Source organism: Mytilus californianus, unplaced genomic scaffold, assembly GCF_021869535.1.
Source record: "Mytilus californianus isolate M0D057914Y unplaced genomic scaffold, xbMytCali1.0.p SCAF_10, whole genome shotgun sequence".
NCBI classification, from domain to species: Eukaryota; Metazoa; Mollusca; class Bivalvia; order Mytilida; family Mytilidae; genus Mytilus; species Mytilus californianus.
In genome coordinates this window covers 70763290-70896176 of record NW_026262582.1, presented here as the reverse complement: position 1 = coordinate 70896176, position 132887 = coordinate 70763290, and the positions used below count along the sequence as shown (strand labels likewise).

Genomic DNA, 132887 nt, shown 5'->3' with positions numbered 1-132887 from the left:
GAAAATCTGAAGAATGAAATTTATTTCTGGATTATTTTGGCTTACAACATTGGTACAACCTTCAAAACTTGGAAAAACAAAAACATACGCTTGAAAACTGCAAGCCATGCAGATCAATCCATATAGATATGTCTTCTTTGCACAAATCTCTAGAGAAAGACTCCCGTCACATTTTGGAAACATGCCAGACAGATACAGACCATTTTATTACAAAAAAATGTAATACCATATCCCCGACATCAATGACACAAGAGAAAGGGGTAAACTCGCCAAGTCTTTCATCAACATCGTTCAAGCAATAATAGAAGAGAAAGTCAATATAAAATTCAACTGTAAATTAGCCGACTCATTATCTCCTTCAGCAAATACAGCAGCAGAACATCGACATGAAATTAAGAAAGCAGTCACGGTAAGCAAAAAGACATTCGAGGAAGTAATGAAGGATGATGGAAATGATGTCACCAACTTTCTTTCGTCTGGAAAATCTTTCAACCAATACCATCGGGACAGAATGGCTGGATTTTATGAATCAAAAGTAAGAGCAGAGGAGAGGACAGAGAAGTTAATCCGTCAAGAATCAGCAAGTAAGAAGAAATCGAAACAGCACCTTGGAAATTATAAAAACTGCTCCTTCGACAGAACTGGTTTTCTTAATGAAATGACATCCAAACCATCAGGATCTGATATTAACTGGAGTCTAATGGCAAAAAAATTCAAATTGCAAATCAACGGTAAGTTTCCTGCCACTGCTGGTCAAGTCGTTTTAGAATACGCATGGAAGCAGGGCATCAATAGACAGACTCACAATAAAGAAAAAAGGGTAAGCGCACGAGACAATCTCCGAAGGATAAGAAGGGCCAAGAACACAATTTATATGAGGAACAAACAGCACAGTCTACCAACACCAAGAACAGGTAAAGCCATCAAAGAGGATGTTAAAAGAAAGTTACAATCTGGAGAACTTTACATCGGCGTCAAGATAGCAGAGAAGACAAAAATTACAACAGTAATTTCTCAAGAAGGTGAGCTGATACAAAAAACCATACAACTATTTGCTAGAAAAATGTCATTATCCTACATCCGAGAACAATCCCTTAAAGACCAGTTACATCAAGGTCTATTTAAGTACACAACTGGCAAGAAATATGACAAAATGGATCTTCGATTAGTTAAGGACAAGCTGTTTAAACTGTGACTTACATCACCTGAATCTGCAGACTAGACAAGATCCCTTTTGAAATCAACCGAGAGAACTAGAAAGTTGAAAATTTGGCATGATCATAGCGATATTTTGAACCACAGCTACATTTGCTTTACCGTTTCTTTTCTATATGATGAGGCTAACTTCTATACCGACCAAGAGTTTAAGCTTAAACATCCCGACAAAGAGCCCGTTAATGTCCAAGCATTAGTAGAAAGACCTAAACTTTATATGTTTGGACAGTCCGGAAGCTCAGACCAAGAGCAGACATTGTATACTGGGACGCGACTTCAAGATCTACAGCAAATACATTTACCAACCCATGTGACTCATGATGACCATAACATTACAGTTGTTGATGATTTGAGAGTTTTCAGTGGGGATGGGCCAGCTCGCCAATTTGAATCAGGTCAACAAAGGGGGGGGGGGGGTAATTTTTCCTGTCTTTGTGGCATTCCAGCAGTAGAACACTGCAATTATGTGAGATGCTTTGATATGAAACCTCTTAGTCAAGATGAAAGATGCCAACTAGCTATTTCAAGCACAAGTCTTAGACAAGAAGCCGTCAGAGTGACAGCAAACCGGATTTTCTTGCAGAGGTCGAACCCTGAAAAGTTGAGCAAGTATGGATTCTACATTTATGCTTAAAACAGCTCTGAATTTGGATTGTGATTGAATATCTAACTCAGCATAGGTTTGTGACACAAAATGAATGTGGTCAAAGAACTGGAATATTTGAAATTGGACATTTAAATACCTATTATGGTCCAATATCCAAAATCTAAGTACATATTAGAATCAGCGTATCAAAGAACCCCAAGAATTAAATTTTTGATGAAATCAGACAAAAGTTTAATTTAGGACCCTTTGGACGTCAATGTGAACCAATTTGATAAAGGAGCCCACAATCCAAAATCTCTCAATACATGGTTAGATTCAGCACTTCAAAGAATCACAGAAATTTATTTTTTGTTGAATCAAACAAAGTTTAATTTTGGACCCTGATTTAGACCAACTTGAAAACTGGGCCCAGAAATCTAATATTTAAATACAGGTTTAGATTCAGCATTTGAAAGAAACCTATATATATTTAATTTATGTTGAAATGAAACACAGGTTAATTTTATCCATCATATTTTCTGTGCAAAGGGAAATAACTCAAACTGGATAAATAGTTCTCTAAATAAGATATGATGCAATTGTTCAAATTATAATCAATAATATAATAACAACAACATGTGATGACTAAGTTCTCTAAAATTAGAAATGATTTAACACTCAAACATTGTTAGAATCAGCATATCAAAGAACCAAAGAATTCAATTTTTGATGAAATTAAACAAAAGTTTAATTTAGGACCCTTTGGACCTCAATGTGGTATTATCTTATTAATAATGAAAAGAAATACAGGTTTAGATTAAGCATTTCAAAGAACCCTATATATATTCAATTTATGTTGAAATCAAACACAGTTTGATTTTGGACCCCAATTTGGACCAACTTGAAAACTGGGCCCAAAATCAGAAATCTAAATATATGTTTATTAATAGACAATATAAGCTTAGTTTTTAAAGGAGTTCACTTCATCAAAAAAAAAATATATATATATAGCATTCAGAAAATAAGTTTTCACAGAATAACAAACAAACTTGCAACAAAATTCTTCAAACAATTTACCAAAGAAAAGAAGAAAAAAATCCAAAATTTTATTAATCATTAATACAGTGTCTTTTCAAAATCTATAAAAATCAGTCAAAAGAAATAAATGTAACAGGATGCTGTCACGAAGTCTCCAAACAAAGCTCCAATAATTCGTCATTCCCAGGGTCGCCTGACATTGGGCAAAGTCCAGTACAAATTGGTTTGTTATATGCATAAGTGACGCCTATGGATTGCCCTTGTATGTCATTCAAATCTTCTTGAAATTACAAACAGGAATATATATGGCTAAGGGGTGGAGATCTCGACCGTTAACAAGTTCTCAAAAGATTGGGGGGGGGGGGGGGGTGATCCCCAGGGGACTCGTCCTTTATTTCATATGATTTGTTTTGTTGTCCCATACAAGAATATATATGGGTTAGGGGTGGGGATCTCGACCATTTACAAGTTCTTAAACAGGAGGGGGTGGGGTGACCCCTGGGGACTCGCCCTATATTTCATTTGATTTGTTTTATTGTCCCATACAAGAATATATATGGTTTGGGGTGGGGATCTCGACCGTTTACAAGTTTTCAAAAAGAAGGGGGATGGGGGTTATCCCAGGGGACTTCCCCTCAATTTCATTTGATTTGATTTATTGTCCCATTCAAGAATAATTATGGTTTAGGGGTGGGGATCTCGACCGTTTACAAGTTCTCAAACAGGAGAGGGTGGGGGTGACCCCAGGGGACTCGCCTTTTATTTTTTATTTGATTTGTTTTATTGTCCCATACAAATATATATATATAGTTTCAGGGTGTGCATCTTGACCGTTTACAAGTTTTCAAACAGAAAGGGGGTGGGGGTGACCCCAATGGACTTCCCCTATATTTCATTTGATTTGTTTTTTGTCCTGTATAAGAATATATATGGGTTAGGGGTAGGGATCTTGACCGTTTACAATTCTTAAACAGGAGGCGGTGGGGTTGACCCCATGGGACTTGCCTTATATTTCATTTGATTTGTTTTATGGTCCCATACAAGAATATACATGGTTTAGTGGTGGGGATCTCGACCGTTTACAAGTTCTCAAACAGGAGGGGGTGGGGTGACCCTAGGGGACTTGCCTTATGTTTCATTTGATTTGTTTTATTGTCCCATACAAGAATACATATGGTTTCGGGGTGGGGATCTTGACCGTTTACAAGTTTTCAAGATCAAAGTGCTGGATAGCACCTCTGGGAAGTTTGCAACTGTAGATGTTTATTATTTCAAATAGGTTATAGATGTGTATTATTTCAAATATGTATTTAATCACAGCTTTGATGTTTTTAACTAAACCATTTTCTTTTCAGCAATTATCAAAAATCACTTTTTTTCATATGCTTGTCATATAAAATTTTGATATTTTCTATTGCAACCTTCAACTGTAGATCTAAAATAATCAAAAATACAATAAGCTCTGTTAATTTCATTATGTGCCCCTGCCATATCTAGGGCCTAACCATAACAGTAAAATGACGGCACCAAAATTCAAACTTGGTCTTGGTTTTGTGGTTAAAAGTATTGTGTATAAGTTTCGTAACATTTGGTTGAGGCACACTAAAGTTAGAGCACGGAATTGAAAAAAAAATTGTAAGTGTTCCGCAGAACCTAGTGTCTCGCCTACTTTTGCTGTTAATCGCAGGCTCGACAAAAATGAGGAAAAAAAAACAATAAAAATATTCCTCTCTATACTATCTTTTGATTGTAAGAAGCTTCTGTCAAAGTTTGGTAAAAAATTAGGATAGTTTATGAATCTTATAAATGTTTTAAAAAATTTAACTGCAGACTGTATGTAATGTTAACTGGAAGAAAAGCTAAGGCCATTAATAATTAAAATACAGAAAAACAAGAACAAAATTTTAACTCAATTTCCTTCTAAATCCAGGATAGTTTAAGAAAATTATTAAAATTTCAAAAACTTTAGCCACAGAGTGAATGTAATGTTTCCTGGCAGAAAAACTAAGTCCATTTATAAGTAAAATACTGAAAAAAATTGATTTTTTTTTTACAAAATTTACTTCTGGATACTATCGTATGACCATTAAAAATGTGGATTGTGTCCACATGTGGACACAGATGATGCCCCCGCTTGCATATCATATAGTTATAAAGGGACATAACAGAAGAGCGGTAAAAGTGACGCTACCCAAATTTGAACTTGATCTGAGTTTTATGGTGATAAGTATTGTGTGTAAGTCTCATAACATTTGGTTGAGGCTAACTTAAGTAGAGAACAGAAACTGCAAATTCAGCAATTTTTCTATTTGTAAACACGCATAACTCTAGAACTGGTGTGTATAAGTTTTATAACATTTGGTTGAGACAAACTAAAGTAAGAGAACGGAAACGAAAAATTCAGCAATTTTTATGTTTACAAAGGGACATAACTCAAGAATGGTTAAAGTGACGCCACCAAATTTCGTACTTGATCTGTATTATGTAGTAATAAGCATTGTGTATAAGTTTCATAACATTTGGTTGAGGCAAACTAAAGTTGGATAACGGAAACAAAAAAAATGTACATGATCTTAGTTTTGAGGTAATGAATATTGTGTATAGGTTTCATAATGTTTGGTTCGGGCAAACTTAAGTAACAGAATGGAAACTAAAAATTTTGCAATCTTTCGATTTATAAAGGGGCATGACTCAATAATGTTGAAAGTGACACTACCCAAATTCAACTTGATCTGTGTTTTATCAGTGGAAGGCAAAATTAAACATTGCATTGTATAAAGCATTAATTGTAGTTGATTCAACTATAATCATGGACAAAGGAAGATAACTCTAGTTTTAAAAATTACTTGAATAATGACATTGATATTTTTAGAAATTGCATTTAGTTAAGACGAACTCAAGTTATAGAACGGAAACGAAAAATTCAGCATTTTTTTCATTTGTAAAGGGGCGTAACCCTAGAACGGTAATCAAAGTGCTTGTAAGCACTGAATGGTAAAGCTTGCTTTAATTTATCAGCAGGAAGTAAAATTGAATATTGCATTGTATAAAGCATTGGTTGAAGTTGATTCAACTACCATTCTGCACAAAGAAAGATAACTCAAATTTTCAAAGAAGACTTTAAAATATTTTTTAGAAATGAAGAGTAAAAATTGCTTTTATTTATCAGTGGAAGGCAAAACTAAACATTGCATTGTATAAAGCATTGATTGTAGATGATTCAACTATAATCATGGACAAAGGAAGACAACTCCAATTTTAACAATGACTTGATATTTAGAAGAAAAAAAAAAGAAAAATTTAACAATTTTTCCAATTGTAAAGGACATAACTCTAGAACAGTAAAAGTGACGGCACCAAAATTCAAACTTGATCTGCATATTGTGGTAATAAGCATTGTGTATAAGTTTCAAAACAATTTGTTGAGGCAAACTTAGGTTAGAGAACGGAAACGAAAAATTTAGCAATTTTTACATTTGTAAAGGAGCATAACTCTAGAACGGTAAAAGTGACGCCACCAAAATTCAAACTTGATCTGTATTTAGTGGTAATAAGCATTATGTATAAGTTTCATAATATTTGGTTGAGGCAAACTTAAGTTAGAGAACGGAAACCAACTTTAGGACGTACGTACGGACGGACGGACGTACAGACAAACAGGAGTAAAACTTAATGCCCCCTCCGCTACGGCGGGGGCATAAAAAGCTTCTGTCCAAGTTTGGTAGAAATCCAGGATAGTTTAAGAAATTTATTAAAATTTCAAAAACTTCAACCACAGAATGAATATTTGTGGACGCCGCCGCCACTAACAACGAATTGAAGAAAAGTCAACAGCTCGACAAAAATTAGCAATTTTTAAATTTGTAAATTGGCATAACTCTAGAAAAGTAAAACTGACGCCACCAAAACTCAAATTTAATCAGTGTTTTGTGATATTGAGCATTGTGTACAAGAATCATAACATTTGATTGAGACAAACTAAAGTTAGAGATCGTAAACAAAAAAATCAAGCAACTTTTCCATTTGTTAAGGAGCATAACTCTAGAATTGTAAAAATCGACGCCACCAACATTAAACTTGACCTGTGTTTTGTGGAAATAAGCATTGCGTATAAGTTTCATACAATTTGGTTTAGGAAAACTAAAGTTAGAGAACAGAAACCAATTTTGGGATGTACGGACGTATGTACAAGTAAGGGACGAATACTTACAGAAGAAAAAGGGTAAAACTTAATACGGTGGGGACATTGCCGTATGACGACAGGAATAAAAAGTTATATACACTAGATTCATAGAGGTGCTTGTAACCCTGTAACACATTTTATAGTTGATGCTGTGAAATTTAGCATTGAGGCAATAACATTTGAGATTTTCAGCGCATGGAAAATCCGCGAAGTAGTGTTTGTGATACTCATTTTCAAAATGAAGTTAAATTCACCTGAATTGTCGGTGAATATTCATTCCTTTTTTATTCAATCTGTAATCTTTTCAAAAACACTCAAAATTTCAAAAGCATCTTCCTAGAATCAGTAATCAAACACTACTACTACATTATCTTGGATCAGAACATTTGCGGAAGTTTGAGGCCGACGCCTTAGGAAAGTATTGCTATAGCAAACTTCCCAAAAAAGGGGGGTGGGGGTTACCTCCCTGGACTTCCCTTCAATTTCATTTGATTTGTTTTATTTTCCCATTCAAGAATATATATCGTTAAGGGGTGTGGATCTCGACCGTTTACAAGTTATCAAAAAGAAAGGGGGTGGGGGTTACCCCCAGGGACTTCCCCTATATTTCATTTGATTTGTTTTATTGTCCCATACAAGAATATATATGGTTTAGGGGTGGGGATCTCGACCGTTTACAAGTTCTCAAACAGGAAGGGTGGGAGGCGACCCCAGGGGACTCGCCTTTTATTTCATTTGATTTGTTTTATTGTCCCATACAAGAATATATATGGTTTCAGGTTGGGGATCTCGACCGTTTACAAGTTCTCAAACAGGAAGGGGTGGGGGCGACCCCAGGGGACTCGCCTTTTATTTCATTTGATTTGTGTTATTGTCCCATACAAGAATATATATGGTTTAGGGGTAGGGATCTTGACCGTTTACAAGTTCTTAAACAGGAGGCGGTGGTGTTGACCCCAGGGGACTCGCCTTATATTTCATTTGATTTGTTTTATGGTCCCATACAAGAATATATATGGTTTCCGCATGGGGATCTTGACCGTTTACAAGTTTTCAAAAAGAAGGGGGATGGGGGTTACCCCAGGGGATTTCCCCTTTATTTCATTTGATTTGTTTTATTGTCCCATTCAAGAATATATATGGTTTAGGGGTGGGATCTAGGCCGTTTACAAGTTATCAAAAAGAAGGGGGGTTGGGGTTGACCCCAATGGACTTCCCCTATATTTCATTTGATTTGTTTTATTGCATTCAAGAATATATATGGTTTAGGGGTGGGGATCTCGACCGTTTACAAGTTCTCAAACAGGAGAGGGTGGGGGTGACCCCAGGGGACTCGCCTTTTATTTTTTATTTGATTTGTTTTATTGTCCCATACAAATATATATATATAGTTTCAGGGTGTGTATCTTGACCGTTTACAAGTTTTCAAACAGAAAGGGGGTGGGGGTGACCCCAATGGACTTCCCCTATATTTCATTTGATTTGTTTTTTGTCCTGTATAAGAATATATATGGGTTAGGGGTAGGGATCTTGACCGTTTACAATTCTTAAACAGGAGGCGGTGGGGTTGACCCCATGGGACTTGCCTTATATTTCATTTGATTTGTTTTATGGTCCCATACAAGAATATATATGGTTTCCGCATGGGGATCTCGACCGTTTACAAGTTTTCAAAAAAAAGGAGGGTGGGGGTGACCTAAGGGGACTCCCCAAATATTTCATTTGATTTGTTTTATTGTCCCATACAAGAATATATATGCTTTAGGGGTGGGGATCTCAACCGTTTACAAGATAAAAGTACTTTCTCAAATTGAAAGGGGTGGGGTGAGAATATATATGGTTTAGGGAGACTTAATCATCTACAAAATGTCTAATAATGAACAGTAAATTTCAAATTTCATTTATACAGTCCTACTAGTAAATTTCAAACTTTAATATATATACAGTCCTACAGATCTTATCAGGAAACAGAAAATTTTCAAATAAATCCGTCACTCCAATGGTAGTTTATGCTAAGATATAACCCAGATCTAAATAATAATTAATAATGTAATTAACTTCAAAATGTCTAATAATATAGCTTATAATCATTACCTCTTAGGAAATAGATAATTTTCAAAAAAAATCTGTCACTCCAATTTTTATTGTGAGATAAGACATTATGCTTAGTCATAAAACAGATAACAAGAGTAAAATATTTTTAAATTCCACTTTTGGATACTAAAAATGGCGATAACTCACAAAGGAGATATACTAATATCTTAAAAATTGAACTACACCTTCATTAAGTCCCAGGAAACAACTTATTTAAATTTGAAAAAAATTTGTTAAAGCGTTTTCATGTTATTGGGCTGACACTGTTTGGCAGCCGCCCGTAGATCCGCCCAGCCACCCGCCGTACATAAGCATTTTAATAACCGATATTTCCTTCGAAAATCCGGTTAATTATTAATGTAATTAACTTCAAAATGTCTAATAATATAGCTTATAATCATCACCACTTAGAATATAGAAAATTTTCAAATAAATCTGTCACTCCAATTTTTATTGCGAGATAAGACATTATGCTGAGTCATAATGTGATAACAAGAGAAAAATATTTTAAAATACCACTTTTTGATATTAAAAATGGCGATAACTCAAAAAGGAGAAATACTTAAATCATGAGAATTGAACTAGATCTTCAGTTTGTCACAAGAAACAACATATCTAAATTTGAAAAAAAATCATTACGGTGTTTTCATGTTATTGAAGAGACACTGTTTTGCAGCCGCCCGTTCGCCCGCCAAACCGCCCGCCGTACATCCCCAAATCAATAACCGATATTTCCTTCGAAAATCCGGTTAAAAATAAGAGAGACAAAAAGACAGGACTAAGCCACTGGACTATATATAAAATGGTCCATTACTAATCATTAGGAGCTGCTGATCTATACATAGAAAAGAAAGATGTTGAGGACTTAGCCAGGGCGAGCAGAATTTGAGACTTAGGAACAACAGAGTAGATGTGTGGACACCACATATATCATGTATATAAGCCAATCTGCCCTATTGCTGCCACCTATTAAAATTAATGCTTAGGGTGGTAACAGCAATTAACACCATGTGCATTTAATCTGTGTACATATATGATATATACGTTAAATGCAAAAAATGCAGCTGTTATGTAAATATGGTAATTTTACATCATTTTAGCCTCATTTTTTATAAGGACCTAGCTAGACCTATTTCTTAGGCAAGGTGTATTATATAATTACTGAAAGCAAAACAATCCAGTGTTCCCCCCGGGATATTATTAGATTGCAATATTAGATTGATTAACCTTAAGTTTCGTGTTTGCTACTTGATGTTAATTTATTTATAACTACCATGTTGGTTATATTATAGTAAATAGACAAAGACCTGAATTTCTTATTCATGTGCCATGTGCATTAACAGACATAAATGCAAATAATTAAGTGACATTTTTATTATTAAACTTTAAAAATTAAAATGCATAGATAACTTAAATAATTTGATTTAATTTCCACCAATCCCCAAACGTAGCACAGTAGGTATATATTTTTTCTCACTTTCAGTTGTTTGACTTATAAACTAGTTATATATCCTTTACAGCTTTATAATTTACTGAAACATATTTAAAGAAGGTTTTCAATGACAAAATTGGAATTTTTTCATTAACTTTTATTCACATCTATCAAATTACGATTTTGCAATTAAAATTGGTATATCCTTTAATATCAAAGGAAGAAATGGAATAACTCTTTCCATAAGTACTGAAATGTTATTAAAGATATGTTTAAAAAGTCTAACATATTTGTTTATATTAAAAGATGAATATGACAGAATTTTTTTTTTTTTCATTATCAAAGTTGGATTATCAATAAAGAAATGTTTGCCAATTGAAACATTACAACCACCTTTAAAAGTTGTGTTTTGTAATTTTATGAATATTTGAATTATTGCCACTAGAAATATTTTACAAGATTTGACAATACTTGTTTAAGCACTTTTGTATGTTACACTAATGACTGGACCTAATGACAGGACTAAAAGACAGGACCAAATGAAAAATGCTAACAACTTTTTCATTTCTCAAAGGATTTATCTCAAATTTGAAATATAATAAGATTTCATCATTTAATATATAGATTAAAGAAAAAACATATAGAATTTTTTTTAGAAGTTTTTGAAAACGTGACCTGACCAACGCTGATAATGACAGGACCAAAAAAAAAATCCTAATAACTTTTTTATTTTTCAAAAGAATTATCTCAAATTTGAAATAGAAAATAAGATGTCATCTTTTAATACATAATTTTTATAAAAAATATAGATTTTTTTCAAAAACTTGCGAAAACGTGACATGACCATCGCTGACTGACAGGACCAACCTCAACAATGGACGGCACCAAATGAAACTGCTAATTATTTTTTTATTTCTCAGAATACTGCTCTCAAATTTGAAATATAATACGATTAGAACATATCATACATAAATATAAGAAAATACAGAAAAAAAGTATTAAAAGCTTGCGGTAATGTGACCTAACCAAAGCTACATTTTTTTCTTTAATCTTTATATTAAATGATGAAATCTTATTATATTTCAAATTTGAGATTAATCCTTTGAGAAATGAAAAAGTTATTAGCATTATTCATTTGGTCCTGTCATTCGGTCCAGTCATTAGTGTAACCCCACTTTTGTGCACCAAAATTGTCTCCCTTTATTACACAACTTCATGTTAACAAGAAGTACATCACTAATTCATGGCACCATTGCTTCCTATGTTAAATTCCTCAATTTCAAGCAGGCACAGCTCTTTTTTTTTTTTTTTTAAGTTCAAATAAAGTGACAATCATTTCATGTCAAAGCAACACTTTATGGTGTCTTGTACTGAAAAAATCAACATACCTTTAATGGCATATAAGAAAGAACTTGTTCCCGGAACTTCAGATGTACCAAAACAGGTACTTCAGATCTGACAAACAGGCAAAATGTACCCTCTTTTTAAAATTTGGTGCAGTTTTTTAAATATTCAAATTTATAAGTCAAAAAGTGTTTTACAATGATCACCAGTCATTCAGCTTTCTTTTGATACCAAAAATAGCTAAATATTCTACATATTTTGCAAGTTACACTCATGCCTAGGAACTATTTTGTGTTGAATATGTACTACTTTCTGGTATGTGCTTTCTGGCTGGGCCCGATTTAGTGGTGTTACACCTATAAGAGAACCAAACTTGCTTTATTGACTTCAGCTTTACTTTATATCATTCTATGATCTATTTCAACCAATAAAAAACCTATAAAGCTTTAGTCCAAATACTATTTTATTAATTTTAAGCTCAAATTGGACTGGTAGTAACATATGGGTTATTCAATGAAAACTGCATATGGATATTACCAATGGCCAATATACTTTTTTTTATTCTCAATATCATTGTTCTATTTATTTATTTCTATTAGGAAAGCAATGTGCTTACCAATAGTCATATTTTTACCAGAGGTTGTTCATTTAATATAAATATATAAGTCCAAACCTAAGACATAATTGAGAATATTGTCCCCCCTTTTTTCTTCAAATTGGAAAAGGGACATTTTTAGTATAAATCATACTTCTGTGGTACAACATAGATTATTAAGAGCAATTTATATATCCCTCAGCTCGATAACTTGCTAAACTAGTTCAAAATTGCATGTACAGTGAGATTTTGGAATTCTTACATGAGTATATACCAATTGCCTAGATTGTAAAAGGCTACCATAAAAAAACCAATAAAACTTGAAAAATCATTGGATTATTTGACCAAGAGCTATTTTTTTTACCATAAACAAGTCATAATATACATGTTTTATTGATTTCTATCCCAAATAATGCAAAAATAAGAACTTGGAGTCAAGTCTTAACTGCATGCATGTTGTATGACCATAAAAGGCTAAAATACCTGATTATGTCAATTTAAGAGCTGAAATTTCACTTAAACAGAATTGTTCATCCAAAATTGATGATTAAACATGATTACTGACATCAAATATGACTAATTTTTATTGGAATAGGTACAACTTCTAAAAATTTAATTCCTGATAATTCTCTGTAAAACAGAACCAAACTTGCTTATTGACTTCAGCTTTACTTTATATCATTCTATGATCTATTTCAACCAATAAAAAACCTATAGAGCTTTAGTCCAAATACTATTTTATTAATTTAAAGCTCAAATTGGACTGGTAGTAACATATGGGTTATTCAAAGAAAACTGCATATGGATATTACCAATGGCCAATATACTTTTTTTATTCTCAATATCAATGTTCTATTTATTTAAATCTATTACAGTCAGGGGTACTACTTGTACAAGTAATCTTTATTTACTTGAAGAAGTAAATAAAATATACTTATATAAGTTAATTATAATGTTGGAATAATCTCCTCTTAATTTTCTTAAAAATTTACTTGTATAAGCAAATTTTTGTTACAATCCCACAAAAATTCTCAAGTTTTGAGATGTAAAAAAATGCCTTTAACAACTTTTTTCAGGTTAGCTCATAATTTCTTATTAGAGTTCAATGTTTCATCTCATTAATTCAACAAAGAAACTGATTGCACAAAGATCTTAAGTATTTGCACAAGCCCTTCAAAAATTGCCCCTTTTGGGCTTGTAAATGAGCAGTGTTCTGAAGATAACAGACAAATGAGATTTTCATTGTCCATGAAATAACATTTAAATGAGTAGTAAAGATATCTGCAAAGGACAGACAATTAAAAATTTTATTAGAGCAAAGAAGTCCTAAGAAATCAAGAAAAGAAGATAGGATGACTTTTTTACTTGTATATAAGTAAAAAAATCTGAATGTCTAAGGGACATAACTAAGCCAAAAAATTATTTACCTATACAAGTAAATAAAATACACTTGTAGAAGTATCCTACAAATTTACTTATATAAGTATATTAATATTTACTTCTTCAAGTAAATAAAAATTACTTGTACAAGTAGTACCCCTGACTGTATTAGGAAAGCAATGTGCTTACCAATAGTCATATTTTTACCAGAGGTTGTTCATTTAATAAAAATATATTAGTCCAAACCTAAGACATAATTGAGAATATTGTCCCCCTTTTTTTCTTCAAATTGGAAAAGGGACATTTTTAGTATAAAACATACTTCTGTGGTACAACATAAATTATTAAGAGCAATTTATTTATCCCTCAGCTGGATAACTTGCTAAACTGGTTCAAAATTGCATGTACAGTGAGATTTTGGAATTCTTACATGAGTATATACCAATTGCCTAGATTGTTAAAGGCTACCATAAGAAAACCAATAAAACTTGAAAAATCATTGGATTATTTGACCAAGAGCTATTTTTTTTACCATAAACAAGTCATAATATACATGTTTTATTGATTTCTATCCCAAATAATGCAAAAATAAGAACTTGGAGTCAAGTCTTAACTGCAGGCATGTTGTATGACCATAAAAGGCTAAAATACCTGATTATGTCAATTTAAGAGCTGAAATTTCACTTAAACAGAATTGTTCATCCAAAAATGATGATTAACCATGATTACTGACATCAAATATGACTAATTTTCATTGGAATAGGTACAACTTCTAAAAATTGAATTCCTGATAATTCTCTGTAATACAGAACCAAACTTGCTTTATTGACTTCAGCTTTACTTAATATCATTCTATGATCTATTTCAACCAATAAAAAACCTATAAAGCTTTAGTCCAAATACTATTTTATTAATTTTAAGCTCAAATTGGACTGGTAGTAACATATGGGTTATTCAAAGAAAACTGCATATGGATATTACCAATGGCCAATATACTTTTTTTTTATTCTCAATATCATTGTTCTATTTATTTATTTCTATTAGGAAAGCAATGTGCTTACCAATAGTCATATTTTTACCAGAGGTTGTTCATTTAATAAAAAATATTAGTCCAAACCTAAGACATAATTGAGAATATTGTCCCCCCCTTTTTTCTTCAAATTGGAAAAGGGACATTTTTAGTATAAATCATACTTCTGTGGTACAACATAGATTATTAAGAGCAATTTATATATCCCTCAGCTGGATAACTTGCTAAACTGGTTCAAAATTGCATGTACAGTGAGATTTTGGAATTCTTACATGAGTATATACCAATTGCCTAGATTGTAAAAGGCTACCATAAGAAAACCAATAAAACTTGAAAAATCATTGGATTATTTGACCAAGAGCTATTTTTTTTACCATAAACAAGTCATAATATACATGTTTTATTGATTTCTATCCCAAATAATGCAAAAATAAGAACTTGGAGTCAAGTCTTAACTGCATGCATGTTGTATGACCATAAAAGGCTAAAATACCTGATTATGTCAATTTAAGAACTGAAATTTCACTTAAACAGAATTGTTCATCCAAAAATGATGATTAAACATGATTACTGACATCAAATATGACTAATTTTCATTGGAATAGGTACAACTTCTAAAAATTGAATTCCTGATAATTCTCTGTAATACAGAACCAAACTTGCTTTATTGACATCAGCTTTACTTTATATCATTCTATGATCTATTTCAACCAATAAAAAACCTATAAAGCTTTAGTCCAAATACTATTTTATTAATTTTAAGCTCAAATTGGACTGGTAGTAACATGGGTTATTCAAAGAAAACTGCATATGGATATTACCAATGGCCAATATACTTTTTTTTATTCTCAATATCATTGTTCTATTTATTTATTTCTATTAGGAAAGCAATGTGCTTACCAATAGTCATATTTTTACCAGAGGTTGTTCATTTAATAAAAAATATTAGTCCAAACCTAAGACAAAATTGAGAATATTGTCCCCCCTTTTTTCTTCAAATTGGAAAAGGGACATTTTTAGTATAAGTCATACTTCTGTGGTACAACATAGATTATTAAGAGCAATTTATATATCCCTCAGCTGGATAACTTGCTAAACTGGTTCAAAATTGCATGTACTGTGAGATTTTGGAATTCTTACATGAGTATATACCAATTGCCAAGATTGTAAAAGGCTACCATAAGAAAACCAATAAAACTTGAAAAATCATTGGATTATTTGACCAAGAGCTATTTTTTTTACCATAAACAAGTCATAATATACATGTTTTATTGATTTCTATCCCAAATAATGCAAAAATAAGAACTTGGAGTCAAGTCTTAACTGCATGCATGTTGTATGACCATAAAAGGCTAAAGTACCTGATTATGTCAATTTAAGAGCTGAAATTTCACTTAAACAGAATTTTTCATCCAAAAATGATGATTAACCATGATTACTGACATCAAATATGACTAATTTTCATTGGAATAGGTACAACTTCTAAAAATTGATTTCCTGATGATTCTCTGTAATATGAAGTACACCACTAGTTCATGGCCCCATTGCTTTCTATGTTAAATTCCTCAATTTCAAGCAGGCACAGCTCTTTTATTTTAAGTTCAAATAAAGTGACAATCATTTCATGTCAAAGCAACACTTTATGGTGTCTTGTACTGAAAAAATCATCATGCCTTTAATGGCATATAAGAAAGAACTTGTTCCCGGAACTTCAGATGTACCAAAACAGGTACTTCAGATCTGACAAACAGGCAAAATGTACCCTCTTTTTAAAATTTGGTGCAGTTTTTTAAATATTCAAATTTATAAGTCAAAAAGTGTTTTACAATGATCACCAGTCATTCAGCTTTCTTTTGATACCAAAAATAGCTAAATATTCTACATATTTTGAAAGTTACACTCATGCGTAGGAACTATTTTGTGTTGAATATGTACTACTTTCTGGTATGTGCTTTCTGGCCGGGCACGAATTAGTGGTGTTACACCAACACCAATAACATTGAGAATGGACTAATGGCTGTTTCTCTGTGAATCATTAAATGCCATTCCTAATCGAAGCCATCCACTGGTATCATTGATTTTAGAATAATATTTAATGAATAGATATTGAAAAGTGGATGGCAAATATTGATATTTCATATTTATTTACAAGAATTTTTCGTTTAGTTATCCTCTACTCGATTTTGAAAATAGCGACACAAGAACAAAGACTCGTAAAATACGGGCTTGTTGTGAACCCCTGGACAACGGGATTGTTGTGAACCCCTGGACAACGGGCTTGTTGTGAACCCCTGGACAACGGGATTGTTTTTTCAAAACAATACAGGTCATGCAGGTTCAACAGTTTAGTTGTAATCTCGAAAAAAGTAATGAAATAATCGTAGATGTTTCAAGAAATGGACGAGACCACGATTCTGTTTAAAGTGAAAAAATCCAGAAAGTAATAAGTCTTTTTGACAGAAAAACTTCTGCAAAAGTCGCCATTTTGTTCTTTCCCCCTCCGATATTTGACCTATATCTGCAGCTATAACTTTGTTAACAAAATACATACGCACCGCGTGGATATAACCGTATTACTAATTTTTGATTCTTAAAAACTTCTTAAATCTTAATAAAGAGCATTATCTTTCGTATGGTTATCAAGATGATTCCGATTATTATCTTTTTAATGATTTTAAAGTTCAGCAGACAAGTAAGGTTGACATTCTTTCCAGAAACTATTTTGTCTAGCGATTGGTTATCATTGGTATGTAAAAAGTCCAAAACCATACCAAAACGGATCTATGTATATTCTGATTTTTTACGTATTGTAAAGACATGCACATAAAAGCGAAAGCTCGTATAAATATGAAAAATATACTAAGGGGATAGCTCAAAATACCATTTAAAAACAATGAACATATGGGCAGATTAAGAATGAACATTCTGTATAGTACATGAGTATGTAAAATACGGAACCGAGTTCGGAAAGCGGCTTGGAAGCTGGCCAATGGTATTGTAAAATTGCTTGCATCATTTTCCAAAAACTTAATAACTTAGTTACTCACATAATTATTATTTACCATGTATACTACTTTCCTTTTATTTCACAATTTTCATTTATCATTTTGATTCCAATTTCAAATTCTTCCAAAAACACAAAAAAAGCTAATTATCCCTGAATATATATTTTTTTATTTTTTACAACAAAACAACACAGCGAGAAAATCCCGGACATGGAGGCTGGCTTTAGCTGTAGTTTACATATATGAATCGAAAAGCAATATAAAATTTATTTGCAACCATTTATATATGTACTTTAATGTAAATAGTTAACCCAATCAATGTGTACAACCCGGTTTTGTCCTAGATTTCACAAGGCAGAACCCGGTTTTGTCAAAGAAAGAAAAAAGGCATATTCGAATAACATAATTGAACTTCAGCAATTAAAAGGAGTTTGGTGGCTGGTTGGAAAACGATTTCTTACAGAGGACAACTTATTATATATTTGAATCTGTAAACACTTGAATTCCTACTTTATTTGAACAAAAATAATTATTATTTTGCTTTGCATTTAAAAAAAATACTTTAACTGCTAAATAGATAGAATTGAAGGTTAAACCGCAAATTGAGGTTTAAGCTCTCTATACGTTTTTTTTTATAAGAATTATGTAAATTTCAGTGTTTAAACTTAAAATTAGAGTTTATGGTCTTAAAAATTGAAGAACGCACATTTTATATGTGATTTTCTTGCACAACAGGATGGTTATCTTTATAAGTAATCCAATCAACCTAGGGGTGTAATATTTCCTATGATCGTTTAAAACAAATCTTCTTAAGGCTAAATGTTCATTATACGGCATGATAATCAGACAAATGTATTGTAACATTTTTATATGTTAGGTCAAGCGTGTTATCTGATTGTATCAAGTTTACATACATCTGTATTTTCACACATAGCCATTTAATACAGTTAGAGATCATCAGAGATTATATTAATTAGGAGTTATATTTAGATTTCTTTGTTTGACTAGTGAGCCCTAATCATTTGCATATGGTGCCCTAGTAAATTTATGTAAGGAGCACGGAACACTAGGAGCCCGGATCACCGGAGCACCCGGATTACCGGAGCACGGACTACACGGAGCCCGGTTGCCCTAGTAGTCTATATTTGTATACGGGCTTGTAGGAGTCATATAAAAAAGAGAAAGAGCGTGAGATAAGGAGAGAGAATTTATAGTGAGGAGCGGACAGTTGCATTTATTTAGTAGAGAGGAGAGCCGTATTGTTGAGCCTGAAGTTAGGTGTACATTGTGTTATACTTGTAACTTTGTTATAGTCTTATGATTTTAATAATACAGTATTGAACTTTTATTCGACTTCGTGTTTATGTTCACTTGCAAGACTTCGTTTAGACTACACCAGGATCCATTTATTTATTTATGTGACCAGGATTCCCTTAATCACGCTACCAGTAGATTTCAAAGGTAACCCTATTAAAGAGTATACTTGGCATTTGTCGTCCGTGTACGAGTGAAACTTAGACACCCAACAACACAACACAACCACAAGAATACACGCTTTAGTTCAAGTACCATACTACACTTTTTCGTCACATTGGTGGCAGCGGTGGGATCTACTGTGTGTGACTTCAACGAACTTGTAATAATATAATGGAAACACCAAGAAGAAGAATAAGGACATCAACTCAGGCTCCAACGCTCTCTCAGGTAAGGCAGAATTGCTTAAGAAACCAGATATTTTTCCCAGTAGATTCTGGGTTAGGTAGTTCGCCTGCCACTGGTACTCTCCATGATGTTCACACGGAGACTATGCCAGATATCCGGTATCGCCGGAGAATCGGGCATTATTCACCGAGGAACAATCAGGATAGAGCTGTCCAGGAGATGAGCAATACGCAAAGTGGTAAAGAAAATGGTTGGAAGAAATTTTGGCAAATATGGGTTAGTTTGCTTACTCTCAGTAGCGGCCTCGTCGCATCAGCATGGATTTATTTTCCTAACAATAAGGCAGTACAGAAGTCTCAGGAATATGTAGTGATTGGATTATTAGCGATAATATGCCTGATAATTTCAACGATAGTTTTGAAATTTATATGGAATTCCGTCATTACTGGCTATAAGTCAGAAAACACTGCATATACATGATCCAGGAACAGGCGAAGCCCTAATCATATGTATAATGGGCTAAGCCGTACTCCGGATAATGTTATCACTGATACTGGTACGCCCTATGACTCAGATGAAATGCCCTCGTACTCGAGCCCTTGGCCTAATTGCCCGGTTATAAACGGGCAAAGGCAAATGGAGCTTGAGTCACCCGGGGAAACATCGGAAAACATGAGCTTATCACTGTGACATGTCCAATTGCCAGAGTCTGGTAGTATAGAAAATGAATGTACTGACATAAACGGAACGACTACGGAATACCCGAATACTTGGTGTATCCGTGGAAGGAACGTTCCTCCATCTAATGAATATCCTGTACGGAGGACCTTTTCCGGAGCAAGGAATGATGTTTGGAATGAGTTTATTCAATACTTCGAGAATATATCCGAGTTAAATGTATGGAACAACGAAAAGTCACGAAGGGTCCTACTAAGCACTCTTAAGGGACAAGCGGAGACGTATGCATACGGGATGCCAGTTATAATACAGAGAGATAATAATCGTCTTAAACAAAAGATGGAAGAGAGATTTGGACATACGGCGATGAAAGAAAGGTATGTGACAGAGGCAAAACTGAGAAAGAGAAAACCGGAAGAATCTTTGAGAGATTTAGGTCAAGCCATAGAGGATTTGTACCGTAGAGCGTATCCGGGCAATCCTGAGATTGTAGAGGATACCTCTATTAAAGCGTTCCTTGACAAGTGCGGGCAATCAGAAGATTTTCGCCTTGCTGTCAGGCGAACCAGACCTAATACCCTGCAGGAGGCGGTAAATAATTCAATGCAGGAAGAATGCTTACGAGTTGGAGAGAAGGACCTAGCCAAGCATTTCAAACCAGTTCAGCGGCCAATATATGAAGTTGAAGACGGGGACAGTGACGCAGATGTAACTGCAGAAACAGAAAGAACAAAAAGAGAAAATGTCGACAGAAGTAAGATTCCTTACAATTATCTACGGAATAACGGGATAGGGTCCCAAGGGCGATTCTATAATCGTGATAGATGGCGTGGAAGAGACAGATCCCCGATGTTTAAATATCGTCCACCAGAATTTCCGGAACCGAGAAGGGGACCGTAGAGATTCTCGAGAGACAGATTTACGCAGAGAAGATCGACACCAGAGGCCAGGTGTCGGTCATCCGGCATGGACGGTCTAATGAAAAGAAAAAAACCCACAATGAAACAACGGAAGAAGATAGTGAATAAACCAAGTGACTTTATAAACAGTTGTCTATTTATTGTGTAAACTATGTTGTTTTATACAGAAGTTTTTCTGTGTTTGTTTATAAAGTAGAAGTTTAGCTTTATTTGGTGCTCGAAACCCTAAATACATTTTTATGGTGTCTCGAAGCCCTTTAAAATTACAATATGTCGCTTGAAACCCTTCAATCATGGTGTCTCAATGCCCATTAAACAATGATTAACTACATTTAAGACCAGTAAACTCCATTGTTTTGAAAGTCTTAAATCTAAAACTATTATGTAGACTTAAAATATATCATTGTCAGCACTATATAATTTTTGTAATTTTGTTATATTTATTATTTTTGATAAGTGGTGCTTATTTTACATAGACTTAAATTTTGTTTGCAAAATTAGTTTAAAGTAATTTTGTTTATATGGAGCCCTGTGACCCTTGTTATTTACTTGGTGTTACCGGGCCCAATTTTGAGTGTACGTTTAAACATTTTAAAGAATCAAATCTTGGATTCCGATGGGTTTTTTTTTATATATTCCATGCTAAAAATATGATATCTCTGTAAGTTGTGTTAAGTTTTGTTATTTAGAATCGCATAATACTCAAAACTAGTCAGGGGTGCTATTTTTATATTTTAAAAAATTATGATAAGGTTTTTTTTATTATCATCTATCTCAGGGTACATGTACATTTTTGTTTTTATATATATTTTTTTATCTTAGAAGTTCTTTTGATGCAAACCATGATATGTTTTTGATATATATACATTTTTTTATATACATGTACTACTTGTTGGTTACGTGTGTATTTGTTATAAGGTGCTCAAGAACAGTATTTAGATTTTTTTTTATATAATGCTGTATACTGAACAGTGGAAGTTCATAGTTAAGAGGGGGGCTGTGTAACATTTTTATATGTTAGGTCAAGAGTGTTATCTGATTGTATCAGGTTTACATACATCTGTATTTTCACACATATAGCCATTTAATACAGTTAGAGATCATCAGAGATTATATTAATTAGGAGTTATATTTAGATTTCTTTGTTTGACTAGTGAGCCCTAATCATTTGCATATGGTGCCCTAGTAAATTTATGTAAGGAGCACGGAACACTAGGAGCCCGGATCACCGGAGCACCCGGATTACCGGAGCACGGACTACACGGAGCCCGGTTGCCCTAGTAGTCTATATTTGTATACGGGCTTGTAGGAGTCATATAAAAAAGAGAAAGAGCGTGAGATAAGGAGGAGAGAGAATTTATAGTGAGGAGAGGACAGTTGCGTTTATTTAGTAGAGAGGAGAGCCGTATTGTTGAGCCTGAAGTTAGATGTACATTGTGTTATACTTGTAACTTTGTTATAGTCTTATGATTTTAATAATACAGTATTGAACTTTTATTCGACTTCGTGTTTATGTTCACTTGCAAGACTTCGTTTAGACTACACCAGGATCCATTTATTTATTTATGTGACCAGGATTCCCTTAATCACGCTACCAGTAGATTTCAAGGGTAACCCTATTAAAGAGTATACTTGGCATTTGTCGTCCGTGTACGAGTGAAACTTAGACACCCAACAACACAACACAACCACAAGAATACACACTTTAGTTCAAGGACCATACTAAACTTTTTCGTCACAGTATATATGCTTGCAGAATCACCATAGAAAATGAATGTTTATGGTGAGAAAAGGATTACAATAATCATGCATTAAAAATCAAATCCATCTATCCCTAATTGTAACTATAATACTAAGTATAAATTAGTATAATAGTCTCAGGTTTTCGAGAAAATGCAATAATAATTATAAATAGTTGTATAAATAAACGGTTCTGTTATCTCTCCATTGTGTTATGATTATCGTACATTGACCTTGGTCAATATATTATTGACAATATATAGGGATGGATTCAGGTTTTTTCAAAGGGGCCCCATTCAAACAGCTTACATACCACAGAGCGTAGCAAAGCAAACAATGTTTTTGACGAATTAAGCTAAAAAAAATCTCTAAAAAAAGATTTAATATTTTTTGGGCTATCAAAGGTAGGGATGGGGCGTGTGACCTATACGCCCCCTGGATTCGCCACTGATGTTATATAACTAAATCGTATACCAACTTAAAATTTTATAAGAAATAAGAAAGCAGGGACACCCGTGAAATTGGATGTACGTGAGTAGGATTATCATGTTTATTCTAAAAATTCAAATTGATATTTTGGAATTGTCTGAATGCGAGACCAAGGGATGCAAATTCGTGGCGGCTTGAACTATTTGTTTGAAGCTTCATATGTCAGAAGTTAGAAGGCCTGACTGCAACATACCTCGCACACAGATCTTTTATGTAACGATGTTTCTATCTGTCATACATTTGTCATATGTCCATTGCCCTTGACCTCATTTTCATGGTTCAGCAAATTCCTAACAAAATGAATAGCTGATAATAGTTGATATCTATGATCAAGGTTAACATTTCGTGTTCAAGTCCGAATCTCTAATATCATAAGTAATAGGTCAACTATATTTGCTAGTATGGCGCATATGACTACTTAAGTGACCTTGAACTTATTTTCTTGATTAATTGATAAATGTTCAGATTTTTTTGTTGTTGGTTTTTGAAAAGGTCAAGTTACAGTAAATGAACACCATCTAGCGGATTCCGCAAAATTTTGCGACGTTTTGTACGAGTTACGTCCCATTGATCAGATTTAGCAATGTTGCAACCGGCGACTTTCCGACGAGACAACGTTAAATTTGATGGAAAGTATGTTACTTCTAGGAGAATGAACTTGTTTGCTAAAATTGAAGGTGAAGAATTTTGAAAATTAATATGAAAATAGTCATGAAGACTATCTTCAAAATGAAAATAGGGAACTTGACTTGCGTCAGGGAGGTAGGGTGGTAACGTTAGAGCTTGGATGTCTCGCCGACCAGTTAAAACAGTGTAAAACTGTAGCTCACCACTATTTCTACATAATTGTGATGAGGAAAAACAGTGTGGTCTCGGAAGTATTCTATATGTAGTATGTTAAAAACGTCCCTACAGAAACCCTATATTCACTGGGAAAAGACATCGTCCCGAAGAAAATAAGAAGAAGGGGGATGAAAGTTGGGACATAAATACTAAACTTTTAGTCTTGGTAAGATATCCCCTATTTTGAAAATTACCTAGTACTTAACAGTCAGAACAAGTAAAAATATTTCCTAATTCAAGAAAAGGGGAATGAACCACATAAAATTCTCAGCTGCGTCAGTCAGTCTTGAAACAGATGACTCAAAACGATTTTAAATTAACATTAACCTTCTTCACGATTGCAACAATCATTTAATATTTATACATCACAATTTTTGAGACTATAACACATAAATGATAAACAAAAAGTTATAGAGATTCATCGCTACAGTTTGTTTTCTAACGATTTTTTGTAATGGTGTTTTCTTTCACGTCCGCAATTTTGTGGAAAGTTTCGAAGCTAAAAATAGAACACAAATCCTTAAATAGATACATGTATAAATAGTATATGGTTTGAAGATTTATACATGGTATATATTCCTAATAAAAGAACATCCAGTGGATCCTAAAAGAATTTTCTTAGTATTGATTAGTATTGCTGTTTCCTCAAGGTAATTGATATATCAATGGTTAAAAAAATAACTGGAAACAAATAAAAATTTGTAGCCTGAAAGTTGCATCTCAAATATAGAATAGAACTGTTCTCAATTCTATTTCACTCATACAACTTGAAGGTTAAGAACGAGATTCTGTCGATCATGTCGATATCATACTACTAATATAATTATACATGTGTGTGTATCAGTACGTCAGTAAGACAGCAACCAGACAACTTGAACAACACCAGGCCACAAAAAAAATGGAAAAGGAAAAGACATCTGATGGTGTGCATTTGTGCGGTTGGAATTTAATAAGTTAAAAACAAAATTTTCAGTCATGTTTCAGTCTGTGATTGCTTTTTTTTTTTTTTTTTTAGGGTTGATACGCTTTTCAAGAGTTTCATTAATATAAATTGTTTTGTTAAAAAAAAGGCCGTTAGTTTTCTTGTTTGAATTTATTCACATTTTTCAAATCGGGGCTTTTTATAGCCGACTAAAAGACATCGGTTTTTTTGTCTTTTTTAAGTCCGTACGATAGTCTGTAATTACTTATATCCACCTCATGTGCACTTTGGTGGATAGTTGTTTCATTTGCAATCAGACCACATCACCTTGTTTTTATATTTATTAGTGTCAAATGTAGTTGCTCTCTGATGCACATTAATTTATTTTCACATATAATAAGATTTAAAAGGGGTTTGCAGAATAAAAGATAATGGCGAATATAGAAATTGAATAGAGAAAAAAGAGCAAAAAAAAAAAAAAAAAAAAAACGGATAGAGAATAATGGTTAGTAAAAGTATAAAGAATAACAATGGAAAATAAAATAATAAGTAAATACAAGTGTATTGGTTAAAGAAAGACATGAACCATGTACAGAATAAAGCAATCATGTAATATTAGAAGAACTTTACAATAAAATCATTTATAATAATTGAGGATTTTACAGAATAAGCGTTATATTCAAAATTAAAGAAATTTGCCAATAAAATTAAAAAATACAGAAGTTAAGGACACACTTCATATAGACCCTTAAATCAATCGTTGTATTATCTCGGTGTTGTTGGTAATAAACAATAAACAAAACAAAAAGTCAAATTATGCAGAGGGTGTTATATTTGACTCACGGAGTCTAGTATCAGTCACATTGTTGTTCTTATATTTGATTCAATATATTCTTATCTTCCCGTTCCTAATGTATCTTCCATTTTTATTGAAGTTTACATTGATCAAGGCCTTAGTTTAATATAGTTTCGTGTTATCAGAACTCCCAAATGAGATCCCTGTGTAACTCTCCTTACTCTTGGGAATCAGGGGAATTTGCGACCCAAATGGTTCACCAAAATTAATATTGTCATAGTAATAACTTAAAGACACATGGTTAAGAGATAAGAAAGACATCACATCATATCTGACTTTTCCAAAATGCCGCCAATCTCATTTTTTCCGCGAAATTAACGCAACTTCAGAATGGCGGAGTCTAGTATCAGTCACATTGTTGTTCTTATATTTGATTCAATATATTCTTATCTTCCCGTTCCTAATGTATCTTCCATTTTTATTGAAGTTTACATTGATCAAGGCCTTAGTTTAATATAGTTTCGTGTTATCAAAGTGATTAGTTTTGCAATCTCCATGTCAATATCTTTCTTTCCGTACCTTTCTTTCCGTACTATGTGATCAATTTAAGGAGAAATTAAGCAAATTCGAGGCAAGGTTCACTCAATTCGTCATTTTGACGTGCATTTTTACTTATTTCTCTGTTAATCTAGAAGGTTGTAGAAAATATTACATCTCGCAATAGAAAATAGTTATATATGTATAAATATTTTTCGATATCATAACAATAACAAATAAATAAACAAAAAACTACCTTTTCTGTATCTATTGATGTTCCGTCACCGTGTCGGATATTAGATACCATCGAGTCCAAACATTTTTTGCCGGGGTAGTTTAGACACAGTGGAGACACGTGTTCGTTTGTTTACAAATTATAATGTCACGTGATTATTCAATGTATTCTAGAACATGGTCAAAATTCCTCATCATAAGCCATTTATCTTGTATAAACTTGAACAACTTGAACCAAAAAAAAAAATTACATACAAAAGATATGTTCATGGTTACACGTTATTAAAATACAAATAATTCAGAAATTATGTTGATCAGAGTCAGAGAATGGAAATGTCAGTGACCAAAATTGTCTAGGTTCACATTTTTGTCCAGTGTTTACAAGAAAAGGAATTGTCACTTATATAATTATCGCTCTCGAAGGGCGACAGAACCCAGATATAATACAAATCAATTATAAATAATACTCACCGGAATTACTGAAAACAAAAAGTTTAAATTCTCAATTGAAAGTCTAAGAAGATCGTTGACATACCTCATTCATGGATTTTATAATAGCGCGATAGATCCTTACTCACTGTCGATTTACTCACTATTGATTTATATAACTCAATACGGCAGTTCCGGGATACGGTAGTTAGTTAAATCTATCATGTGACCTCCATCACCACGTGACCAAAATGTAGGCATCGTCATTTCCAACACATGTTGAGCAAACGGGTGAAAAAGTTTGATTAATATTGCACAAAATATTTGGGGAATTTAAATCTAATAAACTGGTCACCCTCCCTCAGTCGTTCGGGAATTAAGATTACGTACTTACGGAACATTGATTATTTCTATACTAACCTACAGAATGAGGATTCTGAAAGTGCTTGAAACTTTTAAAAGAGCAGGGATACAGGCGCGCCTTCTATCTGGTAAATGACGTCACAAAGGCGTGCGAAATTGACGATCTTTTCCGGTGAAAGACACGATTCCAGAAATGACGTATTGTATAGAATTTCATTAAACAATATTTCGGTGTTAATAAATATAGACATACATAAGCATGGCATACGTTTTATATATTTTTGTCAAGATTAATATATTACCTTAACAGTGTACTTCACTAGAATTACATTTTGAGCAGAGGAAATTCATTAATAGTATGTTTATGAATCTTTGGGATCGTCACAGTAGTTTAACTAATCAGCGGAATCTTAATTATTGGCATATCTATTTTTAATGCCGTTTTTTGCATACCGGCTTAAATAGAAATTATAGAAAAATGTAATGCTGATAATAATAAACTCTTTTTACAAAAGATGGATTGGATCGGGGTTCTGTGTATTCACATTATTTGTATAAGTGGGTCTCATTGGGGTCTAAGCGTGACGCGGGATTGCCGAATTTTTGTAAACGTGACACGTGAAAGTCAAATTATTGTGCCGTGAAAACGGGAAATGAAGTCTAGCGGGATACGGGAAATTACAAAAAAATAAGAATTGCTTACGTACTACATAGTGTAAGCGGGACACGGGAATCTGACAAAACAGTAAGCGGGATCCGGGATCAGAACTCCCAAATGAGATCCCTGTGTAACTCTCCTTACTCTTGGGAATCAGGGGAATTTGCGACCCAAATGGTTCACCAAAATTAATATTGTCATAGTAATAACTTAAAGACACATGGTTAAGAGATAAGAAAGACATCACATCATATCTGACTTTTCCAAAATGCCGCCAATCTCATTTTTTCCGCGAAATTAACGCAACTTCAGAATGGCGGAGTCTAGTATCAGTCACATTGTTGTTCTTAGAAAGTAGCAACAACGGTCGTTTCTAAGGGCTTGCTTTCCGACGGCGAACGACAATTAACCTTTCCTCTGCTATACGGCCTATCCGGCCTATTCAAAAACACTACCTTTGAGTGCCACGGGTGAGGCCCAAAGGCCAACGGAATTTTAACGTTACGTAATAATAAACAATACAAATTGCTTGTTTCTGAATCCTTAATATTATTTCATTTGTATAATATCGTTTAATGTTGATTTATCTGAATAAATATTGTTTAAACTAATACGTCATAATACTAGAGTGCGGGATTTGGGAGATGGCCGGCGTCATATTCTATTCCAACTCCGTAATTTGTGGTTTTGCCACCAGAAGATGAAGAAGAACCACAATTTAATATCAACCAGAGGGACCAATAAGAATGCTAGATATAAACTCGTCGCCAATAGTTTATTTTTATTCACTGTTCTCTTTAGAGTTGACGAAAATATTTGAGCGACAAACCGACAAACCTGTTGGAAAATTTTCTCTGTTTGTTACCTTAACTTTTGGCAAGCATGAGCACCTGTTAGCTTGGTACATGACCACCTGTTAGCTTGATACATGAGCACCTGTTAGCTTGGTACATGACCGTCTGTTAGCTTGGTACATGAGCACCTGTTAGCTTGGTACATGACCACCTGTTAGCTTAATTTGGTACATGACCACCTGTTAGCTTGGTACATGACCACCTGTTAGCTTGGTACATGACCACCTGTTAGCTTGGTACATGACCACCTGTTAGCTTGGTACATGACCACCTGTTAGCTTGGTACATGACCACCTGTTAGCTTGGTACATGACCACCTGTTGGCTTGGTACATGAGCACCTGTTAGCTTGGTACATGAGCTTACATGTATATGAAATTATTTATGTTCAATTATGTAGTGTTTATATTTTGTTGAGGAATACTCAAATAAACATTAGTAATCTTCTGATGATATAAACACAAATATTATTTTTATCAGGAAATTTGCTATATAGATCTAGTTCAACCAAATTGAATTGTAAAAAAAAATATAATTATACATGATAAAATAAAATAAACCATTATAGGTCAAGGTACGGTATTCAACACGGAGCCTTGGCTCACACCGAACAGTAAGCTATAAAGGGCCCCAAAATTTACTAGTGTAAAACCATTCAAACGGGAAAACCAACGGTCTAATCTATATAAAAAACGAGAAACGAGAAATACTTATGAACCACATCAACAAACGACAACTACTGAACATCAGATTCCTGACTTAGGACAGGTGCAAACAAATGCAGCGGGTTTAAACGTTTAAATGGTACCAAATCTCACCCTTTTTCTGAAACAATAGTGTAACATCACAACATAGAAAGCCACACTATAAAATATCAACTGAAATAGCTTATTATAACTCAATCAAAGGACATATTAACACCATTGAACATACACTGAACAAATAAATTTGACCTATGATACAATGTAAATACAAAATAAATAAACTAAGGGAAGAATAATAAAAGTAACATGTTATATCGGTATGAAATGTTAAACAATTAAAGAAAAACAATATGCTCGAACAAAAATATCAGCCATTTGCAAAAACTTTAATACATATTTCAGTATATTTCTATTTGAGGTTTCTGTTCATGCTTCAAGTGCACAAATACATGCTTAGATACCAATTCTTTGTGAATATACACCAAATACTTCTTAGTCGACAGTAGAAAAATTGTGACAACTTCGTGGCTGGTGGCATAAAATGCCCATACCGTTGGGGGCAATTGACAGCAATTGTCATGCCATTTACAGACCACATACGGAGCCTCGGGTACAATTTTATTCCAGATACCGGCATTGTATACATACGCATGTTTTTGTGGACAATATATAGGAATCATGTGCATTATATTTTTTTTTAATTCACACGCAGTAGTTTCATAGGACAACAGGATGATGCTCAATAGTTTAATTTACTGCCTTCAATTGTCCATGTATGGAATTAAATATCCCCCAAGATTTTGTCATTTTAGGTAATAAAATATACCGCATGTCGTTCTCCGCTCGTTACCCTCTATCAGCGTCGTAAACGTAGAGTAGACCAAGAGCAGAAAGAATATAATGTAAAAAGTGAACTTGCGATTATTGTTCGGGATTTCGGATATATGTTGAACACGCTATTAGCCGCTTAATAACTTTGTGAACTCAAAATCAACCAGACCAGACTGTGGAGCTTTGTGCGGGTTAAGTAGAGATCGATTGATTGTTGTTGTTCGTCCAGTGACAAATATTTCATGCATTTTCAGGACGAGGTTAAGTAGTGGAGTGTCAGATTGATAATTATGCTCGAAGAACAGAAAGAATCAAATCCGCGCAAATTAAAGATCGAAACTGTTTTTTAATCGGCGCAAGTTTCGTACGTCCGTGTAACTTTACACTGGTAAATTTTAATGACTTACGCTTAGAATTTGAACTTATGTGAAAATTGAGTTTCAGAAGGTTTAGCCGATAAACAATACTTTAGAGAAGTTTCGATATACTGGCAACGTATGTATGTTGAGATTAACTTATTTCTGGATGATTCTTGTAAAATAATATCTGATCTTGCAATGAAGTTAAATTTTATTTATACTGCTTAATTGACAAAATCTAATAGTAAAAATAAAAATAATAAAGGTTCATCGTCTTTTGTCATTTATTTCATTTTGAATTGTCTTAAGGAGAAATAATAAAGATTTCGCCTGATCTCACTGAAGCTGAAGTAAAAAAATATAAGAAATTAATACTCAGTGAATGTGAATTAAAATCAGAATTTACGGTGTTTAAAACTAATCTTGTATGACAAAAAAAAATTGCTTCAAGAATAAGATCCAACCTTAAATTTCTCACTTTCAAAAAGCTGTAATGACCGGAAGGATTGAAAACAAATTTCGATTTCCAATGCGGGCAATTTATACATACAGCTTGGTCTGTGTTTTAATTGCCAAAATGAGCAATTTTGATACATAATATTTCATCCTGTTTTGAGAAATACTTTATAGTTTTCAACGGAAAATAATTTCTTAGATTATAAATTATTTTTTGAATGAAAAACTTATTTGTATTTTATATTTACTATCTCGTTTATTCAAAAACACGTGAGCTATAGTAATAACGGAGATCGTATTTTATGATAAATGGATGTATAACGTTTTAGAATCAAAAACTTTAATTCATATATTATACCTTTAATTTTAATGTCCTTATATTTTAAATATTCATAAATAATGAATCCACAAGCTAGATGTAATAATTTGTATACGCTCGTCTTAATCGGAACACATAATGGTATAAAAAAGTCCGTCCTTGCTTATGTCTGTCAGTCTGTCAACACTGAGTGGCAAAGGAGTGCGCTAGGGCAAACTTCTAAAACTGACGCGACGAAAAAGCCCACACATCTATTCTAATATAGTCTGTAAGTTAGCCAGTGTAATCTTTCATTTCTCTTTTTATTTTAAAAGATTTTGCTAATGAGTGGGAGAGGACAAAAACAGACTTTCCTTTCAAACGCGGCGTAAAAGGTTATTTCGAACAATTTTTCATGATGGATGATTTGTCTGAAGGTTAATTTTGTGCGGCAACAACATCATGAGATCTGATACTGATACATACATATGATCTCTTGCCGGTATTACCAGATAATAAAGTAGATGAATATAGTTGTTATTCTGGAAAATTTAAATGTGGATTTCAAACGTCCAATTTGAGATTTTTTTCAAATAGTGCACCACCTAGGAAAACATGTACTATGAGGTCAGATTCAATGTTCTGAAGAACGACAACTCTTTTTTTCAAAACGAACTAGAAAAAAATATGAAAATTACTCATAACTTTTTTGAAAGGTCGGTGACATATACTTTCTTAGTTTTTTATTTTATAATATTTATCAAAGCACAAATTATACCCACAAGAGGGCCAAAGGCATGACAATTACATGTAATAACAACAATATAATGATGACATTAAAATTTACATAAAAAATAAAAATAAACCAAAACATTAAACACAACAAATGACCTCAAGTGCCCCCTGTCCTCAGTTCCATAGACTGTTTAATAAAGGAGCCTAAAGATTTCACTTGCTGACTAGTGGTTAGATTTAGTATATTTCATTTTATTATCAAAAAAATCTTTGTATTGAGTTTTTAAATCATTAAAAAAGACATGTCTTAAATCATAATTTATTTTACATATTAAAAAGAAATGTGATTCATCATCCAGAAATTTGCACTTATTACAAAGTCTTTGAGGGCGTGGAATATTTTTATATCTTCCAGTTTCAATAGTGAGGGAATGATCACTTATTCTAAATTTGCATATAAGTTTTCTTGTATCAAGATTAGGGTATGTCAAATAAAATTCTTGTTTATATTCAGCTTTTATATGCTTAAACAGAAGAAGTTTGCTATTTTGGTCGAGAGATATTTTATTGTCATACATTTCTTTATATCTTTGCTGAAATTCATTTTTATAGAATTTTTTACTGAAATTTTTACAGTCTCCGTTTTTGTTTTTAGTTACAGAGTGCACATGGCACTTTCTTTCTTGAAATTTTTATGAAGAAATCACTGGTAGATATTTCTTAACCCTTTCAGCGCCAATACGTTGTTTTTTTACATTGTTACGTTGCCATACATATTTGAATGACGTTTCTATAAACGATACGTAACGTAACGTCAACACATTACCTACAAGCAAGCACATGCACGTTATCCTCGTTAATCGATTAATTGGACATCTCATACATTCGGGGAAATCCAACATCCTCGGGACTAAAGTTTTAATTTGAGTACACGTAGCGGACCTTGCGTATATTCAGTGATTTTTTTTTTTAATTTTTGGGTTGGAAATCGAAGTTATTTATTACATTTCTATTTCTTTTTCTAGAATACTATAAAAAAAAACACGACAATATGGAAATAGATAAAGGTTTTTATAATATGATAAATATTACAAACAATAAAGATATATTGAAGAAAATATAGCTCAATTACTGTATTTTGATATAAAGGATCATGCAAGATTTGATATCATCGAAGGATTCAAAAGACGAGCAGTGTTCTCATATTCATAGTTGGCGTGGGTGTTTTTTTTTTTTATAAATCACCGTAGATGAAGAGTTCGACTTAACACTTTGTACTATACATCGCCACAAAAATCGGGATACTAGTATATAGCATTTTAATGATAATGATTTAACCATCAAAGTCTTAACTGATTGATCAATAAATCGAATGACAACTGCGTTCAGCGGCAAATATTTCAGGAATATTCACAATGATAACTTATATTTTTTCTGATAATATATAATCTGAAACAAGTTTACCTTTGCATTACAATTGTGTGACTTACCCTTCATTGTTATTTGCCGATTTTGTTTTGAGGAATGTCACTTGTCTGACGAAACCAGTAGTAGTGAACTTTAAGCATCAATTTTGCTTCTTTTTATGTATAGCCTAAACTGATCTTCTATCTTTTTGTATTCAAGTCAATATTTCACATGTCAAAGGCATGTGAAGTTCCATTAATTTCGCTAAATCTGTATTTTTTTATGCAACATTTAATGTCTTAATTTGGTGTTTATCTCTGGTTCAAACTGTCTTGACCCTTTTATGAGTATGCTGATTTTTACAGATAACACTTAAGTGTTATGAACACAATTATAGGTACATGTACAGGTTAAAGAAATCCTTTGCTGTGTTAAATACAGGTCCGACTTAAATCAGTTGTGTCATTAAATGAGGCCTGTCGATAAAATTTTTTTCTATTTCTTGTTGCGATCATTGACATCGAAAATCTGATATAAATCCCTTTTTCAATGGTGTGATTTAGGCAGATGATGAGAAGAAACTATCTTATCTTAGAGACACACTATTTTGGCAAGAGTTCATTTAGGAATTTCGGTAAAAATCGATATGGCCCAAAATGCTGTAACTATCTTTTTTTCATTCCTTCCTACTTTATGATGTAGTATCTATCTTTCAAAACTAGTACATGGTTAGTTTGAAGTACGAAATAAAAGAGGTATTTTGGTATCAATAGTTTACCCCAATCATAATTACGGACGACGTACTTTCCTTTTGACTGTGGTTGATTCTTTAAGTTTTGGAATTTGATTTGATACATGCACAAACATAATCACAAACTGGTTACTTCAAAAACCCTTAAACAGAGATGTAAATGAGACTTTAACTCCAGGACACAAACACAAACAACTAACAAAGATATATAGAGGTCAACTTACAGTCTTAAAAGATAGTCGGACATTATACAATATTTCAAATACTAAAAGGATAAAGTATAAAATAAAATTGAGAATGGAAATGGGGAATGTGTCAAAGAGACAACAACCCGACCATAGAACAGACAACATGAATAAATTATCAGAGACTACTAAAATTTGCTATCGGCATTCATTTCCTAAAAAAAATATAGCAGTCGGTTATTAACGAACACAACCTCTTGGACAAAAAAAAGAAAACACTCAAATATTAACGAAAACAACGACTGGGACAATAAATCATCTCTGACATGAGTGAAAACATCCGCCGTTGACCGACACAGATAAATAGTGCCGGGTTGAAACAGTCCTCATATCCCATCCCTTGTATAACGATAAAGTTAGAAAGAAGAATGCACTTGTGTGAAGACGATTTTAGACGACCCTTTATTTTTTTTCAGTTGAAAAATTTGAAATAAAACTCTTTTTTTTCAAGAATGGACATTTTCAAATTACATGTATTAATCAAACCTTTCTTGTGTGCTTTTAAAACTGAAAAAAACAATGCTTTGGTATATGCAAATATTCAGGTTCCACCATAAGGAAAGCTTTTCATATAAAATTTTAAAATAAACTATTGGACTAGATGATCACGATGAGGACGTGGCGCAGAGAATGTTCGCTCCCTCGAGATTTGGATTTTTGTAAGCCAAACGGAAACATTTCTTACAACACTGTGGTCTCGGAATCACAAGAAAGGCCCCGTTATATTTTGTATAATTGTATCTCTTTTCCTTAGCTCTATTGATTATATCTTGATCTTTTTCATTAGAGTCTTGTTTAATCTTTCCTAATAACAAAACAAAAAACAAACACAAAAAAAGATTCAAAATGCTGACAATAGTTTAATAGTTTTAATGTATCAGATGGACTGAAAAAATCTAAATGCTGTTAATAACTTCTGTATAAAAAAAGTTCGTATATCAATTTTGTGTGTTGGATTTGAATTTTCAGTACTAGTATTAGCTTAACTTTTGCATAGAATCATGCACTGCCGTCTGTGTTTATATATTGTGTTTCTTTAGCTACTGTTAAACAATTTTGGTTGTGAAAGTAAACAATTCATAATTTTCTTTTGGTACCAGTATTATTTTGAAAAAGTCCGTTATGATATGAAAGTGATGATATTAGGTATGGTTACAAATGATACACCTATAGCCACCAAAGACATCAGGACAAGGCTATAAACTACGGCTCGTCGTACTGCCTTCAACAATAGTTTTGTATATATGATCTTCTCCAGTTTTTGGTTGGTTTCGTGTTGCTCAGTCTTTAGTATTCTATTGTTTGTGTGTACTGTTAATTGTCTTTCGGTCAGTTTTCGTGTTTTGCCATGGCATTGTCAGTGTGTTTTCGACTTGTGAGTTTGACTATCGCTAAGGTATCTTTCGTCTCTCTTTTATGTATGCAAGACTGTCCTTCGTGTAATACAATGTGAAACAATTAGAATGAGAAAGTTCACGACATGTTAAGCTTTTAGCATTGAAGGAACGAAAAACAAACATGACAAACAAAGGGTTATAACGACAACCACTTGGCCAAAGGCTTCTTCCTGACTTTGGAAAAGTTCAGTATTTGTAGGCGCTGATCCCCTCTTCTAACCTTGAACTGTCGGTGTCGTGTACCAGTATAACATTAGAACAAATAGCAAAAAAATATTTGAAAAAAGTTTGACTTGTCAGAATTGGACCAAGCACAAAAAAAACCTAACACAATGACAAAAGACAAAAAGTAAATAAAAAAATAAAGGATATGTTATTCAAACACGATCTTAACTAAAAATAGAACATGTTTTCAAACATTGAATTGACAACAAAGTGGGACGCATGAACAATTAAGACAGAGTATGAAAATTGTATGCTATGATCAAGTATTAGAATGATTAATAAAAAATTCAGGGTATGATTTGGCTTTTCGCAGAAATTGTTTTAAAAGACGTTGTCGAAATTATTAATAACTTTAATATTTTAGTATTTTTAATATTAATGAAGTCAACATATGTTTACACCAACAGCTAATGGGTAAGTTTCTCAAGATATATGTTGGTTAAAATCCCGGGGGGGGGGGGGGGGAGGGGGGGGGTTAATGACTATCCTATCGGGTATAACTGTGCCGATAACACTTGCCAATTCATACCCTGTTCTAACCAGAAAACATTGAAAAACATACCCTGTTCTAAACAGAAATATTGAAAACCATACCCTGTTCTAGACACGCTCAGAAAATGTATACCCTGTTCTAGACCCGGGTTCTAAACTGTATCTTAGACAGTTAAATAAGCGATCCTGTTCTAGACAAATACTGCCTGTTCTCACCAGCAGGGCATGAAAAAGCGACTCTGTTCTAACCAGCAGGACATGAAAAAGGGATCCTGTTCTAACCAGCAGGGCATGGAAAAGCGACCCTGTTTTGCGGCACACTCGTACCACTAAAAATATAGGAAGTAACCCCCCCCCCCCCCCGGGGGTAAAAAAGTGCATCCAAAAACAGATATTCCAGAATTCGACCGACTTTATCTGCCGAGCTAGCCTCCTAAATTTGAACAAACAGTTTTTATTGAATATATTTACAGAAATCAAACTGTGATATCAATTACCGAACGATTTGCAATCTGTAACACTCCACATTGTGAAAATCAGTAAAAAATACAATGGTTTTACTGCAAAAAGTCACCAGTAATTTCAAGTACCTGCCACTTTTATACGCACAAACGTCACACACAGCACCAGTTTTGATGACGTCATTCGGATAAACCGTTACAATTTGAAACTGATAAAATAACAATTGTTTTTTTACTGTCAACCATGTGAACGAATTTCACTAAGTTAATTTAATAAATAAAGGCATACATAGTTTATAATTGGAGTATAGCTTGTGTAAAAATTTGCACGTTACATCTAAAAAAATTGTTTTCAACCAGGAAAATTCAATATATATTTGTGACTTTTTGGGTTATTCTTGCATAACAGAACAAAGTCAGTTATTTTTCTTCAAACCTGTTATGGTTTCGGCAGTAAAATGATGTTTTTTATATACATTTTTAATGGTTTGTGGGTTCTGCTAAAAAGCGACAAAAATGTCGTTTTGGCGTGCTAGCGGTAAACGACAAAAATGTCGTTTTGGCGCCGAAAGGGTTTTAATACTGGAAATGTTTTTCATTCTTACGTTTTATTTTTGGCGGGAATGAAATAAACCATATTTTCAAAGATCAAAACAATAAGAGTCTTAAACTCTTGAACCTGTATTTGATAGACACAAATCTACTGTTGAACATGAAATAAGAATTATGCTTGTAGGTTTGATATAAAGGGATTTTTTAGAGTTTAAATAACAAGCAAATAACATGTTAACCCTCTTAGTGCGTAGCGAAATTTCAAAACATTGTCCAGAAACGGGACAATTTCAGTAAAAAATACCAAAAAAACAGTAAATTGTTATTCAGTCTTGAATAACAGCATGTTAACTAAAATAATTGAATAATTACTAAGATATACAATCAAGATGTTATTTTTTTCCAAAAAATAACGTTATTTATATGACATTGTATTAACATAACGTCATAATGGTGATCACGTCACGTCCTAAGAAAGTTTCGCGCTTTTCAATTAGCTAACGTCAAGCACTTTGCAGAGGTTGGAAGAAAACGTTCAGTTTTTGCAAAACAGCACTATACTTTCCAAAATTTCAAGTCTGTATTACATATTTTCGGTTGGTTATTTTAAATCAAATGTTTTATTGGATAAAGCACATATAAAAAATATGACATCGGATTCGTTTGTTAAAATATGTTAACTCGTAAGAACCATGGTATATATAGTACATAATGCATAACAAGAGAAATTTATTCAAATGCTGTATATATAACTACAAGTCTATGTTTGTTTATAGTACTTCCATTGCTTATGGTAGACTAACTGACACTAAGCATTGTTTTGAACTTCAAATTGGGATTTTCTCTTTGTTGAAGGCCGTACAGTTGCATGTAATTGCTTACATCCTATTCATTTGAACTTTGGTGGATAGTTGTCTCATTGACAATCATAAAACATCTCCTTTTTTATATTCTAGGGCTTTTGTTGTGAGGGATTTTTATCGTCGTTGTTGGTGGTTACTTTTCTTGGGGATCTGTGTTAACTATGATTGTACTTGAGGACTTCTATATTGATAAACATGATGATAATTTTCCTTCACTCGTTTTCCAAGTTCTCCTACGGTTCTTGTAGATAGAGGGATGTCTGGCTACCTGGGGACTACATGTCGTTGTTATGGACTGGCTTGGCAGCGAGAGTGGGATTAGCGCCTTCCGACCTTTTTAAAAGAATAAATAACAAGAACTCAGTTCTGCTGGCAGGAAAATGATGTGGACGGGAACCTAATTATTTTTCTTTTATATATCCCGTCGCAGTTGGAAAGCAAGCCCTTAGAAACGACCGTTGTTGCAACTTTCTTAACGAGTTCTGTGCCACAGGGCCGATTATCGGCCCAAAGTCATACTCCTGTCAGTGCCAAAGGGCCGATTCATCGGCCAATTCAAATAATGTTTTGAACTACGTAATGTACTATGACGTCGCCGTTTTTGCGCTAAATTTTGATTCCTCCATCTTGTAATTTTCGCGCGTTTTTTTACCAATATTAAAAAATATGGATTATGAAATTTATGAAAATAAAATTATGTAAGGATTCTTTTATAAATATTATAGAATAATAGATATAATAATTTTATTATACTTAGAAGTATAGAGTCTCAAATGTACTCTCTTTTTTTCAGCGCTTTTGCAGTATATTCTATATATGCATTTTAGGCTTACTTTCCTGAAATTTTCAAGGGTTTTCTTTAAAAAAATGTATCGTAGTAAAAATGTAAATACATAAAATATAGAAGATAGAAATTATTCAAATAAGAACAATATACATTTACAAAGAACGGGTGAGAAAAAACGCAAGTAAAAAAATAAAAAAAAACCCTCAAAAACGTGAAAAGATGAAAAGTACGCAAAAAAGTGCAGTACACATTAATGACGTTATTGAGCTAATGACGTCATCCATTAATGCATCCATCGGATTATGGCTTATCCTAACCCTTGGTTTCGAGTTTATCCTCCGGCCGAAGTTAGGGATCACAGACAATTTTAGAAATGTAGGATATAAAAGAATGCTGCCGAGAAATGCCAGACCCATTGTCTATTTCATGCTGATTTTCAACAATTCATTCAATGAAGAAGTTTGTCTTGAAAACAAACAGGTAGTTTTAAGCCCATGTTCCTTTAAAAAAAACACCAGTGAATTTTTTTGCATGGAATAAATTTTAATGAAAAAACTTTACTGCGTTCAAATTTTTGAGACTATATTTATATATACGGCATACGATAGGAAAGACCAAACAGTTAAACAGAAATAATAAATCAAGGGGTTGGATACAAGAGATACAAATAATCTAACTTCGATCGGTTAATGCGTTTACTCATTTATTATTTTGTCCCTTTCTCTCAACGTATTATCCCTCCATACTAGTCTTTATTAAAAAAAAGAAAGAAAAAAAAAAAGAAAAAAAAAGCGCACACAATCCTCAGAACATTGTGAACAATTATAAAATTTTAAATTACAATTACAGTGAATAATTATTGTCCGCCTGTCAAGAATTAAGAACACATTATTTTTCATATTAAGGTACGATAGAAGTTTTATATTAAGAGAACTCTCACAATGTTAGATCTCGCCTCCATTTTATACAATTATTAATTGATGACATTTTCCGAAGATCATATGACAAGAAATCGTGCCTCTCTTGGGGTCTGAATGATGAAAAAAATAACCAACATTTGAGAAAATTGCCGGGTCGAAAAGAAAGAGATTGTTCTGTATGTTCTGTACGAGATTTCCCTGGTGGCAGGAAAAGGTCGAAACATATATAATTATATGTGTTCTCTGTCGTAAAGTTGTTCATAAAACATGTTATAAGAAACACAGCAGACGATGTAACGCTGATGAATAAAAAATCTTTCTTGATAAATGATTATAGGATATGAATCTTGACTTTTGTATCCCAAGCTCATGTAATTAAATTAATCACAAACTTTCTTTTATAAGTAGTGATAACTTAATTTGCAATAGTTCTTTTTCATATTACCGACTTTTGACTCTTAAGTATATGATTTTTAGACAGGTTACCTTCTCTGTGGTAGGACATTTCTGGTCTCTATTCAAGTAAGAGCAACTGAAAGAAGTAGGGTCAAGCTTACAATCAGTGAAATTAGTTTGTCATGTATAGAAAACATAAATCAGTTTACCCCCCCCCCCCCCCCCTCCAAAAAAAAAAAAAATTCTTACTCGAACGGGGACCAGAATATCTTACAACAGAGTAGGTAACCTGTCTAAATATTATTAACTCCGGAGTTAAAAGTCGCTTAAATGAAAATAATTCTTATATGATTTGCATATTAGGGAATACGTTAATATTATTGGTCGAGAGGGCTTCCGGTAGTGGATCTTGACGTTGTTTATTTTTCGATAGACGACGTTGACAGAACTACTTTTTGTAACCAATGTAAACAAGATGGCGGCGATAATAACACAATCCGGTTCAACGTTAAAAATATTTATTTTCACTTCGCGTTCATCGTCAAATTAAATTATAAACACAAAACATTTATTTGAAAAAAATACGATATTCTTTTAGTTTATTTTTTTCAGATAGCAAATTTCATGTAGTATATTTTTTGTCGTTAACCAAAAAAATTATTCATGCGCCAGGTCAATTCAATGCCACAAATTTACAATTTACGTGTAATAGAGGTTATCAAATTCCTTATCTCTATTCAAAGCGATTATAAGGATTAAACGCATTTTTAAAGGAATTTATTGGTGTATAAACTGGACCAAGTCACTCACAAACATATCATAAAAGTCCTTCGGACTTTTATTTGTTTGTGAGTGAATTGGTCGAGTTTATACACCAATAAATTCCTTTAAAAAGTCGTTTAATCCTATGATGAACTATTAAAAGGTTGAATTCCCGCCAATTTTCAGTTAAAATCTTTTGGCGCTATCAAACCTGCACTATGACGTCGACGTTATTTGCGTAATCGTAAAGACAATAAAAAAAGCCTTGGCATTGAAGGGGTTTTGTTTACAATTTGTTTGGCAGCGAAAGGGTTAAGACATAAATGGGACTGATATTAAAGCCCGCCATTCTGAAATTGCGTTAATTTCGCGGAAAATTTTTTTTTATTTTCTATTTCTAACTTGCCATTGGGGTCAGAAATAGATTTCTTTCTATATTTGAAAGAACATAATTTTCTAATAAACCTTTTTTAACCCTCTGAGTCCCAAGCGGACATATACATTGTATGTCCTCCACCGGCAGAGTCCCAAGAGGACATATATGTCCATTTCACCTTGTTATGAAATATAATCGAGTAAAACTCTGTAAATAACCGACAGAACTTATAAGTGTGTACTCATTTTAAAACCTTGTTCTCCGCAAACATTTTATACATATTTTCATGCAGATCTATCCGGGCGATACATCAAAAATATTGTTACATTTCTCCATTTAACTTTCATTTTCTGTATGACCTGTATTGGATTTTACTTCTTACAATTTGTGAAGTAATTTATTCTCAAGCGGGATTTTGATTTTATTAACAACAGATTCGATATTTGCATTGAGTATGAATATTGACAAGATTTGTACTAAGGGTTTGGCGTTTCGTGACGTCAATGAAATTCATCTAAATGACGTCAGACATTACGTCGTAAATTACTGTCGGGCACTCACCGTCGTCTTCATTTAGTTGAATGATGGCTGCGAAATGCTTATTAAGAATAATTTAATACAGCTTTTTAATAAATAACCAACGCAATTTTAAGAGACATATTAAGTGTTTATTCTTGGCATGAATAAGCTTGACAAACAATATGTTTTTTGAATACTTCTATAACGTCATTTGGTCTCTGGTGGAGGGTTGTTTCATTGACAATCATACCACATCTTCTTTTTTTTTTTATAGTTTTGAATAATCTTAAATTCCGAATCTTAAACACCACAGAGACTGACTTAACATATATTATATATTTTAATTTGTAAAACTGGTTCAAAAGAGGTTTTGTTGTTAATATATACCAACATTTCCGTTTCGAATTTAAAAAGTGAGACCACTCAAAAAATAATATTATCGACAAAAATTCAATGTCATGACATCTTTAGAACTTCTAAAAATATATACGTGTAGGCCAAAATATAGATATTTAAGTCATAATTGACTTTTTTTGTTTATTTTTATAGACAAAAAAATTAGCACATCAGAATAAAAACTCACCGTAGAATTCAGAAGTTTTTTCTATCAGAAAAGGCTGAATTATGAAAAAGTAAAAAAAAAAACAGTTTAAATCAAAGTTCAAATATAAATAATAAATGAATTACCAAAAATATGATATACTAGTAACTAATCAGTTACTGTACAGTTTGCATATTTATGTATAATAGTGCATTTTTATATTTTGAATTTGATTTGCTTTTTGTTATTTTTTTTCTTTTTAATGTTCTTCAATTTCGTTTCCAATTTTTCATTTGAGAGAGACGAAACGGGCGTCTTTGATTTAGACTTAATTATGATAAAAATTAGAAGAATTGGTCACTATAATTACCAACGGGACAACTCTCCACCAGAGACCAAATGGCGTAGAAGTTAGCAACTATAGGTCACCGTACGGCCTTCAACATGGTATATTTTTTGTACAATAACCAAACATCATGACGATATGTCAAACTCTAAATAGCCCCTAGTAAAGACAAGTTGTAAGCAACTATCACAGGAGGGAGGGGGTTGGGGAGTATACATGTACAAATTCCTCGTCCTTTCTATATCTATTAGTACAATATTAAAGCACGTTCACACTGTAACCACTGTGAAGAATATATGATTCTAAATGACCCATTTGAACGAAAGAAATTTGAAATAATAATCTGTCATAAAATATTATGTTGCAAACTAGATGTTTAACAAGCCACAATCAATCAAAATACAAAGTAAAAATTGTCTATAAATAATATCCCCCCCCTTTCTTGTAAGATCATAAAGAAGACAACAACCTTTGCTAAATGAAAAACCAATCAACTTGAAATATAGATCTCTGGTTTCATAATGTTCATAAACAAGAGTAAGCGAATTACGACAGATCTTCATTTTAACCAGACCGAGGAAAAATTATTTAGGGCATGATACATTGTATTAATACCAAAAATGTCTTCTAGATGTCTATTTTGGGGTTTTGTTGTTTGCTTGCTGTCTCATTAGTGTATACCCCCTGCATCTCCTTTTATTCATAACTGTTCCGTATTGAAGACACCCCCTAAACTGTTCTAATAGACACACCTTAAACTTAACTCCCCAAAGTTTATGATTTAGTAACTTTTACAAACACGTACAATAAAACAAATGCATCAGTGTTTAAAGGGGTTAATTAGATGACCTCAATTTTATCTCTTTCGTCTAAATTAAGAGAAGGCCTTAAAAATTTTTAAAAAATGGAGATCTCAGAGTAAATGTATAATGCCATTGGTTCCTTTATTTGCTGTAGACTTTTTTTCTTTGCTATGCAATGATTATAATCTTTTTAATACTTCCATTCTTACATCCAAACTTTGTCTAAATTACTGTGTCCATTTCACAATAACCGAAAAGAACTCGTATTTTAAAGTTGGCAAAACATAATTCCACGTTGAGGCTATAACAAAAAAAAAAATCCTAGATTCTCGTCCCCATTTGATATTTGGTTAGATCTTTCTTTTTGCTAAACGTTTTCACCCAAAAAAATGATGAAAAATTAAATTGAAATTCGAAAAAAATCACTTTGTAGGGCATGAATCTTTGAAATATTTAGATAGTTAAATAGTTTTTAAAGTATCACCTATCGCATAAATAATCCTATGTCGTGCTCTTTTAAGACGGAGCATAAACATGATAAAGATGTATGCTTAAGGTAAATACATGTATTTCAATAAATTCTAGGTATTTCTTTTAGTAGACTGTTTTTATTTTTTCCCGCCTTGGTGAACGGGACGTTTGCTCCGGCTCATTATTTTTCCACTGACGACCTGCGGCCATAAAATGTTCTCCCCGCTGTCGACTGACAAGCCGGATGAAATCTCGGAAAGTTATAGCAAAGTAAGAATAATTGAACTTTATTGAAAAATGAATACCCCAATGGGATTGATGGCATACGTGAAACGTGAACACATTACATAATACATCACAAAAATGATAAAAAAAAAACCCAAAGAAATGAATTATTGTGCGGCCAATCTATTAATTCACGGCATATTGTTCAGTTGCTTATGTAATTAATGATTTTGATACGATGTTCCATTTATGAAGAGATATTGTTGACTTCGGCACTATTTATGAAAGTAGTATTCAAGACTTCGACACTATACTTCCGAGTTTTTTAAACAAAAGAGTAAATATTTTTTTAGCATATTGTTTCCAAAATAAAACCTTCTTTAAGTTGAATATATTTCAGCAAATATCAAATATATTTCAAAAAATGAAACTCTGATAGGATGGCATAAGAACTTTTGCAATCAATAACACCTATCATAAAGTAGGAAGCAATGAATAAAAGATAGTTACAGCATTTTGGGCCATATCGATTTTTACCGAAATTCCTAAATGAACTCCTACCAAAAGAGTGTGTCTCTAAGATTAGATAGTTTCTTCTCATCATCTGCCCAAATCACACCATTGAAAAAGGGATTTATATCAGATTTTCGATGTCAATGATCGCAACAAGAAATAGAAAATAATTTTATCGACAGGCCTCATTTAATAACAAAACTGATTTAAGTCGGACATGTATTTAACACGGCAAAGGATATATTTAACCTGTACATGTACAAATGTACCTATAATTGTGTTCATAACTTAAGTGTTATCTGTAAAAATCAGCTTACTCATAAAAGGGTCAAGACAGTTTGAACCACAGATGAACATCAAATTAAGACATTAAATGTTGCATAAAAAATACAGATTTAGCGAAATTAATGGAACTTCGCATGCCTTTGACATGTAAAATATTGACTTGAATACAAAAAGATAGAAGATCAGTTTAGGCTATAAATAAAAAGAAGCAAAATTGATGCCAAAAGTTCACTACTACTGGTTTAGTCAGACAAGTGACATTCCTCAAAACAAAATCGGCAAATAACAATGAAGGGTAAGTCACACAATTGTAATGCAAAAGTAAACTTATTTCAGATTATATATTATCAGAAAAAAGAAAAGTTATTGTTGTGAATATTCATGAAATATTTGCCGCTGAACGCAGTTGTCATTCGATTTATTGATCAATCAGTTAAGACTTTGATGGTTAAATCATAAATCATTAAAATGCTATATACTAGTATCCCGATTTTTGTGGCGATGTATAGTACAAAGTGTTAAGTCGGACTCTTCATATACGGTGATTTATAAAAAAAACCAAAAAAAAACCCGCGCCAACTATGAAGATGAGAACACTGCTCTTTTTTTTAATCCTTCGATGATATCAAATCTTGCATGATCCTTATATCAAAATACAGTAATTGAGCTATATTTACTTCAATATATCTTTATTGTTTGTAATATTTATCATATTATAAAAACCTTTATCGATTTCCATATTGTCGTGTTTTTTTTATAATATTCTAGAAAAAAAAAAAAATAGAATTGTAATAAATAACTTCGATTTCCAACCCAAGAATAAAAAAAAATCACTGAATATACGCAAGGTCCGCTACGTGTACTCAAATTAAAAGATTAGTCCTGAGGATGTTGGATTTCCCCGAATGTATGAGATGTCAGGCCAATTAATCGATTAACGAGGATAACGTGCATGTGCTTGTAGGTAATGTGTTGACGTTACGTTACGTATCGTTTATAGTAACGTCATTCAAATATGTATGGCAACGTAACAATGTAAAAAAACAACGTCTCGGCGCTCAAAGGGTTAAACGTCAATTTTTTAGCCGATTGATTTGGAGGACTTTTTGACGTCACGGACGACTGTAGCGCCACCTAATTAATTTCCCCTGCTATTGTTGCTGATAGAGCTTGACGACAACTTTCCAAGGACTTGCTTTCCAACTGAAAGAAAACTTGTAAGATTTCCGCTGCTATTTTTGCTGAATAGGTGCAATTTGGGTACTGTGACGTTATATGTCCTTCCCGCAGTAAGCCAGGGGAAGACATATATGTCCTTGCCGCAGTAAGAGGGTTAATAGTCGGGCAGACACAAAACTGAGGTTGCTATAGTTACAAAACTAAGTCGGTGACCCCCAATTTTTTTCATCATATTTTGTTCCTCAAATCATGAAATACCTTCACACAAAATGTTAAGGAAAAATCACTGGTTGAACTGAATAGGCTGTTTGGTCTTTAACCCTCTTGCTGCAGAGTTTATTTCTTGTTTTATCGCGCCAAAAGCATCTTGACGTTTCATATTTGTGACGTTGCAAAACTTGTGCCTCTCTGTAGATCTCTGTAGAACAGCGCTTTCCCGCCGTCCATAATTTTTCCAGCGTCAATTTAGCCGTAATTAGGAAAAGCGATGTAAAAGTAATTTTATAAAAAATCTTGCTGTAGATTGTCATAAACTATGTTTTTAATACAACATTATTTAAAAAATACAACTTTTAACCTTGAAAAATATTTTTTTTATTTCTTATCTTAAAAAAATGAAGATAATATACTGATTGCTAATAATTTGATAAGCGCTTTTGTTTTATCTTTGTCAAGTGAAATGCATAACTGATTCTTAACCACTTCTAAATTACTAGAATATATGTATCCTTGTTATCTGATTAGCTTAGTAAACCTTATTATAATTGACAAATACCGTTAAGAATCTCTCAAATATCTATATAAACAAAACAACAGCCCCCAATAAAAATAAAAATAAAAAAATGCATGTACAAATATAAATAAAACTCCGGGCAGCCGATTCTATGAACTACTTCATGTTGTAAAGTATTATATGTGTCAGATTATTTTTTTCATTCCAAGCCTTGTTTCTGAAGGCGAGGAAAGAATTTTTAAACGTTATTATACATCTTCATTTTGTTTATTTCTTTATCATGTTTATTATTATTTTGTTGACCACTTATTGCTCAAAATTTTAGAGAAATGTTTGAAATTTATATGAATTTGAAAAACAGAAAAACGAGGGAAGAAATTCTAAACATAGCCAGAAATTAGTAGTACTTTTGCTAATTAATATTCATAATGTGTAAATTGGATTGTACCACGTGATAATAGTTTGAACTGGACTGGCTTGATATCATTAAAATCTTTAAAACACGGATATTATAAGTTGCCCGCCACAGAGTCCTTGTTTATGATCACTCTGATATTTCCGTAAAGTTGTCAAGCGGTCAAAATCAAAACAATGAACGCGAATTTAGTGAATTATTCGTGTTTTTGTGAGTTTACTCTTCTTGAAAAAGGGGCATTATAACTTTACGTGGGAACCTAGAGTTCAAAGACTACACATACAAGGTTTGGACTTGCTTATTGTTTGGACATTCAAGTTTCAAGTTTCATCCCCGCAACCTGTTTTTGTAATGACCTTGTTAGACAATTTTCAACTCGAAGTTTGCAGATTTGAAGTTTCAGCCATTTTAGCCTGTATTTTATAAGTTGCAATGTTAAAAGCCTCTCGCTTCGATTTTTAAATAGCTCAGGAACCTTGATTTTTGCAACGACAGTCATTATGTTTCGTTTAAATGGTGTATATTGTTGTGTATATTTATTTTCTGTCCCCGCAACCTGTCTATCACTTAAGTTAAAACAGACATTTTTTTTTCAAAATTCCCTATCGTTCAATATAATTTCCGTGACCCGTATCCGATTTCTTTAGTATATATAATATTCAAATAAGCAAAGTGGCGTTGATTTCTGGATATGATTAATTTCTATTGTCTACATGAGGGGCCTGATGGGGGGGGGGGGGGGGGGGTCTCATCACAATTCACGAGTTGATTTTTTTTGTCAATCACGATTCACAGAAAATAAATTTCCATGATCACGGATCACGAAAATATAAAAAGATTATCCTTAATCAATCTCGATAATAGAGATTCAGAAGCTGGTTGTTTGTGTTGTAGATTGGTTCAATTAAGCTACAATCAAATACATTACTGGCTCATTACTTGTTTGCGTGTTGAATTCTTCCAGGTTCTAAATTAAATCGTTAAAAACAGTCACATTCTGACTTCTTGTATTGTATCATATAATATTTCATAGAAGTGTTTTACTGGCGTAGAATACCACGGAACCACGTCTGTGTTTTATCTTGAGACTAAACTCAGAGACTATATAGTATATATATATTTATTTTGCCAATAAAATTTACTGCTGAGCCTGATTGTTCTCCCACTCCTGCTGGTTGTCCCTTGAAGAAAACTAAGACATTCTGGGGTGTCAGTAGCATTGTCCGTTTCTGTAAGTATTTTCCAGGCTTTGTAGATAGTTTGTTAGTCTGTTTTTCAAATCTGCAACTGTTCCATTTGTTGGGATATCTCGTTTTCTAGCTTCTTCAATAAGTTCGCCTTTTTTTTTTTAGTTTTTTCAAGTTCAATTTTCCTGTGTTTTTTGGGTAAACTAAAATTGTTTTGTTGTGTTCACAAATGTACACTGTACCCTCAATATATGCTACACTTCTTGCATCGCTGTATTCCAACAATTTTAACTTCGGCTTGGACATGCTGTCTTATATCGAGTAATCTCGAAGAAGAAGTTTTCGGATTGTGATCTATAACGTATAGGGTCCCTAGGTTTGCAGCAGTAATGGCAATTGGATGTGGATACAGTCCAACCTTGTTACTTGCGCTTATTTTGTACTTATCAGGGATTATTGTGTGTACTATACCATGCACGGATTCAAGAAATGTAAGAACAGACGATTTCGTCAATTGAAGTATACAATTGATATCCATTCTATCCTTGTGAGTGACCGAATCCCTGGGTAAAATTCGTTTCAATTCTGCATGTGCATCTCTAACAGTGTGTACAAGTGGTAGACATGATCTTTGCGTATCCAACAAAATGGGCCAGTTCGCAAAGCTTGCTTTCAAACTTTTGCCAACATGCATTGCATCAGGAAGAACAGCAAATATATATTTTGATTCCAATATACCAGCCTCTTGGTCAGATATCAACAATTCGAATGCCGTTTTGTTGCCCTGTTCACAATCTGCCGTGATGACGAGAACAACACCCCTTTTACATTGAACACCGTTTTCAATACACCTATTGCATGCACGAATTGAGGGAATATGGCTCAAATGGTTATTGTTTTTACAGGCGTCACATAGTTTGCCTTGTTCAGTGCATTCACTGCAGCTGCTAACACAATGAGAAACACTGTCCTTGTGTAGGATATGTCGCATACTAGTCGCTTGTTGCAAACATCCGAGACATGTTTGAACTATACAAACTTCGTAGGGAAACTTGGATTTAATGTCTTCCCCTGTTTTACCAGATTTTGGTTTGTATGTCACTGCAACAGGGAGACTTACATTATTGTCAATTGTAGAAATGTAAGTGATGTCTGCATCTGTTACAACATTCTGTCTAAGGAAATCTGGATCCGGATTCGAATTTTTTCGAACAAAGTCGAAACTAGCCGTGTCCTTAAGACCAACATTGACCTTTTGGTGTTCATCATAAAGTATGCTAGGTTTGAGAGCAGTCCCATCATTTGCCATCGTAAGCCCAATTACTTTAACAGTTGACGATTCTACTAAAGGAACTACTTTACTATCATTGGTTGCCAGCTGTAGCATTGATATTAGCCAAGGTTTTATAACGCCACTTTCTGTTGTATAGCCAGATGACCTTTTTAATCGAGCGTGAGACGAGGGCCCACCAAAATTAAGTTTTGCGTCATCTGGATTTTTCAATCCACCCGTGCCTGTTCCGTGCCACATTGGTCCACGAAGGAAATTAACAGTTCGTTCTCCTCCAAGAAATGACCTAATTGCACTTTTAAAACTATCGCGCCACTTCAACTTTTTAAGCCAAGAAAGACAACTCATTGGATCTCTTTATTTCCAGAACAACGGAAAAAAAAATCACGAGAACGAAATATATGTCTTAATCACGAAGAACGAATTAAAAACTCCAATGAAAACGATTCACGAACAATGCTTTCATCACGAATCACGAAAAATAAATCTGTAGAAAAACGGATCACGATAGCGAAAATGCGCCAATCACGAAGAACGAAAATAACCCATCAGCCCCCTCCTACATGTGAACCCGAATCAGTCATTATTCATGACTTGAAATATTATATTTTTATTTTCATTTTCTATGATCAAATACACATTGTAATTGGCATACATGAAATATCTTTTAAAATTCGTTGATTGATAAATTGTTGTTTGCTCATCGTTCAGTGGCAGGGTATTTCATGCAATATTAAGGACGACTAAGATCTAATGAACAATAAATCTGTTGCTCAGTAGGTCCTACAAAGTAAAAGATCTGAGATGAATGGCTAAAAATTGAGATTGCCACTGGGAAAGGATGATATGTTGGATAGGAAGCGGAGAAATCGTTGGGTCACCTACTAATTTAACATCCCCATTTCGAATGAAAATAAATATTTTTAGATTATTGCTTCAATGACGAAACAGGTATAAAATGTATATCGTGTTACATTTGTGTACCTTTACAAAAAAATAGCTAAGAAGTCAATCGCGGCATTCAAGTTGAGCCCAACACATATTTTCCAGTTCTCTTAAATAAAGCGTGTATTGTGAATACTAATGTTTCGCGTAATCAAGTATAACAGTTACCTTTTCTGTGATTATTTATTAGGAATTAAGATATTCTTATTAAAAGATATATGAAAAGAACTTTTAACAAATTTCTCGAAAGTATGCGACATTTTGCATGAAAATGACGAAGTACATAATTAGTAAACACGTTAAATAAGTTGGTATTATAGTACTAACAAGCTTATGATCCTGTATCATTTGTTGACATCCGTTCTAAGTATACAAATAATGACCTCAATAATGCATTTAATTCAGTTTACTTCATTCCCGCCAAAATCGTCCTTTTGGCGCCGTCTTTTGACGTTGTCAGTGCTCTTCTGTATTGTGACGTTACCATGGACATTTGACGTTCTACACAATCAACAAGTTTTGTGTGTAGACGCCATAAATGTCCCTTTGGCAGCAAGGTTAAGGTAAGAAGGCAGACTTGTATGCTCTATGGTATTTTATTTTCTAGATAAATGGAAAGGGAATTAAAAAAAATATATATATTTAGTCTCCTCGCTTTGATTTATCAGCAACAGGTGTTGAAGTAAAGGTTTGTACTATATACTTAGGCATCGTTCGAATCAGTTGCGTAACACCTCGCGTAAGCCGTAACACACACACACAGATTGTTTATTGATATTTTGCGTGATATTATCCTATTCAGTGTTTCCTTTTTTTCATTTACAGCTCAAATGGTTATCTGTTGACTGTTTACAACAGTATGGAATTTGCTAAAATGCTATACTGTGCTACTGTTTTGATATTCGGATGTATTATGTTGTCGTCTGCTTGCAAACTTTCCCCAAAAACTATCCTGAGAGTCGAGAAAAAGTTGAAAGAAGAAATTAACGGTCAAGAAAAGCTGCTAAAAATAAATATAGCGAAGATACTTAGAAAAAATTTAGTCAAGAAAGGTATGGAAATAATATGAAACAAGTTTAAGAAATTAACCAAAGTCTAAAAATATCATTTCGCGATACCAAGGACGTATATTAGATGTCAGTTATACGTCCTTGGCCACACCTGGGACATAATATATTTGTATAATAGTCCCAGGCCATACAAATAAAAAGTTGTTGTTTGTGGAAGATTTTTCTGGTGGTTATATCGGTTAACTTATTCACAATCGATTTTATACTATTGTAGAAACACCGGTCTATTTTTTTTTAATAAGACACATGTCTACTTTTGAAGATTGTATGTTTTCTCTAAGTAAGTAAGTAAGTAAAAAAGTAAGTAAGTCAGTAATCTTTATTCAAAGTCGGGTTGCATATATCATAATGACAATGAACATGAGCTCTTAAGAGCTCTTTAACCGACTCTCTACTATATGTCTTTTTTCTTTTGGTTATTGCGCGAACACCTGAGGGTTCACGTATATATATTATAAATAAGAAGATGTGGTATGAGTGCCAATGAGACAACTCTCCATCCAAGTCACAATTGGTTGTTTTTGTAGTCTACTGTCTTTTCGGAATACATCTGTTTTTTTTTCTATGGCCACCTGCCGTCCTACGTATTATGTAATTGATCTAATGAATCATATTCATTAGCGTTTTACCACAGGCACTTGTCTCTGAAAAAAAAATTCCCATATACCTAAAATATAACAAGGTACTTAATTCGCATTTTTGAAAAATGACAATAGTATCAGAATTGATCGAGATTATGGGTAATGTTAACTGTGATATTACTGATAGGCTTGGACTAAGGATGTTACTTGTACTTTAATAGGTCAGGTTTAGGAATTTTTGTCAGATGTTCGGACTCCTTGGTTTTTTTCCTACGATACAGCGTAAAATATTTTGCCCCATAACACCCATTTTTCTTTCATATATGACTTCAATAGCTCATAAAAGGTCATTTACAAAATTTAAGCAGATTCTAGGTTTCTTTTCTTTCCATTTGAGACCCAAATAATGTAAAGCAAAATTTTGTCCTATGAAATATTGTCCCTTAAGACAATATTTCATGACAATGTATCATGAAATATTGTCCTCATCTATGAAACAATGTCCAGAGAAGGACAAATTTCTATTGTGCAATTTTTGTCTGTATATAGACAATATTTCACAGATGAATACTATGAAATTTTGGCCTTCTTTTACTTTAAGGGTCTCGACATTTTTGGATTTTACTTTAGGGGTCCCGCTCAATAAAAGTTTTTTTTTTGTAATAATATTAAACATTTACTTCTTTACCTGTTGTAAGTGTATCAAATTACATCCTCACATCCTTTAATTTGGTTTCTGATGTATAGATATTGAGATCGAGAGTTTATTTTGTAATAAAACAAATTGGGACCCCTAAAGTAAAAGAGTGCTATAATGCCTTCTTTTACTTTAGAGGTCCCGCAATTTTTGTATATTACCTAAGGAGGAACCCATAAAAGTGTTTTACTGTAATAATATAAAATACTTACTTCTTTACATGTTGTAAGTGTATCAAATTTTATATCCTCATATCCTTTTATTTGGTTTCTGTCGTATTTTTGTGATAAAAAATGTTGGACCCTTAAAGTAAAAGAGTTCTATAATGCCTTCTTTTACTTTAGGCGTCCCACAACCTACCGTATATATAGGTAATTTTGACGAGACCCCTAAAGTAAAAGAGTGCAATAATGCCTTCTTTTACTTTAGGCGTCCCACAACCTACCGTATATATAGGTAATTTTGATGAGACCCCTAAAGTAAAAGAGTGCAATAATGCCTTCTTTTACTTTAGGGGTCACACAACCTACCGTATATATAGGTAATTTTGATGAAACCCCTAAACTAAAAGAGGGCAATAATGCCTTCTTTTACTTTAGGGGTCCCACAACCTACGGTATATATAGGTAATTTTGATGGGACCCCTAAACTAAAAGAGTGCAATAATGCCTTCATTTACTTTAGGGGTCCCACAACCTACGGTATATATAGGTAATGTTGATGGGACCCCTAAACTAAAAGAGTGCAATAATGCCTTCATTTACTTTAGGGGTCCCACAACCTATATACATGCCAATACTATATAAACAATAAATACACCAGTATATACTATAACAACAGCACAATGCATTTAATATAAATACACTTTATATTGTGGGACCCTCCATTATTTAACAGTAATGTTGGGACCCCTAAAGTAAAAGAAGGCCGAAATGTTGTCCTGTTAAAAGGGAGGTTATATTTTGTGTGTATTGAGACACTATTTCATAGACAGATTGTAGTGAAATTTTGTCTCATGGAGAGGAGGTTATCAACATATATCATGTTGGATAATGATATCATTAAAGTGTGTTTTTTTTATTGATGATAACAAATAAACACATTACTATTTGAGTTACTCCTGAATCTCCAAAACGCTGTTGCAAAAAAATTTGTCAATCTAGTATTTGAACATAAATTAGTGATTGTCAGTACATTACTTAATATATTCATACAGTATGCAGTATACACTCTACAATTCTATCTATTAACCATTCATAAAGTATCCATGCAAAAATGAAACTAGCTTATGTTAAATGAATATTAGTTTGAAATATAAAATACTTACTTCACAAAATAATTTTAGATATTAATCTCATGTGTACTGTTTTTAATTTTGTAACAATTTGATTAAGAAATATTTTCATGAACAGTATTTCACAGTGAAAAATTGTCATGGACAGAATTTCACAGTGAAGTATTGTCATGGACAGAATCTCACAGTGAAATAATGTTAAAGACAGTATAATATTGTCATGGACACTATTTCATAGTCAGGGGCGGGTCCAGGTGAGGGCGTAATGGGCGTACGCACCCCCCCCCCCCCCCACTTAAAAAAAAAAAAAACTATCGTAATCTGCTAATTTATCATATTCATTAATTATTGTATGTTTTTTAGCAAAAAAAAAGGTTCAAAAATCTTTTCGCCTCCCTCCGCTCGGCGAAATATTTCATTCTCGCCCCCTCTTTCAAATATCCTAGAAACGCCCCTAATAGTGAAATATTGTCCAAAATGAAGCGACAAAATTTCATGGACTAGGACACTATTTCATAATGCAATATTATCCTGGACAGTATTTCATTATGAAATAGTGTCCACAGACAATATTTTTTATGAGATTTTGTCCGACGGACAATATTTCTTGGAGAACAATATTTTATGTTACAATAATACCAATGCAACTATAAGGTAAAAGTCCGAGTCTGACAGCCTTTTTCCGCCATTTAAAAAAAAATTAAATATCTCAAAAAGGAGCTGCATAACCTATAAATATTTTTAGCTTATTTTGTTCCTTAAGTTAACTAATGCTCTTCTGACTTATAGTATCAATTTTAAAATCTAGATTTTTATATTTCATTTAAGTACATCCTTAACCAACAGCACACCTTGCGGTCAAAAGGGGGATGAGCAAGGGCCTGAAAACAGTAATAACTAAGATTGAAATTGTTTTGAGATCTTCTTTCTTTAAACAGTCGGAAAGCTGACCCCGGTTTGACCCCATTTCTTAAAGCAACAATGGAAGTCATGTGATTACCATATATGGGCATTTTTTTACCAAAAAAAGGTGAAGCCCGTTTTTTGGAATTTGTAGTTTTTTGCATAAATTAAAACTAATTTGCTTTTAAGTGAACATTCTTGAGTATATATAAGAAATATATTGATCCACTCAATTATGGATTAAACTAGTTTTTTCTCTCAAAATGTGTCTTCAAAGTCTAGGTGTTGACCAAAAAAAATCGGTCACTGGAAATTAAAATCGTACTTTTCTTTCTTAACTTCTCGGGAAGCTATGCTGAATTTAAATTATGTTATGTAACATAACTTTGACTATGATATGTCAAATTTGTGCCACTTAATACGGTGTAATACGCAAATGTGCCACTTCGATATTTATATTTTGGTAAGTATTTAATTTATACTGCTGTAACCAAATTATTTCAACACAGAAATATATTTCTACTTTAATCATACAAGGGGTAGCCAAAATATTCATGAATAATGGATCAAGACAGGATTAAAATGATCAAATACAGGAACTCCTTTTCATTACTGATACCTGATCCTACCTTTTTCATTTAAACTCAAACGAGACCATAATGAAAGTATTCTGAATGTAAATTCTTCATCATTTGAAATAAAAGGAAATTAGTTTGCAATTCTTGTATGAACAAACTAAATGTAACAATAAATTTTGTCTCACTGATTCCATGAAGATTCTAATGAATGGACTCAAATTATAAAAAAAAAAAAACACTAAACCAATAAATAAATGGTTCTAATCATGAACTTGAAAATAGATAAGAACAAAAAAGACTGGGTCTAATATTTTTCTTCTTCTATTTAATTTTTTTTAACAATTATGCATTTTTATATTTATGTAAATTAAAGTATTTCAGAGCAGATTCTGAGTGCTAAGTCAACAATATTATGTTTTAGATCACAAGCCATAAGTAAGTCACACTTCATGTCAGTATGAACATGCTTTGAATAAGAGTGATTAAAATGCTAGTCTGAAAGAGATTGTTTTAAGTTCATATTTAGGACAAGACTTTTTCATTTACCTTTGGCAATTTTGCAAGATTACTTCATCACAAATTTTTTTATTATATTATAAACGATGAATGAGTTTCGGTTAAGGTTGTGTAAAGACAGTATACAATTTCCTTACCTTGTTTTAGTTAAGTCAAACAATTCACTGACTTAAAAGAGAATAATTAATCCAGTCAAATATTCACAACTGAACTCGCCATTGCTTTTTCAAACAAATACACTAAATGTGTGTACATTGTGTAAAGATGCAAGTTGACATCGATGTGTAAGATAAAAAAACTACAATGTCAAAAAATGTCTTTCGTTTGGAATTTAGTTCGAATGGGGTTTCCTAAGGGGTGATAGAACGTTAGACTTGATTTTTGTTTTAACTTTGAGATACTTATTATTAATTTTTTATATAGTTTGTATATTCTTTGTTTATCTGGAAAAAAAGAAGAAAAAAATAACAGACAATTTCGCATAATTCTTAAACGACGACCAAAGGCATTACGTTATTTTTAAAAGACGGACAATTTATAACATGTTTAAGTATTATTTTCTTTGATAATAATAACCATGCTTGAAAAATCGAAAGAAATCTCTTTCTGACCCTAATGGCAAGTAAGAAACAGAAAAAAGAAAAAATTCCAAATTGGCGCCAAATTATTTTTTCCGCGAAATTAACGCAATTTCAGAATGGCTGGTTTTAATATCAGTCCCATTGTTGTCTTAAGAAAGTAGCAACAACGGTCGTTTCTAAGGGCTTGCATTGCTTTCCGACTGTAAAAGCGCATACATTTTATTAATAATATTATAATCAACAATAATAATTTAGTTTATCCCCGGCTTAGTATATTTCTAGGATTTTGATTGGATAACGCACGTCGTTACAAAACCCATAGCCCCTGGGCGTTGCTAACCCATATACCCGGACGTTGCTATCCATTACCCCGCGGACGTCACGCGCGTTTTCCTTAGTTTCATTGTTGTTCTTTGTGAAATATAGAATTCTGTAGATTATTCATGATGTTTGTAATTAAATATGTAATCCACTAACGATGTTATCTTATTTTGTCGATCATTTGCACTCATTTTAGTAAATGCATCACTTGGCTGCCACACTGTCTATGAATGGGACTACTGACCTAGCTATGCAAATGACCCACGTTAACGTCACATCGTCTATGATGTAACTCTCACAACATTGAGCGCCAAATTCGACCCACTCTAATTTCTCTGTCTCCGTATTAAAAACTTCTTATATTTGAATACCTGTAGGGTTCTACCAAAGGTAGTACCCTACACCCCGTAAAAGATACGTCAAATTCCCAAATGTCAATAAAAGATTTTTAGAAAATGAAAAAAACGTTGCTTTCACGTTACACTTTGTGGTCGAATTTCTCTAAAAATCGACAGATTTGGACTAAGACCGGGGATAAATTCGTTATCTACGATCATATCCGTAGATATGGATATTTTAACACCCTTCAGTACCCTGTACACCCTTCGGCTTCGCCTCAGGGTGTACTTTGATACTTCAGGGTGTTAAAATATCCATATCTACGGATATGAACGTAGATAACTTATAATAAACAGTCGGAAAGCAAGCCCTTAGAAACGACCGTTGTTGCTATTTTCTTAAGACAACAATGGGACTGATGTTAAAGCCCGCCATTCTGAAATTGCGTTAATTTCGCGGAAAAAATTAATTGGCGGCAATTTGGAAAATTTTCTATTTTCTGTTTTTACTTGCCACTGGAGTCAGAAATAGATGTCTTTCTATCTTTTAAGCATGTGTCTGATTATTAAAGAAAACTGAGACTACTATAACACATATGTTGTATATAGTAGTCTCAGAAGAAAATTATACCCAAATTAGCCGTCCTTTAACAAATACGGTAAAATGTAGTCTTTTAGTTTTTTCTTCTTTTTTCACAGATAAACAAAGATTATAACGTTATATATAATCTATAAAAAAAAAAATACGTATCTCAAAGTTTTAAAAATATTTATGTCACCCCTTAGGAAACCCCGTTTGAACTAAATTCCGAAAGAAATACATTTTTTGACATTGCAGTTTTTTGGTCTTACACATCGATGTCAACATGCATCTGAACAGTCAGAATGTACACACATTTAGTGTGCTTGTTTGAAAAAGCAATGGCGAGTTCAGCTGTGAATTTGACTGGATTAATTATTCTCTTTAAGTGAAATGTTTGACGTTACCTAAAACTATAAGGTAAGGAAATGTTAAACTGTCTGTGCAACCTTGAATTTACGATGGCTAGAAAAATATTATTCATTGTTGATTTTATTTTTTTATGATGAAGGAATCCTGTAAAAATAAATGCAAATATTACATGTACAATGAAAACATAAAAGTCTTGTCCTTTAAACTGAAAACAATCTCTTTCCGACTTGCATTTTAATCACCCTTATTCAAAGCATTTTCATCATTACATGAAGTGTAACTTACTTGTGATATAAAACACAATTATTGACTTAGCACTCAGAAACTGCACTGAAATACTTTTAATATGCAGTTTTTTTTTTAATAGAAGAAGAAAATATGAGATTAAATCTTTCTCGTTGTTATTTATTCGCAAGTTCATGATTATAAACCTTTTAATAATTATCCATTGGTTTAGGCTTTTTTTTATAAGTTGAGTCAGAGACATATATGTCTCTGGTTGAGTCCATTCAGTAGAACCTGTAATCTTTATGGAATCCAGGAGACAAAATTTATTGTTATATTTATAATTCAATATAATTATACACAGATTTTAAACCAATTTCCTTTTATTTCAAATTATGGAGAATTTATATTGAGAATACTTAGATTCTTATTTCTTTTTAATGTATAAATTGTATATGAAAAAGGTAGGATCAGGTAACAGTATTGAAAGAGAATTCAACATTTCAACCCTGTCTAGATCCAGTTTTATGCATATTTAGGCTAGCCCTGGCCTTTAAGTAGTAAAAATTTATTTCTTTGTTGATATTATTTGGTTACAGCAGTAAAAATATTTACCAGAATACTAAAGTAACTCATGGAATAATGTATTTTGAAATTTACTGTAATGATTAAAGCCCTATTTTAGTTCTGAAACTGTCACGTTTAAAAATGATAAAATGTGTTTACCTAATTGTTTTACATATGTCTGTAGTATCAAAATATATTTAGTAAAAATATAATTAATTATTTTAATAATATTCACTTGTAAATAACAGCATATATGGTGCTTAATATATGAAAAGTACAAATAAGTTTGTTCATGAAAAAGTGTCAACAAAGGGACGTAACTCGTAAATTACTATCGGAACCGCTTCGTCAGAAATATCGACACATCGAAGTGGCACATTTGCGTATTACAGCGTATTAAGTGGCAAAAATTTGACACGGGCTAGTTCATAAAAAGCCTCATCACATATTTTAAATTCAGCATAGGTTCCCCAGAAGTTAAGAAAGAAATTTCAACTGATGTGTTGAAAAAAATTGACACGACGAGTGACGACCTGGGGTTTGAAGGCTTCGTTTTCTAATTCAGTACGCTTAATCAAAACAATTTGTATGTAAGAACTTTTAAAAAGTATACACAATTCGCATTTGTATCGTACAGCATGATTCGATTTCAATTACTATGACTTTTTGGAGGAAACAGACTCGTTTTAGTTGAAGAAAAAACGACCCAAAAAATGCCCAAATATGGTAGTCACATGACTTCCATCGTTGCTTTAAGAAATGGGGTCAAACCGGGGTCAGCTTTCCGACTGTAAAATGCAATTATTAGTAACATATAATTCATATAATTTAGCAACTTAAATGAGCATTAAATACATTTTACTTAATGACATGTATTCCATAGAGAATATCATGGCTTTTTCAATATCACGCCTGTATCAACCCGAGACACCAATATAATCACAAGAGCTCTGCTCGAGGGATTATATTGGTTGAGGGTTGATACAGAGTGTGATATTGAAAAAGCCATATCATATACACTTTACTATATACATGTACCTCAAGTACAACTAATTTAGATGTTTTTTCACGTGGAATGACGTAAAACATATAGAGTGGGTGGCGCATATTCGCCATGGACACATTTTCGCCGTTTTGCTATTTCTTCTGTAAATTTTTTGTGCCTTTACCCAATACTTACCTAAATAGATGGTAAAGGCTGTTTGTAATGTTACAACTGTTGATATTCCTCTTTATCCCATTTCCAAGGTTATTCGAACATATGAAGAAATACGCAGGTGTTTTTAAACGATTTTGGAAATTATGTAATATTTATATGGCAATCATGCGCAGTCTTAACGTAAATATTTGTGAGAAAAATCGTATAGTAATGATCTCTCAAGCTAATTTATGTTATTGCAAACATTCGTTTTAATAATATACCAGGATAATGGGGGTGGTCATATCATACATTGCGGCGAAAATGTGTCCCCCATAGTACACGCACAACTTGATTTCCTCTTGAGTGGCGTTTGTTTTTAGAACATTTAACCAATGTTTTGAAGATGATTCCTTTATCAAACATTTTTTTCATATATATAGTAAAATTTCTGAAACCTACATAAAAAGTTCCAAATATTCGAATGTAGGTCGGATGTAAGTGGGAATGTACGAATTATGCGGGAATATGGGTCACTCACTCTATAAGGGGTTTGATAAAGCCCGTTTAACCGTGACTGATATCGATTACGTGACGTCATACAGATTAGGGGTTTGATAAAGCCTTTGCAACCGTGACTGATATCTATATCATCACGGTTGGCTGATACAGCATAATTGCCATCGATTGTATTACACATACAATTTGCTTGTATTTACTATTAAGTATATAATAAATCTAATTATCACAACGTTGTGCAGCTACCTACCAAGAATGTTTTTAGAGAAAACAAATCTCAATGCCGTAAAAATCGCTTTCGAGCTCCGTAAATATCGGTGAAATCCTACAATAAAAGGTCTGCTCCTAGATTAAAATACGAATTTGTGTTACAAACTGCTGCTGAAATATGTACATTGTATGAAAATAATCGATAAACGTGTTTTAAAAGTACACAAGATAAAATAAATCAAACGCATGCACTGCTCGTGAACTCAGATCAAAACATCAATAACCTACAGTGACAAAAGAAATACGTTATGTGTTATTCCGTCGATATACATGCTGTCTGTCCAACATCTCCACCTAAAAAGGATAGAAATATGCCAAGTTTTCGCTAATATGAACGAGCCTCGTGACGTCACAATCTGGCGCGAGAGACGCGCGCGGGACCTGAAATAGAATAAAAACTTTCCAATCTAAATATAGAAATTTAACCAATACAAGAATGTGGACCCTTGTGTGAAAATGAGAACGGGGGTCCCGCCCCTCTTTTTATTTAGAAAAGGGGGGGGAGGTCATTAAACCTGTTTCTTTATTTTACTCGTGTTTTTTTTTTTCTCCCTTTGTAATATGAACAATTGACTGGTAGACATTACAGTAAGACAGTCATTGACCAAATTAAACAAACAAAGCACGCAAACAAGCAAGCAAAAACAAACAAACAAACAAACAATCATGTTTCGAAAGGGGAAAGACCGTTTACAATTGCTTTTTTAAAGTAATTGATTTATATTTCTATATTGATTTTCTATTTGTTTATACTGGAAAGATATTATCTAGCATGAACATCAAATCAAGAATATCAGTTACCGTATATAAACATGATATGAAACTGATTTTCTTTTTAAAGTCGAAAATTAAATATTGTGTCAGTAGTTTCTTTTTATGGAACTGTATATATTTTATTTTATCCTGCAATCAGCTAACTATTGTACAAATAACAGGTACACAAATAAATTTTTGCTTTATTTGTACTTGTACAAATAAAGTCTCCTGTTACCCCCGCTTCCATGTTGAGCAAGCGGTAATGTGGATATTTCTTTTTGCGTACCAGTTCATTTTGGGGTCCTCTTCGCGGTCCGCGTTTAAACTATATCGATTTCTTTGAAAAATTAGAGACAATGATTTAGATTTTAACAACTAAAGTTTCAAGTGTTGGGTGTAAATTTCAGGATAAAAACAATATATGTACATTGTCGGAAAATATACAATTTATTTGTACTCGCTACGAAACAGGAGAAAAGCTCGGCGAGCCTCGATTTTCGTCCTGTTTCTAAAGCTCATACAAATAAATTGTATATTTTCCGACAATGTACATATATTGTATATAAACCTTCAGTTGGACAGCAAATCTCATAATGGCGTCGATTTTATTATTCTGGTCACGTGATTTTCAGTTAAAAAAATAACATTTTTTAGCAACGGCAATGACGCCACGAAATCGACGGCGTAAAGATATTTTAAGTATTTACCATGCTCAAACAAATATATCATTTGATACGACAGATTGCAAACTTTCACTACGTTAAGAATGAAATGTAGAATTTCCTTGATTATTTGATTGGCAAAGATGAAAAAACGTGCCGCGGCCGTGACACATCTCAGTAAATAAATGTAAATTGAAATGACACACGGAATGGTAACGTATTTTCCTTTAGAGGGATGATACCTCCTGATATTATGAACATATTACCAAAACTCGTCAGGTAAACCGGCCGTGTGTCAATTCAACAGGTCCAAAATAAGCAACCGGCCAAAGGGAGATAACTCGAATGATAACGCGTTCAAAGAACGGCTGATCAGAAACGAGTGGAAATAAGCATTTCGCTCAATTTTAGTAAGGGAAACAGTGTTTATGGGGCATAATATCCAATAATTTATTTTTCCTAGGTAAACCAGGCCTGTGTCAATTCGTCCCGAGCTGAAAATTTGTCAATGACAGTTGAAGTTGAAAATGGCGGTTCCGAAGACTGAAAATTAAAATGACTTGGATTTCTTTTTCAACGATACATTACTTTGACTTCTGATTTTTTTCAAATAATTTTAAAACTTATGATATCATGTGAAGCGCTCATGATACGTTTGGTTTCTTAAAATTTCACAAATTCCCGATTTCCTACCGGGTTGTCTTCCGCGGGAAATTATTTTTCTGCGCAGCGACATCTGTTGACGGCTTTCTCAGAAATTATCTCCACTTGATTCTCGGATAATAAATCCGGGGTTTTAACGGACAAGTCAGGGATTTGCTGTCCGGCTGTTCGGAATTTCAAAATGAAAATAAAAAAAATCCATCGTTTTAGTATAAGCTTTAATTTATCGTGTATGTGTGTGTTTATAATTTACTTACTTTTTGTGATCACGACCCATATCAACATTGAATTTCATTTTTTAAGTCTCTGACCTGTGCCGTTTTCCAGTGCTTATAAGTCAGGCCCCGTATTCACCAAAGATACGATACAACATGTCGTATCGTAATTATTTATCGTAAATATACGACATGCATAAGACATGTCGTAATTTGTATTCTCCAACGTTGTCGTAGTACTGTTGCAAGTTTCTCGCAGTTGCTAATGTCGTAAATCTACAGAACAATCATTTTACGTAACAGAGGAGGATTTTGTTCAGCAAGTGCCCGATATGAAATCCAAATTGAATGTTAATTCAAAGGCTTCCAATATATAACATCATATTGAATTCACTCGGACTTGGGATCACATATGTGACCCACAGTGACGATCCCAGGCTTATGAAGATATATAGTTTCAGAATACCGTTATTTTTTTTTATATCAAATTATACATCTGTATGGGACATACGAGTTCATTTCTATACCGTGTGAATGCTTTTAATGATTATATTTCAAACATTATCGCTAAACATGAAAATCATTCTTATCCAGTAAGATAAAGCTGTGGCATTCTGTATATTTTGCGTCTTTACATGTACTTATATGACCAAAAAAAGTTTAAAAAAATTTATAATTTAGTACACTGCTCATCACATTTTGTCTTATAAATAAAATAAATAAGAACCATTAATGCCAAACTACAAAATTATTTCCAAATATTTTCTGTTTGTATCTTCCATGATGTTCAACAATTTAATATTACACGTACATGTACCATTCATGTGATATTGTGTAGCAGGAAATTTGTAATCAAATTGCGTAAATCAAATAAGAATTACGATTTTACAAGAGGTAACTTTGTATGCTATCTCTACTTCAATTAATTTTGAGAATTGATCATGCCGTATATTGTAAATGTTCGAAGATAAAAGCTTTTCTGTCGATTTACCTCCACCAGAAACGCATAATCCCCAAATTTGTGAGTCCAATCTCAAGCATTATAATTTTCGATAGTTTGTTGTCTATATCAAAATAAGAAGATGTGGTATGATTGTGAATGAGACAACTCTCCAACAGAGAGCAAATGACATAGGAGTTAGCAACTATAGGTCACTGTACCGTCTTCAACAATGAGCAAAACACATACCGCACAAGTAAGCAAGCTATGGAAGGCCCCGAAATGACAAATGTAAAACAATTCAAACAGGAAAACTAACAACCTAATTTATGTTAAAAACACTAAACGAAAAACAAATATAATATTTGGGTGTTGACATGAATTTTCATTAATAAGATATTAAATGTTTACAAAACTTTGAACATTTCGAAATACTATGTAGTTTCTACCTTAGGAATAGATTACCCTAGCTGAATTTGACCAATATTCCTGGGTCTTAAATACTATTCATACATCGTACTCTATTTGATTTTTTTTACTTCCAGCGTCACTGATGAGTCTTTTGAAGACGAAAAGCGCATCTGGCGTTCCAAATTTTAATCCTGGTATATATGATGTGTTATATATAACAAACGAAATCCACTGAATTACAGTCTCCTGTCTTGGTCCAGGAAACTAATAGATAAATATTCATAAATTGGTCCTAGTAGTTACTTTTTTTATTATTATTTTGCCTTACCAATGAAATATTTAACTCTGAATGCATTTACCGTATGAGGAACAAATAAGAATACAGTTATACCAATCTTACGATTCTATGGTAACCCGTTATAGTATTTGAATTAGATAAAAAGAAAATCTGATCTTATCCTGTTACCAGTACACCTTTTTATTTATATTTGTTGCACTAATAATTATTTCATGATAACTTATTATTTTTCCTTTATTTCACTTATAAATAAAAAGAGTTCTGGTAACAGAATAAAATCAGATTGTTTATTTTTTTTATCTAATTCATATACTATAACCATAGAATCGTAAGATTGGTATAACTGTATTCTTATTTGTTCCTCATACGGTAAATACATTCAGAGTTAAATATTTCATTGGTAAGGCAAAATAATAATAAAAAAAGTAACTACTAGGACCAATTTATGAATATTTATCTATTAGTTTCCTGGACCAAGACAGGAGACTGTAATTCAGTGGAATTAGATAAAAAAAATAAACAATCTGATTTTATTCTGTTACCAGAACTCTTTTTATTTATAAGTGAAATAAAGGAAAAATAATAAGTTATCATGAAATAATTATTAGTGCAACAAATATAAATAAAAAGGTGTACTGGTAACAGGATAAGATCAGATTTTCTTTTTATCTAATTCAAATACTATAACGGGTTACCATAGTCTATAGAATCGTAAGATTGGTATAACTGTATTCTTATTTGTTCCTCATACGGTAAATACATTCAGAGTTAAATATTTCATTGGTAAGGCAAAATAATAATAAAAAAAGTAACTACTAGGACCAATTTATGAATATTTATTTATTAGTCTCATATACATGTGTGCCTGTCTCAAGACATTATCAATTCTCAAAATTAATTGAAGTAGAGAAAGCATACAAAGTTACCTCATGTAAAATCGTAATTCTTATTTGATTTACGCAATTTGATTACAAATTTCCTGCTATTCACGCAAGCGACAAATATCACATGAATAATAAGTTATCATGAAATAATTATTAGTGCAACAAATATAAATAAAAAGGGTACTGGTAACAGGATAAAATCAGATTGTTTTTTTTTTTTTTTATCTAATTCATATACTATACGTGTTATTCTTCTTACGACTGCTATTAAGTGTATTACAATATTTCCAACTTTTGTATCAGCAACTGCTCCTTAACCGCTTGATATAATTTTTGGGTTAACTTTGGGATTGCATAAATATCTGCACACTGTACATAGTCCATTTCTAACTCCCGGAATCTTTAACATATAATGCCATTGTGCACCCTCTATATTGTTTTTAGTCCGAATTATTTTTGGGGTTTCTCTTACCAAAACATGGAGCTTGCCATTGTTTTTTTCGGATACCTGTATGTATCCGGAACTCATCCCATTTTGTTTATTTACGTAAATCATTCAAGACGAAAAAAAATTATTGTTTCTGGGAATTTTTCGTTTGGGAATATTCAGCTCCCCATTAAATCCACTTTGGTGTTTAAGAATGTTCCATACCGATATCTGCTTATGTCAAGTTGTTCTCTGTTTAAGGTGTACTTCCACAATAGAGACATACTCATAATTACAATTTTATGCCTTGGGAGCCTGCATCTATACAAAGGGAATAATCGGCCTTTCATAGGGGTAAGAACTATGCACAAATTCTCTTGTTCGTCTAATGAATCTTTCATTTTCTCTTATATTAGCGATGCCTCCATTTTTACGATCACAATTGCGAGTTACGACAGGCTTCGAGCAGTCGTAAGTGTATTACAATATTTACAACACATCGCATCGTAAGTTTCTTTCGTGAATACAAATTACAACTTACGATATCGTAAACCTTACCTTACGACAGTCGTAACGTTGCGATAGTTTTGTGAATACGGGGCCAGTGTAGGGACATTTGCAACAAGGTATATAAGATACTTCCAAGACCGTATCTGTTTTCTATTTTAGAGTTGTGGAAACAAAGGTGCATAGCAGTTCTTACAAGCTTTTAGTTAGGCGGCCAGTTAACCCAACTCAAACACTCTCCGACTATCACGCCATGCTACTCGGACAAAAAATTTCATGTACAATAATTACGCTTTTTGATAAATGTTGATAAAGTGCATCAAGTACAGTTACACCGTAATTGTCTGTTTTTTCGACGATGCGGAATCTCCCGACATCTTGAAAATATTTTTTTCTGGTGTAAGGGAGATAACTCTCATAACAACGAACGTAATTTTCCCGTTTTCCTGAAGAGGTGCTGATTTTACGTACCTCTCACCTTAAGACTTTATCTTTTGAATATGTGATTTTTTTTATCTCTTTTTTTTCTATGTTAGAATTTCTTCTAATAAAAAGAAATAAATGACTTTATCATTTACTTAGAGTAAATAAATCATAATTTTTACAGTATGATAATAGCATTAAATTTACGTGAATTCCATATTTTCCGAAATTGAGTGTAGCGGGCTGATATGAAAAATTCATCAACTGCTTCTGGTTTTATCATATACTTAGAGTAAATAACTTATAATTTTTACAGTTTGATCATAGCATTAAATTTACGTGAATTCCATATTTTCCGAAATGGTGTTTAGCGGGCTGATATGAAAAATTTATCACATGCTTCCGACTATTATCACATGCCTTTCTGTAACGTTATCGCATGGCATTCTGGCGTTACTCGGCAAATTCCGGAAATTACACTTCAATGGTACGTTTTCAGTGAAAAGGACATAACAAAGTAGGGTACAAAACAATTATTAGGAAACAGGAAGATATATAATGTAAAATGCAAAAAAAACCAAAAAAAACAAAAAACAAATGATACAATTAATGCATTTTTCAAAGTTTCCAGCATAATTTAGAAAGTTACTTTACAAATGTTGACTTTTCCAAATAGTATTCATTATGTTTTGTTAAATCTTTATTTATCGTCAATATAGAAATATATTATACTATTGGGTTTTTTTCCTCTGTTGAGGCATATGATAGAAAGATTTCATAACGGATGCATTGCATTTGGTGTCCGACGTCCGTAAACTTTAAATTTCACTTTTTGAACTTCTAATTGAGAACCACATAAAACGATCAATTATTCAACTGTTATTTTTCTCCATTGTTGAAGCATATGATAAAAAGATCATAACATGTCATTTTTCATGTTATAGTCTGATATTATCGCAGGCCTTTCCGTAACGTTATCGCATGGTATTCCGACGTTACTCGGCATATCCTCAATGTCAATGGTACGTTTTCAGTTAAAAAAAAAACGAAGTAGGGTACAAAACAAATATCAGGAAAATATGTTATGTAAAATGCAAAACAAATGATACAATAAATGCATTTTTCCAAGTTTCCAGAATATTTTAGCAAGTAACATTACAAACATGACAAATGTTGACTTTTCCAAACAGTGTTCATTATGTTTTGTTGATTTTTTTTATCGTCAATACAAATATACATCATACTGTTGTTTTTCTCCTCTGTTGATGCATATGCTAGAAAAATTTCATACAGGATGTATTACATTTGGCGTTCGTCTGTAAACTTTTCACTTTTTGAACTTCTACTTGAGAACCACTTAAAAGGATCAATATATTAAACTGTTATTATTCTCTATTGTTGAAGCATATGATAAAAAGACCTTATTATACACTTAGTAGTAAATACAGGTAAATTGTATACATGTGTAATACAATTGAAGATAACCGTGCTGTATCAGCCATCCGTGATGTTATCGATATCAGTCACGATTGCAAAGACTTTATCAAACCCCTAATCTGTATGGCGTCAGGTTATCGATATAAGTCACGTTTAAACGGGCTTTACCAAACCCCTTATATGTATAACGTCATGTCTCGTGAAAAATACATAAGAGAGATTAGTTGTACTTGATGTACATATATATAATAAAGTGTATATGATATGGCTTTTTCAATATCACACACCATATCAACCCTTAACCAATATAACTTCCCTCGAGCAGAGCTCTCGTGATTATCTTGGTGTCTCGGGTTGATACAGGTGTGATATTGAAAAAGCTATATGATATTATCTATATAACATGTCATTTTTTTCATATCAGATGCATTATCAGCCTTCGGCTCTTAGGCTGACATTGAACCTTGGGGTGATAATACATCTGATATGAACAATGCTATGTAATAATCTGATAATATGATATAAGGGACTAGATGATTAATAAAAGGATAATCTTACTATTTTTTTGTAAAAGAAAATAAAAAATGGATATTGAACTTTTGTTTTGTGTATCTTCTGTAATGATATAAAAGTGATATAAAAAATTTTGTACTTGCAAACTCAGGTTTTGAACATGTCAGCTTATGTGGAACACATAGGTTTTAAGGCATTGAACAAGATGACTCAAACCAGTAGACTCCTATCATTTTCCTGATTACATATGGATAAAAGTGTTATTTTTCAATGATATCTCCTGTTTCATAAATCTTTAAACTTAGATCATAAAAAAATGATAAAAAAACTGTAATAGAACGCCAAGTCGCAACCTTTCCTCCCAGCCCCGAGGTAAAGAAAACTCAATACGTACACTGATTTGACAATCCCGATGTATCGAAGCCGGTCATAATTTTTACTGCACAAGATGAGGATTTTTTTACAAATTTAAAATGTCTCTTTTAGGATCAAATCCAAAGGACTTTTATATAGAGTTTGAAAGTCAGCATCCAAGTTAACACTTCAATAACTTCTTTATAAATGAGTTCAATCCTATAATTATTCTCGACATTTTTTAAAATTTTTGTGCCAAATGTACAGAAGTAAAGGGCGTGCGTCCGTTAGTCTGCTCAGTGTCATGTTAAAATTTGTAATAAAGGTTATTTACCATGAAGTTTGGTTACATGTAAATTATGATTTGATCTTTCGAATTATTTACAAAATTACTGTTTTGTCCCCAATTTAATGGTTCACAGAACATAGAAATGTGGTAGTGCGAAATAAGTACATTCTCAGGTGATGGTTTTTGGTTAAGTAGATTCCCTCAGCACATGTGAAAATGAACTATTCGTGTTGTCAAGACCTACAAACTTAGTCCATTTTGAACTAGTTCACAGGGTAACAGTCATTATTCCCGAATCGATACGAGTTGAAGAGTCTTCGTTCTAGTAAGATGTGTGCTTTGGGCAAAGCGGAAAATAATAAAATCAAGTTTTTTTGTTAACCCCAAAGGGATTATGTTTTTTTTTTGCAAGTAAAAAGCGAGTATACGTTATGGTGGTGGTACCGACAACTATGTAGCTGGTATTTTCTAAACAATGCCCGTAATATAAAAAGTTCCTCTACGTTTACACCAGTTGAATGTATTTATCGTACACATACATGTCTTACAGGATTAAAAATTCCGCTGCATGTGTATTCTTCTTGCTTTTATTCTTTATGTAGTTTTTAAAATGCATACATAGAAAGACCAATCCCTATATGTTAACTTTGTCCCTCACTCTCTCTGTTTTTTTTTTGTTTTTTTTTTTGTGATAACGACGTGGATGCACGTGCTGCCGTGCCTCCGGGTAGCTACGCTCCTGTTTCAACGTGAAATCGACCAAATGTTTACACATATTGAATAAGAGGCAAACAAAATATTCTGTAATGACCCAATCACGTTTAAGGATGTTCGCTACTCTGTTTTAGCAAAATAACAAGCTTTTTAAAAGACTGTTATAAATTGATAGTATGTGAATAAAGGGACTTTAAAAGCAGAAAAAAATGAAGGGTACGTGTGCTTGTTTTTGAGATATAAGCTTTTGAAAATTTGGCGGGAATGATTCTCTATAGTTTTTCATACATTTAACCTTTTTTCTTTCAAAAACTATGAAAAAATAACAAGGATTTTATCATATTTTGAAATAAACTGTTATCACAGAGATATGTCTCGTTTTTTTGTAATTTTGATTATGCAAATGTTGAAATTAAAATAGCATTACTTTAACATGTAAGTTATGCAAATATTCAAAGTCAAAGAACGATGACTGAGGTACTTGACTGAACAATCTCCATGAAAATGAGATGTGCCAATACTAATACAACTGCATACCAAATACCGTTGATCTGTTATAAGTCGTTCCCTTTAAACAAACCTAAACACAAACATTCACTTGTAAACTATCGTGTAAAAGTCTCAAAGTCAATGAACCATGAAGAGGGGTGGGGCTATATAATCACCATGGAAACGATACTTGCAAATGCCAATAAATTTGCATACCAAATATCATTGACTTAACATTAGCAGTTGATCATAAACTGATCTAATCACAAACTAATACATGTAAACTAAGCAAAAGTTTCAAAGTCGATAGACCATAACTGAGGGGGCGGGGCCAAATATTCTCCATGGAAATGAGATGTGCAAGTCCTTATACAACTGAATACCAATTAACATTGGCCTACCACTAATGGTTCCCCTTGAACGGACCTAATCAAAAACTAATACATGTCAACTAAGCAAAATTTTCAAAGTCAATAGACCATGACTAAGGGGGCGGAGCCATATAATCTCCATGAAAATGAGATATGCCAATGCTTATACAACTGCATACCAAATATCATTGACCTACCACTAGTGGTTCTCCATAAACTGATCTAATCAAAACTAACACATGTAAACTAAGCAAAAGTTTCAAAGTCAATAGACCATGACTGAGGGGGCAGGGCCAAATAATCTCCATGGAAATGAGATGTGCCAATGCTAATACAACTGCATACCAAATATAATTGACCTACCAATTGAGATTCACAATAAACTAGACCTAATTGCAAACTAAAAATTGTTGACGCCGCCGCCGACGCCGGAAACAGCATACCTATGTCTCGCTTTTTTACTCCGTCAAGGCGAGACAAAAATGGATTTTTAAACTATATGAACTAAAATTATATAAAGAAACATAAAGGTTAGTGGGCAAAATTTTTATTGGCATTACATTGATAAAAAGAGGATTCCGAATATCAAACAGAAAGTCAAAAACAAGAGTAGCGAACATCCTTAAGTCATATTCAGGCATTTGCAGATATGTTAATCATATTAGAATTATTCAGTGAAAAAATCACCCCAAGTTTTGATGGGGTTCGTGTTGCTCAGTCTTTAGTTTTCTATGTTGTGTTTTATGTACTGTTGTCTGTCTGTCTGTTTGTCTTTTTCTTTTTTTGGCCATGACGTTGTCTGTTTACTTTCGACTAATGATTTTGAATGTCCCTTTGGCCTTTGGTATCTTTCTCCTCTTTTTTTTAACTACATGTACCAATTGTGTCAAGATACATATTTTTTACACCTAAGACAGGAAACACAGATTTTTTAAGTTAAATAACTCTAATCTTTAGGCGAACAATTTTAAAGGGATCAGAATTAACCCCTTTAAGTTGTGAATGCAATAGCTGCCTTTTCATCAGATCATGGACAATTGAGAGAGAGAGAGAGAGAGAGAGAGAGAGAGAGAGAGAGAGAGAGAGAGAAAGAGAGAGAGAGAGAAAGAGAGAGAGAGAGAGAGAGAGAGAGACTTTGGTTGCCTAACTATCACTTCGACTAATTAAGTTATCTGTATAGAAATGTTTTGTGTCTCTTTGACACATTCCCCATTTCTGTTCTAATTTTTATTTGTGGTCAATAAATCAAAATCACCTGTTAGTTATCAAAAGAATCGGTGCCACATGTGGAGCAGGATCTCCCTTTTTGAGTACCCGATATCACACCAGATTTAGAATGGGATTTGTGTTGCTCAGTCTTTAGTTTAATACCTTGAGTGTTATAGACTGTTGTTTGTCCTTTGGTCTTTTTTCATTTGCTGCCACTCCAGTGTCATTTGTTTTCGTCTTATGAGACTGGAGTCGGTTTCATAAAAGACTAAGATTGGTCGTAAGCCATGAACAACTCAGTATACTTACGATCAGTCTTAGTCGTTTTTGTGAAACTGACTCCTGGATTTACTTTTTGTATCATCCGCCTCACTTGTAAAAGAATTGCTGTTTTAAGGTAAATAAACTGTATATCGCCATCTTGGATTGTAAAATAGTCTAGTTCTTTGCTTAATTCTGCAAATTTTGAGACAGATTGACAATTAATGGGTTATACTGTTTATTGGAATAAAGAAAAATAAGTGATTTATTGCAGTAATCAAACTGATTTATCAAATACCAAATATTTGTGTTTGTTCGAATCAAATTATCAACTTAGCCTTTTAAGGGGGGACAACTCAAATAGTAATTTTTTTTTATAAAATTCTTAATTTTTACTAGTAGCAAGAATACAAGGTCGGTGACACCTTTTTTTCTCTTCATTTCCTAAAAGCATATTTTAAAACCTGTCGTATTTTATCTCATAGATTTCTTTTTATTCACAAAAATGTTTTTTCATGAACAATCTTTGCAAATTTTGGCAATTTTGCACGACTAGTAGCTTGAAAAATAGCATTGTGACACATACTTTTAATTATATTTTTGAAAAATATCATGGAAAAAATGAGAAAATTCTATCTGAAGAAATATATACCAATGATCAACCTTAAAATATATCTAAATTGCAATGGTTGCTAAGAAAGCAACTTGTTTGTATTATCGGGTTGTTTCCTTATTGACGTATATCCTAGTTCTCCAAATAGAAATAAAGTTTGATTTGGATTAAGCATTACAACATTCGGTTATAAATTGCTTTTCAAAACGTATATCTTTGCACACCAACTTTTCTTTTCTGAACAATTTAGTCACGACGAATTGTATATTTATAGATATAGCAGGGCAGTTCAACGACTTTTTATTATTTCTTCATAGAACCGCTTCCAAGTAAAACGTGTATGAAAGATGTGTCATTCAAGAAACAGACAGGTCAAAGTTCAACCTATTCATCGAGATACCCTTCACGTTATGGTGTTGACCACAGTCTATATACAATGTTTCATACGGGTTATGACCAGGATCCATATTGGTGGGTATTCCTTGGAAGACCCTACTCAGTTCATTATGTCGAAATATGGAATAGAAAAACTGTAGGTAAGTAAATTAATCCCTGATGTTTGCAAAAATGTACAAAATTGGGAATAAAAATACTGGAAATGAAAATACCCATATCTATTAAAATAATATTCAATGGTCATGTTATCTTAATATCAATCTGATTAAAATTCAGATCTGTCGTAACTCGCTTACGAGCATAACGAAATCAGAGATATTTTAATTAGATTGTCTGAATATCGAATTGATGATGAATGGCTGATTTGTTCAATGCACTTTGCAAATGATAGCGGATTGTTGAACAAGGTTATACGTGTTATATGGAACTGGGCCCTCGGTCATAAAACTTTACTCAGTACTCCGAGTACAAAAATTGTGCTCGAAACACCAAATCCAGTATTTGGATTAGTTGATTTCTGAGTCTGAGTAGGAAAATCGTGCTCGAAATTTTTAGGACCGCAAGGCCTGAACTTTCTTTTATGAAGAAAAAAACTGTTCGGAAGTATTTAAAGAAGTTTTTGAGACAAGGGGTTAGATGAACTATTAAAACAAACGAGGATGGCAAATCGTCTTAATGCAAACATGATAAAAAAAGGGTGTTTTTACTAAAATACGAAACAAAATCGAAACGAAACGAAATATTTAACGTTTGATAAGTTTACTTAAAAAAATTCTAAAACGTAAATTGAAGGGTAACCAACATTCTCCAAGAAGGTAATGAATCGCAAACAAATTGTATACAGCATTCTCCAAGAAGGTAATGAATCGCGGACAAACAGTTCTAACTGTATACGGCATTCTCCAAGAAGGTAATGAATCGGGGACAAACTGTATACGACATTCTCCAAGAAGTTAATGAATCGCGGTCAACTGTAAACGGCATTCTCAAAGAAGGTAATGAATCGCGGACAAACTGTATACGACATTCTCCAAGAATGTAATGAATCGCGGACAAACTATACTACATTCTCCAAGAAGGCAATTAATCGCTGACAAACTGTGTATACACATGACATTCTCTAAGAAAGCAATGAATCGCTGAATAACTGTATACGACATTCTCCAAGAAGGTAATGAATCGCAGACAAAACTGTATACGACATTCTCCAAGAAGGTTATGAATCGCGGAAAAACTGTATATGGCATTCTCCAAGAAGGTAATGAATCGCGGACAAACTGTATACGACATTCTCCAAGAAGGTAATGAATCGCGGACAAACTGTATACGACATTCTCCAAGAAGGTTATGAATCGCGGACAATATAAAAATCCCAGGACATACACCCTAAAGAACAAAACTCTTTATCTAAATATTTCTTTCTCTTGCATGAAAAAGCACAGATTTGCTATTATGTGTTAGACTGTTAATTTGGAATAAGGAAAAAATATGTGATTTATTGCATTATTTAGACTGATTTAACAAATACCAAACATTTGTGTTTGTTTGAAACAAATTGTCAATTTGACCATTTCAGGGAAGATAACTCAGATAGTAAAATGTTTATAAAGGAATGATAGAGAAATTTTCAATTTTTACTTAGCAAAAAAAAAAGGTCGGTGGCACCATTTTTTATTTCTATTTTTCTAACATTTTCGCTTCTGAATTAAATTTTTTCGCGGGATTTCATGGCCGAAATTTATTTGCACGAACCGTTTGCCTGACCGGAATTAATTTGACATGTGCTACAACAAAAACGACCTCGTAGTTTTGGTCATTGAAATCTCAAGAACCGTTGCGAGTTATGCGGTAAAATTTTGAAAAAATAAAGATAAATATCACAGGTTGAGCGTCCATAAACTTTTCAAAGAGTAATAAGCAGTTTTTCTTTAAAAAAAAAGTAAAATCACAAAAATATTGAACTCCGAGGAAAATTCAAAAAGGAAAGTCCCCAATCAAATGGCAAAATAAAAAAAAAAAAACACACACATCAAACGAATGGATAACAACTGTCATATTCCTGACTTGGTACAGGCAATTTCTTATGTAGAAAATGGTGGATTGAACCTGGTTTTATAGCTAGCTAAACCTCTCACTTATATGACAGTCGCATCAAATTCCATTATATTGACAACGATGCGTGAACAAAACAAACAGACACAATAGGTAAAAATGTCAAAAATAGGGGTACAGCAGTCAACATTGTGTTATCATCTTAATCACCATAAAAACAAACAAATGTAACGAAGAAGCAAAAAAAGGCATACATCAAATTTTAAATCCTCATTTTGCTTATATTATACATTTTATTTATCTATGTAAAATCCACCCATAAAGGATTGAAGGTTTTAAGTACTGGCGTAAAATCGCGCGTTTGAATTTCGCACACGTAGACATAAAATGATTTTGTCGTTCAAAGTATGAGGGGATACATAAATACATAGTCACGTAAAATGGATATAACAAAAAACAGACTTAACAGTAAAAGTAATATTAATAAATAAAATAAAATAATTGTGTGGTACAAAGTATGACGATATACATAAGTACAGAGTGTCAATAACGTAGGTTGATTGACTCGGAAGATAATTTTTGACATTGCGTACCGTATACATGGTATGTACGGTTTGACCCACAATTTGCAACATTTTTTAAGCAAACGTGTGTTTCAAAATGCTATTTCTATCAGCCACTGACATATATTGTAATGACTTGGCCAGGCGAAATTCCTTTCAAATTAAAACATGTGTTTGTACTTTCAAGCACCTACTTTCGGCTACGAGTCGATTTTTTGGCTATTTTAAAGTTTGACACCGGTTCTCACCTTTCTAATTCAATTCATTATGCTTTCAGTGTTCTATTCATTCCGTTTTCCCAGTGTTCAACCATTTTTATTTATGTATAATCGAGATAACTTATGTAGTTAAATTTCACTTTCGTACATCAGCAGCCATTTCCGGCACAGTGATTTTTGTGTATTGATTATGCAAATTAGGTTGACTGTGTATAACCTCAGGTGAACTTTATGTACCACAACCGCAAAACAGTGTATGAATACTATAGCGATTGTAGATCGATTTTTACATGATTATTGTATTAAAACGGTATTAATTATGATTGTTAATTGTACTAAGATGATTTTTATGTTCCGTAAACATATCGTTTACGTTTTAATGTACTTAATTCTAGCAATCGGGGATTCTTTTTCGTACTTGTCAGGCCCGTTTCCAGTTTCCCGTTCGTTTCCCCGTTGCAACCTCGTTTAAACCGTTCGTTGCCCTGTTAAGCCCATCGGAGTATAAAAACCCTGCACCCGTTTGCCGGAGGCTCTTCCTCCTAAGTCAGACCTACAGATACGTTGCCAGATTTTCGGTCAGTTTTTACTGTCGTATATTTCACATTCGCTGAAGTTCTTCATATTTTTATCATGAATTTCATGAGATTTTAACCCTTTCGCCGATGAGTCCCGGTTTACCGGGATTCACGCTTCAGACAGTTGACGATGAGTCCCGTTCTACCGGGATCGGATTACCTCTTTTATATTTCCCGCTCAAAACAGTGTAAAAACGAGTAATCTTTCTTTGTTGAATACCCGGATGAAAGTGTAAACATGGCGCTTCCGTTTGTTGAAAACCGTGTCAAAATCAGAGCAAATTTACGGAATTTACTAGAATTTGAAATGAGGGAACATTTTTTTTGAAAGAATATGGAAGAATTGAAGCCAAACTAATATACTTTTTTGACATAAAATGTCGTTTTATGTACAAAACACTTGGAATGGACATCGGTCAGTGAAAGGAATTTGTACAGCCTCATTAAATTTTTCAAAATTTTGCAGTTTTGGGTTAAAAAATTACGATTTTGGTTCAAAGAGCAGAATTTTGAGAATTTCACCTAGATAATGCCGAAAATTTGAAAATTTGAATATTTTATGAAGAAAAAAATATCAAAACATGAACAAAACTGTGAACATGGTGTTAGTGAATGAAATAAAGACACAAATAACTACAGACAAGTTTTTATTGACATTTATTATGAATATCTCCCACTTGAGTAATAGTAGCAAGGGAAGCCATCGTCTCAGTGTAGCTTCTGTCTGGGCAGCTATCGGTGAAAGGGTTAAGCAGTTTCACTGCAGTTTAGAATATTTGGCTTTTTAAATACACATTCGTGTAGTTTTTCAATTGTTTAGTGCAGTTGACTTTTCTAAATTACCAAATATTTGGACATTTTCTGTTCACTATAAGTCTAGTATTTTGGACTTAGATCAGAATCAAAAATGGATTTAATTCAATTGTAAATATAAATAGCGGGTCTATTTGTTCAGGCTAGTTTTCATTTGCTAACCTGTTTTCTTTGAGACAAAACGGAATAAAGTTACATGCCTTCCCCATCCCCCATTTCCTCTCCATTTTTTGGTTAAGACATATTGTTAAGTATCTTGTTTGCTGAGTTGCTCCAGTAATCAGAGAGAACATAAATAATTTCTGTATACTTTCTAAGATAGGAATAGTAAGAAGCTAGGACAATTAAATTACTCTTTTAAATACTCTCAATCTCAAATGTGATTGAAGTCTGCCTTCCTGTGCTTACTCCAGGAGGCTGAGGTTAATTGAATAATAACAAAGTACGGTTATTTTAAATATATAATTTATTACATGATATATATATGTAAACAAAGATATGATATATAAATTATTGGGTAGTTGGTTGAACACTGTGGCAAATAACTGGATACATTAATAGTTAGGAATATATTTATACTTCCAAAAAGTTGTTAAAACTGTAATTTGGTTCACTGTGATATCTGTATGAAATGCTTTACCAATAATACAAAATTATGCTCTTAAATATCTTATTTATTCATCAGTAAACTTACATAATAGTAGTCCAACTTGGTCTCTGGTTGTTGATGTCATAACACTGTCTCATGGGAGAATAGACCCTCTTGCTACGCCTAGACAAGAGCCTATTTGATTGTCAGACAGAAGGTATTCATTTGTGTGATAGTCTGTTGGTACCGTTCCTTGCGTTTCCACTTCTTGATTGATATGTTGACAATTTAGAGGTTCATCCTCTACCTTACAGAGGCAATCTGTTCTATAAACTACATGACAGGAGTGTGTTCATTTCCACAGACTAGAGCGTATTTGAATGTTCCTAACCCTTTTTGTTCCCCCCTATATGAGTTATTCACTCGTTTTAATATTGAGATTAAATATTTCCGAGGTGTTTTGACCCCTTTGACCTAGTTAAAATCCCTCCCCATGAGATAATTACCTCTTAATAAATAATAAAGATAGGACACCGTGTTAAAACCATTCTCTGTCTTAGACTAGCTATTTCTAGTCTATTAAGGTCCCCTGTGTACCTGTAAACGCAGGTGGTGGCAGCATAGTTAAAGAGACACCTGTCAGGCCAGTTATTACAATATAACTTCTTACGGTTTGGAAAGAAGAAAGAAAACTCGAGTCCGATAACGGACAATAACTCTTCCAGACGAGTTGACAGTTGTATAATATCCCGCACGTTGATGAGCGATCATGAGCTAATTAAAAATATATTTTAACTGCAGTAATAATCGATGGGACTTCTTTACTTTATGACTTCACTCCAGTTATGCCTTAAAATTCTTTCACATGTGAATGAGATGAAGCTTTCTAATAAATAAAACAAAAGCAAATAAAGCCGAGAAGTGCACTTTTTTTTTAAAGTTCTAAATCCATGAAATTTCCCATAAATGTGATCTGTGTCATGGGGGTAGTATAATATAAAAAATATTTAAACATAAATAAATGAACTATAAATAAGCAAACATTCAGCTGTTTCTCAAGAAAAAAAAGCCTACTGAAAAAAAAAAATGAAAATTATAAAAAAATAAAATCTAAACTATTTAGTCAAAATTTAGGATGTATAAGACAACATATTATTGACAACGACATAAACTGATGTTTGTTATAGCAGCACGAATAAATACCAAAGGCTAAAAATTCATTATTTTTATTTTTTTTTAATCATAGTTAAATTAATTAATCACATGCAGTAGAGGTAAAGATTTTATTTTGATTGATTTTTTGTGTTTTAACGCAACTTTTAAGTACCGCTTTTGAGCTATTTCGTGGCGGCCAGTTTTTATTGGTGGAGGAAGCCGGAGAGCTTAGAGAAAACCACCGACCTTCGATAGGAAAACTGACAATCCTAGTCAATTAAGATTGGAGTCGAATGCACCCGCACGAGCGGGGTTCGAACTCACAACCTCAGTGTTGACTGGCTAGTGATTACAGTAGTAACTACTTAGACCACTCGGCCACCGAGGCCCCTCGTATAGGTAAAGAAGATAATATATGCAAACAACAACTACTGGCCGTACTGGTTACAGTATTATTTATACTCATGATATGCACACACAGCTGCAAGTCACTGAAAACTATTGTCAAAAAAGGGAAAGGATAAACATTTGAAATGTATGTTTTACTGCAGAATGCTTCAGTTTTAAAATTCATTTATGGAAAGCTACATAAGGAAGTAGGTGAGCTGATAGTGTGTAATAACATTTGGAAGCTGTGAAATTTGTTTTATTTTCAGTGTATTATGCTGGCTTGAATAGGAGGATTCATATCAAAACCCAATTTCTAAATTGAGTGAGGATAATGGAAACTTATTTTTTTTTCAATTTTCTGTTTATCTTGTTGGGTTATTTAATGGAAGGGTTTGTCAAAAAAATAGATAAAATTACTAGAGTGAGGTTGTTATACTATATCCAGTCTATTGATTAATCTATTACATCCAGCAGCAAGTGTTACTTACATATAAGCCTATATATTAATGTTGTATGAAGATACCTGCTTACATATACTAGTCCAAAAAACAGTTTAAATTTAACAAGCTGACTTACAAGGTAACAGACAACTGGAAATGAAACTCATGACCCTACTCTGGTCCCATTTTTCCGACTACAAATTGATCAGTTTTTTCTCCAACTCCTTACTGCTATATGCCTGGCTTCTGATGGAGAAAAGCAGCAAATACCATTTGAAGTCTTTTTTTTTTTACACAAACGAGGTGTTTTCTAGTGTCAAAAATGGTTGTTTATATTAGCATAAACCAAGTGAAAAATTCAAAAAAATATGACAATATTTGCATATTAAATGCACAAATTAACAAGACATCTAGGATACAGTAGCGATATACACGTGTTATATCCAGAACACTCAGTAGACCCAAAACCCTCTTGCCAAAGAACAGTTGCAACCTTAAAAAAATATGTGGGAACAGGCCTTGGTCTTGAAATCCATTTACATGTATACCATTTATGCAGTAACTTATAATATGGCAATCAGCAAATGCTTTTCCATAAATTTTTAAATTGTACAACATCAAAGCCGCAACCATGATCCTATAGTCTACTGATATGGGTAGAATTATTTTGAAATGCTTACATTTGCAAAAAAGGATATTTAAAATTTTGTACAAATTGTAAATATAACTTTAGGCACTGGCCATTCATCTTTTGTGTTTGTGAGCGACATGAAGGGGAATAATTAATTATGTTCCTTCATAATTTTAAAAACAAAAATTAAACAACTATTGTTTTCAGCAACATACAGGAACAGTATTATTTTACAAAAGTTAATAAAGCCACCTTAAGATTAATCAGTAGAAACAAACAACCCCTTATATTATTTCACTTTGGATCAAAATTCACTTCCCTTCAGAAACAAATATTTATTTCCCCTTCCCTTCTAAAACAAATATTTTTTTCCCTTACTTTCTAAAACAAATTATTTTTTTCACTTCCCTTTTTTGACAATAATGAGAATGAAAACAATTTCTTCATAACAAAATCATCTTGTCCTCTTTCAATTTTTTTTACTCTCTCTGTCAACAGAATTTGTTTTACAAAACAACTTTTAAAATTAGTGTATGCTGAACTAAAATAAAGACTTTTAAAAACCTCTGTTAGATAAGATAAATCATGGAAACTAATGTATACTCGATGAAAATACAAATAATATTGAAGCATATTGTCTCATCTTTCGAAACCACTTTTCTGTTAAATAATAAAGCACTGAGATGTAGCAACACGTGTTTTTATGAACCGCACTATTTATAGACTCACCTGTCAATTTTGTCAATATTCGGTTCTATTTTAACCCTTTCACCGATAACTGCCTAGACAATGTAATACCAGTGACGATGGCTTCTCTGAAGAAATATCATAAAATATGACCACCTAATTTCTAAACATCACCACACCTTCATTTTTTGAGATATCGTCATATTTTTTTTTCCCTTAGAGAGAGATAACTCAAGACCAAAATTTGTCATCATTTTTACCTTTAAAATCGGGTGACATCGCATAGGTAAGGTAAAATGCAATTAACAGGTAAAATAAATTTATTAAAGAAACTAACCATTAAAAACATACAATATATGATTAAAATTCACAATCAAGTATTAAAATCATTTGTTTAGTATCATTTCATAATCTGAGGTAATTTTTAAGGTATAACTTGATATATTTCTGATTACAGGTGAGCACAGGTAAATACAGGTAAATGTAAACGAGACAGCAAAATTCAGGCTATGATAATGCTTTTGTATATAAATGAATTTATGTAAAATGAATAAAATCATACGACCTTCTTGAGCATTTAGTGTTTTTTGTAGATCATTGACTAGAACAGGTAAAAAATTGATTGGAACATGTAAATATTTGACTATTTACATTGTCAAGCATTGTATGCGGCCCATAATACGGCTTTCAATGCTAAACGCATGTACCATTTGTACTGCTTGGCACTTTTGGGTAAATGACAAATTTAGTCATTTCTGTCCACACCACCCATTTGATTGTTATAGTCCTGTACAACAGAGGGACAATTTACATTTTCAACTACACCTTGTTTATTACGACGTCCAATTTGAACAGTTACTGGTTTGTGAACTGTAGAGAGAAAGTGAACAAGACGCTTATCTTTCCAAACACAAGCTTAAATGTTGTCAGACATTTCCCATCTAAACTGGCCTCTTTGTAACTGTTTATCCTCAACTGTAGACAAAGTTTCGGGATTTCCTTTACGGTTACTCCTTATCGTGCCCACCATACCTATACCACGAGCCCTCAAGTTGAAAGCCAGTACAACGCTTGTGTAAAAATTGTCGGTATATACAATGTGACCTTTCTACTCCATACCTTTTGTTAAGTTTAGTACAACAGCAGCTGTTAGCCCAAGATTTTCACCTTCAAACTCACTGTTACGTGCAATGTAAATTTCAAAACGAAAACTATATGCAGTCAGAGAATCACAAAGTAAGAACGCTGTGATGCCCCATTTGTTCGGTTTGTCTTTTATGTATTGTTTGATGCCTAATCTTCCTTTAAAGGAACCGTACATTCATCAATAGATACGTTTGAGCAGGATAATATTTCCCTTCAAACTTTTCTTGTAAATAATCAAGATAAGGTCTAATTATATACAACCGGTCTGTTTTATCGGCCAAGTCATCATCATAAAAATGTAAATATCTACTTATTTGTACAAATCTACGATACTGAAATGCTTTAGAAAACCCAGGAGTTGCAAAAATCCACTTGTCTGGATTTTGACAAGTATCTTTCAAGTCTAGGACTATTTACACCCATAAGAGTAGCCAATTTAATTCCAAAATATGCCTTCATTTCAAGTAATGTTATGTCCGTCCATTTTCCTTTGTTATGCTCAGGGTAACTTTCAATTTTGGTAGTTGCGTTTTTCTGGGTCCATTCACAAATTTATTTAAATAGTTCATCAGTAAAAAATAACTGAAAATAGTCCAGGGCTTCCATCCAGCACTCTACGTGGACCAGAAATGCTAGTATATATTCCAAGTTTTGAATGTTAAACTCGACATTTTGAAAGTTCAGTGGAGGTTCCCTTATGTAGTCCGGCAAAAACCCTTCAAACTCCTCGGCGTCGTCGTTTTCATCTTCATTTAAAATGTCTAAAATTCTATCAAGGGCATCGTCAACTCCACGATAGAGACTTATATCAACGTTTTCACAATCAGAATCATCACTTTCTGATGCTCCTTCAGACTCCGAGTCCGCTTCTTTTTTTTTTAGAACATTTTGTCCATTTTGATTCCGAACTTTCAAACAACAATAAAATCTTTATTTTTTCGTCTTTTTCAATTTGGTTTTTTTTTTGTTTTGCTTGCCTTTACAACAGGAAGCGGAAATGAGCAACGAACGGTAACTCTGTCCCCTTTTTTTTTATCCAAGATGGCCGCCATTTTATAGGCATTGTAGTCCATCTTTGAAGGCTGATATTGACTCAGATAGACATATCTTCAACACTTTTTGCTTGTTTCCTGACAGAGTGTACAATAGTCTATTATAATACTGAATAGAGGTGTACATGTTTTGCTCTAATAAAAAAAATTGCCACACACAAATTTCCATTAAGGTAGATTCATGGTATACCGCCATCTTGGATTGTACAATCGCAGTACACAATCGGTCTAGATCTTTGCCCAAATCTGCAAATTTGGAGACAGATAGGCAATTTATAGGTTAGACTGTTTATTTAATGGAAGAAAACTTGGTGATTTATTGCATTATTCAAAATGTTTAAATAAATACCAAATAATTGTGTTTTTAGAATCATTTTTTCAACTTGGCCATTTAAGGGGAGATAACTCTTTTAGTAAAAAATTATACTGGACTGATAGGGAAATTATAATTTTTTACTTGTAGCAAGAAAACAAGTTCGGTGACACCATTTTTTCTTTTTATTTTCTTAAAGCATATTATAAAACATATCTTCTCATATTTTATTTCAAAATTTTATCTCATAGATTTCTTTTTATGCACAAAAATGTGTTTTTTCATGAACAATCTAAGCAAATTTGTGCAATTTCGTACGACCTGTAGCTTGAAAATTAGCACGGTGACCCATACTTTTTATTATATTTTTGGAAAAAGCGTAGAAAAAAACTTTATTTTGGCAAAGTATAAAAAAATTCTATCTGAGGAAATATATACCTATGATCTACCTTAAATGCTATTCTCTATTTTGCATAATAGGCCATGCTAGCCATATTGCTCCATCAATTGACAAAAAATATGCAATGTATAACACATTCTAGATAGATTTTATAGTTTAACTCATTACAGATGGTACAATTATGAAAATTTGGACCAGTATGTAAAAGGACAAAAAAAAAATAGCCTCTCTGTTTGCTCTCCCAGTCTGTTTGATATTAAATTATGAAAGGCACCGAAGCCAATATTACAACAATAAGTAATGTATTGTACAGCAGTGACACTTAAATGAACATATCTCAAAAACTGTTAAAGATTCATTCATGAAATTTTTCATGCGATTAAAGCAGTTATAAAAGCATGTTGTGATTTTCAATTTTTCCCGCTAAGAGCGAAAATGGCGGGCATTTTGGGTTCAAAATGACCTCCATTTTATAATTTTTGTATGAAATTTACACATTTTTAGGTCCTGCTTATTTTTCAACTGAATTTAGCAATGTTTGCATCAAATTATTTGTCTTAACACAAGGCTTTAATTTTTTTAATGAATTGTGACAATACAATCCATAATGGTAGCCATTTTGATTCAACTGGCTCCCATTTCGGAGTTTTTTCATCATTACTTGGTCATTTCTCAACTGATTTTTGAAATATTAGTATCAAATTGTTTGTCTTAGCACAAGCTATCAATTTTTGAATGTATTGTGACAGAAAATCTTACTATGGTGGCCATTTTGAATCAAAATGGCTCCCATTTGATGGCATTTTCGAGTTTTTCACTTTCGATTGAATGTTTTTTTATTATTACTTGGTTATTTCTCAACTGATTTTTGCAATATTGGTATCAAATCGTTTGTCTTAACACAAGATATCAATTTTTGAATGTATTGTAACAGAAAATCTCACTATGGTGGCCATTTTGAATCAAAATGGCTCCCATTTGATGGCATTTGTAAGTTTTTCTCTTTTGATTTAATTTTTTTTTATTCCTTAGTCATTTCTCAATTGATTTTTGCAATGTTGGTATCAAATTGTTTGTTTTAACACAATGTAACAAGTTTGAAATGAATTGTTGTGAGTTATTGTTCATGTTTGTTTTGTGGTTGTGGTTTTTGATTGACAGGCCCTTCAGCTTTACATTTTTTTCTGCTTCAACAAAGATACATAATTTAAACATTTTATTTTGTATTTTCAGAAATATTTCAACTTATACAGTGAATATTTAGATGAAATAGAGTCGACATCTGTTATTTTCCATGTTCTGCAACTACTATCATTTGGTATAAATTCTAAACCTTTGGAAAATACAAAAATATTTTCCACCCTTTTGATGTCATCTTTAACAGGCCAACGAAAAATAGTTTTCTTTGAATTTATAGGATGTAGGCACTTCACGGTAGCAAAATTATTGTCTAAAACTTCTTCAACCTGTCCTGGATACCACCCATCTGAATATGCTATTGCAACAGTTTCACCCTTAGAAAAATTGTGATCTGCAAAATGATCGGGTTCTGACACAATAGGTTTTGGAGTTTTAATTTTAGTACATTTTCTTTTACACGATTTTGATTCATCAGATTCATTAATGCTTTTTCTTTTTTTGCTTTCTTACTTTCTGTGTTTTGAAACGTCATCTTTTTTTTTTTAATTTTAATTCTTGTATTTTTTTAAGTATTTTTTCCCTTTGTTGCATCATGAAATTTTCTCTTTCCTCAATAGTTTTTATTGTCAATAATGGTTCATTTGTTTCTGTTCTACATGAACTATTTGCTACAGCTGCAGTGTCATCTGAAACTGCGACACCAGAAATTTTTATATTAGCTATTATTCTTAAATTTGAAAGCAGTTGATTGAGAGTTAATTTATTTCCTTCAATTGAAAATTTAAATAAGTTTTTGTCTTCAGGATTTTTTTTCAAAACAACTTTTTGGTATTTAATTTGAGCTTTTACGGCTTCAACTTTTTGTGACATGTTAAGAATTTCCAATGCTCTTTCAATGTCTTTCTCTAAAAACCACTGCCCTCCATAAGTGTCAATATCTTCTTTTATTTTTATGATCTCATCATTTTTTCGTTGCTGTTTTGAAATAGCTTCATCTTTCTTTTTCTGTAAAATTTCTATATGTTTTTGTTGTATGATATGCTTTTGTTCTTTGTAATGTTGAAGCATTTTTGGTGCATTTTCTCTTGCCATCTTGAACACTGTAGATTTTTTTTGTAAAAAGTATGATGCCTTCCAAAGCGATTGTATTTGCGTTTGGTTTTTCACGCCTAAGCAGATCTGGATTCGCAAAATCTCTTTCTGATACTATGTTAGTTGGGGATACAGTAATAGAGTTTTCTTTTAATTTTTCAAAATTTGACGAACTGTCAATACTGAATTTCCCACCTTGCAGATAGTCTACTAATTGACGGCTTACTATAATCATAAAATTTGTGCATAATATTTGTAATGCCTCAGCTGTAAGAATATTTAATTGTTCATCTTGAACAGAAAATAATCGGTCAAAAATTTCATCCGGTTTTGTAAATTCAGGAAATAAAATTGTTCCTTTTAGTAAATCAGAGGAATCCCTTGAAAATTCATCTAAAAAAATACCAAAAGTTAGCCACATACTATTAAGGTCAAGAATATGCTTTGCGCTTTCAATCTGTTTCCATAAAGGACAAGTCAGTAATTTGTCAATAATTCCCAATTCTTGAGCAAAGTAATATCTATAAAGTTTAAAGTATACAGGATTACGAAGAACATATTACATATTGTTCAAAACCAGCCAAATAAACTTTATTATTCACATAATGAGAAACACAGGACAAAAGTTTGTTACTAGATTTTTCTTCAAAATATGTAGACAAAAAATCTTTGACCTGATCATTATGGTAATAGACCGCTGCTGCCATGGAGAATAAAATGTTAATTCGATGCCCATAAAAGGTGGACATATGCAACTTTACAGGAGGAACGCAACTTTTTAAGTATGTTTCAAACAAGAAACCGTATCCAGATTTTTTATCTGCACCAGGAACACACAGCTTAGTTGACGCACTTATAAAGTCAGGAGTGCTTGCCACTCCCAAGTCAAATGTATCTCTCAAGATTATAGCTTTCGCCCATTCCTTAAGTGCTATTTCTGCTTCTGAGCCAAGATTAACCAACACATGCAAATTACACTTGAAAGGATTAATGTCGATGATAGACTTTTTGAGATCATCACTAAATGTGTAAAAGTTCTCAATGATAAGAGGAAGACAATCTGCCCGCCATTTTTCCAGCATATTTTTGAGACAGTTATTTACGACATGTCTGTCTGTCATCATGTTCTTAACCTTTAAAAGAATTTCAGCTGACTTTTTGTCTTTATTATCATTATCCTACCTGCTAAGTCTCCTAAGTTATCAAATATGTCTTTGATCATTGTGAAAAAAGAGTCTGCGTTCCCTTGAACTAATTCAGATATCCCTACACTGAATTGCCCTGTGCTAGTACATATTTGTAAACCGCCATACTCGCGACCCTTACGTTTTGTCCCGTCCGTATGAATAGTACATACATCATTTGATGTAAGAATAGCATCGACGCTTTGGATTTGTGCCAAAGCCTTTGCTTCGATAAGCATTTTTTCAGAGAATGTTTTTTTCGGTAGACGACCAACTTTAACACCAGCAAGTTTATTTAAGACTGTATGGACAATATATTCTACATTCTTAACACCAACATTGGCTGAAAGCAGGGCAGCGTAAACTTCGCGCACGGTATCATTATATTTTCCGTTTTCAAAGGTGGAAATTTCTTTATTTTTCATTAACTCCTCTATAATTTCTTTCATTTCTTCATTTTCATTTTCAAGGATGCGTAAGTTTTGTTTGAGTAAATTATTTTCTTTGCGAATCTGATCTTGGAAATGTTCATCATTATTGTTAATGTCATGGCCTGGTTTTGTTGTTTTGATTTGCTGCAAATTCATTGTTTTGTTTTGTTTCATAATTTTTACTCTTCGGTTATAGTAACTAAGTAAAGATGTTCTTTGTTTATTTTTTTGTCTAATGTGACAAACTATGCAAATACTTTTGACGGCCAAATAACTTTTTGTTCTGTTCAGTAAGTTTTAGAATCTTGACATTTCTGAGTTTTATTCTTTTGTTCACATTTCTTGTGTTTAATCTACCTAACTTTTCGCGATGTTTGTCTAACTTTTTTGTAAGATTTTCATTTTCTCTCTTTAAGTTATAAATTTCGAGATTGGCGCTCATTTTCTCTTTTTTAAGTTTCATGTAGGATTTGTTCATCTTTGACTTTGAGTTTTGAGAAGATTTATTGAAAATTATGATATTTTCTGCTTTGTTGCTCTTGCAAACGTTGCAGCTGAGTTTATTTTCTTTTTCAGTCGGTTTCGGTGGAGTAAATAAACCATTCAAATATTTGTCTTTTTCTTCATTTTTCAATATATTTTTCTTGTTAAATGTTCTATCAATATAGTTCCACAGTCTGCTTAAATGAGGCAGGGTCTGCAGCTTACACAGATGCAAGAACCAAAGTGCACATGTCTTGACAGGTATTTGATTTCTTTTTTGTACGATCTGAGCTCGAGTGCCATTTTACGATTGACAAAATCTACATTTATTTCTGACGGTTGTAGTAACCATGCCTCTGTTATTCCTTTTTTTTTTACATTCTTCACCTATATTTTGTACTTTCCTACAATCTATTATAGTTGTGCTAAGACAATCAGTGCTTTTTTTCTGTGCTTTTTCCTTAATATTTTTTATTTTTCGTACACATGCGGAGACATTTGGACAATGCAGATCCATGTTTGCAATGCCATTTTGAATATTGTATTTTGTACGTTATCACGATCAATAATATCAAGAACACAAATCCAGAAATATGCTGTTTGAAAAACTTTATCTTTAATTCTTTCAAGTGGCCAATCATCTGAAAAAATGTAAAAATAAAGTAGAACAAACTTTCCTTAACTGTTATTATAAATTAAACCAGACTAAACTTTAATTTTGATTGCATTTATTTGTTAAAAATAGACTGTCAGCAAATTGAATTAAATCCTTAATTATTGTACTTGTGTAGTTCGCCATAAGTTATATTCATGTAAATCCTTTAAGTGCATCAAATTCTAGTGTTATACAGGATACTGATTAAAGGCACAGAAAATCTTGTTCCTGGGGTCTTTTTGCCAATATGAGCAAGTCCTTGATTTTGAATAATTCCATATTTGGAGTGGAGATTCTAATTTCAAAAGTTATTTGGTGTCCAGAACATGACATTAAAGATGAGTTGCAAAGATGGATGTGTTGTATCAGGCCAGCTGATTACATAGTCATAGGGGTTTCGTCATCTTCTGAAATATAAAGTAAAAGGGACTACAAAGCAACGCGAACTTCAATCACTTTGTACATGTTATACATCAGACTCAGAGAGAAGATTAAGTTTCTTATAGGACAACAATGTATTTTAAAAAAACAACAGTACAGTACATGTTTCTTACAATGTGTTTGAAAAAAAAAATATTTTCACGCACAGCGGAAAAAGAAAAAAAAAATGTTTTAAAGTTAAAGTTTCACATTTAAAATCAATTTCATTGATGTTTGAGCAAACACAAAATACATGTACCTGAAAAACTTAAAGAATACTAACCGGTGCAGTCTTCATCACATAGCAGACTTTTAATTGTACTAGCATTCACTAAACCTAATGTATGACTATCCAACATTTGCCTAGCTTTAGACACTGAAAAACAAAACAAAAATACATTGGAATAAAACGTATACCAGTTCTGCAACTGGTAACTAAAGAAAATAAGCTTTTCCTTTTCAAAATTACTTTTTTTTATCAAATTCTCAAAACAAAATTGGGCAGCACTTCCCCTGCACCAGGCACTTTATAACTTGCCTCTTCCTATTGTTTACCCAGGCCAATAAAGGGAGAAAGAAAGAAAAACTTTAGACAATGAAAAACAAAACAAAAAACATTGGAATAAAACTTATACCATGTCTGCATCTGGTGACAAAAGAAAATAAGCTTTTCCTTTTCAAAATTACTTTTTAATCAAATTCTCAAAATAAAAAATGGGCAGCAATTCCCCTGCACCAGGCACTTTGTAACTTGTCCCCTTCCCACTGTTTACCCAGGCCAGTAAAGGGGGAAAGAAAGAAAAGGACAGATGATGGACAGGCTCATTTATAAAGGCAGGAGCTTTCATCTGTTCAACCTACGATAGATGAATAAAATAATAAAATATTTACCTATTTCACTTTCTGTCAGCACAACGTTATCAGTGACGGCGACGTCGTCATGAATATTTGACTCCATGTCCAATGACATTGGCAATGTCTCTATTTGGGGCAATATGCGTAATTAATTTTACTTCGGAGGTAATGGTAACGTTTTCCTCTGTAGCACAGTCCATATCGCAAACTTGGATATGCATGATGGTTCATTTGGAAGCTGAGACGTTTTCACATATTTGGTTAAATTTTCGGGGTACGAAGTGTGATTCATTTTTCCGTAAATTAGCACACCCCGAAAATCCTTTCGTGATGCGGCTCCTGGTGGTAAAAAATCTCTTCTTTCACACAATAAGTACTTTGAAAATTTAATACTTTGCATACATTTAATAACTGCATAGTTTTTACACATTTATTCTATGGTCCTTTACTTTTCAAATCAACACAAATGGTTAAGCTCAGTCAATTGTTAAAAATAGAATATGTCCAATATCACTACACAGAGAATTTTTGTTTACACACAACTTTTGTGTTCCTCAATTTGAGGCGCATTAGGGATATTGACCCATATTGAAATCCATAGTTCTGATTTTTCCAAATACTCATGTGTCATCTTCATCGGTATGACTTCTGAATAAATCTGTGTATTTTTGTCCAATTCTGAAATAAAATAAAGTTGTTTCAGCACTATAAGGCAATGACCTTTTTATCGTTATATTTATCAATTCTGAATACAATGTGCAAGTATAATTTCTTCCAGTATACCTTTACAAGTCAAAATATGGATAAAACATCTGAGGATAACCTTCAATTGCAATAAACAGACCCTGTTAAAGCATTTAATAAAATTTTCTGATGTCTTAAAGTGCATTTTGACTGAGAAATTATGCAAAAATGTAGATTTCATCAAAAACCCTAAAAAAAATACTTAATAATTTTTACCACTGGAAATCTGTTATTTCAACCTTAGAAACCACTCTAAACTGCTGTGAATGTCATATTTATCATATAATTAAAGCACAATGAAGTGCAAATTTTGAAAACTTGTCCTCTCACATGATTCTATTTAAAAAAAAATGTTTTTTTATATGCATTTCATTGAAAACCCTTTATCAGTGAGAGATGCACATTAGGTTTTTAAGTAAACATTATGACATCACACGTTTTATGATGTCATTTGATAACGACTGTTTAGAATAATGCTAAGCACAGTTTGCAGTGCTACATAACGAACAGTTGCCTCATGGTTTAACTCAAAATGTCGAGTCGAAAAGATCAGTAACTAAGCATTTATATTCAATATCAAGACCATAGCAACAGTTTTCATATCAGCATATTTTCAACATTCTGACTGTAATTTTGAATTGCATAAATACCATACATAAACAATTTAAATCTTGGCTCATAAAACAAAATGCTTACCAGTGATTCATAACTTTATAAAACCTCTAATTTGCCATCTCAGGTTAAAACTGGAATGATATGTCTGAAACTGAAATAAGACAAAAAATTGACTTGGGTTGTTTTTTCATTTCATTTCAATACAAACTGTACTATAGAGAGAGGCAAAATCAAATTCTTCAAAGTTTTATCACAACAAAAGAGAGATGCTTCTTCCTGATTACTTCACAACCTTCAGTTTAACCTTTTATTATAATCGGTAATAGCTTAATAGCTAAATAGGTGAAGCACCTTGTTTTTAAAAGGTTTGACCCTCCGCCTTTTTCACCGAGAAAAGACAATATCTTGTGATTTGCTACTGTGCATTTAATATAGCAATTATACTTTTCTTAAAATATGTGTGTCTGTTTATTTGCATATTTAATGACCAGCTGCTAATTAATGGTCAAATATTGGTGCAAAACACTTGTAAGTTGTATCAAATTATACTCGTACGAAGAATGTTGTTTCCCTTCATTATAAGTTATTCCTGAAGACTGGAATAATAATAACATAACAATGTCATTAGTGTGTAACGTTGACTTACTATTTAACAATATTAAATGTTTCCATAAGGAATGAGTCCCTTTTTCAAGTCAATGACGTGTGCCTTTCTTCAGCGTCTCGATCATGCATGTAATTGTAAACAAAGATTTGCCTAAAAGAAGTGCTCCAGCCCCGTGCCAGTCATACATTTCAAATGCAAAAAATTTTGCTGATCTTTATAAATAATGTTAACCAAGAACCAACTGTGATAACTAGGTATTTATAAAAGACAACTAACCTTCATTTTCACAATTTTCTCTGGTGTACAAGATGCAATACTGTATAATTCAGTCTGACAACTTCTCAAATTCATCTTGTAAATTGGGGCAATATGCGTAATTAATTTTACATAGGCGGTAATGGTTACGTTTTCCTCTGTAGCACAGTCCATATCGCAAACTTGGATATGCATGATGGTTCATTTCGAAGCTGAGACATTTTCACATATGTGGTTAAATTTTCGGGGTACAAAGTGTGATTCATTTTTCCGTAAATTAGCACACCCGAAAATCCTTTCGTGATGCGGCTCCTGGTGGTAAAAAATCCCTTTTTTCACACAATAAGTTCTTTGAAAATTTAATACTTTGCATACATTTAATAACTGCATAGTTTTTACACATTTATTCTATGGTCCTCTACTTTTCAAATCAACACAAATGTTAAGCTCAGTCAATTGTTAAAAATAGAAACATGTCCAATATCACTACACAGAGAATTTTTGTTTACACACAACTTTTGTGTTCCTCAATTCGAGGCGCATTAGGGATATTGACCCATTTCGCAGAACGTAGCGGTTTTGCGCTGAAAAATAAAAGAATGTTCCTGACGTATTTCCCATTAAAGATGAAATGTTTTTAAAAGTTAAATAGTTGAAATTTATCATTGAGAAAGGTGAAATTTTTTACGTTTTGTTGTTTTTGAGCAGCAAGGACTTGAATGTTTTGAACTGGCTTTTGACCTTGAATTTAACGGGAAATAAAATTTCCCCAACCAGAAAGAGGTAGAGCGGAATCTCCTCTTTCATTGAATAATAAGTTTATCTCGATATGACGTCAGGAACATTCTTTTTTTCTAGTTTCAAACAACCCCCTTCGTAACAATATTGGTGCCGGAACGATCAAAAACGTTCTTCATGGCGGTTGAAAACGATTATTCTTTCTAAAACGAATAGTTTCAGGATTGCAAATCGATATAAACCTGTAAACAAATACATTATAAACAACATTTATCTGCATTACTTTAGTTGAAAAAGATAGTAAATATCCTTTTCTTTTCAAATCGAAGTTGGTCAAAATCACCAACTTTCACGTCAAGAAAACAAGATGGCGGATAATTTTAAACGTAATCGGCCTCTCTACTGTAGACCGGGACTTGTCGTCAGCTGGCTGAAGCGGCAATCCCGGTAAACCGAGACTCGTCGGCGAAAGGGTTAAACGAAAGTGGACTTTCGTTTTCTCGACCTTCATACTGCCAAGTTGCTTTTCAATGAAAAGAAATAAAAACATGTAGCACCACAGCCTCCCAAGAGTGCCTAAAACGACAGCAAAAAACTGATCCGTTCGGTAATGAAAGGTTGACTGTTAAACGGCAACGACAAAAAAGTTACAGTCGTGCACCTGCTGACGACAATCAAAGTCTCGATTTCAGGTTTTTTCACAAATATCTTTCTTACAACTCCAAAATATATACGTACATACACTACTTGTGTACAAGTTCAACGACTTTTAGGACCGCAGGTTAAGTTTTCTAAATGTTTCAACTCGAAATGAAACTCGTGACCGCGATTGTTTTTGATTCCGCCATTTTGTTTTTTACGAGTTTTTTTTTCTCTTAACAATTTTTGATAAAAATATTTTTGACAGCGTTTTTACGCCCAATACTAATATATTGAATGCATTTGGTGTTAATCATAATATTTATGGATCAACTGGGTCAAGAAACCCGTCAAAACGTTATTTTTTCTGTTTGCACTGTGACCGTCTAAAAATAGAAATTTATGTATCCTTAAGGATACATTAGGCATCTACACCGGTGTCCCAAAAGGATACATTCGGCATGCGCACCAGGGTGCCAAAAGGATACATTCGGTATGAAAGGGTTAATTAATTAAACATATTTAAAAACCTATCTTCTCATATTTTATTTCAAAATTCTATCTCATAAATTTCTTTTTTTTTCAGAAAAATGTGTTCTTTCATGAACAATCTATGCAAATTTTGGCAATTTCGAACGACCTTAAGCTTGATAAATAGCACGGTGACCCATACTTTTTATTATATTTTTGAAAAAAGCATGGAAAAATCTACATTTTGACAAAGTATAAGAAATTCTATCTGAGGAAGTATATAATAATGATCCACCTTAAATGGTTATAATTTGGGTTATTTTTCATTTTATTATCAATGGAATTAATATCTTTTTTTGTTTCATAAATTGCATTATCTGACAAATATTGTCTTTTTTTTTTGTTACTTCGAAAAATTTTCTTGCACCCTATTATCTCAGAAATATTTTGCAAAATATGTGTTGGCTTTTGAACTGCTTCATCAACACCATCTTCAGTTTTATTAATATTAAGTTCTAGACTAATAATTTCTTCTCTGATATTAACTTTGGATAAAGTATTAATCACCAAGTTCTTTGATTGTTCTGTACATTTGTAAGCATTTATACTTTTCCATTTATTGTTATCTAATTTAAACTCAGTGTTCTCACGGTAGGTATGGTGTCCGGCTGAGATCGTATTTTTTCCAGTGAATCAGTCCACTTTCTTCGAGTGTAGATCAGGTTTTTTTCGAGTGATATTACATGCAATCAGATCAATTTACTGCTATTTTGCGAGTATAATAGTTTTATTCGTGACATGTTTTGAGCACGAACGACGAACAATTTCAATTTAGTTCACTTACAATTCAGTGTTTTATATTGTCCGTGTTTTTTTCTAGAGCAACGTTTAAAAAAAAGTAAAATAAAAATACCGAACTCCAAGGGAAATTCAAAACGGAAAGTCCTTTATAAAATGGCAAAATCAAAAGCTCAAACACATCTAACGAATGGAAAACACTTGGCATATTCCTGAATTGGTACAGGTATTTCCTTATGTAGAAAATGGTGGATTAATAGAAAAACAAAGGATATGGGGTATCCATCCATGACACAAAATCAGTACCAGCTCAGCAAAAAAAAAAAAAAAAACAAACATTAAACCTGGTTTTATAACTAGCTAAACTTCCCACATGTATGACAGTCGCACTAAATTTCATTATATTGACAAAAATGTGTGAGCAAAACAAACAGACATAATAGGTAAAAACGTCCAAAATTGGGGTACAGCGGTCAACATTGTAATATAATCTTAATCACTATAAAAACAAATAACTGTTTCAACAAAGAAACATAAAATCACATATAGACAAAGTACATATAGACAAAGTACATAAGCAAAAATGAAAGACAAAATTAACCATAGCACAATAACACAATGGCGGGATGTACCGAGCCACGTCATAAGTATATAATCAAAAATGGACTAAACAGTAAAGGTTAAAAATATACAAGGTAAAAAAGGGCGAAACTTTAACGCGTAATTAAGATGATAAACAACGTCAGTACCTTGAATCTATACCTCAAGACCATCATGTATTATTTGTGAAGTTGATACGGAATATTTATCAACAAGGTGTTGGTATCTTCCAATGAATGTATTTTTAGAAAAAGGTCGAGACTTTCTTTGACATAACATTGGCACATCAACTTTCTGCCTAGATACTGAAACGTCCGGGTTTTTAAAAAAAAATTGTTATTAAGAAAGGACATTCTTGGGCATAAAACTGAATTTTTCCAGTTTGTAGCTGTAATTTAGCGAAGGACATATTATAAATTCTAAATAAGTCCCAAAACATATTACTTTGTTGATCAAATTTAACCCTTTTCACTTTAATGATAACTCCTAATCTTTTTAATTTCTTTTCATGCTATGTTTGTTTTTGCAGTCAATACTATATTATGATTGATATATATATAACAATGACGAAAAAAATTAGGAGCAACAAAACTAAGGAAAAGAACTAAAAATATAAACCCAAACTATTGTACTAAAAGAGCCCCCCCCCCCCCCCCCCCACCTCCCCTCCAAAAAAAAAAAAGAAAAAAAAAAGAAAGAAAAGAAAAAGAAAAACAATATCATTTGAAATTAAAGGAATTTAATAAAAAAAAAAAAAAGGAAAACAACACTAGTCTGTTTGAAAACTGAGTTGTTATAAGATCCATCCAAAACACCGAAATTCATCTTTTATTTCGTATTTGAATGTTCCAAAATCAATCAAAGTCTTATACATGTACATATATATGTGGACTTGCATAATGTCGATTTCTATCCGACGTAACTCAGTCTTTATAAATTTCATGCGTTCGAAGCGCAATTCTGGATTTCCCTTCATTTGGAATATTTGAAAGCCAAGGATATAGAAGAACCGAAACAGTTAAAGAGCTATATGACCAAAAGGACCTACAAGATAGCCAAATTCATCTAGAGTCAACTTTGTCTGATGGAGTTGAAACCTTAGTTTCTTTATAATTTTTTTGATTTATAAACGGACAATGTTTTGAATGATTGATTGCTGGTTGCTGAACGTCCAGTGGAAAATATTTCATGCATGTTCAGGACGAGAACAAATTTACAATAAGTCAAATAGGTAGATCCTGTAATAAGGGACGTTCGGATGAAGGTTGGTAAATTTAAACTCACTATAAATGAGGGTATATAAAAGTGCAGTGAGCGTGACACTCTCTCTACACGCCCCATTCTGACCGCTAACGTGGCTGTGTACTTTAACATCCCATACAACCAAACGGAGGCCGCATTTTTGCAAGGGTTTTACCGCCGGTCAAAAGAGTACCTAAGTGTCTATTTTTCTATTCCCCAGTCCCCAATGGAGGTTAACAATTTTTAAAAGGTTTGTTTTAAATCTTGTTAGTACCGAAGCACTGACTACTAAGATGATGGTAAACTCGGGGAACTTATCCAATGTATTTGATAAACAACGAAATAAATAATATGTAAGCTTTAATACGATCCTTTTGAAATTATAAAAAAAAGGAAATGTGTATATACTATGCGTACGCCTCACAGATATACATTGTCAATTTTTATTCTTTTTATTTAAAATTTAACCCTTTCATACCGAATGTATCCTTTTGGCACCCTCGTGCGCATGCCGAAATTATCCTTTTAGCACACCGGTCCTGATGCCGAATGTATCCTTAAGGATACATAAGTTTCTATTTTTAGACGGTCACAATGCAAACAGAAAAAAATAACGTTCTAACGAATTTGACATAGTTGATCCATAAATAGTATAATAAACATTAAATACATTCCATATATTCGTATCGGGCGTATTTACGCTGTCAGACACAATTTTTTTTCAATGAATGTTGAGAGAAAAAACTCGTGACGTAACGAAATGGCGGAAAGGAAAACAATCGCTGTCAAGTGTTTCATTTCGAGTTAAAGCATTTAAAAAACTTAACCCGCGGTCATGAAAGTAGCTGAACTTGTACAAAAGTAATATATGTACGTATATTTTGGGGTTGTGAGAGGGATAATTGTGAAACAACCCGAAATCGGGACTTTGATTGTCGTCAACTGGTGCATGGCTGTAGCTTTTTTTCTTTCTCTGCCATTTGACAGTCAATCGTTCATTATCGAATGGATCAGAGTTTTTACTGTCATTATAGACACTTTTGTGAGGCTGTGGTGTTACAGGCCTTGCGGTCATAAAACTTTCGAGCACGATTTTCGTACTCAGACTCGGAAATCAACCAATCAAAATCCTGGATTTGGTGTTTCGAGCACAAATTTTGTACTCCGAGTACTGACTAAAGTTTGATGACCGAGAGCCCTGGTTTTACTTCTTTTCATCGAAAAGCAACTTAATCGTCTGAAAGTCGAGAAAACGAATGTCAACTTTCAATAAAAATAGAATCGGATATTGACAAAATTGACAGCTGAGTCTAAAAATAGTTTGGATAATAAGAACACGTGTTGTTGCATCTCAGTTTGCTATTATTTAACAGAAAAGGGGTTTTGAAAGATTAGACAATTTCTTCAATTTTATTCATATTTTGATCGAGTATAGATAATATTCCATGATTTATTTTATCTAACAGATGTTTTTAAAAGTTTTTATTTTAGGTGAGCATACAAAAATTTAAGTTGTTTGGTAAAACAAATTCAGTTGGCAGCAAAAAAGAATTTGAATGAGGACAAGATGATTTGTTTTTATAGAACAAATTGTTTTTATTCTCATTTTGTTGAGAGAAAAAATTGTTTAAGAATGGAAGTGAAAAAAAAATACATTTGTTTCAGAAGGGAAGGGGAAAAATTATTTGTTTCAGAAGGGAAGTGATTTTTTTTATTATCTGAAAAATTGGAAAATTATAAAGGAAAACTCATCCCCTTCAAGTTGCACACAAACATAAAAGATGAATGGCTGGTGCCTAAAGTTATATAAATATTCCAATTTTTTAAAAACTTTAGATATCCTATTTTGCAAATGTAAGCATTTAAAAAAAATTCTATCAATATCAGTAGACTAGCATCATGGTTGCAGCTATTTATATTGGCGTTGATGTTGTACAAACTGGTTTTAAAGAGAGTGCACATTTTCTTTGGCAAGAGGTTTTGGGGTCTACTGAGTGTTCTGGACATAATACATGCATTTGATATGCAAATATTGCAACATTTTTCACTTGGTTTATCCTTATTAACAATCATTTTTTGACACTGGAAAAACAACTCTTTTGGAAAAAAAAATAGAAGACTTAAAGACCAAACAGCCTATTCAGTTCTACCAGTGATTTTTCCTTAAAATTTTGTGTGAAGGTATTTCATGATTTGAGGAACAAAATATGACAAAAAAATTTGGGGGTCTCCGACTTAGTTTTGTCACTATAGCAACCTCAGTTTCGTGTTTTCCCGAATATTAACATGATATTTGCTTGTTATTTAAACTCTCAAAAAATCCCATTATATCAAACCTACAAGCATAATTCTTTTTCATGTTAAACAGCAGATTTGTGTCTATCAAATACAGGTTCAAGAGTTGAAGACTCTTATTGTTTTGATCTTAAAAAATATGATTTATTTCATTCCCGCCAAAAATAAAACGCAAGAATGAAAAACGTTTCAAGTATTAAAAAATATCTACCAGTGAATTTTTCATAAAAATTTCAAGAAGGAAAGTGACATGTGTACTCTTCAAAATAAAGCAAAAAAATGTATATGTCACCGACCTTTCAAAAAAGTTATGATTAATTTTCATGTTTTTTTCTCGTTCGCTTTGAAGAAAAGAGTTGTCTTTCTTCAGAACATTGAATCTGACGTCATAGTACAAGTTTTCCTTGCTGGCGTACTGTTTGAAAAAAATTGCAAATTGGACGTTTGAAACCCACATTTAAATTTTCAACAATCAAGAATAACAACTATATTCACCTACTTTATTATCTTTATATCATTATGTGTCCCGACTAAGACGAGCGTAAACAAATTATTCCATCAAGTTTGTGGATTCATTATTTCTGAATATTTGAAATATAAGAAAATTAGAATTATAGGTATAATATATGAATTAAAGTTTTTGATTTTAAAACGTTATACATCCATTTATCATAAAATACGATCCCCGTTATTACTACTTCACGTGTTTTGAATAAACGAGACAGTAAATATAAAATACAAATAAGTTTTTAATTCAAAAATTGATTTAGAATCTAAGAAATAATTTTCCATTGAAAACTATAAAGTATTTCTCAAAACTGGATGAAATATTATGAATCTAAATAGCTCATTTTGGAAATTAAAACAAAGACAAGGTTGTATGTATAGATTGCCGGCATTGAAAATTAAATTTGTTTTCAATCTTTCCGGTCATTGTAGCTTTTTGAAAGTGAGAAATTTCATGTTGGATCTTATTCTTGAAGCAATTGTTTTTGTCATAAGTTAAATTTACAACAAGTTTAGTTTTAAAAACCGTAATTTTTTATTTTAATTCACATTCACTGAGTATATTATTTTCTTATATTTTTTGCCTTAAGCTTCTGTGAGATCAGGCGAAATCTTTATCATTTCTCCTTGAGACAATTTGAAATGAAACAAATGACAAAAGACAATGAACCTTTATCATTTTTATTTTACTATAAGATTTTTGTCAATTAAGCAGTATAGATAAAATTTAACTTCATTGCAAGATCACCATTATTTTACGAGAATCTTAAAGAAATAAGTTAATCTCAACATGCATACGTTGCCAGTATATCGAAACTTCTAGAAAGTATTGTTTATTGGCCTAACCTTCTGAAAACTCAGTTTTGAAAATCACATATTAAGTTAAAATTCTAAGCGTAAGTCATATAAATTTACCGTTGTAAAGTTACACGGGCGTACGAGATTTGCGCCGATTAAAAAAAAATCGATCTTTAATTTGCGCCGATTTGATTCTTTCATTAGCGCCTATTTTTTTTATCACTTGCCCCGATACTGTATTTGCTATACGAGTAAATACATGTACATGTAGTTAACCTAGAATGTATATTACATGGTAATATATAGATATAAATAGTGTTCCCTTTTGTTTAAGATAATTTTGGTCATATTGTTCGAGAACTTCGTTTTGACACGAGAAAGAAAAGATGGACTTCGTTATTGGCAAGTACAAGTATAGAAAAGATAAAATGACAAGAAAGGAATATATCAGATGTGTGGCATATAAATTCTCGGCAAGATAATAACTCATTATACTAGTATTACATTTTTATGGATTTTATTGTGGTGCTTTAAGGTGGTACCTAACACTACAGGGAGATAACTCTGTAAAAATCAGCTAAACGTTTTAATTACGTTGTATTGTTAAGGAAATATTAAGCTTCTCAATGATCAAAATTAGTGTTTGTCAAACTGCTATATAACCAACGAAATTTTTCTGATAAAGTGGTTGGTTCAAATTCTTTGAAATTTTTATATTTTTGTCAAAGGGTCAAAGTAAACATTATGTCAAAATTTTATGAAAATTAAACGAGCCAAATTAATTTTAGTCAAGGTGTTGGGTACCACCTTAAAATGCTGTAAATAGAATTTTACTCCGTGATTTTAGTGAATGTAAACAGAGTGCACAAATATCTTTTAAATTGACTTATCCTGCTCGAAATTCTACTCCCATCTCCCCTTTGTGAGCAGGGGACAACAGTTATATAATTGACAATTCATAACATATGTATAACTGGCTAACAGAAGAGGTCTATATGATAAATAAAAAAATACCTTTCACCTATAATTTACCTGTACACAATCGGTGCAAATGAAAGACAAAATCGGCGCTTAAGCGTACATCATGTTGGAGTCCGTGAAAAACGCGTAATAGGACGTTATAATTTGACGTTTTTTTATCATGGCTAGAAACAACGTCATAGAGCTTTTATGTCACTACCAAGTTGCGTTGGTTGATGCGCATCAACAATAGGCTGTTTGGTCTTTAAGAGCTTGTCTCACAGAAAACCATGCAAAATTTGCAAAATCGTCCTTCGGGGTGGTTAAAACTTTTCCAGCTAATGACATTTTTTTAGATGTCATGTTCAATGGAAACCAGAAAATATATTCTAGACTTCTCTGAATTGTGTCTATTTTTAGTAACAAGCTAATTTGCATAATTGAATAAAATAAGCTAAAAATTCCTTCAAATATATGTTTAGTTGAAAGTACTTTAAAAGTCACCATATTAGTTCTATTGGGTTTCTAGCGATTTATATTGTGGAAGTATATATAAAAGATCATAAATTATGCATTTATAAATGATTTTCTTTTTTTCGCACACTTAAAGGGTGCTCTCTTAAAAGCCTTATTTTGTATATGTCATTTACAAGCAAAGTTCAAGTCACTGCTTTTCAAAAAGGTGAGCACATTAATACATGAAATAAATTTCTTTACACACATTTTTATTAGATTAAAAAAATATAAAAAAATCCACTCATGGCAAATTAGTAGAAATAGCCTTATTTCTTACTTTAAAACCCCACCTCAAGCCTTTTCCCATATTTTTTTCTAAAACCAATTTTGGGTATATATCAAACAAAATATGAGGTTACTATCATTTTAAATGTTCAATTTTGAACATTTCAAAGATTTTATTCAGGTAAAATACTTTGCAAAAGTATAACATCTGAATAAATAAGATTTTGTAACTTTCACTAAAAAATTGTTATCAAGAGTTATCTCCCTTTAAATTGTTTTCCACAAGACTGTAAAGAAGGTATACGTAACTGTTCAGGTTACAAGGAAGTAATTATTTACATAGGCGACAATGGTAGCCTTTTTTGGTCCTGCGTTTTCACTATCAAAGATCCATAGAAAAAAATGTCGAATTCTGAATTATCAACACCTTTGGGTGTAATTGAAACTGCAAAACACATATGGTGCCGCAGCTTTTTTGATAGAAAAATTGCATTTTTTAAGGGTACTCAACGGTTCCGGAATTTTCGAAATAGTATAAACGAAGAACACCCCTTGCTAAATTTGGCAGAGAAAATGTTGCTCGTCACAGAGAGTTTTCTCTAAATTTCTCGCTATTTCTACACCAATGGCCAACACTCATTTCTCACTATTTCAATTTTGATTTCTAATTGCAAGGGCAGCAGAAAATAAATTTACTTCTACCTATTATCTTGGATGTAAAATCTAGGTGGCGCCAGTCATCTTTATTTACTTCCTTTTAACCTATACTGACATATATTGAAATAAAATCGGACAATCTTTACATTAGTCGATTACTATATACTCCTGCTGCTAAAGTTCAAATTTTTGGATTAAAGGTACAATTTTTCACCTTTAAAAATGACTTTCTTTACAGGTACCCCCTTTGCAGAAAACGTTGCTTTTTACAGACTTGGGGCCATTGACCAGCTTATTTTGACTGTTTGGCTATGTTTAAAACGAGGTGTTTGATTAATGAAGTTCGATTTAGGCTTATTAAAGACTTTAGGCTGATGATTTGATAACTGTGTCCAACTTATATGTCTTTATCACGAATATATGAACACCGTTGCATAACAGTCAAAATATTTTATGAAATAGACTATAAAAGTGCTGAAACTAAGAATTTATCATTGCTGTTATGTGTTTTATATGAATCGTGTGCAGAATATTCAATTCGACGATACTAAGGAGAAACATGTATTGCCTTTAGATTTTTTACCTAATTTTAATATTTTAGGGGCATTTTGGCACATTTTGGCCATTAAAAATACAAAAATTTCGCTAACGTCAGCAAAAATAAGCCCCCCTTTTTTTAAATATGCATAAATACATGCAGTTTTATCGAGGATGAGGAGAAATGATTAAAGACAGAGTCATTGACAGAAGTCTCGTTCTTACAGTAGGTTAATGAACCCTACCCCTTAGGCAGAAGAATAAAAAAACAGTAAAAATTTGATATAGACTTTAGTTTCTTTGCGATCAGCAATTTTCTTCTGATACAGTTTATCACTTAGTACCTTATTAATTTACCGATCCAATTTCTAAAATATCTCGAAAAATACAGTGATGCGCCAGAAATCGTTATTTCGCTTTAGGTTACAAGGAAGTAATTATTTACATAGGCGACAATGGTAGCCTTTTTTGGTCCTGCGTTTTCACTATCAAAGATCCATAGAAAAAAATGTCGAATTCTGAATTATCAACACCTTTGGGTGTAATTGAAACTGCAAAACACATATGGTGCCGCAGCTTTTTTGATAGAAAAATTGCATTTTTTAAGGGTACTCAACAGTTCCGGAATTTTCGAAATAGTATAAACGAAGAACACCCCTTGCTAAATTTGGCAGAGAAAATGTTGCTCGTCACAGAGAGTTTTCTCTAAATTTCTCGCTATTTCTACACCAATGGCCAACACTCATTTCTCACTATTTCAATTTTGATTTCTAATTGCAAGGGCAGCAGAAAATAAATTTACTTCTACCTATTATCTTGGATGTAAAATCTAGGTGGCGCCAGTCATCTTTATTTACTTCCTTTTAACCTATAGATGCAGACTTCCTTGTCCCTGACACTTGCAACTAAGCCTTCTTGTTTTTAGTAGGACCTTACCTAAGCTCTTTGAGTGGCATAAAGATACATCACACTTTGTATTGATGTCAATTTTGCAATATGAAGAGAAAGTTCTTGAGCATTTCCAAGTTTTCTCACATTTTGTCAGCTCAGTGCTTCTGCACAAATACTTCCTGTCAATGAGTGTCGGATATTACAGAAACGTAGAGTTCACACAGAGAGATTATGTTGAGGAGAAGTGAAGATGGAATAAAGTTTGCTGTTGCTATTATTACCACAACCAACGTCAAGTTTATAGCAGGTCTTGGACTTCCGTACATGAAACTGAACAGACACATACAGTACAGCCTGCTACAGGGGATTCACACGGCATTGGATATAAATGTAAATATAACAAATGAACCATTGTCTGCATGTCTAACATTAAGGTAGATGGGGTGTCTAAATTATAATCCATAAATTTTTTTAATAATTTGCCAAAATGTAGTTTATATCATGCTTTTTAAAAAAAAAATAATAAAAAGAATGGGTCACGGGCCTTATTTTCACGCTACAGGTTGTGCAAAATTGACAGATTTTGTATAGATTATGCATGGAAAACCCAATTTTCTGCCATAAAATGAAAACTACACCATAGAATTTTGAGATAAAATATGAGAAGATAGGTCTAATAGTATGCTTTCAGATAAGAAAAAGAAAAAATGGGGTCACCGGACCCGTTTTCTTGCTACATAATAAAATAGGTAAATTCCTAACACATTCTATTGTAAAAGTAACATTATGTGAATTATCTGCCCTTACATTTGAGTTGCCTCCCCTTATGTGGCAAAGTTGGACAAAATAGAATCAACAAAAGTATTCTGTTTTTTTTGTAAAATACCACCATAAATATGATAAAATATGTCATTTTCTATATTGAAATGAATATTCTTACACATGAATTACCACCTACTCTCAAAATTTGCACCTTTTATTAAAAATCTAGACCGACTGTTTTCTGGTATTTCAAAATCCAAGATGGAGGAAGACACCCTATCTACCTTAAGAAGGGTCTGATAATACACAACCGTAGCCAGGGGGATTCGAGAGGTTTGTACGACCCCCCCCCCCCCCCATTGAAAACAAATAAGCACTGTTAAGTCGACATTCTGTTTGAATTGTACCTGTTAAAGTTGAGTATGATTGTATCGCGAGTCAATATAACCCCCCCCCCCCCCCCCCCCCCCTCATGAAATTCCTGGCTGCGGGCCTGTGATACAATTTCTATAGTTTAAATGAAATTTAACCTCAGCTGTAATCTGTTAACAGTTTAGGATACCAAGTCCAGAGTCTCTTAGGAGCCCAATTAAGAAAATCACTCCGGGGGGGGGGGGGGGGTATTTCCCGAGTAACAGTCACCAGGGACAGTCTTTACTTTGTTAGTATAGAAAGCCCCTGCAGTCACTAGACATTTTTGTGTCAAATACATATACCATCATGTATGTACATAAATATTAATGTCATGAATGTAATTTTGGCAAGATATATCATGTATTTACATGTATATCCAATAGACAATACTTTTTTATATGCCCGTTTATGTCACTTATTATGGTATAACTTTGTCTGTCTGTCTGTAAGTCCATCCGTCTGTCCGTCCTTCTGATATGACATTTAGAAGTTATTGAGCTTTATATTTTAAAACAGGCGCTCATCGCGCTCATGGCGCAGCTGTTCATTTGTCTCTCACATTGCAAACATACATGACACATGTACCAAAACCCAATATTAGGCATTACATTTCAGTATAACTTTCAATCAAAAATGTTTTAAGACTTTTTGTGAAAAGGGCTCAAGTTTTTTTTAATTAAATACATAAAATAAATAAAAGAAGAGTATGTGGGGGTATAAAAGTCAGCAACCCAATGACAAAAGCTTCCCAAATCAAACACATTGGTGATATATCATTCGTATGTTTTATCAACATGCAGATTACAATGACAGTTGAAGTCAATGTATCATCTATGTCAAGCTCTTAATTGTTTCTTATTTTTCGTATGAAAACTGGGAATAAATTTAACAGAAACAGTCAAAGTGTTTGTCGTTGGTTCTTGTCTGTCATATTGGTTTTTCGTAAATTGTTATGTTATAAAAATATGCTGTTTTCTCAGTTGACATTCTTCATGTCGAGGACTTATAACCAGCTATTCTGTATGAGTATGGGTTTTTCTCATTGATGAAGGCCAAATGGTTGCCTAGTATTGCTTACATGCACTTCATTTGAACTTTGGTGGATAGTTGTCTCAATCATATCCGCAATCATACCACATCTCCATATTATTTTTATAAAGATCTGCTTATTTTCAATTTACACTTTTTGTTAAAAAAAAATATCCATCATTATTTAAAACTTAATAATTTTTCTCCTTAACTGAGATTTACTTTAGGTATGAGACCTTGATGTTTGGTACATTTGTAATAATTACTCTCTCTATCACTTAATATTGGATTTTTGCTTGAAGATTTTGATTTGATAATTGGTATATAGTGTAATCATGACAAGTTAGAGATCAAGTTAGAATTTTGTTATGATCTGATGATATTGTGTAGAGTTATGGTCCTTGGACTTAGAAAATTCATCCAGATAATCAGTTTTCCACCTTTTTTTTATAGTTGGTACATGTACATGTATGTAGTTTTATAATGACAGGTTATAGACCAAGTACAAATTTTGTTCTGGTCTTATTCACTCAAATAATCAGTTTCCACACCTTTTTTTTATCATGCTTGTAGATATTGACTTGATATTTATTACAATACAACATGCCTAGTTATAGGTTAAGTACAGCATTTTGTTCCAGTAAAATGAAATTCTAACCGGTAGGGGACTATGTATTGCCATGCATGATGCTATACTCTGTCACTCTCATAATTTTTGTCATGATTGAAATTCATTATATAAGAATTTGTAAGAATGAGTAAAAGATTGTGGAAAAGTAAGTTCAAATTTAAATTAACCAATTCTGTTTACATTATAAAGTTAACTATGCAGGCGAAATAGAAATTGTTAACAGGAAAACTTTGAAAAGGCATACATGTATTTTTAAGGTTAGGATTTGGAAATCTATTTTAAGGTATGTTAATACATACATGTACATGTATAATTACATCAGTTTTTTTTCACACCTCATGTACATGAATAAATGGAAATGTGGATTAAATGTCAATGGGACAGCAACCCAACATTATTCCCGATTGTATTAAAATTGTTTTAATTATATATAAGATGTTGTTTCTTTGTGTCAAAATTTAGTTTCTGTTCAAAAGGGTTATATTTGTATATCTAACAATGTATTTTTTTTATGTTTCAGGTCGTCCATGCTTTTAAGTGAGCACATACTTCCGAAGCTATTCATTGCTAGAGCAGTATAACCCATATGTACAATGTACAAGAAAACAAGCCACCGACGAATGAAAATTCAGCGGTCAAAGCTACTCACTGTTTAGCATGATGCTCATGTTAATTTTTTTCTGTTCATGTCCTGATCTGCATAAATCATGATAGAAGTTGTGGAGAAACTATCTTATACTTGAAAAAAAATGTACAAAATGTATGAAATGGGTAGAAATTAAAGTACATGTATGATGTACATGTTTAATAGGACAAGATTGAATTTGAAGGCTTCAAAGTGCAAATATTCATGTGTGGATATGGTTGAAATATTGTACTTTACAGTTACATAAGATACTGAATAAAATGTCAACAGATATTCAAAAAATGGAGTTGGAAAGGCTACATCGCAGTAAGATAAAAGTATTAATACTCATTCTCTGTAACCACTTAAACTTTTTCGGCACACATAGTCACCGATCTTTCTGAAAATTGGCTGATATGTAGATCCTATTAGACTAGTCAGAAAAATAATGTCAACCGATATATATATTGGTTGGTTACCATGGTAACAGCAGAGAAAGTTGGGATTTTTGAGAAAAATACAATATTTGGTGTAGTGTTGTGAAATCATGCGGCTACATCTATTAAAAAGAAACACAAAAACAATTAATTTCATTCTTGATTTAGTCAAAATTCAAAAAAAGTTATGGGGAATCTACCTAGAAACATGCGAAATTAATTTCTAAAAAATGATCATTGTGCAATTTTCCTCACAATACGAATTATCTCCCTTTGATGTGTTACACTTATGACTGGACCAAAACGAAAACGCTAATAACTTTTTTTATTTCTCAAAGGATTTATGTCAAATTTGAATTGTTATAAATTTAGACCATTCAATACATAAATATAAGAAAAAAAATATAGAAAACTTTTTTAAATCTTTATTAAACGTGACCTGGCCAATGTTGACAATGCCAGGACCAAATGAAAATGCTAATAACTTTTTTATTTCTTAAAGGGTTTATGTTAAATTTGAAATATAATAAAGTTTAATCATTTAATATATAATTTAATAAAAAAATATAGAAAAAAATATAAAATATTCAGATAACGTGACCTTTCTAACGTTGACAATAACCTGACCAACAATAGCAATGACCTGACCGATGAAAATTTCTGTGTTATTTTATATTATTAAAAAAAAACAGGAAAAATATATGTTTTTGGTAAAAAAAACTTGACCTGACCAACGTTGACTGTGTCCTGGTCGTTGTACTACTTAATACTTATTTATATCTTATTGGATTTTCTTTAAATTTATAAAAAAAAAATAGAATTAGGATTGAATGGTAAAAAACTGGGAAAAACAGTTTAGGGTACTATGACGAGCACCGAATTATTTAAACGTTTTATGGTATTGAGTAGTATATTGTATTTAACTGTGTTGTAAATTATGTTGTATTTTACCGGTTATAATTTGACACGTTAGATCACAAATATAAAGTAACTCAAAAGGTGTGTTTGAAGTAGGCCATACATACATGTAAGTTAATAAATCCAATATAGTTTGTTTTTTAATATTTTCTAACAGTAAATAGTTATTTTCACGTACTACTTAAGGCATGCGCGAGCCTTGTGCAGGATATCTTGGCAGTTTTTAATATTTTCATAAAAACAAATACACATTTCGCAGACTACTTGAGGTATGCCCGAGCCCCTGCATGCACGATATCTTTGTAGTTTAAAATATTTTCATAAAATATAAGTAAACATATTCGCGGACTTAACTTGAGGGTTACCAGAGCCTTGTCTTGTTTTAAATGTTCCCGAAAGTTTTAAAGCATTTTATATTTTCTTATTTGATAAAAATTAATGGTTCAGTCTAAGTGTTTCTATAAATTTGATGCAAAGCCTATTACATTTAGATAGGTATAAAGTCATTTTTCCTGGTCATGATAACGGTCAGAATGTAGGACAGAAAGTCACAGACAAAAAGTCACAGACAAAAAGTCCAGACAAAAAGTCGCGGACAAAAAGTCACATGTATAATATGTTATAAACATTGACTTCTGCTTCAAAGTAAAATCTATTTTTTTTTTGTTTAAAGAAAGACAATTATATACTAATTTTGAGAAACATCTTTCTGTAATGGGCTTTCAGTGGACATCAAAGTAAATGTACATGCATATAATTCTTTTAAAGTTACCCTGTGTAAAGAGTTATCATATTGATAAATATTTTTTAATTTGCTGCTAAAAATCTATTAAGATTACTGTTATTTTCTCAAATTTCAATAATCCAATGCCTTTTACTAATGTAAATATAGTGCTACCAAAGGCGGATCCAGGGGGCCATGAGGGCCCGCCCCCTCCTTTCATTGGAAACATTTGGTTGATTACATATGGAATCACTGAAGTATGAATGTAGCGGGCATCTCTTAAGGCAGTCAGTGGTACCCCTGATATGACAATTGTCTAGATGATATATTTTCCACCTGCTGCTCGTTGTAAGACCAGCAGTTATCCGCTGACCGATTTTTCGTGGGTCCTCTTAGGGAAACGGAACTTTTTGGAAAATCTCGAAAATTCCTCCCCGGCCAGAATGTCAGACAAGAAATGTGTCGGATGAATAGCAGGGACCATCAGGTCAACGGCCGACCGTACCCGCCCTTGCTTGTTACGCCCTTTTTTAGGGGCTCCCTAGTTGATCTATTGAAATGTCTGTCCTTGTCCAATTGATCCCGATTTCTAGTGATATTTCAAATTGTCTGCCTTCATCCCAGCCTTCACCTATTGAAGGACCTTTTTGATTTTTTTGATTTTTTATAACTTTTATAAAAATGATCTTCATGTAGTGCTCATCATCCAATAAAACAATATTATTCAAAACGTATAGCTACATGTATACATGCTTTGCCATTTCAACATTGAGTTTAAGAATGAATAAGAAAAATAAACAGCTCATAATAAAGGTATTTTTTTCTTTATAGAAATGTTAGATGGTCAATTATCATTTATTTAGAGGATCAACGTCTGACTCTTTTGGTTCTATTTTTTATTGTGTTGAATTGTTTCAAATTATTGACTTCAATTAATTTTTGGTCAGTAGACTAGCACAGGACCTACAATGTTTCTAGATTTAGTCATTGTTTTTCTTGTACACTTTTCATGATCATGAAAACAGACTGAAATTTCTTCATAATCAGCACTTTTATCCAGATTAGAGAAATTGTATTTGTTTCATTCAAGTAGTAACACCATTATCGATATACTATACCAGCAAAATTATTTATATATACACATGTGTGTATACAGTGAAACTTAATAAGTGTTTTCGTTTTCCTACTTTTGTGCACATTTAAGAAACTAACTGAAACTTTTTCAAAATTGTTTTGAACTTGTGTATCATCATGAAATTGTTTCCATAGCAACACAGTTAAAACTATAATACCATTATGTATGAATATGTTTCAAATTTTGATGATAACAATCATTTCTACAAATTGTATATTTATTTATTTTTTTCTGAATGCAGAATTAGGTTTTAAAACATTTTTTTTCAAAAATTTTCAAATTTTTTTTTTCTGAAAAAATGAAAACTAAGCATTTTGTATCCATGGTAACAAAAAAATGAGACATACTTCCCCATTACTTTTTCGCATCATTGATAAGATAAGACTATGGTATTTATGAATTGATGGTTGACTTTAACTCAGGTGTCCGCAAAAAAATATGGTGAGCATTCAAAAATGACCTCAAAAGGGTATTTTTTACCTAATGCAAACCACATAAAAAGGGGGGTATATGTGATTATGATTGAAAATGAATATGAAAATATCAGTTATTAAATTACATTAATAAAATGCATATATTTAATAAAATCATAAAAAAAAATTCTTTCTTTTAATCATTAATTATGAAAAATTATGTTGAAAATAGCCATTTTCAGCTTAAAATCATAGATATCCAGAAGAGGTTAAACTGGTCCTCGGTTGCTATGGCAACCGATATCCTTAGCAACCAAAATTTTGCCATTTTTTGTTTGTTTCATCAAGACTAGTAAGTGTGTGAAGTTTGAAGAAAATCCATGACCATGCGTGCCACACTCCCTATATAAAAGTTTAAATAGTTACAGAGAACCAGTATTAAGATTCACACTGCAAGTCAAAAACTACTTATACATGTATCTGGCAAGCTTGTGTAGAACTGGAAAAATTCCATATTGTATGTAATAGTCAGAATGAAGCTCCAAATTACATGAACTACAATAGTTGCCTAAGTTGGATACTTTGATAAAAAGGAAACCGAATAACAACTGATCAAACTAACAGAATCAATGTATACTTTCTGTAAGAAAAATCAGAGTGACAATTCATCGAATAGTACAAGGACAATGATATGGCTACTTTTGCTGTAAACTGAAAGTAAATCAGTCTTTGCCAAGTCAGCTGGTATCAATACTTTTTTGAACTATAAATTATATAATCATGATATTGATTTGAATGTCATTATGGGCAATTAAAAAGAAATGTAAAGGATTCAGGGTCTTATTGTTTAAAAACAAACAAAGAAAGCTAAAATTTTGTTTAATTTACCCTGAAAAAAAAAATTATGGTGGTTTTTTTTTGTTAAAAATTTACAACAAATTATTCTGTCATCAACTTTTCAAACCTGACCTAACCAAGCTCTTTTCATTTTGACTAATGTTGGGATTTGTGTTTTTCTAATTTTACAGCCTTCATATTAGGTACTACAAGACCAAAATACTGAATAACTGGCATAATTACACACAAATGAATGTTCATGAGTAGCATGTGAAATTTTCAACAACATTACATTTGCATAAATATGCGGATCCAGCACATTTCTGTGCTTATATTTCATTATAATTATTATTAAAGTACATATAAAAGCAGGTGTCAGATATACTCAAGGTAACAGGTTAAAGACAGAACATGCTATTAGTAGTTTTAAATTGGAGAATATGGATTCTGAATCAAACCGTCTTTTTGTTCATTTGTAAAATAGAGCTTTCCATGAGAGCTTTTAGTACTTTGATTATCGTTTTCAGTATGATTTTGCTTTGAATTAAAAAGAAACAGTAGTTAAAGTATAAAATCATTCATTTTGAAAAGAATTGCACTCTAAATTGTGGCTTTGTGTTAAGGAAAAGATTTTGTTACATGAAAAATTTTATAAAAATACTATAAAAAATAGCCGTACAGTGATATATACTAAATATATTTCTAAATATTTGCCGTGGGTGGATTTTTTATGTTTCTTTAGGCTATCATAATAGTTCATAATGATATATTCATCTTTTAATTACAGCTTCACCTTTTCGATATTTTAGTATTTCTTCAGGTCCTAAATTTGGTAAAATAGCCAATTCCTCAAACACCACTTTAATAAATATAGAGGCCCTACTAAAAAAAAAACAAATATATATTTATTACCTACAAATTTTATTTCCTAAATAATGCTTTATCACATGCATTGGGCAAAAGAGATATTTATCATGTCTAGAACTGATTATTTGTTGGATTAAAATCCATAAAAAAAACTTGAATTTGGCAATTTTCCCGTAAAAAAAGGATGAAAATAGATGGCGCTGCAAAACTCGGCTATCCGATTAAATTTAAGCCAAAAATTTTGCAAGTGAAATTGGCATGGCCTAAGTGTTGTGTGTACCAAATTTCAAGAGATTCCGCAAAATTCACTCCTGGACACTTTTGCATGGTTTTCTGTGAGACAAGCTCTCAAAATGATATTGTCTGCTTCCCTCAGAAACCAAGCATATATCAGTGAAGACTGATCAACTTGGAGTCAGAAAGATGTGTCCAGAGTAGGGTATTCTTGTGACTGTTAAATTCCCTTGTAAGCCAGCTTGTGAAATTTAAACAGATTATTGGACTACTAGTCACTTAGTCTAGTACAAAGCAGGTAATCTTCATACCACATTAATATCAAGGATTATATATATAAGTAAAACTTGTTGATGGATGTCAGGCAAACAAACGATTAATCAATAGACTAGAAATAGAACAACAACCTCACTCAAGTATTTTTGAATTTTTTTTTGACAGACCCCTTAAACCCAACAATATCAACAGAAAATAAAAAAAATCTCAATTTCCATTATTCTCACTCAATTTGAAAATTGATTTTTGACATAAACCCTCTCATTCAACCCAGCATGATAAACTGACAATAAAACAAATCTCATCCTTCCAAATGTTATCAGACACTATAAGCTCGCCTACATACTGATGTGGTTTTCCATAAATGTATTTTAAAACTGAAGCATTCTGCAGTAAAACATATATTTCAAATGTCTATCCTTTCCCTTTTGTACAATAGCTTTCAGTGACTTGCAGCTGCCTGTGTGCTAAACACGAGTAGAAATAATTGTGTAATTGTTTGCATATCATGAGTAGAAAAATCTTCTTTACTTCTACTGCGGTAAGTTAATTTAAATTTGATTAAAATTTGAAAAAAATGAATTGTCAGCATTTGTTTAATATATTTGTGCTGCTATAACAAACATCGGTTTATGTAGTTATCAATATTTTATTGTCATATAATATAGATTTTGACTGTAAATACTTTAGATTTTATTTTTTTCAATTTTCAATTTTTTTTTCTGAAGGCTTTTTTCTTTAGAAACGGATGAATGTTTGCTTACCTGTAGTACTTTTATTTAAGTTTAAATTTTTTTTTTATATTATATTCCCCCCAAGACACGATCACATTCATTCAAAATTTAATGAGTTTAGTACTTTAAAAATGCACTTCTTGGTTTCATTTCCTGTTGTTTTATTTGAGATTTTTATTGGACAGCTTCATCTCATTTAAGGAATGACTGTCAATATTTTTTCTATCTACGAAGAAATAACATCAAAAATGTGGTGCACACTGAATAATCCGAGTAGCGAGTTATTTAACAGTGTGCACCACATTTTTTTTATGTTATTTCGAATAGACAGAATAGACAGAAAAAATATTACAGTCATTCCTTATAATTTAATTTTAAATTCCATTTTTAAGGAGTGAATCACGAAAAAAACGTCAACCTTAGGTATTTATCTACATTTTATCAAAATTTGACCGCATAATTCGCTACGGTTCATGAGATTTAAAGGATCAAAACTACGAGGTCGTTTTTGCTGTAGCACATGTTAAATTAATTACGTCAGGCAAACAGCTCGTGCAAATAAAATTTCGGCCAGGGAATCCCGCGAAAAAATAAAATTCAGGAGTGAAAGTGTTAAAATTTCTGATGGAAATGAAACTATGATGGTGCTTTACTTCTGTGTGACCAATCATAGCATACGCTTGCTCAGACCCCTCTTTACACTAGGAGCATTTACACATTGTTCTCGATATTCATTTCTAGAACAATAAAGCGTATTACCATCAAGATTAATAGTAAATGAAACATATAGGTTGTATTTTCTGCTAACAAAACACACATTTACCCGAATTACACACTATATGTACGTACGTCTCAATCTAAAATGTCTGAGATCACATAAATATCGTTTACATCACGAAATATTTACTGTATGAAATCCATTTGGGAACGCTAACATGAAGATTTCTGAATAAAAATGAACAATACTTTTTATGAAATGTATGTATTTATATAGCTTTATCAAACTGGTTTAATGCATTGTTTCGTGCTTTGAAAAGTACTTTATTTGAGCCTTTTCATTGTTTTTCAAACTTAAATGCACTGACATATTACATTTTAAGCCATAGGATGTTTGTTTATTTCACTCGATAAAACAGGGAATCTGTGATCTTGTTGCTTGTCGTGTATGTTGGGTTGGGGGAATGATGATGATGAATGATTGACTTGTGACTTTGTATGATGTTATGTGTGACCAATGATGTCTGGCTGACTGATGTGTATTGGAATACAGATAACCGCTGACTGGCTGACTGGAAAAATACAGACAAATAGAAATAAGAACTTTCTTTATAGACGGTCACTTTGCAATTGATATAAAATATCATACAATACACAACAGAATGAAATATGAATGAATAAACATAAGAATGCAATACGAATATGAATTGATGAATTCAAGAATCAACATGATTCTTTATAACGACACATATAAACTAAGTGAAACACGTGATCATGTTAAGAAAAGTCACATTTAATCTGAATAATAATCTGAAAATTATTAATGACTGAAATATGTGAAAAAATGGGGAAACTAGCTGAATATTGAATTACTTGGGGAAGTTAGCTCGAAACACAATAAATGAATGATTGAATATATTTGCTCTACTTAATAAAACATATATCAATATATCTTAGCTCCTTACAGGGATTGGCACGATAACTGTCAATTGTAATCAATTAATAATCGATTACATGAAGGATTTTTTAGTAATCGATTAATATTCGATTACACAGATTTTTGTGTGTAATTGATTACAATCTTTTACTTTATCAAAAGTAATTACATTACTTTTCGATTACTGTCAACTACATGCTGAATTTTCTTTTATAACTTAGGAAAGCTTACCACAATTATACTGGTCAATGAGTTTGTTAGTGGAAGTTTAGAACTTTACACAAACACTGCTTATTAACATGTTAATAAATTACAAGTTCTTGAAATATGGGTCAACAATAGAGAGTGGTGATATAGTTCCCGCATTGACTTCCACCAATGCACCAGTCACATCTTTTTATTATGGGTCTTTGCTTCATATTTTGCACATATTTTATGACATACTGTCTTACTGACTTAAATTTTGCTGTTCGTTTAACTCTTTATAGGCAGATTATAACTATGATTTTTTAGATGATAATTTATAATGTTCATTACTATAAAAATGTTTGATTTTTTGTCTGAAACTTTAAAAGAAAAGTGTAATAGATAATTTGATAGTTGAATACTTAAAACTAATTAAATGCATGCAGAGTTCTTGAAAAAAGTTAAAAGATCTTCGTTGGGACCACCAAGACTAAAAATCTGGTGGTCCTTGAGGAAATCTGGTGGTCCTGTAATTTTACTTGAATTTATCAAACACCTATTAGTTACATGTAAGTCATTGCTCAATACTATATTAACTCCATCCTAGTTTCTATGTTATATATTTTGTTGTTTTCAATTAAATTTTGAACTCTGCATTGTTCACTAATGTTTTATACTTTGTCAGTTTGATTACATGTTTGATTACATGTTTGTTTTATGTCTCATTATCTTTCGTTTGCACTCTTTTAACACCGGGTTTAGCACCATCTTTGAACGAGATGGACCATGCGGCAGCCATGATGACTTTTACGACTGGTTATTTTTCAAAAGTATTACCGTAATTTTGAGCTATGCAATTAAAGTTTGTTTACATTAGTAACCAGTTCAAAAGCTATCTGAATACCGAAAACATGTAAAATAAAAGTGAACAACCACCAAAATGTTGTCGGTCATCAGGACTGCCACTTTTTTGGCGATCAGGACCGACGGGACCGACAATTTTCGAGAACTCTGTGCATGGATTTATATTTTTGTTTGGATGATCTTCTTAATTATAGATTAAAAAGCTGTCATTGGAGTAATATTTATAAGCCTAAAACTTCCAAAAATGTTCATATTAGAAGTGATATCAATATTTTGTGTCTAAATTGTTGTGGTGTTAAAAAAAGATTGAACTACCCTGAATTTCAGTCATTGTTAAGGGCATACAATACAGTAGCAGGGGCAGATAATAACGTTTTCAAAACTTTTCGTGTTGTTTTCGCGACGTTGTTAATCAGAACGTTGTCATTTCGCGATGTTTCTAATAAGAACGATTACATTTCGCGACGTCGTTTTAGATGTAGTCACATTTGCGGAAAACCCACTGACATCATAAATCCGGTTGCGCGAATTTGAAAAAAAGTACCTGCTAAGAAAATCGACCATATCACGAGAATTGTTATATTTATTCATTAATAATGAAGTCAACAGTATTAACTTGAAATGTGAAAAAAACAAATCCACATTCATAATTTTGTATGTGTTTTATTTCATATAGGAAATGAATAAAAGATATGTAAATAATAATACGTCGATGAGACAGACACTCAACTACACAAAAAGCACAATCAGTAATTTAGATATAAACGTACTGTCTTGATCAATATATAGTATCTACACCATTTGGCAAACTCTAAATCGTATGGAGAATTGTACTGATAAATTTAACCGAGACTATCAACAATATGACAAAATAACATGATAAATCAAGACAACGCCTGATACTCTTCCTGACTTTGAATAAGTACATTTAAAAGTTAAACGGCATTTTTAGAATTTAACCCAGTGGAATATATATGTGTATGAAGAAGAACTGTCAGTTTAAAAGACACAGTTATAAGCCCCGTATAATAGATCAAACCAAAAACGCACCCGTTGATGTGCTAAGCATATCCCCTATGTACATATTGAGAGAGAAAAATTCGATGTATCGGCACACATGAATTAGGTATCTGACAGACCAGAAAAGTGTTCACACGTTGGAACTCATTGCTGTTAAGCTGCTGACCAAATATGAAGTCTTTCTGTAAGTTATAACAACTTAGCTTACTTGTTATAACGACTTAGCTAACTCGTTTAAACAACTTATCTTACTCGTTATAACGACTTAGCTAAGTCGTTATAACAAGTTAGCTAAGTTGTTATAACGAGTTCGATAAGTTAAGTCGTTATAACGAGTTAGCTAAGTCGTTTAAACGAATTAGCTAAGTCATTTTAACGAGTTAGTTAAGTCGTTTAAACGAGTTAGCTAAGTTGTTTAAACAAATTAGCTAAGTTGTTTAAACAAATTAGCTAAGTCGTTATAACAAGTTAGCTTAGTTGTTATAACGAGTTCGATTAGCTAAGTCGTTTAAACGAGTTAGCTACGTTGTTTAGACGAATTAGCTAAGTCGTTATAACAAGTTAGCTAAGTTGTTATAACGAGTTAGATAATCTAAGTCGTTATAACAAGTTAGCTAAGTCGTTATAACGACTTAAAAATAAAACTCTACCATGACACTAACCGGCTTCCGTACACATGTTCATGGCGGGGCTTTTTAAAGATGATTATACGGTGTGGCTTTTTTTTTGAAGGCCGTACGGTGACCTTTAATTGTGTTTATCTTCGTAATTTGAACTATGGTTGATCATTGTCTCATTGACAATCATACCAACTGTCCTTATTTTTATATTATCCCACTTACCTTGTTTCATATTTTGTCATGTCCGGGCCTTTGAATAATTAAAATTATGCTCAAGCTTTGTTGTCTACATGAATTGAAGGACTAATGTCGGACAGAGATGCAAATTATTTTTTTTTCAGATTTATCTTTTTTGTTTCCGAACATTTCTTTTCTAAAAGTAATTTACTAGAATACTTTTTGTATCCAAGTTTCGTAACAATTCATAAAGGTTTGGCAAATATTTTATGCTATTTTACGAGTAACCAGCTTTAAAAATTTTGATGATTAATATTATTGCTTTCGAAAAAAAAACTTGGATATACCACTGAACTTGACAGCGTAATCGTGAACGGCGGGAATGATTACACGACGTTGTTGCGATTAAAACTTATTTCAACGTAGTTAAGCGCCTTATTGGCAAACGTCTCGTTAGCCATTAAAAATCAAGGTTTATTGCTTTTATTGCAAAAACAAGCAAATGGACCCCCAGTTTTTTTTCTTTTGCAATCAATTAAGTTATGTTTAAAGACTGATCCGCAAAATTTTTAAGAAAAAATTAACGATCGTTCTGCACTTCTGAATAGACGCAAAAATATTGTCAATTTCTTCATTTTTCTTATAGTAATATAATTTCAGAAAATATCAATTTTGTTGAACCTTAAACTTGTTACAGCATGGTGATGCCATGGATCAAGGGAACATTTTACGAAAAACCCGGTTAAGTTATGACTGTTCGTTCAAAAGTATTGTTACTTTCCTTAAAAGTCCTTATTTATGAAATTTCAGGGTTTTCCCTTCAAATATGCAAATTTCGAACCAAATTATCTCAAAAAGTAAGTCATGAAGGTAAATTTTTCTTTGCATATTTCAAAAGTAAACATCAAAATTGACCTAGTACTAAAATGTCAAGAAAAAATCAACGAGGAATCTCTACTGTATCGTATGCCCTTAAATGATAACGATATAATTTGTTTAGTTGAAACAAAAACTGACGATATAGATATTATTGATTTACCAGGTTATGAATTCAAAATGAAAAAAACAGAAACAAAGTGTCAAGAAATAGGTCAGGGGGGATAACTTTAGGATACAAATTAGAACTAGCAAATAAAATAAAAGTGTTAACAACTGACAGTCAGTTTGTTCTTTGGTTCAAAATTTCGTCAGATTTACTTAGTATTGACGATGATATAGTTTTTGGCATAGTATATATTCCTCCGGAATACACAAACTACTCATCTCAAGATGCTTACAGTCAGTTAGAAAATGAATACATTATTTTTTCTAATACTTATAAATATGTGTCATTACTTGGAGATTTTAACGGACGAACAGCAGACGACGACGATTTTTTTATTATACATAATGATAAACATACAAATAATCTAACTGATTTTATAGAAAATAAAGTATATATTCTTGATGAATTTAATATTCCAAAGAAAAGAAATTCTTTTGACAGAGTAAAAAATGGATACGGTAAACGATTGTTAGACTTATGCAAAGGATAGAATTTATGTATTGTAAATAGTCGAATTGGTGATGATAGACAGTATGGTAAATTAACATGTAGAAATAGCAGTATTGTAGATTATTGTATTAGTAGTGCTGAGTTGTTAAAATATTTTACTAATTTTCATGTACTTGATTGTTCTACTTTATATTCTGATGTTCATTCCCCATTAGAGATAACTTTGGCGAGCACTAAACAAGTTGTTGAAAGAAATCAGTGTTTAAATGCTTGAACAGATACATGTAATCGTCCAGAAAATATCAAAAATTGGGATAATGATAAAACTTTCAAAATGGGATAGATTTGGAAGGGGTTTATGCTCTAATTGAAGAAATTGATAAAGTTGAAGCAAATATGAATAAAAATGAATTGAACATGATTGTTAATAACATGTGTGACTTATTTTTGGACTCTGCCAAGGCAACATTTGGGGTTACTAGAACTAGAGGTTCGAAGAAATCTAAAAACAAGCCAGTAGAATTGGACAACGAATGGTTTGACAGTGACTGTAAATTTGCTTGCCAAAATTATCGCAAGCTTAAAAGAAAATTTAAGAACAATAGGTCAGAACAAAACTGCCAAATTATGAAATCTTCGGAGAAATTATATAAAAAGACATTAGATAAAGCAATTACTGCACATAGAAAAAAAATGGCTAAAAAATAAACATATTGAGATCCAATAACTCAAAAGAGTATTGGAAGTTATTGAACAGGAGAAAAAAAAAGAGACCAACCCGACATCCCAATTGCAAAATTGTTCGATTTTTTAAAAACTTGAACGCCGCCCCAGATGATGAAAATATAAATATTCCAACTCTAAAGCCGAATGATGTTGACAGGCTTAATGAAAATTTAAAATTTAAACACGATAATTTCAAAAAAAGACGAAATTCTTAAGAGCATAAAAAACCTTAAAAATGATAAAGCATTTGGGGATGATCATATAATAAATGAATATGTCAAGATGACATCTGGCTTATTCATTGAATTATATGATAAATTTTTTAACGTTATATTTCGCACTGGCATTATTCCTGATAGTTGGTTAATTGGTAACATTAAGCCTGTTTAATAGAAATAAAGGTAGCAAGTTGGACCCCAAAAAAGTCCTATTACCATTTTGAGTTGTATGGGGAAACTTTTTACCGCAATTTTATGCGAGCGAAAATCTTTTCTCTGAAGAATTTGAGATTTTAAACGAAATCCAATGTGGTTTTAGAAAGGGTTATTCAACAATTGATTATGTATTTGAAATTCATTCATTGTTTGAAATTTTAAAATTAAAAAAGAAAGAAATTATTTTGTGCATTCTTCGACTTTGAAAAAGCGTTTGACACGATTTGGCGAGACGCACTGTGGTATAAAATGCTTTTGAATAATATGAATGGATGTATGTATATTGTTATTGTAAATATGAATCAAGGTACTAAGTCATGTATTTCATATAACAATTCCATGTCTGATTTTTTCCCATGTAATAACGGGGTTAGACAAGGCGAAAATTTATCGCCTTTTCTTTTTTCTCTATTTTTGAACGATCTTGATTCATTTTTGCAAATATGTAATATAGCAGGCTTAAAATCAGTCTCAACAGAGCTTGAAGAAAAACATAACATATTTTTAAAACCTTTTATTATTCTGTATGCTGATGATACTGTATTGATGGCCGAATCCGCAACTGAACTCCAAAAATATATTAGATTGTTTTCTAGATTACACAGATGTATAGCGGCTAAACGTAAATGTTGATAAAACAAAGGTCGTAGTTTTTTCATGGAGACGATCATCATGTAATTTTCAATTTTTCTTCAATGAAAAAAATAAAAATTTGATATCGTTGATGAATTTAATTATTTAGGCATAATTCTAACAAGAACAGGTAATTTTAATAAAACGAAGCAATTTAATGTAGAAAAGGCTACTAAGGCTCTTTACGAAGTGTTAAGACTAGGTCTTCTACATAATCTTTCTATATGTAGTCAGTTGGACTTTTTGATGAAATGGTGAAGCCAATATTACTCTACGGTTGTGAAGTATGGGGTATTGGAAATAATGAGATAATTGAAAGGGTACAACTAAAATTATGTTAATCATTATTAGGTTTGAAAACATCAACACCCTCTTACATGATTTATGGGGAGCTTGGAAGATATCCTATAGACTTGGACATAAAAACTAGATAAATCTCATTTTGGGGGAAATTAAATTAAATATATATATATTGAAGATCTTAAAGTTTTTTCAAGAAATGTAAGTCATTTGTTTGAAAAGCTGGAAATACAGTAAAAATTGTCAGGAAATCTGGTTGAACATAAGGCTGCTTTAAGGCAAACATAAAACTGAATAAGATATTTGATAGAATTCTCAAGTCCTATTTATACATTCTATTTAATCTGTACCATAAAATGAATAGTACAGGCAGTTGTCCATTTTCATCTTAACTCGGTTGTATTTATCTATAAAGTAAACGAAATGTAATCGAAAAGTAATCGATGATGAAAATTTTTGCTGTAATCGATTAAATTACGATTAAATGTAATCGAAAATATTGACGATTACTTGGAAAAATGCAATTACAATCGATTATGATTACATATTACGTTTACCCCATCCCTGACCCCTTAATTACCAAATATGAATTTTGACTAAGTTTCAATGATAAATTTAGACTGATTGTTTTTTGCATACTCGTATTATAAAACTTGCTTTGTTAGCTTTAACATGAAACTAGGAATCGTGACTTATGATAATAAAGCTGACAGACAATATAAACCAGTACAATAACTAATTTTGAAAATGCGCTATTTACACAAAAACACGGGCCTGCTGCAATTGCTGATTCATGTACCGAGACTTTGAACATCCTTGTTGAAGATGTATTTGACCTTTTTAACATTTACTGAACATTGTTTGCGTGTAAACGCGTGGTCTTTGACTTGAGATTTACCTACTGAGTCTTTGAAAAGTACATTTTCACTTGGACTCCCATGATTATTTTAATTTTGATGTGATTATGAAAATGCTGTTTTCATATGGGAGATAACTTGACTAATAACCATTACAGGTGGCACGGTAGTATTTACATTCCGGAATTTAGGTTGCTCTTTTGTGTACCCTACTTAAGTCAATGTATCTGAACAGTGTGATTAGACAAAAAATACAGTATCTACTGAACATACTTTCCCAAACTGAGGGATGAATCAGGTGTAGAAAAATATGAAATAATTTTACATACAGGTGAAAATGAATTTTTGAGAATTTTTTTTAATTTTGTTTTCACTGCATGATAAAATACCTAAAAGCACTAGTGGCTTAGGTTTATAAAAATAGCAAAAAAAAGTAAACGGTCATGATACATATTCAAATTCATTTCTGAATATTATAATGAAAGTACTTCAGTTTACTTTGTATGTCGAATTTTGGGCAGTGTTAGAAAGTGGTGAAAATTCTAAAAAGGCTATCATTATCCCTATGGGCCAGGAAATACTACCGTGCCACCTTCAATACCTTGTAGCAGCGCACCGATACATAGATTAAATAAAACAACTATGAATAAAATAAGAAAAATAACCTTGCTAATTATGACACATAACTTTGCCTTTTTACACATAAAAACACACATTAAATATTTACACTTAAATAGTTTAATCACTTCGTTGGATATAACTAAGTTTTAATTGCAGAATCTTTTAACTACTCTTTTCAATTCAAAGATTAAATATGTTTACACAAGTTTGTGAATACTTTACGATATTAGATTTCACTGAATATCATATGAATTAAGATTTATATTAGACAACTATTAAAATGTTTGACTCACCTGGAAAAATATAGAGAAATAGAAATAAGAACTTTCTTTATTTACGGTCACTTTGCAAGTGACCACCAACGCCACAAAAATACAAAAGTCATGTGACTTTGTTTCAAGGTGAGGTACTTCGTTTTCTCTGAGTAGATTCCTCCATTATCGGAGGCACCCGTGTCACACGGCATTAAAAGCCCTAAATTTTACTAGATTGGGAATTAAAATTAAATAGTAAAATGATAAAAAGGGTTATATACAGTATTTCATAAATGTTAATCTCCTAAAAAAGAATACACAAATGTAAAAACTATGATTAAACTCTATTTATACCTATTAGTGCGAGTGAATTATTTACATAATGCATATATATATATATATATATACAAGTCTAAATTGAAAACAACGTTCAAACCTATGATTGCGTTGGATTAAAACCGCAATTTTTATACGTGTGCATGCAAAACAAATTTCTTGTTAGAGGGGTCTAAATACAGCACAAACAACATTTTCCAAAAGACCAAATAAGTGAAAAAGTATCTTTTAACAAAACGCATTTGACTAACAGGTCGAACAACAAATGTTCTTAAACCCTGCTGACTGCCATTGGCGATTGCCAAATAAACGGATCACCGATGTAATAAATGGATCTTAATTAAGAATTTAATACTAAACAGAATATATATACATATAGATTCTCAGTTTAATCCCTGTATTCCTTATGGGATAGCGGTTTGAAAACTTATAAAACTTGGAGTTTGTTTATCCATTCCCCTGAGGCATTGCTTGATACTTGATGGAGGTAAGGTTTTATAGTCTTAATAGTTTTTAAATTATATTCGCCATTTCATGTTTCAGTCTATTTAAACATGTTAAAAGTTTAAAGAATAGATAAAACTTTTTAAATCTAAAATATCTTATTTGTTTTAGATTTTGTTTCTTTTAGGAGATACAATTTCTAATACAGGAACCAGTCTGTTTAACCATGTTAAAAATAACATGGATAGTAAAAAACTTCTAAAATAACTTATTTGTCTTAGATTTTATATCCTTAAATGGGACTTTTTTTTTGTAAAAAGTGTTGGTAAATATTAATACTATGATCAAAGTTAACATTCCTAGAATTGGTACACTACAGGTTTATTATATTATCTAACAAAGTTTACGTGATTGAGAACCTTGAACGGTCCTCTTGTCTTATTACATAACAAAAATCTGTCGTTTGGGTTTTTGGCTGAATAAGCGCTAATTGAAAAGACTACATAATTAATTATTCTTTACATAAGAAAACTTAAGACTATGTAAAGCTGTTACCTTATCTATTATTTATCAAAAGTATTATCTTGAAACAAATTGCCGTCTTTGAGAAAATATACTGACACTTAGTTGTTATTTATTACACAAAAAGCCTTGTAAAGAAATATCGTTACATGTTAATAAAATTGAGACATTTCTTTACACAATTTTTGATTAAATAATTGACTTTATTCATTTCACATAAAATTTAGATATAAATTTTATAAATAAGTTAATAAGAAGTGATGTCCACTTTTGCCCGGTCACAACACACTCGAAAAAAACACGGACTGCTCTCGAAAAAATACGGACATATAAAAATGAATTTACTATCCAATGGTATATGTATAGAAATGGCTTTAATCTATATTTTGGAATAAAGCTTTGTAAGGCTAAATTAAACGTTTTTAAAACAAAATAATGTAGGGTTAAAATTATCTTTTTATCACAAATATTAATTCAACTTCTATGCTCTTGTATATAAGGTTCTAGCCTCTTTTTGTACGACTTACCAGGAAGGAAGTCTGTTTGTTTACATTTTGATGATATTCACTCGAAAAAACATGGTCACGATAAAAAAAAAACAGATCAAATCACTCGAAAAACACGATCCCAGCCTTACACTATATCTACTGTGGTTCTCATCAATTAAACATTTTAAAGATTAATCAATCTTAGCATTATCTGAGAGATATGTTAAGTCATTTGTCTTGAAATATTAAACTGAGGACAGGAGACTCTAACTTATTAAAGCATAACCAACAGTGCTAAAACCATTTTTAGACGCGGTGTGTGTGTATAAGTATGATAACCTAACGAGTCTCCTAATAATCTTGCATTTTGTTATACGTAGCCCTGAGGGTAAGCAGAGATCAAAAATATTTTTACCATGTGTATTCAAAGAGGGGCAAATTATACCAAAGGGACATGCAAACTCATAAGTCGAAAATAAATGGACAACGCCATGGCTTAAAAAGAAAAAGACCAACAGGTGAACAACAGTACACAAAACACAACATAGAAAACTAAAGACTGAGCAACACGAACCCCATCAAAAATGGGAGTGATCTCATCTGCTCCTGAAGGGTAAGCAGATCCTGCTCAATATTTCTTGGTAAATTCATTTGTTTTCTATATCAATTGCATAGTCTGAAGGTAGCAAATCCAAACCAAATAGATAATTTTCTGTGAAGAATCATTTTTGATACAGTCTTGTAATTCTCCTGTTCCGGAGTTTAAATCTCTAATAACCAATATTTTTAGCTCTACTAGATAGTGTGCTGTACTCATGATAGCATAATAAAATCATATTCAAAATGTGTAGATGAAAATGAAGGAATATAAGAAGCACATATATAAAAGTCATCTGATAATAATATAATTGTTTGATATACGAATTGCATTAAGCCGGAAATGCGGCTTACTCTTCCAAAGGCACAGGAGTTTATCCCTATATATTTTTTGAATGGGTTCAAGCGTGCTATTGTTTTTGCTCTATTTAGTGTGTGGTATATTTCAGCAAATTTTATTTGTTCCATATCCATGTAGTTTTGCGACCTTGTCTAAACAATATCGATAATTTAGCGCTCGACTAGGTATCAGAGATACTTAAAATTTATTTGTACCGACGGTTAATGAATTTGGATGTGTCTTAGCTAGGGCTAGACAAGAAAACTTACATTGCACAAGGTCATGATTTTCTCTGACTGTTTAGGACACGTCTTTACACTAAATCCATTGGATGTTGGATGTGTACTGTGTTTTTACTTTGCTGGCTGTTTGTACATATATTGAAAGTGTGCATGTGGTTAGGGTTTTGATTTTTATTAATATTTGCTCTTTTGGAAGATAATTGAACTTTATCATTTTTTGGAGTATTTACTTGAATAAGAGGTGCATTATGCATAGCGTTTACGGTTAACTCCTCCTACAGTTTGAATGCTAGGAATTTTTCACTTTGCTGGCTGTTTGTACATATATTGAAGGTGTTCATGTGGTCAGGTTAGATTTTTATTGATATTTGCTCTTTTGGGAGATAGTTGAACTTTGTCATTTTTGGAGTATACACTTGCATAAGAGGTGCATAGCTTCTCCGGATAACTCCTCCTACAGTGAACCATAGACCTATGTGCTCCTATGCTCAACTTTGTGTATTTAAGGAATGACTGTAATATTTTTTCTGTCTATGAAGAAATAACATCAAAAATGAGGTGCACACTGAATAAACCGCGTAGTGTATATTTCGAATAGACAGAAAAAATATTACAGTCATTCCTTATAATTTAATTCTAAAAAGGCGTAAATCATGATAAAAACGTTGATGACGTCACGGTCACATGACAAAATTATGTCTATAAGCGGATAGACAAAACACTTTCAGCCAATCAGAAGACGCGTTACATCCAAAATTAAATTATTTAAAAATAACACTTTGCATCAGCGGGGGCATCATTTGTGTCTCCTAGACACAATAACTCAAAGAAAGTCCTACATTGACTTTGTTATAATTCAGTTACTTCAGAGTGGAGTGCGGAGGCATCACTTTGTCTAGTTTTATTAGTTGTTATTGGCTTTGAACTAGCTGTCAGTAACTGCGAGTACTCTCAGATCTGTACTTAGTGTCGTTTTGTTGTGGGGATGTATAAGTACCCTGCCACGTCCACTCTGTGTTACTTGTTTTTGCTTTGTATCCATCTGATGAGTAAACCCTTTTCAACTGATTTTTATAGCTTGTTCATATGTTGTACTGTTACACCACTGTCCCGGGTGAGGGAGAGGGTTCTGTGCCCGCTAACATGTTTAATCCCGCCACATTTTTTTTTGTGTCTGTTCCAAGTCAGTAGCCTGTAATTCAGTGGTTGTTTTTTGTTTCTGTATATCATATTTGTTATTCGTTTATTGTTTTGTATAGTTTGTTCTTGTGTTGTGCTGTTGCACCACTGTCCAAGGTAAGTGGAGGGTTTTGCGCCCGTCAAACATGTTTTACCTCGCCACATTCTGTATGTGCCTGTCTCAAATAAGGAGCCTGTAATTCAGTGGTTGTCGTTTGTTGATGTATATCATATTTGTTTTTCGTTCATTATTTTGTACATAGATCAGGCCTTTAGTTTTATCGTTTGAATAGCTTTACATTTGTCATTTCGGGGACTTTTATAGCTGACTATGCGGTATGGACTTTGCTCTTTGTTGAAGGCCGTACGGTGACCTATAGTTTCAGTGTCATTTGGTCCATGTGGAGAGTTGTCTCATTGGCAATCATACCGCATCTTCTTATTTTTATATATACGCTATCATTTGTTTCATGACGTCTTAAAATACAGGATGTTGACTCACCAAATGGCTAGTTTACGACAAGATTTACATAATGGGTGTCTCTAGTGGATTAGGAACTGCTGATCCCTAAGGAACATATATTCAATCTCTGTTTTTTGTGGGGTTCAGGTTGCTCAATTCTTATTTTCCTGACTGCTGTATATTTAAGTCTCCCAAACGAAGTTTGGGAAGACTTTTTGTTTTTGCTCAGTTCTTCTTATTATTATTATTATTATTCCCTCTTCCCTCTTCCTCTTCCGCCACTTTTTTAAATGAACTTGTCCGCACCCGTTCTCCAAAACCGCTAGTCAGATTTACTTAAGGTTTCACAATATGTTAGACTAACATGTCTAGTGGTGCAATCAGGGTTTCGTTTGTGCATTGGGGTCTAAAATGGGGTACTTTGAGGGGCCAAAAGAAGGGAGGGGTTTACTATAGAACCCTATGGGATTTTAATTTTTTTAATTTTCAAATGATTATAACTTGAAAACACATTTACCTAAATAAAAGGTTATAGTTTTCATTTTTATACTTTTTTGTAACTTTCAGTTAATATTATTTTAACGCAAAATTACCCGTTCTTATCAACCAACCGGCCTTTTCCGTGTCAATTGAAAGGATCATCCCTTTCTTTCTTCATTTGTCGGACCATTGGTGTGTCGGACTATTTTTTCGTTTGATAAGTTTTTTGTATAGAATCTTGTAATAAGCTTAAGTCCGAAATCCTTGAAAAGCGAAGCTGCTGTGATTATAGTTAATTTCACATTACAAGCAAGCAAAGTAGCCATATTTTACAGACGTAGATGAATTTTGGGCCTTTCGTCTTAAGTTTCTGGCAAGAACAAACTGCTACTTTATTCTGCATGAAATTGAAAGATTGAGTGATACATGTCAAACATGTTGAATTGAAAAATCTGTCTTGCATGAATTGTTGGAATGACAGGCATACAGTGATATTCTGAACGTTTCTTTTCTGATTTGCACAAATTTCTTTTTAATGCAGGAACTGGTATATTTGTTCAGAGTTGCATGATTATGTATTTATAGTATACTGCCTGCACAGTGTTGAACATTTTCATATTCATTTTAGGTCACAGACTCCGTGAAATGGAAATTACGGTTGGTCCCACTTTACGATCCATGGTGCTATGCAAGAGATACAAAGGCCCGGCTAAGGATGGACAGCACTTAATTGTGAATTGCTTCTACCCTATAAGAGGACAGTATGTCAAGATTGCCTTAAGACTCAAGGGATACTTCCATTTACGTGAAGTTAAGGTGGTTGCGAAAAGTAGGAACTGTTGAATTAACTTATTAAAGATTAAATCTGCTCTTTTTTGTTTTTGGTTTTATAAGGGAATGCATATATCATTCAGTAAGGTCTAGATCACTAAGCTGCTGATAGAGCACCTGCTGATATAGCACCATCAGCTGGCAATGTGGCTACTTTTTGGTAAATTTGATTTGCCTCCCTTTGCACAGAATCTTAAGTTTTCAGAGAAAAATTAAAATTTTGAATTGCTAATAAGAAACATTGACGAGATGTGCGCTTCCACGACCATCTTTAATTTACACCTACATCCACAAATGTATTTTTCTCCAAAAGATCTAATATACAACTCTTTTCTTCCCGTTTTTAACCTAATTTGAATTGTTTTGTCAGGATTTATTTGAATTAATATTTTGAAAATGTAATTATTTTTCATTGGCTTTGTAGTATCTCTTTTAGATTTAACTATTATGTAAACTATAAACTAAAAGACTAAAATGTACATTTAGTTCTAAATATTTTTGTGTTACTAGACAAATAATGATGCCTGCCATATACATGAATGAAGGTCTGGATGGGTGTTCATATAACACAGAATAATGGACAAAGACTACAGAATGGACAAAAAAATGAACAAAAAATGATATGATAAAAAAAGAGAATAATGGGGTGCTAAAATATAACGAATAGAAAAAAATGGGGAGCGGTTGTTTTTCATTTGAATTTATTGTCAAAAAAGAAATGCACAACGAAATAACTGTGGTCTCGCGCCAGTTAACTACAATTTTTTTTTAGAATTCTTCGCATGCACTACTTACTTCTCATCCCGTAATTATGATCCAAATTCAAAG

General features: G+C 32.5%; 2 long non-coding RNA genes across 2 annotated transcripts; both read left to right on the top strand.

Moving 5' to 3' along the window:
• The first annotated feature begins 51969 nt into the window (after positions 1-51969).
• Positions 51970-132096, top strand: LOC127718458 (uncharacterized). The gene is made up of 4 exons (XR_007989841.1): positions 51970-52059; positions 52322-52548; positions 74800-75018; positions 131857-132096. It is a non-coding gene; the product is annotated as an uncharacterized LOC127718458 (long non-coding RNA).
• Positions 104455-111805, top strand: LOC127718461 (uncharacterized). Its single transcript, XR_007989850.1, has 3 exons — positions 104455-104491; positions 106244-106650; positions 109617-111805. It is a non-coding gene; the product is annotated as an uncharacterized LOC127718461 (long non-coding RNA).
• Positions 132097-132887: the final 791 nt, after the last annotated feature.